We start from the raw sequence: 119505 nt of genomic DNA, 5'->3' as shown, positions 1-119505 counted from the left end.
TCCTATGTCTCTCCCCGTTGCCTCTTCCAATCCAAACTGCTAAATGGACAACCAGGCATCGATTTGTCTCTTAATGGCCTGGAAGGCTGAGGATTCTCTACCTGAAGACCCGGGGGTTTGGTGGGAGGCAGCAAGCTCAGGACTACTAGAAAACCATAGCTGTGGGACCTAAGGACAACCTGAGATTCCCACCAAAGCTTTTAATGTACAGAGACTCAGTTCTTGAGTGTAAAAAGAACAGGGGTTTTCCCCATCGCTGTTAAAGGGGACCTGCAATAAAGGGGGAAGAAGTAGGGTCTGCGGTTTATTTTGTTACTTCATGATTCATAATGGTAATGGCAGCCTCAGTCCTGGTGATTTTCTTGTTGCTTGTTTTTTACATTTAAAAAATCAGGAATGTCACAGCTGGTCTTCTCAGCTTTTGCTGGGGGATTGCTAGGGGCTCTCTGATGTGTATTGGAGCAACAGCAGCTTTTAATTGAAAAGGGAAGGGACCTTGACTAGCATTTTCTTCTAGTTGGTTGCAGGGCATTCGAGTTACAGAGGCATTCGACTCTCTGTACAGTCAAAAAGCAAGTGCTTCTCCACGCACCATTTTCAGGACTTCAACTCTCCCCTTAGAACGAGATATAGTTAAATCACAGCAATGCCCTAATGTTGACTGAGTTATACGTGTATAGCCTATAGCTGTACATCTACCTGTGTCTAAAAGGATTAGTTACATGCATACAAAAACAGTATGTAGATCAGCCTTTAGAGGTTTAACTTCCTTGGTATTTGTAATATAATCCTACCAGTTCTCCAGTCATTCACAAAGTTATCCAGAGTAAACAAGACCTAGATTCCTCATCCGAAGAGCGTTTTTCCCCCTCAAAGGAATTCTCAAGCTGCTTTTATCCATCATGTAGAAGCAAGAAAGGGCATAAATTCAGGTGTTTTTTTTTCCCTTTGCAAATCACCTTTATCCCCATAAGGCAGCTGAGCAGGGAGGTCTCCTCGGTGTCACAGGCTACTTTCAAAGGCAGTAGTTGAAACACTTGACCCATCATATTCATCTATGTTATAAGGCTACAATGAGCTCCTATTCAAACAGTCCATAAGCAGCATCCCATAGCAAAGACCTGTTTTCTCAGAGGCAGTCACATAGTGCGCTTCCAGCACTGATTTACCCTGCTTTAGGAAAGTTATTACAGGGTAGATGCAATCTGTTAACCCGGAGGTTTGGGCTATTAATTAAAATCATCTTGTGTACAGCAGTGGTAACTTGTCCAGTTACAGGGTAAACGGCTTTGCTTTCTGAACATGGCAAGTTATTTTTAAAACTTCGTTTCATCTCCCTTGCACTAATGGTTTGTATCAGCACAGCATTCCCAACAGACTCTCCACTGGGAAACATGCTTGCCACCATGCTCTTTTGCAAGTTCTGTGTTACAGCTTGGTTAAAACTTCCCCCCCCACCAGACACACTCTCCCCTCACCCTAGATTCTTGCCACATACCTGGCATTCTTTCATTTTTAATGAGATAAAGGAGTGGGGGATTTCACTCTTGTGGAATCTTAGAGGAACAATAAGTGGATTTCTTTTCCAAAGCCCCGTTTAGGGCACAAAAGCTCCTTGTGAGACAGTCCTGTCATCCCCAGTCAGGCAAGGTTTGTCGTGCATGGGGGATCTTTTAGCTATTCATTCAAAAATCCTGCTGAATATGAGCTCTCAGTGTGATTCTGCCGCCAAAAGAGTTAATGCGTTTCTGGGATGCGTAAATGGGAATCTTGACTAGGAGTAGAGAGGTTGTTTTACCTCTATATTTGGCACTGGTGCGACCATTGCTGGAAGGCCGTGTCCACTTCTGGCGCCCACAGTTCAAGAAAGATGTTGATAAATTGAAGAGGGCTCAGAGAAGAGCCACAAAATGATTAAAGGATTAGAAAACCTGCCTTACAGAGAGAGACTCAAAGAGCTCAATCGGTTTAGCTTAATAAAGAGAAGGTGAAGGAGTAACTTGGTGACAGTTTATAAGCCTCTACATGAGGAACACATATTTAATAACGGGCTTTTCAATCTAGCAGAGGGAAGGTATAACTCAATCCAGTGATGGGATGTGAAGCTAGACAAATTCAGACTAGAAATAAGATGTACATTTTTAACAGGGAGAATAATTAACCATTGGAACAATTTACCAAAGGTTGTAGTATATTCCCCATCACTGACAATTTTTAAAACATTTTACAAATTATTTGGGGAGTTCTCTGGCCTCTGTTCTACAGGTCAGACTAGATGATCATAATGGTCCCTTCTGGCCTTGGAATCTATGACTCCATGAACCTCCCTCTCCCCGTGCCCTCCTTCTAGCCTTGGAATCTATGAAAAGCCCAGTCATTTTAATTTGTCCCTTCTTCCTTCTGAGTGCCATGTTCTTTACGGTCTTTGACTCTAATGGGAGAAGAGTTATGCTTCCGTTGAGCACTGTTGAAACCCGCACCCTAAATATTCCATGTCTAATTCATAGATTGCTGGCTTGCTTCAATGCCTTTGGTCCAAATTTCTCCTTTTCCTTATCCTGTGTGATTCCCTGCCATCTGCTGTCCCGCCTTCCAAGCTGGAAGTGGATGCACAGGGGTATCCATAGAGAGTTATGAACTGCTCTGGAGGAAAGGTGCACTATTACCGCTATGTTTCATATTTTACTCCTGTCGATGAAACATTTGAACTGAGAATCGTAAGGCAGGAACAGGAGTAGTTTTCACCCTGGGATCTGACTTCTTATTTGGTTAAATATCTGGTGAGGGAAGAGGAGTCGTTACATGATCAAGAATGTTACTGCAAAGCTAAAGAGAAAAAGAAACCAGTACCACTATTTTTGCCTTTATGAGCTCCCTTAGCTGGCTCAAGTAGCACTCCAGCATCAATAGTCATTCCCAGAACTCTGCTGACATTATCAGCAATAATAGTCAATTAAGTGTACCAGGAAGTAATGATGAGGAAATAAACAGATATGTTCAATTCGGTGCCAATGGGGCAAAAGAAAATTAATGTTTACCAAGTGGAAAAGGTTAAAAGCAATACCAGGGAGAGGTGCACGGGAGATATGTTCAAGCTTTCAGTGTTATAAAGGACAAAAAAATATAGAATGTTCTGGACAGTGCTTTTTATAGCTTGCCAAAGAGGCAAATTACAATACAGCATTAGAACATTTTTCACCTGCTGGCTCTCATTAATCTGACTTTAGAAACATGATTACAAAACCTTTTTTTTGCGGCGCAGGTTTTAAAAAGTGCCCTGAAGGTAAATGGATCCATGTTCTATTGTATTGTTTGAGATTGGAATGCTGTTTGGTACTATTGATAGATGTGGAAATTTGCAGTTGTGCTTGGGTCTTTGAGATCCCAAGGGATTAGGTCAGTTTTGGCACTTGATGCCTTAAGGCCATTTTTTTCCTCCTGTGAATTTGCTTTTGAAATGTGCATAATAAACTGCTATTAGGCAGGTACAGCATGAACTACTAATCACCTCCAGTCTGGTTTGCAAAGTACAACAGTAATAGCATTACACTTTTACATTACACAATAGCTATAGCACTTTTTAAGTGGAGGATCTTTAAGCCCTCCACAGTGTAATGGAGACATGGTAGTGATTCCATTCAGCTGAGGTTATAACTAGCTTTCCTCTACACCTGTCTGATCACAACAAACCTTCACTTCTTGAAAACTCAGGTCTGGCCTTTGGTCAGTGGGTGATTTCTTGGTGTGATGTTTGAGTAATAATGATGCATGCTGGACAAGGTATTTCAGAAAGGTAAGAGGGACTTGGAAGGGAAGGGAATGAGTGTTTCATTTTCCAAGCAGTGTAACTTTTCACGGGTGTTGTATCTCAAACTGCTGAGTCCTAGAGATTCCACGTTTGTTTTTTTCATTTGCATTCAGTGAAAACTGCTGCCTTTGAGAAGTGCATTTGGGAGGGTGTTATTCATTTTAGCTATCCAGCCAGATTCTATTGATTTCCATAATTACACCAGCATAAAACTGGAGTAATACGGTAGTAAAACAGATCTATTGGCTACTAACATTTCAGTTCTTGCCAAGCTTTCCTGGCTTGAATTTTTGTGCAGCTTAAACTCCATAAGACCAGGGATCTAGCAAGGCTGGGAATTGTGTGGAGCTTTGACTGAAGTCCTGTGCCCGCTGCTCCTGAGCTTTTGCCTACACACATCATCTAGTGGCTTCTTGTTACTCTCTGGCCTCACTGCTACCCTATATACTTGCATAAAACCAAGTCATTTTTAAATTGGCAATTAGTGGTGGTTGTTTTATATGCAAGTAGTCTGAGAAGCACATTTTTTTTCTCTTGAACAATTCCTTTTTGAAAAAAATTAACTTTTAAAATAAGAGGTAGGAACAGTGGAAAATTCCTTGGAAAGAGGAAGAAGTTTCCAGACTGAAAACTTTGAGTGAGTGAAGGCTGTAAACAGATGTGGGATTAAACCAACATTATTGTAGTTTGTAAATCAAAAAAAAGTTTGAACATCAGGAAATAATGAAATTGAGCTCTTATACGGTGTTTTTCATTAGTAAGTCTCAACATGCTTTACAACAGGGGTCAGTATCATTATCCCCATTTTACAGATGGGGAAATTGAGGCACAGAGGGGACGTGACTTGCTCAAGGTCAATCAGCAAGCCAGTGGCTGGCTTGAAGGTTGTTGATGAACTACAACAGCCCAGAACTACTGTTTAATTGCCAACACCAACATTAGCCCTTTCCCACCCCACTTCCCTGCTCCTTACCCCCAGACCCTTTTAACTTTCAAATACAGACTCCCTCCTGGTATCCCAAAGGAAATTCTGTCTATTGGCCTGTGTGAACCTCCTCCTCATTAAAAGCTTGAGATCAGACTAAACACTAACACTTTGTTTTAACCTCCCCATGTGGTCCATGCAGCCTTAGCCGTCATTTACTACCTACTCTTGGTTGGGTGGTATGCTCTATGTCAATCACCCTCCATATCTGTCCAGAGACCCAATTACCAGACCCAGACTGGCTATCAATCTCCCCCCATCATCCCCGTCTTCCAATGTCCTCCTTGAACATTGGAGGCCACAGCTTCAACTAATCTGCCCACCCTTTGTCTGTCTTGTCTATTTGAATTATAAACTGTTCAGGCCGGGGACTGTCTTATGAGGAGTTCGTCCAGCATCTGCACAGTGAGCCTCAATCTTACTTAGAGTCCTGTGGCACCTTATAGACTAATAGACGTATTGGAGCATGAGCTTTCGTGGGTGAATACCCACTTTGTCGGATGACATGCATCTGACGAAGTGGGTATTCACCCACGAAAGCTCATGCTCCAATACATCTGTTAGTCTATAAGGTGCCACAGGACTCTTTGCTGCTTTTACAGATCCAGACTAACACGGCTACCCCTCTGATACTCAATCTTACTTGGGGCTTGAAAGCACAGTGCAAATGAAAGCTAGAGGGAAGAGCTGCTATGGTTAACTAGTGGAATTTCCCTGCTAAGAAGGGAGGGTTGAACGGCAGAATAAAAGCCAAGAATTGGAAACCTAACTATTTATAGACTTTAATGTTGCAGCTTCTGAAATGGAGGGTGTTCATGTTCATGCTAGATACATGCATTTGTAAGGAAATGCAATAGCTACAGCATTTTGAAGTGGTTAGCAATTTACAGCCTTAACTAACATAACCAAGTATTTGTCTGGAAATGATTGAAGCTTAACATGCCTGAGAAGTAGGCATTATTGTGGCCTGTTAACCCATGTGCCTCACCTTTTCAATCTGTTAAGCAATTTAACAAAGATGATACATGGACAAAGATGAAAGTAGGAATAGAACCTGGGGCTTCAAACCACCCACTGTCCTCCTCTGGTGTTTAGTCTTAGTGCCACACTTTGAAATTACCAAAGGATACTTTTTTAAATGTCCACTTAATCTAATCAAATGTTTGAGTCGTAGGGTTGGCAGCTCAACACCAACTCCAAGACCTTGTCTACACTGGAAAAAATAGTATATTTGTTACAGCAACTCCAGCAGCAACAGTAGCAAATGCACTGGTGTAGACAAGGCACAGACATTTCACCACCATGTGCTCTAGACACTGCTCAGATATCTGAGACCTGTCTCCGTTAAAAAAGCTGGGCAAAGTTTTTTCCACCAAAAAATGGAGATTGGGGTCAACCAAAATATTTCACAGATTCATCTTGAATTAATTGAATTGTTTGTCAAAAAACTCTGAAAGAATCAAAATGTTTGACATTTTTTAAACAAAATGTTTTGATCTTTTCATTCAAAATGACTTTGGAAATTTCAATCAGTTTAATTTTAAAAAGTAAAAGCACAAAGTCCAAACATTTTCCAGGGAAACAAGATGTTTTGTCTAATCCAAAATGATTTTTTATTTTTATTTTTCAGGATGGCCAAATTCAGTTTTTTGCACAACTCTGTTAACAAAATAGCATAGATGCAACTGCTTTCTGCATTAAGGGGACTTTTCTTCTAGTATAGATACACCCCCAAAGGGGCAACACTGCAAAGGAGACAATTATGAATTATACAAGCAACTTTTTATCTTGGGAATTGACACACATTCCAGATTCTAGGTCACTATCTACGTTGAGACATTTGCTTCGGGTTGGAAACGGATATTGTTGAAAACACCTGCAGCAACAAGTCTGAAATGTCTTTCCAGCAGGTCCAAGACCTCAAGGCTGCCTTGTCCATTCCAGAAATGAAACCTGACATGCATTTTGTCCCAACACAAAAAAACAAGTATATAGAAAATATTAATTAGAAAATACTCCAAAAATCTGAATGTTGTGGCCTTCCAGGCTTGCTGCAAAAGACAGCTGTTTGATGTTTCGAAGAAGGCAGAGGGTTTGAATCCCATAGCAACGAAAGCGTGGAAAGGAGTTTCTGAAGGTGGCTGGCTGAGTTATTTACTTAAATCAGGGAAAGGCTCCTACACCGACTGCAGTGACATTAATGAATTTCAGATCAAAAGCACAGGAACTATTTAACCATTTGCTAGTATGCAAGTGTTATAGGCAAAGGAGAACGATCTTCAATAAGATGAATACGTTGTAGCCAGAGATCCACCCGTCATGTTATTTCCTATTCTATGATAATACTCTGACCTTATCTGCAAACAGCATAATATTCCTTCCACTCTGAAAATGGTGTTTGCTTCTAAAGACAAGGTCTCTTTCAGTTATTTCATTGTATTCATCACAGGACACAACAGCTCCTCTCCCAGGCTTTTGGGGATCTGTTTATGTTTCCTCATATCTTTGGCTCTGGATTCTTTCCACAGATCCTTAAGTTCATGTTTTGCCCAGTCTCCCACCTCTCTGATTAGTAAAATACATGGTTCTGCAGTTCTGTTTCTGTGGCCCTGTTGGAGAGGTGTAATGGAAGTAGAAGATATTCTGTCTGTGGATGATGATCACTTATTTCAATCAAAGCAATGGGAGTAAACGTGGCTGAAATAAGACTAAGGCATGGTACGCCTACACCTTGAATACTGCAAGCAGTTCTGGTCACTCCATCTCAAAAAAAAAAAAAAAGGGCCAAGAAGGGGACAAGATACTTTCGAATCTTGGGGAAAGCTTTTGTTTGTGCTCTTTGTTTTGGTGATGTTCGCTCTTGGGACTAAGAGGGACTGGACATCAATCCATGCTCTCCAAATCTCTCTGAACAAGTCTCTCATATTTCAAACTTGTAAGTAACAGCCAGGCAAGACGTATTAGTTTATCTTTGTTTTCTCAACTTATGAATTTTACCTTTGCTAGAGGGAGGTATCCCTGTTTGGTTGCATCTTTGAAACTAAGGCTAGAGGGGATTCCTCTGGGCTCTTTGAATCTGATTACCCTGTAAAGTTATTTTCCATCCTGATTTTACAGAGATGATTTTTACATTTTCTTAGTCCCAAGAGCGACCACCACCAAAACAAAGAGCACAAACAAAAGCCTTCCCCCCCAAGATTTGAAAGTATCTTGTCCCCTTCTTGGTCCTTTGGGTCAAGTGTCAGCCAGGTTACCTGAGCTTCTTAACCCTTTCCAGGTAAAAGGATTTTGGTGCCTCTGGCCAGGAGGGATTTTATAGTATTGTATACAGGAGGGTTGTTGCCCTTCCCTTATAGTTATGACAGCAGTATTTCTTTTTAACAGGACTCAGTCAACTTGGTGTTCATTTGAACATTTGTACTGCATAGTTGTGATTGATTGCCATTGAACTTGCTTGAATACGAGTAATTTTACCGGGTGTCCCGTATTCAGCACAGGGAAATATGGCCACCCTATTAAGGGGGGGATATGATAGAGGTCTATAAAATCATGAATGCTGTGGAGAAGTGAATAAGGAAATATTATTTATTCACATAACACAAGAACTAGGGGTCACCCCATGAAATTAATAGGCAGCAGGTTTAAAACAAACAAAAGGAAGTACAGTTCGTCTTTACATAATGCACAGTCAACCTATGGTACTCATTGCCAGGGGATCTTGTGAAGACCAAAAGTATAACTGGGTTCAAAAAAAGAATTAGATAAGTTCATGGAGGATATGTCCATCAATGACTGTTAGCCAAGATGGTCAGAGATGCAACCCTATTATCTGGCTGTCCCTGGGAGAAGCTGGGAGTGGATAACAGCGTATGGATCACTTGATGATTGCCTGTTCTGTTCATTCCCTCTGAAGCACCTGTCACTGGCCACTGTTGGAAACCAGGATGCTGGGCTAGGTGGACTATTGGTCTGACATAGTATGGCCATTCTTATGTTCTGATGGCACTTGTATCAAAAGAACTCATTGACTTTCTGCAGAGCACTTGCATTTGTAGGCACTGCGGATAACCTCCCCCTCGGGCTAATGCACAGCTTCACCTTCCTAAAATCCTTCTGTCATTGAACATTGAGACTGAGGCTGACCAGGAATGCCCACATTTTGCAGGTGGTTTGAAGGTCTTTGATCTTGTGCTTCACAACACAGCTGTGGCATAGAAGTATCCTTGTGTCACAGCTCACATTCTATTGGGCTTCTGTCATTTTACAATAGATGCTCTAATTAGGGGAGTCTAATGTGCTCATGTAATAAACTTCCAGCACATTTTACAAAAAGGCTAAGCCTAATGCCATTTGTCTTTCATATTCTGGCTCTCTTATATATATAAAATCATAATATATAGCTTTCATAAAAGTGCATTATTGCTTCACAGCATCTCACAGACCCAAACTCTAGTCTCTGAAATCTCACACCAGAGACAAACTTTGCATCTTGAATCCATCTCTGCAATTACCCCCCTTATGAGGTAGGTAAAATGTGTTTGTTCAGATTAGAGGAACAAAGTACACAGCTTAAGTGCAGCACAATGGACTTTATGACCAAAACTAAACAGTAGATAGAAGTAAATGATGCATCATCTAGGTGTTGAGTTTCTTTTCTGCTCTGTAAAGAATCTGTGTAGGCAGAACTTTAAATGGTGCCTGCCATACATGCATTCTGTGCAAGGCAAAGATGTCTGTTTCACAGTAGCATGACAGATGCCACAACAGGGGCATTTTAAGCATTAGTAAAGATGTGGGAATTAATCTTGAGATTACAGACCCCATTAGCTGAAGTTCTGCTGCTTCCGGTGGACAAGGCTCCAGGACAGTGCAAGTATAATCTCAGCTATCAGTGCTAAATCTGTACAAAGTCTGGAGGAAGAAACCCTCTTCCTAGGAAAATTTGTCTTGTCCCTGTTGCTCAACGAGCTCACGTCTCCCCAGCCGCCACCATGTTCTGTAATCACCTACAATTGCCACCTGTGATCACCTACAAACAGGCTGGTAGGCTCTTCCCAATCAGAAGCCTCCACTCACAGGTGTGACCATTTCACTTGGCACAGCTGTAAACAGCTAACCAAGGTGGCAGAGAATCACAACCTAGAGGTGTGGTTTTTATCTTTATTACTGTAGCAATTTTAGCAAAACAGCCCCATTCCCCAATGTACTGGAGCCTCCTTAGATCCTATTAGAAGGCCCAATCAAGCCAGGTCTCCACTGTTAGCCGCTGTAGAGCAATAATAAGAGTCCCTGCACTAAAGAATTTAGAATCTCAGTTTAAGATGAGATGTAACAGGTGGGTGAAACTAACAGGTAAGTGGAGGATGGGCTAGTGATAATGGGTGCATGGTTTCTCACACAGATGGCCAGCTACTAGTCACAGAGATTCAGTCAGTGCCTGCCCTAGTACAGAATCTTCCCTCAATCAACCTGCAGCATTGTTTTCCTGGCCTTACAATATCCAGGCGCCAAATCCTGTAGTCCTTACAGAGACCAGTCCAGAGTTGTGATTGGTCCAGACAAGTGGGGGTGTCTGAAATGCAAACCTAGATCTGGTTTCCAGTTCCACACATGGTTTCTTTCAATAAAAAACCTAACCCAAGTCCTGGATCCAAACACCCCCCTGTGCTGTGGTGGTCAAGATCCAGATCTGACTATTGCACCTGGAGCCCATCCCCCATACAAAATGTGCTTTGACTCTTACCATGAGAGTCTTCACTGGTAAAGATGGCAGAGCTTGGCCCTATGTACTCATGGGAACAGCAAAATAGAGAAAATAAACGCTAGACCCTGATACGGGTTAATCTCTTGCTAATCCTGTGGGGTTGATTAAATGGTCTTCCCTTTGCAGCTTTAAATTTATTCACTAAGATTCTAAAACCATTGGCTCTGCACTGGGTTTTAATTTTGCTGTGGGCACTTGAATCATTTACTGGCATCTCTTCGGCGTTCATATGCCAGTTTAATGCTCTGTGCTGTGACATAGCAATTTGGCTTCTGTTTTCTTAGCTCTGTTGAAACCATCATCCCCAAGGTCAATCACCACTTCCTCCCATCTGAATCGAAGGGCTATCTTCTGTTTCTGTTCTTGATCTGATGGCCTCCTGCAGTACCATTAACCAGTCATCTCTACTTATTCCCCTCCACTGCGGGTTGCCTTTACTCTGTGCTCTCCTGGTTCTCCTCCTACTGTGCCACCTTTCAGTATCTCCTGGGGTGTCAGCTCTTTCCCTCTCTGTTGGTGTCCCTCAGAGTTATCCAAGGCTTATTCCTCTCCTAGTCTCTTGGAGACTTCCACTCCCATGGTTTCTACTGCCACTTCTATGTGGAAAACTCCTAAGTCTACTCCTCTCCTCCTTTGTCCAATTCTGCATCTCCTGCTGCCATCTCCCCAATACCGGATTTCTTCCTCCCACTCCTCCTTTGACCCCTCCACTATATTCCTCTTCTACCAGATTCACAGCCTTAAAATCTTTATTTCCACATTCTTCCTCCCCACCTTCTTCAACCCCTTTCCAAACCTCTGAATAGGTACTTTGCTACATAATATCCCCAAACTCCATCCTTTGCTCTGCACCCCTCTTTCTAAAATCCTTGCTCCTATGCCTCTTGGCTTGATTTTTGTAATTGTCGCCTTTCCTAGCCTACCCAAAACACCACAACTAAACTGATCTTTTCCTACTGCTTTGACCTCAGCACAACTCTCCTTGAATCACTTCACTGATTTCCACTATGCTTCTCCTCACAAGTCAGGCCCTAGAAATCTCACCCCCAAATTACATCTATTCTTCCCTACTATTCCCTCTCTAAATCCTCCCTTATCCTTTCACCTTATAGCTCCTTCTGTGTGTGTCTCCCACTTTCTGCTTAGCCCCTTCTATTGTACTAGCCCCTCTGCTTAGACTAGTCTCTTCCCAATCACCAGGCACCATTTCTAATCTTCAAATCTTAAATTGCTATAACTTTCTGTTTCTTTCTTCTCCCACCCCCAAATAGACTCAACTGGCTGCTAGCATCTAGTCTGCCTCTGACCAATACGCTTTTAGAATACAAGAGCATGAGGTAAAAACCTTCCCATGATGCACAGCCTATATTTTTATGGTAACGAGATCACAGGATGTTAGTACCTAGTTTATCTTATTCTCTGTCTGCTGCTTCTAGGTTTGTACCCGGGATCAGAAAAGCCTAAAGTTCAGCCCTCAGGGGCAACTCCAGAGTTATGCCTGCTTATACCAATGCTCAGTTTGGCCCTTGGTCTCTTTGGGAATAAGGCACAATTACCCCCAAGTGATGTCCTTGGCAGTTCTCTTACTGTCAGTGAATTTGGGTCTCTGCTTCACTGGTGCTCTCTGAAGAGAAATCAAGGGTCCCCTGTCCTGCCACCCTAGCTGCTGCCAAAATCCTGGTTTGTTTCTGCAAAGGGGAGTATGGTACAGATCACAGCTCTGGCTCCTTGGCTTCCATCTAGCATCCTCACAGCAATGTGAACTGTGGAATTGCCTTGCCTCTTGTAGGTCCACGTGCCCTGCATCACATGCACACCCATGACCTGCCAACTGGAGTGCAATCTTTGCTTCCCCTTTTGCAACTCTCTGACTGCCATATCTCACTGGTGCCTGAGAGACCAAACTCCCTTCCTGCCTTGACTGGTAAAACGCACTTCAGCTGGGTACGGGGTGATCAAGCTGGAAAAGAGGGAGATTATCTACTGATACAGACCCATTACCTCTTGCAATCTTTGACATATTTATCCTCTCAGCACCCCTGTGAGGTCGAGAAGTGCTATTATCCCTGTTTACAGATGGAAAATGGACACACAGAGGCACGCAGTAGTTTGCCCAAGGTCTGTGCCAAAGCAGGGAATTTAACCTGGGCCTCCCAAATCCCAGATTAGAACCCTAACCCCAGGACCATCCTTCCTTCGAAGGATTGGGTCACATATGAGAGAGCTGGATGGATCCCTTCAAATGTTTTTTCACATGGGGCCATGCTAAGCCTAGGGTTGTCGATTCATAGACTTTAAGGTCAGAAGGGACCATTATGATCATCTAGTCTGACCTCCTGCACAATGCAGGCCACAGAATCTCACCCATCCACTCCTGTAACAAACCCCTGATCTATGTCTGAGTTATTGAAGTCCTTAAATTGTGGTTTGAAGACCTCAAGCTGCAGAGAATCCTCCTGCAAGTGACCGGTGCCCCATGCTGCAGAGGAAGCGAAAAACCTCCACCTCCAGGGCCTCTCCCAATCTGCCCTGGAGGAAAATTCCTTCCTGACCCCAAATATGGCGATCAGTTAAACCCTGAGCATGTGGGCAAGACTCACCAGCCAGCACCCAGGAAAAAATTCTCTGTAGTAACTCAGATTCCATCCCATCTAACATCCCATCACAGACCACTGGGCATACTTACCTGCTGATAATCAAAGATCAATTGCCAAATTAATTGCCAAAATTAGGCTATCCCATCATACCATCCCCTCCATAAACTTATCAAGCTTAGTCTTAAAGCCAGATATGTCTTTTGTCCCCACTACTCCCCTTGGAAGGCTGTTCCAGAACTTCACTCCTCTAATGGTTAGAAACCTTTGTCTAATTTCAAGTCTAAACTTCCTAGTGTCCAGTTTATATCCATTTGTTCTTGTGTCCACATTGTTACTAAGCTTAAATAATTCCTCTCCCTCCCTAATATTTATCCCTCTGATATATTTATAAAGAGCAATCATATCCCCCCTCAACCTTCTTTTGGTTAGGCTAAACAAGCCAAGCTCTTTGAGTCTCCTTTCATATGACAGGTTTTCCATTCCTCAGATCATCCTAGTAGCCTGTCTCTGAACCTGTTCCAGTTTGAATTCATCCTTCTTAAACATGGGAGATCAGAACTGCACACAGTATTCCAGATGAGGTCTCACCAGTGCCTTGTATAACGGTACTAACACCTCCTTATCTTTGCTGGAAATACCTCGCCTGATGCATCCTAAAACTGCATTAGCATTACCAGCTCCAGCTCCACAGGGAATCTAGCCCCCAATTCCTTTAGAGTGTACCCCATCTTCCACTATCTTCTCCCATCACATTCTATTGATGTACCAATGAAATGCACTGCATAAGAACTAAGTATTATTATCCTCCCCTACAGAGGGCAGGAAACTTAGGGCTTGTCTGCACTTAGTTGTCAAAGACTTTAAATCGAGAGGACCTGGGCTGTAGTCCCAGCTCTGCCATTGACTCCAAGTCTAGTTCTTGACCATGCTGCCTCCCTAGTCTTGCTGATTATAAGGCAAACATCAGCTAGCAGCACAGATTTCCTAGATAACTTCCACTTTATCCTGACACTTCTAACCGGCAACTGCTTCACCCTTTCTACCGTGTGGTGTCTACATGCCTTCTTCAGACAAGCTGTCTTGATTTTCTAGATCCCAGTTGGAGACGTACAGTTCTGTCTTGTCTTCCTCTCATCAGCCCTGTTTCCCAAGTCTTTGCAAGTAGTGAAGATCACAAACAAATATACTTTGAAGAGGATTGCCTTGTGCAACAGTGGATGCTGTCCTCCACCCAAGAGTATCTGTGATATTCCTCAACAGGCCAGGAGATGATCTACGGAGCAGAGCATGATAGACACAGTGACTCTGTACCCCTATTCTAATCTGTCATAGCACCAGCTTATTTTTGAATAAGTCTCTTGCTGTGGCAGGCTTTCCCTGGTGGAATCTGTCTTTAAACAATAGGGTTGATCACTCTGGATCTGCACAGATAATAAATTAATTTGGGGTAGAACTAACTCTTGGGACATGACCAGACAAAAGCTTCACACATGCTGACACTCCCTGCCCAATACAACTCTTTTGCTGTGCTGTTACACATGTGGAAGGCTCTGGGTTAATTACAAACACTGCTGACCTCTACAAATTAAGAAGCTTGCTATTCAAAGGGAAAGTCCATCTTTCAAATTGTAAAGTGACTTGTTGGGCTGGAACAATTCCCTAGAATGGGATAATGGGCACCAATATTTCCTGAAGGCAGAGTATACGTGAGCCAGAGCCAGTACAGCCCTGCTCAGTCTGGGCTCCTTTAACCATTGACTGGGAGAAGTCAGCTGACTGAGGATCATGTGATGGCTGAACTATAAAATTTGCTGCTGGGGGAAGAGCTCAGCAGTGAGGCTTGGGGAAACAGGAAGTGCTTGGGACTCTGTCTGCACTGGGCTAAGGAGAGATCAGGCTTGCTGCGGGCTGTTGACAAAAAGTGGAAGAACCTCTCTCTTTGGAAGTGGCTGTAGGAAAGGCCTGTGAAGAGGCAGGATACAGAAAAATCCCAGGGAAGTGTGGAATTTAGCAGGGATATGGCACTGGTGTGGACTAGAAGCCCAGTGTTGGTATCTGTTGTTGTTTGAGGGCCCTAGACTCCTGAAGCCTAGTTCTGGAAAGTGTGGGAGGAAGCCATCTCTTGTATCAAGGGCAGGCTGTGGAAAAAGGACTATTGTGTTAAGGAGGGCTGTTGAGCTGGGGTTTTTCCTTGTGGAAGGGGAAGACTCTCTTTGATTTGGCCAGAGGTGCTATCTCTGAGGGTGACGGAGGCAGAACCTGCATCCTGATAGCAGACCAGCTAAGCTACTGTCACATTTTTATGCTTTCCCTCTAGTGAGTAGCACTGAGCTTTCTCCTTGGTCACTTGTAGGCCACATCCAGGGAACAGTTTTCTCCACCTGGGGCACAAAGCTGTTAACCTCTATCTCTGTCTGGTATGTATAATGCACCCTTCAGCTTGATATCTGAATGCTGTTGTGTTGAGCCCCCTTATCCTTTGCTGATTTGAGTGAGAAGCACAGAATTCCTTTAGTATAGAGTCCTTAAAGCAGGGCTTCATTTGTGCCAGGGCTGAGCCCTGGCACTTGTAGGCTTGGCAGTTCATAGCACTGGCACATCTGGACTTGCTGCATCAGTTATGAATGTAAAAAAATTGCTCAGCCCCCATACCTCTTTCATTACATATTAAGCACTGCCTTAAAGCCTGGAGGCCTTTTGTATACAGGAGGTAGATTGCTGTAGTCAATGGACCTCTTAGATTACTCTACTAGACAAAGCACTTCACATCAAGCCTTCATTATTATAGTACAGTATATTCCTGTTTAGCTAAACAGCCTGGGGGACACATGAATGTTTTGGATAGCCAGGTGTTTGGATAAATAGAAGTGATTAGCTGACAGGGCTACATGGGGAATGTGGATTTTTGGATAAAGGGAATTAAGCTAACTGGCATTATACTGTTTGTAATTGGGGGGGACAGAACAAATGACAAAGCATTGTAGGGTGCATTTGGGAATTTGTGCATATACAGTCTTTTATTCCACATGGAGAGGGTCTAGTGGTTAAAGCAGATTCAGAGCCAGGGCTCCACGGTTCTACTCACAACTCTGCTACTGACTTACTGTAACCATGGGCAAATGATTTTCTCTATACCTCCGTTTACTTGTCAACAAAATGGATATAACCATTATATCATCAGGGTGTTCCCTTGATTCATTAACACATGCAGAGTTCTTTGAGAGCCTCAAATGAACACCTTATAGAAGTACAAAATATTGTTTGTGGCTTTTGTTCTTAACAATTTCCTTGTATAAAGCATGAAACCTCTCCCCTCCAGAGTAAATTCGTTTCATGCTTTATATAAGGAAATTATCAGGCTCTTTATTTTATCTATGAAAAACTGTAGATATTTTTAAAATCTCGATCGCCTCCTATAACAACAGCAACTTAATTTCAGTAAAGCCAGCAGTGTTCCAGCTGTACTCACTCTGAATTAAAATGCAAATCTTATCTAGATCCATAGTAGACTGTTTTAGGAAGACCCAAATATACATGGAATCTTCTACCAACCCCAACACTGGAACCTGAGACCTTTTTTAAAAAACCTGAACAATCAAAGGCAGTCATTGTTTCACAGGCACTCACATACACCCAGTACCTTTTAATGCCAAAACAATATGTTAGAGGAGGCAGTTTTTTTTTCTTCAATTCCCCTTCTTCTGTTCTCTAAACATTGCCATTTATCTGACATCAGCCAAGTCCAGAGGTTGTGTGCATCTTTCAGGGAAGGGCTCATACAGAGAGGATCACATTCTCAGCGGTGTAAATCAGTGGTTCCATAGCAGTTAGTGGTGCTATGCTAAATTACATCAAGTGATTGGAATCAGTAAAAGAAGCCCAGTTGATGGGAGGGGATCGGGGGCTGAACTAAGCTTGCTACTATCTTAAAAAAAGACACATTTCCTTTTTTCACTACTTCCTTTCCACTTTCCTCATTCGTCTTCCTTTCACCAGTAGGAAGGGAGTGTATAGCCCATAGGCTCCTAACTGCTTTTCAGCTGTAGAAAGGGTTTAATGCCATTTCCCTGAGTAGGATCTCTTAATAAAATTTGTACTTGAATAAAGGGATCCCCCTTTTCTCCTATTGCATCCAAAGGACTCTTCTCCTGTTTTGAGCTAGATCAGTGGTTCTCCAACTTTAGCAACCCAAGGACCCCCATTTTGATTTAAAAAATTGTGTGGACCCCCAAGCTGGCTTCTAATTTTCTCCTGGGGGTGCTCAATGCTTCCTCATCTCCAGGCCCCACTCCCACTCCACCCCTTCCCAGTCCTGCCCCACAACTTCCAGCCCCCACTCTACCCGTGCCTGTCTTCTTCCCCACCTCTTTCCGCTCCCTCCCCTGAGAGCACCCTGTCCCTGCTCCTCCCTCCCAGAGCCTCCGGCATGCCACAGAACAGCTGTTCTACAGTGTGCAGGAGGGAGGGTGAGGAGTTGATCAGTGGGGCTGGCGGCCCCAGACATGACTCATGGACCCCCCTGGAGTACCCTCACGGACCCCTGAGGGTCTGTGGACCCTCTTTGAGAACCGCTGATTTATGTCTAGGTCCCATCCCCATTGTACTTGAATGCCTTCCAAACGGTTTTGAGGGCCTGTATTATATCACTTTGACACCTTGAGTGTGAACAGGCCAGAAAACAGTGATGGTGGTTTACCAAGTACTGAGAGGTGCTGGAATAATTTGTATGATGGGGATGCTGAGAGCCATTGAACCAAACTGCAAACCCTGTATATGGTAGCAAGCACTTCAAGCAGCCCTAGTTCCAGCACTTACGCCAGGATCTGCAGAATATTTTTTGGCGGGGGGGATAAAATGGAATTTCATATCTGAATCATTCTGAACCGCTCTTCAGGAAATACTGTCACGGTGGGGCGTGGGGACCCCTCCCTGCACAGCAACCTTTCCCCCCCTGCTTTGCTTGGCCTGGTTCCCGCTACCACCCGCCTGGCTGTAGGAAGCACGGGACTCTGCCATGCGCTGCGCCCTGTTCCGTGCTGCCTCTGAAAATACCTGTGCGCCCGGCCGCTTCCCAGCAGCCCCTCTCGGCACTTCCCCGCTCCGGCTCCTTCCCCAGCCCCCTCTCCCCATCGCTCGGGCAGGGGAGCGCGGATCATCGCCCGTCTCCGGTCCTCAGCCCCCTCCTCTCCCCCTGGCCACACCTTCGAGGAGGAGCCGGGCGGGACTGAGCGCAGGACCAGAGGCTGCTGCACTTCCATCAGCGCCGGCTTCTTCCCTCGGCTCCCTGCCGCCTGCGGAGGGAAGGGGCCGCTCCCGAGCCTGGCTGCAGCCCTGCGTCTGGTGGGGGACCCTCCCCGGGCGCTGCTCGCCTCTCGCCGGCCTGGGCGGCTGCTGCCGCAGCCCGGTCGGGGCTGGCTCCTGCGGCGGGTGAGTGACAGAGCAGCTGCAGCCCGGCGGGGCCAGGGGGCGCCGGGAGATGGGGGGCGCCTCGCATCTCCCCCCGCCCCATCAGGGTCAGGTGCATCCAGAGGAAAATCGGTGGGGGCCAGAGCCAGCGAGGGCTGCGGGGTGACCGGTGGGAAGGAGCCGGGGAAGCAGCTGGGGATCACCCCCCCCCCCCCCGGATAACTACGGCGGTTCTTCGGCTTTAATTATGCAGGAACTTGCTAGCTGAGGCTGTCGCCTCCCTTCTGCTTGTCTGGGCTCTGCAGCCAGGGGGAGCCCCTCCCGCTCTTTGCCCCTGCCCTCAGCTTCAGGACTTTGGCTCCCCGGGGACTTGAATTCCTGTGCTGGAGGCAGCAGGACTATGTTGTGCTCTGGTAGAGTGAAGATTTTGCGGGGTGGGGGGGGTTGAATGTGTGTGGGGGGAAGAAGGTGTAAAAGAGAAAGCAGCAGCTCTGGTTATCTGCTGGGTGTGATGTGCTGCTCTGGGTCGTTCGGACTCTTGAGAGCTCTGATGTTTGCAAACCCTTCTTCGCTGTGATTTTTGGCTGGTTGTTTTTGCTCATGGGGAAGGAGGCAGTAGCAATGCTTTGGGCACTGGGCAATGAGAATGTGCCTAGCTCCTGACCTGCCCACCTGCTCTTCCAGTACTGATCACTTGCATGGCTCTGCCTATCCACTTCAGTCCTGCCCCGGGGTACTCCACTACAGATCCCGCTATGCAGTTCTCCCAGTGCATCATAGGTCTGGCCTACGATATACCCTGCTATTCCAGTTCTTGTTCCCATAGCACTGCCAGTGAACCTGACACCTTATTTCTGATGTGCAGCCCCACCCCCCTTGTCTTGCAGCATGGGGTCTTCACACAGGGGTGCCCCTCAGTCCTGACCAGCAGTACCCCTGTTATTTCAGGCCCAGACCTCCACACTGCTGTGCCAATGCATCCCTACTTGATCTACAACACTCCCTGCTATTCCAGTTCTGGTATTGTCAGTGATGCGTGGTGGCTTCAAGGGGTGGACAAAATGACCCACTAGTGACTTTAGACCACCAAACTAGCTTTCTTGGCTGACCAGGTGTAAGTGATGCAAACCTAAGTCTCCATAGCTGAAAAGTCAGAGGGGGGGTGATGGTAATCTGTTATTGAGCAGTGCTGACAAAATTACTCTGCAGTGTCAAATCAGGAAGTGACCTCCAGCGTTGTGCAATCCTAGGCAAGCTTGAAAAGAACCACTTAAATAATCTAGTCAGCCCTCTACATCAAGTAGGATAAGACACTGTTAATCCCACTATACATTTGTCTAACCTTATCCTGAACACATCTAATGACAGGACATAATTACCTTTCTAGGGCAGTTCATTCCATTGCCAGATTGGCTTCAGGGGTGAAAACACTTTACCCATTATGGAAATTAGGTGATCAGAGGAAGCTGGAGAATTCAGGGCCTCAGTTTCCTGCCCCTCATGTAGCAGTGGGTTTTGTTTGGTTCATTTGGAAGTTCTCTTCCTTTGGTATGAGTTAGACATGTTAATATACTTCAGCTAAACGTATGCCTCTGTATTTAGAAATGAATTGATGGTTAAAGTACAGGATGGGGCTTCAGGGAGTTCAACGGCCAGCTTGGCCGTCTTCCTGTGTGATCCAATGAAAGTGTGTCCCAGAGACACTGTCAACCAACCTCAAATCTAGTCATTTCAGGTGCTAACCCTGCCCTGAGGCTCCTGTGTGCAGTTCAGTCATTTTGAAGGGACTCTGTCAGCCTGCAACCAGCCTGCCAGTCTTTGTTTTTATAATCACTTTCTTATCTTTAAAAATGTTCTTTCCTCCGCTGTGAAAAACTCACACAAACCAGGGGACACTCCAACTACATAAGGGAAATATTGAAACCGACTTGTGGAATGCACAAAGCAAACAAATAGGGGGAAAAAATCTCCAATGTTTCAACTCTAGTCATCTTAGGTATTTGTAACAAGTGTATAAAGCATTTTCAGACAGCGTGAGTCGAGAGTCCTAACTTCTGAGCCCATCTATTTCCTTACCTTCCTCAACAGAGCTGTTTTGAGCCTTAAATTATTACTACTAAATTGCACAGGGGAGGGCCAAGTATCCTTATTAATATTCAGAATTGATGTTATTTATTTATTGACTTGGAAAGGACTTTAATCATGGGGTGCTAGTCCACACCGGAATTGCGTTCCCTGTAAAGCACATAGGATTCTGTCATAACTGCTATATAAATAACAACTCTGATAACATTTTTCCCTTATTCATTTAATCTCTATATTGATGGCCTGGATCCAAAGCTCTTAAAGCTAATTGAAAGGCTTCCTTTATTTCCATAGGCTTTGTATCAGCCCCAGGATTTCTAAAAGTTGAACTGCTTTCCTTCTGACTGGAGGGAAGGGAAAATGACTGAAGATTTCATAGTAAATGTAAGATTAAAAGTGTTCCAGTTCCAATGTGTATGATACATGTGATATCATTTAGACATAAAGATGCTACTGTTTCTCTCTCCCCTTAAGACTGCATGTCCAGGCAGCTTGTCTCTAACAAGGTTTTGTTGTTGAATCTTTCTTTGGTGAGAACTTGTCCCTGCATGGATTTTCCTGGTACCAGCTTCTTCTTGGTGTCTGGGTTGCACTGTATGATCTCTGCGGCAATTCTGTTGGGGGGAAACTCAGCCATGTTTTATTTTGACTTTGATCATTTATAAAATGCCTGTTGCCTCTGGGTATATTTCATTCAGTGAAAGCAAAACATCAACCAGTGTTTACAGCAGTGCTGCTGGTGGTGGTTACCCAGTCTGAGATGTTCAGGTTAACCAATCACAAGAAGTCCTGGCTTTCTTGCTGATCAGGGAATGTTTCATTTTACCCTGGTGTACACTAGTGCAGAGGTTCTCAACCTTTTTCTTTCTCAGTCTCCCCTCAACATGCTATAAAAACTCCACGGCCCACCTGTGCCACAATAACTGGTTTTCTGCATATAAAAGCCAGGGCCAGCGTTACGGGGTAGCAAGCAACGCAACTTCTTTGGGTCCCATGCCACAGGGGCCCCCACAAAGCTACATTGCTCAGGCTTCACCTTCAGCCCCAGGTGGTGGGGATGAGGACCCCGGTTTCAGACCCATGCAGTGAGACTTCGGCTTTCTGCCCTGGGCCCCAGCGAGTCTAATGCTGGCCCTGCTTAGAGGCCCCCCTGAAACCTGCTCAGGCCCTCTAGGGGGCCCTGGACCTCTGGCTGAGAACTACTGCACTAGTGAAAACAGGCTTTGTTCTAAAAGATTTCTAGGGATGCTACGTTACTAGGTCATGCTCTCTTCCGTTCCTCACCCCAACAAAAGGAACCCACTCTCTTCAAACAAACCGCAGAATTTACCTATGAAATCACTTAAGCTAGTGCAACTCTAGTGGGCCTGATTCTCCTCTTGCTTAGCAGTCTAAATCTAAATTCAGTTAGGCAACTCTGGAATTGAACTGGTATAAAATAAGTTTGTAAGTGAGAAAAAAGTCAGGCCCAGCATTGCTTAATTTCTTCCCAGAATCAGCGTTTGTGGCTGGAAGGAACCCCTTGTAGCGTTTGAGTATAAACACTACACTGCACTACACCACACCAGCAGGAGGGATTCTCCTGTCTGCAGAGATAATCCACCTCCCCGAGAAGCAGTCGCTAGGCTGACAGAAGACTTTTACACAGGGACTTGGTAAACTTAACTATGCCACTCATGGGTGTGGATTTTTCACACCTCTGATCAACATAGTTAAACCCACTTAATTTTCTAGTGTAGACCAGACCTTAGAATTGCTCATTCAGCTGGAGGTCAAAACTTGGTCCATAGTTTAGGTGGTTCAAAATGAGACTAGATAAATGATGATTAAATGACCTCACTTGGCAAATTAGATCACTGGCTAATACCTAGCCTTTAGGAAAGAAATGTTACATAATATTCAACATACACCGAAGTCCGTCGCTCATTTAAAACCCCTTAACTACTTTGGGTAATACCTCACCTTTGTCACTATTGCTTAATTACTTCTGGATATTTATCAGAGCTTCACTTTGTCATCTTGTCTTTGGGCTGAATTCTCTCCATTAATCATACCCACTAATCCGATCATCCTGTTGATCTCTTGGAAATTCCTTTTGCAAACTGCCGCATTTGATTCTGTCTCTTTTGGAGGCTTTTTTAAAATATTGGCACAGTGGGTGTAATTTCCCACCAGGTTTTATTAAACTCAGCTGACACTCCTCCTCCTCCTCCTCTTTTTCCCCACCTCCATTTAGACAGAATGAAAACCTTGTTTTGAATGTCACTTAAAAAAGTGAGTGTAATTACATACTTCTTATATCTGGAGTAAAGAACTGTTGTGGGTGAGGGGAAGCCCAACCCCAGATCCAAGTCAATAACAGTTTCCATAGATACATTTGTGGATACTCAGGCCCCAATCTTGCAATGAGCAACATGTGAGCAGATACCTCTTCCCACACAGAACAGGTCTTGACTTCAGAGGCTCTGCAAATTCGGGAGTCTGCCTGTATGTTGCTCATTGCAGGATTGGGGCCCAGGGTTGCTAATGTCGTGGCAGAATTTTCTATGCATTTAAAATGTGCTGTTTTCTTTTGGACTAAAGTAGCTGGACTAGGTCAGTGGGTGAGTAACAGTAGGTTGGTTGTTCCGAAGATGCTAATGGTCAGTCTGAATTCAGTGTTTGTTTTCCAGCTGAAAACAGCTCAGCTGGTTTTCTTCTGTGCCAGAAAGGCCAACAATTGTAAATGCTTATTTAGACCATGGGATAGTGCGTACCTAGCCCTCACCCCTGTTGAAAGAGCTGAAGGGGTGAACTGGAGTGTGTGAAAGGGGTCAGCTGTTCACTTTTTGCAAGGCTCCGGAGTCAAATAACACCCTCTTGTGGGAATGGTTTGCCAGCTGGCTCTCCCTTTAGGGAAGTTAAAGAGGCTTATTGCAATCTTACTAGAAGTCTGTCTTCCTCTATTAGTCTGCTTGTCTCTCCATCTCCCTTCCATGTGCTTGCTCGCTCATTCATACAGACAGATCTATTGCTACATGTGCACAGTTATCTATCCATGCCAGCTGTGCTGCTCAGTGAAGTGTTCCTCCCATTCATGGCACATTCATTTGTAGATTGTCACTTTTTGCTGTGCAACATACATTTTTTCCTTAATATTTTTCTTTAAAGTGACACTTCTGCACTACTTCTAAGCCATATGCTTAACAAGCCTTAAAACAAAACAAAACAAAACTTCTGTTGACTAGACAGGTGAGACCCATTATGTTTGATTTGAAAATCAATCTCTCCAGCCCTGAGCAATTAACCAAAAAGCCCTCTTGCTGTACGTTCTGCATTTGCATATACGTGGGTTTAACATCCATGTTCATAAAGCATGAGCCCACACTCACCTCGTCTTGTGTTTGGGACTTACAGTCAGGACCAGAAATAGGCTGTGTATGTATCATCACTGGTTTCCCTGTATAAAATAGGGATACTTCTACTTCACACGGGAGGCTGAATTGTTTAAAGCGCTCTGACACTTGGATCAATAGTACTAAATATTTCTTATTACAGTTTTCCCACCTGGAGGGGTGGAAGGTCCCAAATGTTTCATGGTTAATACAGAATATACTGTCCAGACAGTGCAAAATTTTGAAGTTCCTCTATTTGCTAGTAGCAAAGACAAAAATGCTTATTGTCATCTGCCTGCCAGTGACCAGACAATCTAAGCTGATATTAGTGAACCTGTGTAGTCTTGAGTGGGAGCTCAAAATCATCAGTCAGCAGCTGAGCTTATCAGAGCTGAGCTGAGATTCTTAGTAATGCATAGTTTGTTCTCACAGCATCTTACATCTAAGGGTCTTGTAAAGGTACCCTGATACCATGGTGATCATGGCCATGTAAGTACTAGATGAGATGGAGAGGGTTTACAAACATTAAACCTCAATAAGGCAATTGAAGTACATCATTTCACAGTTTGGTAAACTGAGGCATGGGTTAAATGACGTGCTCAGGGTTCCACAGTCAGTGGCAGACATGAGAATGAACCCAAAAGTCCTGTTCTCATTAGCAATTAAAATAATGGTTTAGCTGCAGTTTTCAAAGCATTTTGCAAAGGCAAGTAGGCAGCATCCTTGTTTTACAGAAGGGGAAACTGAGGCAGAATTGACACAACTACCCAGGTTATGTCAGTGAAAGCCTAGGGTACAACATAGGCCTCCTGAGTCCATCCGATGCCTTTTCTGCTGCATTCTCATTAGAATATACTCAGTCTTTTACATTACTCTCAGTTGTTTCCTTGTTGGAACATTTAGTCTGTATCTTTAACTGGGAAGGATCAAATCTCATGGTTTTCAAAGCAGCTAAACTGAAGTTATACTCATGGGAATTGTTACATGCACTGGGAAGGTGGGTAGGTGCTACTGCTCTGTGGACTTCCTGTTTTTTTCCCCCTTCTGTTGGAACTACGGAAGTTAACTGAATGGCTTTTTTTGTTTTTTTTTCTATTCACACTTAGAACAACTTGATAGGATCTGGATTAAGGAAGGTAAATAAGAGTTTGATAAATAGCAAGTTACCAGATAAGCTTCAAACAGGAAAATAATTTTCAGAGGGAGGCTTTTGCTTCAGTATAAAGTAAAGATCTTAAGTTTAATAGTACTGGGCTCTTCCTTAGCACTTTGTTCCATAGTTCCAAAAGCAGTTTTCATACGATCACTCTCTTCCTTTAATGGATGGGAGGGGGGTGGTAGGGAGACAGAGGGCTTGTGCATGTAAAAATGGACAGGAATAGCTATTCTGCAAAGCTCCCATGTGCACACTTATTTCAAATACAAGTTTCATTTTTTGTTTTACCTTAGTTCACTTTGAAAGTGGATTAAACTGGAAAAAGGCACTCTTACTTTTTAAAAAAATATCTTCATGGGGAGTCATTCCAGAATAGCTACAGCACTTGAAATTCACACCTTACCTTATTCCAAAATAACTTCCCCCTGTAGACAAGACCTGTGGCACAGGATAGAGAGGGAGGTGATTTACCCAAGATCATACAGCAGGCTAGGGGCAGAGCCAGGAACAGAGATCTAGTTTTCTGATGCCCTGTCCACATTACCTCCATGCTGTTAGTTGAAACTGAGGGCTTGTCTACATTACCCACTGGATCGATGGGCAACGATGGATCCAACCAAGGTTGATTTATTGTGTTTAGTCTAGACACAATAAATCGACCACCGAGTGCTCTCCCGTCAACTCCGGTACTCCACCGGAGTGAGAGGCGCAAGTGGAGTCGACCGGGGAGCGCCAGCCGTCGACTTACCACAGTGAAGACACCGCGGTAAGTAGATCTAAGTACGTCGACTTCCTAGCTGAAGTTGTGTAACTTAGATCTATTCCCCACAATGTAGAGCAGGTCTTACTATCCTTTCTGGGGGCATAATGCAGTTTGTGCCTGTTGAAATTAGCTTTATTCCTTACTTTGAATTTGTTACTGCTAAAACCTGCAGAGGTCGTACATCAATGGGATTGCACCTATCTTATTCCAATGATTTAGACTGAATTTTGGATATTCAACTTAGCATTCAAGATCAGTCCACTAACTCCCACATCTTACAGCATGTTGGAAGCACACAAACAAACGACACTCGCTCAGTGGGTCTTGTGATTGTGTTCCCCAGATGGCCTAATAAAGATTGAACCAAAATCTCTTGCTAGGCTAGGCTGTTGCACAGCATCTCCTCTTTCCAGAGATTCAGGGTGGATCCGAGTCAGAACATAGCATCAGATGTAACAGGCTGAGGTAGTGCTAATGGATACCCTGAGCTGTATATTGGTGGCAAGTGTGAATTATTTGTAATTAACTGTCATGCTACACGCTTGGTTCACTCTTGCTGGGGAGAAGCAAAAGTGTTTGCATGGTGTCTCTTGAACTAGGGAAAAAAACACTGTACAGTCATACAAATATTTTAACATCTCATGATTCTTTGGGTTCTGACTCATGGTTTTTTTGGTCTGAATGAATCACGGCTTTTGATCTCTCCCTGCTTATCCCTTTGTGTGACAATCACAGGTTGAAAACGCAACTTTAAATCCACGCACGTAGGCAGGCATCAGCTCCCACTTTCCTCTCTCTCCCCCACACTATTCAGAGCCCTCCCCAGTGGTTCTGTTCAATGACTCACTGTTTCTGTTTCCAGCCTGCAGGTGGATGTGCCTTGGGATCCTACCTTTAACAGGAGAGAGAGAGTGGGCGGGGTGGCAGTGGTGCCAAGCTTGGGAAGAGTGCAGCTCGGAGGTGGGCCTGCTCCAGGGTTCTGCCCCACTCAGTGCATATGGTGCCCTGGTGCTGCAGGCATCGGTTACAGCTGCTACCTGCTGTACAGTGACCTCTACAAGCCAAAGCCAGAAACTGCATGGGGCTCAGGCCAAATTCCTGTGCTGCTGTAGCTGACAATCGCAAGCACCACTCCAAATCACAGCAGTATCCGGTATGGGAGGTGTTGAACGTCGCTTAAGTCTCTTTGTTACACTGGGAGTAACTCCCAGGCCAAATCCATCCCATCAATGGAGTTACAACAAGGATATACTTGGCCTCGTATTGGTAGTGAAATATCTATTGAAAAAATCCCCCAAGAATTGCCTCTACTGTCCCGCACAGGGCTAAGATTTTAGGTCAAGCAAAGGAATGACTGTAGGAAACTCTGCACATCTGGGCCTCAAGCAGTCACTGCTCAGCTGTTCCCACTGGTGGTGACATCTTCGTGCAGTGGTGCCCAAACTTTTCCTGTCGTGCCTCCCCCAGCCGACCAGTAATGGAAGCTGTCTGTGCTCCTCCCCTCCATTACAGCATCGTTGGCTGAGCAGATGAGCTTGGTATGGGGAGGGGCTGGGGCTAGAGGCAGAGCTGGCCTGGGTGCAGAGCAGGGGGTAGAGTGGAGGTGTGGCTGGGGGGTGGAGCTGGGCGGTGCTTCTTCCCTGCCCCTCCACCGTGCATCCCCCTGAATGTTCCTCTGCACCCCCCTAGAGGGGTGCGCCCCAGAGTTTGGGAACCACTGTCTTAGCGGGTGGAGAGCAAATGGGCGGAGACCTTCACACCTTGCTTCATGTAGATATCTCAAGTCGGAATTCATCCTGTATCTATGAAACTTGAGATACTTTGTTGCTGACCAGGCTTTGGATATTGACTGGGGCGTGTTGAAATGCCCCCCCTCTAACCATCCGGGGGAAACACTGGCCGGGGGAGGGGGTGCAGGAAGGAAATTCCAGCCTTCGGCAGCCTCTGAGGCACTGCAGAAGTTAGAAAGGGAAACCTGTTAATTACCCCAGCTTGTTTCTGTGTCCAAGTAGGACTGTTTCCTGTGTGTATTCTAGTATGTCATTGTCAAAATAACTTCCGGTGGCTTGGGCCTTTGACTGCTTTCATTAAGAAGACTGGTCTAAGTGGGGATTAGTGTCTATCTTGACGGAAAGGGGATTGTCTCCTACCATCTCCATGGTTTGAGAAGGCTGGTGTGGCCTGCTTCATGTCTCCTTGTTCTACAGGCTGTTTTGGATAATCTCCTTCTTCAAACCATAATATTTTCAGGTATATGGTCTCAGGAACCGGGCTTTGGGACCAAGCCCACCCATGCCCACTGCGGTGCTGGGGAAAACGCTTGCACCAGAAAAACAAATACAAAACGATTATAAATGGGTCAGATCACTTCCCCTGCAGGTGTCTGGCCTGGCAAGCTGCATTCAGATTTAATGTGCTGGAAAGAAAGAAGGAAAGAAATTAAATGGAAAAACCGAATTGGAGACTTATGCCCTCAATTATTTTTTGTTCTACATAGTCTGGGCTGCTATTTGCCACTCCCTGTAATGTTTCATTACTGCAGTTCAGCCTGGTCTGGAGGATGCTCTGCTGCAAAGTGGCAGTTAAAATTCGTTAATTTTTGGACAAAAATGCAGTTCTGGTCTTTCCATTTCTCCCAAGTAAACTCTGAATTCTGGGATGGGGTCCTTCTGCTTATCTGATACTGGAGATAGATTTTGATAGCAGATACTTTGCTTCTGGGATCGCAACAGGGAAATGATGGTGTGAAATTAACCTTCAGAGGAAGGAAAATGTCCTTGTTCCTTTGGGGGAAGGAAAGGCTAGAGTTGTCCTTACCTGTGCCCTTCACATGCTCTCCATCCCCAAGGCCATATGCGATCTGTGATTATATATAATGCATCTCAGTGTAGCTATTGTAGATATTTATAAGGTGCCTGTCACCTTGGGACAAGTGCTATCAATGGGTGTCTTCATGCATAGAATTAGCATAAAAAGATATGGCCCTAATACAGGAAAGGAATGCATCTTCAGTGCACTTTAGCTATAGTCTCTGCTACGCTACAGGCCAGTAAATAGAAGAGATTTCTCTTCTGAGCTGGATAGAAAGGGGCTGAGCTGGAATGTTAGAATGTAGTCTCTTCCCGATTTAATCCCAAACCCAGGTTCTAATCCCCACCCAAATGAAAATTAAGGTTGGGTTTTCAAATGTAACTCTTCATTTCAAATGTCCCTTCCCCGTATCTGATGACCCTCTTACCTGAGCTGTTTCCTGATGGCTCTGTGCCCCTGGCGAAGCTGAAACCAATGGCTTTCCAATGCTGGCTGACAGCAAACTTTCAAATAAAAGACTGCTGAGCATCCACCTCCATAATGCCCAAGGAGCAGTTTCTGCAGCCGCCAGAGGATACACACAGATGTTGCATAATAATAAATCCATGAATGAAATATCATCACCCAGCTTGCACTGAACATGTAGATAGAAAGGTGGTCAGGTGAGGAATGGATTATTAACTCTTATCTCCTTAGAGACATGAGTTTCTATATAAAAAGCCCAATATGAAATCTAACTTTAAAATTTTACCCATAGCTCCTACCACCCACCAGAAACATGCTTGTGTTGCACAGGAGGTCAGACTAGACCTATGTATCTATGAAAATTCCACCCTCAGGGCCTGATCAGCACACAGCTGTTGATCTTGGTGGGAGTTCTAGGAACACAGGATTGGCCCCTAAAGATACAAACCTTTAGAAAATCCCCGTGATTTTGTCCATATTTTGCTTCTGGGAAACTTACTGGCTCGGAGCTAGTGCAGATGACTGGAGGCTGCCACCCGATTTGTTTCACTCGTCATGGAGGTGCCACTCAAAAGAACAGTTAAGTTACAAATACACAAGCTGATCTGGAGGAGGAACATTGGGCACAGGGTCCCTTTAAGAAAGTGGAGAAAGTGAGTCCAAGGTGAAATATGGGGTGGAAAAACGATGCTTTATGTCCGACTGTGATAAATATTACAGGAAACATGAGGTGAAAATGTTGAGAGGCTTCCTCCGGCTCTTGTTTAGAGTGGAATAGTTGGAAAAAAACAAGGCCCTTCGACTTTTCTATTAACAGAGTCAGTTTTAAAACCATTTTGACTCCCTATTTAACACCTTTTTTTCTAGCTTGGCATTTCGCCCCCAGTGCTAGGAATAAAGTGAGTGGAGAGAGAGATAATCTGGAACCCTGGAGAAGAACAGCCAAACCGAAACACTTCTTCCCAAACTTATTGGCTTGGGGTCTCTGGAGAAGTGTTTAGTTAAACTCTTCAGGCTTCTATTGAGCTAAGGCAGTGTTTTCCAAACTTGGGACTCAGCTTGTGTAGGGAAAGCCCCTGGCGGGCTGGGCCGGTTTGTTTACCTGCCACATCTGCAGGTCCGGCTGATCACGGCTCCCACTGGCCACGGTTCTCTGCTCCAGACCAATGGGGGCTGCTGGAAGTGGCGAGGGACGTACTGGTCAAAATTTCTTCTCTCAATTTTTATGCAATATGTTAATACCACTTGACTCCTGCCCATCACCCCAGGGATGGCTACATTTCAATGATTCTTTATGTATATAGTTACAAAAGCATGACAGGTGCTGAATGCATCCAAGGTTGTGTCTACATTGCAATTAGACACCTGTGGCTGGCCCGTGCCAGCTGACTCAGGCAGGGGCTAAGGGGTTGTTTAATTGCTGTGTAGACGCTGGGTCTCTGGGACCCTCCCACCTTTCAGAGTCCTAGAAATAGCTCAGTGGTTTGAGCATTGGCCTGCTAAACCCAGGGTTGTGAGTTCAATCCTTGAGGGGGCCACTTAGGGATCTGGGGCAAAATCAGTACTTGGTCCTGCTAGTGAAGGCAGGGGGCTGGACTTGATGACCTTTCAGGGTCCATTCCAGTTCCAGGAGATAGGATATCTCCATTAATTTAATTTGTGCTCCAGCCCAAGTCTGAACATCTACACCACAATTAAACAGCCCCACAAGCCCGAGTCAGCTGGCACAGGCCAGCCTCAGGTTTTTAATTGTAGTGTAGACATTCCCTAAGATACTAGTTGATGTAATTAAACAACTGCTGATTTGCATCAGTGACTTAATTTATTATCACTCCTACCTATGGCTAACCTGGCAGTGCCAATGTACCCACCAACATGGCACAATAAAACTTAGCTCTTAGAAATAGTTGCTGAAATTACTACTAAGGGTGAGTTGAGAGCCCATGATAGTCAGGGGGGCATATTCAGCATTGCCTGATGGCTAGAGCACAGGACTAGAGTTAAAAACCCCAGAATTCTAGACCTGGCTCTATCACTGACTTACTGTCTGGTCTTAGGCAAGTCGCCTCACCCCTGTAAGACCTTCATTTCCCCATCCCTTACAACGGAAGCGATGGTAGTTATCTACCGCGCAGCAGGGCTGAGAGGGTTAGTCATCTCTACAGTGCCTTGACAGTGTAATTGGATGTACTTATGCAAAGTCTTTCTTTGTTTCATGCACTCCCCTGAGCTTAGTATCACATATGCTACAGTACGCAAACTTCCTCCCACAGCTCTGCTGCTGGTTCTTGACTTCTTGAAGCAGGTGCTAAGTGTGGTGCTGCGTTGCATAGTGGTTCTGTGAGGCAGAGATTCAGATACGAGCGTGGGTGCATCTGTCCAATGGCTGCTTGTGACCGTAGTCAGAGGAGCCGATGTTCAACTTTAAATGAACAAAAGCAAACCCTCCACTGGGCTAGGAAACACTAAGTTTTTTACTTGGTTACTTTAGAAACCTTCCAATGGTGGGGCACTGTTTGTTCCACATCACATTGCTGAGAGGGAATTTGTCCTCTAACTAGCTGATCCCCTGAGATTAGAGGTGGGAGGTGGTGACAGGAGCCCCTAGAGAGCAGGTGCTTTGGTGTGGCAACTCTCCTGGGCACACTGGAGTGTGTACCATGCAGTGCATATTGGCAGCTGATCCAGCCTCCTTTGTGTTTGAAAGGCCTCACAGCTGGGTTCGCTGTCACAGGCAGGGGAAGCTAGTCTAGATTGGCTGGCGAGGCAGTAACCCTTCTCTGACTAGAGGTGGCGGAGCAAGATGTTGGATGGCTGAAGGTAGGAGAGACTGTTGTTAGAAAAGTGAAATTTGAAGAATAAGAAAAGAAATCCCAGCACTTACTGCATTTCCTGTGAGTAAGAATGCTCAATACTCAGATTTATAAGCGGGGAGAGCGAGCTGATCATCTAGTACAGGGTTCCTGCCACAGATTCCATCATCCAGACAGAAGAGACTTTGGTGTCCTAGCACCTATCCTAATGGCATCACAAACTGCTTCAGAAAACAGTGCACAAAACCCTGGCCCTGCAGTGACTGCTGGCGAACATTGCACCCTTATGTGCTCAGCAAGAATCATGCATGGCTTAGGAAATTATGCAGAGCCTGGTTGACTGACGAGAGCATTAGGTAGGACGCTGGCATGATCCAAACTCCTTGGAAAAGCGCCATGTCAGCTTTAGCTCCCACCAGAGAGGGGCAGAAGAGGCTCTGGTCTGCCTGCCCTTCAGTACAGCGCTTCAGAGGTACTGTACTTCCAGACTCCTTGGTCCTGTAGCAGACCTGCTCCAAAATGCCTTACGGCCCTGGCTGGCATACAGTGGTGTGGCTATACTTGCACATCTGGCCCATTTCCATTGGTGCCCATTTGATTTCTGCCCACATCTTCCTCTATCCCTTCTGCCCCTGTCCACTCCTCCCTTGCTCTGTCCCCTTCCTTGGTCTCCCTCAGATTGCCTAGCACCCTCTGCCTCTTCCAGCCTCAGGTGGCAGCTGCTGCTCCCACTGCTGGTGAGGAACTCCTGCCACCTGACAGTCACTTTCCCAGGCTGTGTGGTTCCTAAACTTCCCTGTCTATCAGCCCAAACCACAGTGCGGGACTTGCACCACCAACCAGCTGGGTTCAGTGAGAAATGAGACACTAGTGGCAACAAAGCCTTATAAAAAAATCAGGCGTCCAGCCAAAGCAGGGGTGGCCAGCCTGAGAAGGAGCCAGAATTTACATGTACATTGCCAGAGAGCCACAGTACTACATCAGCAGCCCCTGCATCAGCTCTCCCTCCCCTGCACTCCCGGCACCTCCCACCCACCAGCAGCCCTCCCCACACCTTCCAGTCAGCTGTTTCTCATGGCATGCAGGAGGCTGGGGGGTGAGGGAGGGAGGAGCAAGGACATGCCAGGCTCAGGGGAAGGGGCGGGAAGGGGTGGAGTGGAGGCAGAGCCAGGGGTTGAGCAGCGAGCACCCCCCGGCACATTGGAAAGTTGGTTCCTGTAGCTCCAGCCCCAGAGTCGGTGCCTATACAAGGAGCCACATATTAACTTCTGAAGAGCTGCATGTGGCTCCAGAGCCACAGGTTGGCCACCCCTGGGAGAAGGACAGCAGAAGAGTTGGTCTCTGCATCTGGCATTGGATGGTGGGTAGGAATTAGAGTGACCAGATGTCCTGATTTTCTAGGGACAGTCCTGATATTTGGGGCTTTTTCATATATAGGCACCTACCCCCCCCATCACAATTTTTCACACTTGCTAGCTGGTCACCCTAGTAGGAATGGTGCTGAAAAGGCTGTGGATAGAGAACACTGGTTGTGAATGGTGAGGGGCAGATCTGAAGAAATCCTGACCTTGCAGTGGGCTAGGAATGGATACTAACGAAATAAACCAAACTGCCTCGTTTACCTTGCCTGCTGTCCTTGTTATAGATTCTCTCATTCGGCTTCTGATTCCAGCCAAGAGAAGATTAACATGGGGTTAATTGGCAGGGGAGGGTGGAGCGTTCTCTTATTCTTTGTGCACTGACAGCACTCTGGGGCTTTGGGATCAATCCTGCAGACACCTGTGCCCACAAATAATGCCACTGACTTCAAAGGAGACAACTTGTGAATAAAATTACTCATGTGCATGTTTGAGTGACTGGGTCCTTAGCTGCACTCTTGCTTCAAAGACCAATACAAACAGCAGGCCATTTGAAGAATTTTATACTTAAGTCTCAGCGCACCTTTTTTTAAAGGAAGCTCTGTCAAAAACTGAGTGTTCCCAAATCGTTTCTCCCCCTCTAATGTTAACACATGATAGACGTGCCTGGTCTGTTAAATAGGTGTTTATAGAGATCTCATGGCAATGGAATAAAATCACAAGCAATGGCATATAAGTGCTGTAATGATGCTCATTCTGTAATATCATAACACCGTGTTAAATCTGGTGCGTATACTCCTATCCAATGCCTCTGCAAACAAAAGCTAACTGTTGTAATGATTGTTTTGTTTCTGATATTTACATGGCGAGGATTTGTAAACTTGTTAAACCCTCCAAGTAAATAAATAAATAGTTTAAAAAAAATATTAGAAAAGTCAGTGGGTTTTTTTTGTTTTTTTTGTTTTTAAAAAAAATCAAACTGACTGTCCCTCTGTGTGGCTGGATCATAGGTGATTACTTTTTACTTTATTAATGTGGGGGCTAGTGAGCAGACTAGGGGTTGGCTCAATTTACGTTGCTCAGGGGTGTGGATTTTTCCTGAGCGACATACCTGGGTTGACTTAATTTTTTATTGTAGGCCAGGCCTAAATCTGTAAAGCATCAACTTTCAGCCATTGGATCATGTTATACCTTTCTCTGCTAGATTGAAGAGCCCATTAGTAAAGATTTGTTCCCCACGTAGATCCTTACAGACTGTCATCAAGTCACCCCTTCACCTTCTCTTTGTTCAGCTAAACGATGTCGCAAGTTAAAGCGGGGGGGAGGGGAGGGGCTGTTTGCTTGTGGCTCAGGGAGTTGCCACTTTACAGGAAGATGCCCTGATCCTGCAAGGTCTGTGAGTCACTTGATACTAATGTGGATCCATGGAACTCAGGGGGACTAATCGCATATTTGCAAGAGGTGGGCCAGAATGCCCACAAAACGTGGGCTTTGGTTGCATTGTGGGATCGGACATGATCACAAGTACCAGCACCTACATGCTCTTAGTAAAGATTCTTGGAGGTAGACATAGGACCTACTTTTGGGGCCCCTATTGGAGCAGCTGGGTTACTTTTTGATAGACCATCATGAAAATAGTGATCACATGAGTGGCATAAAATAGCGAGCGTCCCTCCTTCTGACTGGCACCTGCAGTAGGATCATTATTCTCTCCTGATGCTGTGGTTTGCTCGCGGCTTGCAGGATGTGCTCTGCACCTCTCAAGAAACAGAGCTGCTGAGCTCATGGAAACAAAGCTGGGTCAGAGGCAGGGGAAAAAAAGAGAAAGAAACTAAGATGCGAAGCTTTGTAAACCACAGACACCCACGCAGCTGGGTCCGACTCCTGTGCTGTTTTACAGGTAAAATGAACATTTAGGCCTTGCCATGGCTGTGCTATAATTAGACCGACCAGGTTGTGCAAAGAAAAATCAACGTGCAAAAAAAACCATTTATTTTTTTTTTGCACAGTGAAAGAAACTAGGTCATTTGAAAACAAGCAGCCTGAGCTGCAGAGCCAAGATCCATGTGGGGCTTTGTGGACTACAGTGTTCTAATGAGTAGCACGGAAATAGGTCCAGTTCTGCCACCTTTCAGTGCTTGTAAACCTATAGCAGGTCTCTGGTGCTCGAGGAGGATCTAGTATTTCTAGTAGTCGCGGCTGCCTCACAATAACTTGCAGGCTGCCGCTGCTTTTTAAAGCCATGTTCGAGGCTTGGCTGGCAAAGCACAGCCTCTTTGTCTTCTCTCACAGGTCTCTCTGTTCTGTTTTGTTTGTTTCTTGTTCCTGTGCCAGTGTAAGAGCTACAGGAGACTAAAACTTATTCAGAGAGCAGGCAAAGCCAGGCAATGACAGAGCAAGCTTCCCCCCCTCCCATGCCTTCTAAATGTGCTGTTTGTTTCCTCTGGCACTTCCTCCTGGGAGTAGCTATGCCTCAGGCAAGCGGACCCACTGACTTCCACTTCCACTTGCTTTAATAGACCTGCAGAATCAGGCCCTTGCTGCTTGAGCCGTTTTTGTAGGGATGGACGGAACTTTTACTAAACAATCGTGAAAAGTGGCTTCTGTTTGGCAACGTCGAGAAGTGGCCCTTGCTGTTACCTCTTAAACCATTCAGTTATTAAATACACTGAGCTTTCAAATCTTCAGGGTTAGCTAAAACATTGCTAGACTAGACCCCTCCAAGGAATGCTCTCAGAAGGGTAGAATTATGTACTACGCTCAGGTGCCTTTGACCTTGTGTTCCACTCCGACTGAAGCCCACAAACTCAGGCTCACATGTGCCATTCAAGCAGCACTTAGGCCTTATTCTGGTGTCTCTGCGCGTGACTCTTTCAACAAGAGCAGCCCAGGACCAACCTACATGCTTTGGCTCTCCTGTAAGTTAGATTTGTATTGGAACGCAGGGTTCCAGCGTTGAGCCTGAGTAACTTGCAGAGGAAGTGGAATGTCTTGTTTAGAGTCTGCGGAGGTATTTATAGAAGGGGTTGAATCTTTTATCAAAGGTATTTGCAGGAAGGTGGATGGGGATGATAGAGCTGTTGTAAGAGGCCAAGGGGTATCCTTCCATGGATAAACCTTGTGAAACTATCCACCATTTGGTACAATCTGGTGCATTCCAAAGGGGAAGAATTTATTCTTCAGAAACATCTTTGTGGGCCATGGATAAATCATGCTTGGCTGGACTGGCTTGTGTTATCCAAAGGGGATTGAGGTCTAGCAGAGGCACATGCCTCTACATAGTTTGGTTTGATTATGATTGAAGCTGCCTCGAGGACTTACTAGATCTGTTTCAGACTGCCTTTGTGTTTTGCAAGTGCTGTCTGTCCCACAGGGCTTTGAGGCTTTTAGCACCACTTCTGCTTAGCAGCAATGCTGATCTTTCTCTGTTTTGAAGTGGCGGGTGAGCAAGGAATGTTCCTGCCAGCTTCCGTCACCATTTGATTACAACCCTCCAAATTTTCAGGCATTTGCAAATTTTGCATAACGAATCCCCAGTATCTATGTGGTCAGACTTGCCTGGATGAGGTTTGGAGGGAAGGCTGATGATAGGAAACTTGACCAGCTCTTTTAATATGAGGCTTTAACATAGTGGCCTGTAAATATACCTTAATTTTGACAGGCTTTGGATCTAGGTTGGGACTTTGCAACCCTATAGGCTGTGTATTGGTACATTTAGCGGAAACTAGCTCATCACTGAGGCAACTTGTTTGTGCCTCATTAACTGTATCTCAAATTCATCTTCTGTAGAGGGATGTGCAGTATATTGAGTATGGCTGTTCCTCTCTTCCTGGCATTTCCTTCCTGGGCCTCTTGATTAGCCTTAAGCTGATGGGCTAATTGGCTTGGTTGCTCACCCAGCCCATCAGCCTGATTAGCTAATTATCTTTAATTATCCCAGTCAGCTGTCTCCAGGGGGAGCTAGTTGGTTCAGAGTGCAGGCTCAGGTGTGAAATCTCCACATTGTCACATCCCTTTTGGGCTGCAAGCGGTTAGGAGATAAAAATCCTGTCACTTAAAAAAACAGTTTCCCAATGCATTAGGTCTGTGGCAGCAAAACACTTAGCTGCATTTGGTTTTGTGGTAGCACCTCTAAAGCTCCAGTTTGTGATTTGGAGCCTAACTGTGCTGGGTGCTGCACACACAATGCAGACAGGCCCTGCCTCAGTGTACAATGGCAGTAAGGTGAAGTCATTGGTGGATACAACAAACAGAGGTGAGGAGAGCACAAGGTAACATTGGCACCTTGATTGTCACTGCGTGTGCGTCTGTCCTGCATTGGCCTCGGGGGATGAATTGGGTGTCTTCATAGGTCTCCAATCTCTAGCTTTTGTCTTATTTTGACACTTGAGGCCACTTTGTCTAGTGGCTGGGGCAGTGGACTGGGTCTCAGACCTAGATACTGTTCCTAACTCTGCCAGTGACGTGCTCTGTGCCTCTATTTTATCTTCTGCTCTTTGTCTTACTACCTTGTTGTAAGTTCTGCAAGACAGGGACTCTTGCTATGTGTCTGTAGAGTGTCTAGCCCAGTGGTTCCCAAATTTGTTCCGCCGCTTGTGTAGGGAAAGCCCCTGGCGGGCCGCCCGGTTTGTTTACCTGCCACGTCCGCAGGTTCGGCCGATCGCGGCTCCCAGTGGCCGCTGTTCCAGGCCAATGGGAGCCACTGGAAGCGTTGCGGGCCGAGGGACGTACTGGCCGCCACTTCCAGCAGCTCCCATTGGCCTGGAGCGACAAACTGCGGCCACTGGGAGCCGTGATCAGCCAAACCTGCAGATGCAGCAGGTAAACAAACCGGCCCGGCCCACCAGGGGCTTTTCACCAAGCAGCGGAACAAGTTTGGGAACCACTGATCTAGCCCAGTGGGGCTCAGATCGGCGACGGGGCTGCTAGAAACGACTGTAACACAACTGGCAATAGCTTCATCAGGCTGGAGGCAAGCTAGAGCTGTCATAAAGAAGTGGGCTGCTGTGAGAGGTGAAACTAACTCCCCTGGTGCCTCAAGTACAGGGAGACTGGGGACCTGACCAGGGTCAGATTCTTAAGTGGATACGTTGTGTTATGCCAGAGGAGCCCATAGGTGAGTCATGGCCTCAGGGAGCTTCCTGGTGCTCTAATGTGCAATTCGCCCCAACTAAAACTACGACATCTTCAAGTGGGTTTCACTAGGTCCCTTCCAGCTGGCAGGTGACAATTCCACACCTCATTACCGAGTTTTGTAGTTAAAAGCCTTGACATGGTGTAACACCATCAGATTCTGGCTGTTGGTGGATGGGATCGAACCTGGGACCTCTCAAGCTTAGTGTGTGAGCCTCAAGCCACATGCCTCTTCACTAAGGCTGTAGCAGACTGATTAATCTCTAGATGGTCTCGGTGTCACTTGAGGGGGACGGAGCAGCACACCAAGCAGGCCTCTTTAAGATGGTAGCTATTATCAGGAGAGGGTTTTTTTCCATTGGGCTGGGAATGGTGACTTTTCTGAATGGGACTGTTGGAGACTTAGCCTTGTTCCTTCCTTCTCTTCTCAGGTTCCACCATGTGCTCCTTGGAGATGAGGATGCACCAATCACAGCTCAGCCCCAGGATGCTAGTATAGAGCTGGGCTGCTGATGCGCAGAGCACCTACTGTGGGATATCGCTCCAGCAGGGCCATCCTGGGGCTGCCCTCCATCTCTCCCAGCAGAGCCAATGGACGCCCACGCAGATCTCCTGACAGAACTCCAGCTGCTGGATAAGGTGCCCACGTTGGAGCGGCTGCGGACAGCTCAGAAGCGCAGGGCTCAGCAGCTGAAGAAGTGGGCGCAGTACGAGAAGGAGATGCAGCACAAGAAGCGGAAGCATGAGAAGAGGAGGAGCGCTGTGAGCCGCAAGAAGGTGTCTTTTGAGGCCAGCGTTGCTTTGCTGGAGGCATCGCTGAGGAATGATGTGGAGGAAGGTAGGATTTGCTGGGGGCACCTGTGTCTGGCAAAGTCCTTATGGTTTGGCAACCTGTGAACCTGCTGTACCTCCATGCAGTGTGCAGGGCCACCTCCAGTGGTGTCTGTACAGAAGCACTGCCTCTATGGGCTGGCATTTCCTGCAGTGAAGGCACCAGGCCCAGCAGCACGGATAGGCTAAGGTGGAAAGTTACACTTCCTTAGACTGATGTCAGAAGATGGTCCAAGTACGTTATGGGGGTGCAGGCTAGATCCTGCCTGGGGGGAGGCTCCTTTCACTCTGTCCAACCCTCCCATGCAAGGTCAGGTGCACTTAGCCTAGGGTACTTCTGCCCCACATGGCAGTGGAGCTACCAATTCCTATTACTCTGCACTTCTGCAGGCAGTTCTTAAAGTGCTGTACGCCTGGATAAAAGAAGCCTCCCAGCACCCTGGGAGGTGTGTCAGTGTCTCTTTCCACTTCAGAGATGGAGGAATTGAGGCACAGGATGGTGGAGTGACCTGCCCAAGGTCCTAAAGCAAATCGGTGTCAGAGCTGGGAATAGAACCCCAATCAGCTGGACTCCCAATCCCCTGCCATAGTAGCTAAACTATGACAATGTTTGCCATTCATTGGGATACTTATCAGTAGCAGAATATACCCTGACCTGGCCTTCCCCTAAAGCAACGTGTTGTATTTACTCCAGCCTTCCCCTGTCGCCCAGTACTACAATCGTCACCTCCCATGTATGTGACTTTAATCTAGCTCCACTGCACTGTCTGTGGTCAAGGAAACTGTCTGAAAAATTTCTCTGACTAACTGTACTGAAAACTAGAATTGAAATTCCCATGCTAAGGAGCAAGAGAACAACCCCGGCAGCTGCTGACCGGAGTATTGTCCTATCGTAGCAGAAGCTGTATCTAGTCTACTGGCACTTACATGGATACGTGGAGATGCCTGGAACCTTGCTGAGTTTCATCTTAGCTCTGCCAATGCAGGTTTATATTGTGGCTTCTAATCTCTAGCCTAGACTGTCTGAGTAGGAGCCCTCTCCTCTCTTGCATGTGGCAGCGTGGGCTCCCCCAGCTCTGCCAGCTGGTGTATTCCTCCCTTTTCCCATCCCACCCCCTTTGGGGAGTGTAGTGGTAGTCGCACACTTAAGGTGGGCATGGATAGGGACGGAGGTTGGCTCCTTTGGCTTCCGCACAGGGGTTTAAGGTGTGTGTATGGTGGAGGGGGGAGAGGTAACCTGGCCTGCTCTGCAAGGAATTTCCCCAAAAGTCCTCCCATGGCTGTTCTCTCTGAGATACCTTCTTGTATTCCTTTTAGCCCCTCATAAAGGCGTATTGTACCTAATGGATGTGACAGTGGTTGAGTCTGGGATAGATTGGATTTCCTGTAGAGCGGTCTCTTTCATATCTCTGTCGTGCATTTTGCAAAGCAGTATACACTGCACTGCTTTTGTGCATGGAATCCCAGTCTGACCCTTGGCAGGTGGGTCTGGGCAGACCTATAGTAATCCTTTGGAGACTGACTTACGTATACGTATTTTCACTCTGCGAGTTTAACTGGGTTACAGCCGCCCCCGCTACTGAGCCACAGTTTCTCAACCCTGATTCTGTTTCACTAATAATTGGCTTCTTGGAGAATGCTAACTATGAGACCAATTATGAATAACTGGTGGTTTTGTACTATGAAAACTAGTCCATTAGATCCTATGACATAAGTGGTAAGTTAGTTGCTGCCTGGCTGGCATCCTTTGGTGGTGGCAGGTAGGTGACAGCCACTCGTATTGCTGTTCTGTATATTTTAAACTGATGGCCCAGCTGTGAGTGACATGAAATACTTTCATTTCTCACACAATATGTCTGGACTTCTGCCTTACTGAGTCTCGATGCTAGAAGAGGACAAAGGCCAGCAATATTGTTAAAGACCTCGGTATCTCTGCATCTGCTGGCTTTGGATCATAGAGGTTGGGGGTTAAGAGTATAAGAGCTGCTAGACTGGGTCAGACCATGATCATCTTGTCCAGTATCTTGTCTCTGACCGTTGCTTCTGTGGGAGTGTACAGAACAGGGCAATTGTGGGGTGACCTCCCCTGTCTTCCACTCCCGGCTTCTGACAGTCTGAGGTTTCACGTTATCTTGAGCATGGGGTTGCATCTGCCATGAACTTATCCAGTTCTTTTTTTGAGCCCAGTTATACTTTTGGCCATCATAACATCCCACAGCAATGAGTTCCAATGAGTTAGTTGTGTGGAAAAAGTTCTCTCTCTTGTTTTTATTCAACCTGCTGCCTGTTAATTTCATCGAGTGACCCCTGGTTTTTGTATTGTGAGAAAGGGTAAATAACACTTTTTTCTACACCATTCATGATTTTATAGACCTCTATCATATCATCCGCTTAGTTGTCTCTTTCCTAAGATGAACAGCCCTAATATTTTTAGTCTTTCCTGGTATGAAAGTCGTTCCATACCCTTGATCATCTTTGTTGCCCTTCTCTGAGCCTTTTCCTGTTCCACTATATCCTTTTTGAGATGAGGTGACCAGAACTGGACATAGTATTTGAGAGATGGGCACACCATGGATTTATATAGTGGCATTTGTTATTTTCAGTTTTATTGTCTATCCCTTTCCTAATAGGTCCTATCACCCGGTTAGTCTTTTTGATCACTGCTGTGCATTGAGCGGAAGTTTTTGTAGAACCATCCACAGCGACTCCAAGATCTCTTTCTTGGGCGATAACAGGTGATTTAGATCCCATCGTTGTATATGTATAGTTGGGATTATTTTTTTCAGTGTGCATTACTTTGCACTTAACAACATTGAATTTCATCTGCCATTTTGTTGTCCAGTCACCCAGTTTTGTGAGCTCCCTCTGTAGTTCCTCACAGTCTGCTTTACCAAACTATCTTGAATAATTTTGTATCATCTTCAAGTTTTGCCACTTCACTGGTCACCCCCTTTTCCAGATCATTAATGGATACGTTGAACAGCACAGGTCCCAGTACAGATCCTTGGCGGGAACTTGAGGGTTGTTTGGGTCTGAGAGGGAACTCACTCCTTATGCCTGTCTCCGAGACAGCTTGTCTAAAATGTCTTTCCTTGTGGGATCGTACTCAAGTGTAACAAATCCGTGACTGAAAACTACATCATGGAGGCCATCTAAACTATCCATGTGTGGTATCAAATAGGAAACATGTCCTATGCCCTTGAGTTCCAAAGACCTGGTTCCTCCCCCCCACCCCCCCATCATATGAACTAAAGAATCACCATTAGATGTCATGGTATCAAGGCTTTTTTTTTCTCCCTAACCTTCAAAGAGTTGAGAGTGACTATCAAATTCTTGAGCAGATTGCTAATCCACCCCAGAGAGAGTAGTGGTGTGCACACACACAATAGAAAATACATTGTGACTGGCTCAAATAGAGAAAGATCAAACCAGTCTGGCCACGTAATTTTCTGATCTGAAACTTTACTGCAGTCTCTATTGTACTGAGACAAGAGTAGAGCTGGGTGGAAATTGTAGAGATTTAAAAAAAAAACGCCCATTGTGTATCACTGCAACTGAGAGCTTTCAAAATTGTTCATGAAAACCCATGTGTCCCAGCCCAGAATAGCCGAATGTCGAGTGGTTAGGGAGTGGAAAGGCACAGGCTCAAGACCTTGCTCTGAATCAGACACGAGTACTGTAACCACTGGGCTGTTGGCTCTTCTGGCGGTGTGTCTCCTACACATACCTTCTGACCTGAATTTCAGCTCTGGGGCGGTGAAATCTTTCCTGACAAAAATTAAAGCTGAGACGTTCCTGCCAAAAGGGTCAGGTTTTGACAGACAGGCGTTATCTGACAAACATTTTATTGAAAAATTCCTGACCAGCTCTGTCAAGAGCTTTGAAATTGAGAGAGATTGTTCTGCAAAGCATACCTGGTCACCTTGGCATCGGGTCTTGGTTTAGCTTGTAGCGCCAAGGCCACTTCCATCTAGGAAAGGGATCTGAATACAGCACACCAGCCTGCCTGGCTGGGTTCTGATATCCAGAATGTTGGCCATATACCTGCGAAAAGTCCCCAGTTGTGCATGGGCAGTGAAGTGGATCAACTGCATGGTGAATTGGCTTATAGCCTGGCCCTTTAATATTCCCTTCCTAGCTGTAGCTGATGGAGGTGTCTACGGGGAAGATGACCGGCTAGATATGGACACCGGCTAGATATGGACACCGGCTAATCACTCTGACCCTGAAACTCACTGGTCCTCTAGAAAGCAGTTTCACATTGCACACAGGCATACCCCATTGGTTGTGTGGGGAGGAGGAGGTGGGCATGCAGTTTGCGGCTTGAAACTCTTCTATTTAATGGGAAAATCCATGTCTGATCTCTTTAAATGTAGTGTTACCACTCTGACCCCTTTCCTTTGGCTCGGCCCATGTGGCAGGATGTTCCTCTTACTCGTTGCTTCCTAGCTCACTAATTCAAATCAGACCAGATGTGAAAAAGGCACTTTCAATGTTAGCTGGAAAAATCAAAGAAACTGTATTGTACTGAATCCCTTAACTAACTGAAGGCTGGGGTTGGGGTGGGGGGGGGAGGAATGCAGAGAAATCATATCCCCAATGCAACATTTGCGTCCCCATTTAGCTGAATATTTCAGATGCCTCTGGAATACTTCAACTCAATGGGGTTGAACTGTGTTAGTTTTTCAAGTCTAAAAATAGTTTACAGACCAGGTTTGTCCCTATTCTGGTCCCTTTTGTCCTTCCTGAGTAGTCAGTACAAAGGGTGGGTGGAATCTAACTGCAGCTGCCAAGTATAAAATTCCCTGGCAGAGGAATTCTTAATAGTTTAGAACAAGCGGAGCCAGATCCTCGGCAAATGCCCTACACCTGTTTTAGGATGCAGAATTTTGCTTCATCAGTTTTCAGCCGACTTTTAGGGGCCACCGCCAGATGTTCTTATTTTTATGGCAGCTCCTGCTGTTCAAGGGAAGATCAATAAAAATGATCATGAGGCTGAGAAGTTAGGTTGGGGAACACAATGGTTTAAATTCCTCTTCTTGCAGTTTATACATTTGACATTTGCAAAGCGGAACAAAAGGGTATTACTAGGAGTAACGGTGAAAATAGGGAGGGGAAAACTTAGACTGAATATCAGGTTAGCAGGGAGATCTATTAAGCTGTGGAATAACCTCCCAAGGGAAGTGGTAGAAGACTTGTAGCATGAAACTAGACTGGATGAAAAATCATAAAGTATCCTTTAGAGAACAATCCTGCATGTGCTCCAGGGGATAGACTGGCTTCTTTTACTTTTACACTGAAAGCAGCAGCAGCTGTTTTGCTCAGTTGTCATAATACAAGTGTCAACCCAAAAGGTATTTGTTAAAGAAAGTTATACCTGGGTTAGAACAAGAAATGCTGCTGCTCCTTACCATTTTCTCTTACAAATAACTACCAGTGTTTGTACTGCAATCATGTCTAGAGGCCAGGGCTCCATTGTGCTAGACTCTTACAAACATGAACTAAAACCAGTTTCTGCCCAGAAAGGGCTTACGATTAATGTTTAAGACAAAACAGCAGACATGTGATCAGCCTAATGGGCAGCACACCAGCTGCCTCGTTCGGAGTGTCATGGCGGAGATTTACAAGATAAGGGAGTGGGCTTGCAGACTTTTTACAGGGGATTCTTCCTTGCATAAGGAGCAGTAGGAGAGCACAGCAGTGCGTAGTGGAAAACTGGACAAAGAATCGAGGCTGACATAATTGGCCTCTGTGGAACTATATATAGCCCCTATACACCGCTCTCCTGCTACTCATTTACCGTATTTTCCGGCGTATAGGGCGACGGGGCGTATAAGACGACCCCCTAATTTTACAGTTAAAATATAGGTTTTGGCCTATATTCGCCCTATAAGACGACCCCCCCTTCCGAGGGGGGGAGCCCAGAGCCTTTTAAATCCCAGCCGCGGCCGGGAGTCAGAGGGCTCTGGGCTGCCCGCTGCGGCGGGGAGCCCAGAGCCTTTCAAATCCCAGCCGCGGCCGGGAATCAGAGGGCTCTGGGCTGCCCGCTGCGGCGGGGAGCCCAGAGCCTTTTAAATCCCAGCCGCGGCGGGGAGTCAGAGGGCTCTGGGCTGCCCGCTGCGGCGGGGAGCACAGAGCCTTTTAAATCCCAGCCGCCCGCTGTTTATACCCGGCGTATAAGACGACCCCCGATTTTTGGGGGTTGTTTTTTAATATAGAAAGTCGTCTTATACGCCGGAATATACGGTACTTGCCCTGTGGGTTAACCGGGAACCACCCACCCACCCTTCCCAGTGTTATCTGAAAGTTTTCCTTCCTACTGACATCATAGCAGATGTCCAGCTGTGCCGAGTTCTAATAACTTTCTGGCCAGCATCTGGAGCTTCAGAAATGCACTCTGGAGAGCAGGTCTGGTGCTTTTGTTGGTTTCACTGTGAAAGCAGCTGTGAGTAGCTTTGGAATGGAAAGTATTCTTGCAGGATGACAATCCCTACAAGCTGGTTTCACTCTTTGTGAAAGGGTGAGTAGCCAGCCCAGCTTCCATGGTGGAAGGTGAACACAAGTACATTCTCTCCAAGGGAGAAATTCTAAATAGGACCTGATTAAAGAAGGCAGTGGAGACAACTTCTAGGTCTTTAGTGGATTTGCTTTAACTCATGCACAAGTTGTATTTGGAGTAGAAGTACCTGACAGAACGAGTTCCTCGCTCACTTTTAGAGGTAGTCCTGCCAAATCCATGGTTAAACTCACTGGTAGGACAGTGTGGTGGAAACTTAGACAGCCATTCCCAATGCTATACCTAGTTTGTGAATGGACGACTTCAGTCTCCAGGACTGTGACACAATCAATGCTTTCTAGAACACTGAACGATGAAAATAATACCAAATAGTTGACAATCAAATAGGAAACCACCACTGAGACACTGAAAACTGAGGCCTCTCTTCTCCTGAAAGCATGCAGAGTGGTTGTGCCTGGAAAAAGGTCTGTGTGCTCAATACCTGGAACGTGCTGCATTTGCTCACTGACTGGGTAACTGCACAGCTGCTAACAATTTGCGCTCACAGTTCCCACTTGCATGCACAGCAAAGCAAGAGTTTTCCTTGTAGCAACTTCGGGAGGTTCTGTTCTGTTAAGTGCCTTGGTTGGCTGGGGAGGTAAACTAATCAGATTGGAGTGCCTGCTGGAAAGTGTGGGAGGTCCAGTATTGCCAATTCACGTAACTTGAAATTTGGTGCTATTTCTTAAAGCCCCACCACTTAAAGTTATTCTCGAAGTAAAAGTTGGGGTTCTCATATCACTTTCTGGTCTTTGTGGGGAAGCTTGAAAACCCAAAACCTAAAGAGTCGCAAACAGAAGACAAATCAAACCTTCACATTTATTTAAAAAAAAATCTCTCGACTTGAACACGTGGGAGAGCAATAGTGGAGACAGCATTCACCGAAACCAAGCACGAGTCTTTTCTAAATGCTGTGGAGTTTCTTACGTATGGATCCAAGCCAGAGGCCTGAGGCAGATGTTCATGTCTATGGGAAGCTTTGCCTGGATAGGGCTTCAGGATCGGGTCCTGTATTAATACCAAGTAAATAAATATTTACCTAGGTTACAGTTATAACACTGGTGTTTCCCTTATGATGACCCTTGAAAACCTCCATAAAGCTGCAGCAGAATCTTATGCTCAGAATGCGCAGTCTCCCATGGCAGTTCTTGTTGTTTTCTTTTCTTTGCACCATTTTAGTATAAAACTGACCTTGTCAATTACAAAAGCATTTTAAAGAGGCCCTAATTAGCGTCTATAAATTGCTTTCCCTAACCTTTCCAAGCTGATGTGATCTGTTCCCTTGTTACTAAAAAAACCTTTTATGAGGTGTCTTCATTTTCTCCACCCACATGATTAGTTTCCTGAAGCCTTTTACTCAGCTTTTCCTGCATGCAGTCAAACTTGAAGGCGTTTTATCAGCAAGTGCATTTACCTGTTGGAGGGGGATTTTTCTGCTGGCTTCTGTGCTGCCTTGAAGGACCTGAAAAAAATTAGTTGTCCCCAGCAGAATCAGGATATATATTTAATAAATAGGTCTCTGTTCAATAACACACATTTTTGTGGCTTCTCGGGCACTAAAATCCATTCCTTCTAGCACACCAATAAGGGAAACGTCAGTGTCAGCCAGTGGCAAAGGTGAAATTATTCTAATGGTAAATTAGTGGAGGTGTGTCCTTCCATTACATTCTCATGCAATCTGTGGATCTGATTATAACCAGGCTGGCTGACGTACGGCAATTAAGCAATTGTCAATGATATAAGAACCTAGGAGTCCGTCTGATGTTCTAACAAGTAGATGACTCTTCCTGGCTGCTTGAAGTCAGAGCTAGGCAGGAAATTGTGTGTTCCTGTCCTGTCAGACTTCTGAGGTTTCAAAAACTTTCTCTGTCCTGAATAAATCAATTGTGAAATTTTTTGCAAATGGAAGATTTCAGATTAGGTCAATAAAAACATTTCATTCAAATGTTGACCTTTAATTTCTTTTTTTCCACTATAAATTACCTTAAATGTTTAAACTAAAAGTAGTTTTGAATTGAAATGAAATGTTTCATTTCCAAAACATCAAAATGCGAAACTTTCAAAATTAAAATTTTTCCACTTGGTTTTGACATGAGCATTTTCCTTCTAAAATGCTATTTCATTGAAAAATTCCCAACCAGCTCTACTTAAAGCGTTTACACTGTCCACTGAGGAGAGCCCTTTATGACATGTCATACTTTCTGTTTCAAGGCATCTGAAATGACAGACCATAAAGAGGGAGATCTTGCTCTGTCTAACATGCCCATCACCATGTCTTGATGCTCTGTCAAAATAAAAATCCAGGCCAAAATTCTCAAACCTTCAGCTCCTAAAGCCACACACAGCACCACAACAATAAAAAAGGGGGGTCGGGGGAGAGTGATTTTTTTTTTTAAAGATGTGCTGAGCACTTGCAGGTCCTGTTAACTGCAATAGAAACCAAAAGTGCACAGCCCCTCTCAGTCGCCCAACTTTAGGTACCTTGGCTTGAAAATTGTGGCCCAAATATTGAGGGGGGAAAAAAACAAAAATCCTTGCCTGTGTTCATGCTCTGTCCCAGCATGCTCTCTCACCTTACACAATGAAACTAGAATTTCATGTTCTCTTAATATCAACTCATTTTCTGGTTTTGTTTTTCGTTTTGCAAACTACATACCTGATCCCACTTTCACAGGAGTCTATGGTAAAACCTTGACTGCTATGGGTGCATTATCAAGTCCTAGCAGAGTATCCGCCATGCAGTGCTTGGGTTTCCAATATATTGTTGAATGGCAACATTGAAAATAATACTTTTTTATGGATCTCTTCAATGACTGAAAATAATTTATATCATTTTTTTAAAACTCCTATATAGTGGACCCTAAATGTTGGGTCCAAATTACTTGTCCCTCTTAACAAAGAATGTTCAGTTGTGGTCCAAAGCATTTTAAATGGAGCCGGACTTGGCCAATGGCTCCTGCCAACTCCTGGATTTTGTTTCTTAACAAAAGTAGCTTAAATTGGTTAAGCTGCTTCTAAAGTGTTGGAAAAAATGTGGTTTGGAGGCCAGTTTCAGCAGCTTTGTCACCCTGGTTTCACTTTTAAAACCTGACACACTTTGGCAGGTTCAGTCTTTACTTTTGTACTTTTTAAACAAGAACCACCTCTTAAAACAGCTGAGTTGTCTGGCTGTGAACAGCCATTAATTTCCATTAGCTGCAGTTACTGTTGATCATGTGTGCTGCACACTTCTAGTCTATATAGGCTTGGTTTAAACAGACTCCTTTAGCATGGCTAATCCCACTGATTAATTGTCTGAGTATGATATTGTCTCAGTCAAACAGTGTATTGTCCTGGTTAGTGTGGGGATGGAACAGGACGTCAGTGTTTGAGGCTGCTATTACATAACACAGCTTTTTGTATTACATATTGTGATATCTGGCACTTTATCAACCAGAAAGCTCTATTAACCAGCATTTCTGATATCTCTCAATACACATCTTCAATCTAGTAACCGGGACTAGTATACTGCCCAGGAGGTTATACAATTGCACATTCTGCACTCTACTTGTATGCAAAAGAGGCAGAAGACAAGTAAGCAAGCTAGTATCCAGGTTTTATTTAAAAAAGCAGCTTCCAGGGTGTGTCACAGAGTCATTACAGATTCAGCCCAATCTCCTACACCTTCTACATCTACAATGATAATTGATGTTGATAATGATAACCCTGAGGCACTGCAAGATCCTGAAGTGCCTTCTGAATCATCAAAGAAAGATTAAATTATGTTCAGTATAGTTTTTAGTGATCTGGGTGTACACTGTGTGCTGTCCATAGTGATATGTAGTGTCATAAGATAACCTACTGTATAGAAAACTTTATCTGTCTACACTTAAGTGCTTCAAGAAACTTACCACTCAGCAGTGCAGTATGACTACTGGATTGGTGAGTACCTGTATACTATTTTATACTTTATTCATTTGATTGTATTCTAATTCTTTGACAATTGGGATTCCATTGGTAAGTATAACTCTTAGTTAACCGGAATTTTTGACTAACCAGCACTCCCCATACCGCCAGCGAGCCAAGTAACAACACTTTTACTGTATTAGAGAGACAAGGTGGGTGGGGTAATATATTGGACCATCTTCTGTTGATGAAAGAGACACGCTTTTGAGCTACACAGAGCTCTTCTTCAGCTCAGAAGTTGGTCCAATACAAGATATTACCTCACCTCACCTCTCCTTGTCTCTCTAATATCCTAGCTCCAACACGGCTACAGCAACACTGTAAACAATACTTAATATTGTTTTAACAATCCCATTATTTCAGTGGGAATGTAGAGATTGGTTCCGTTGTCCCGTGGACATGTTAGCTGAGAGATGAAGCATGTCATCTGTGGTCTGAAATGTAAGTTTCATTGAGGTTTGTATCATTCCTAGGTGCTGACTGAAGTTAAAGGGTTTCTCTGGTTTGATAGGATTTGGGGGAGACTCTTGCTGCAGTTGCATCACGTAATGTGAAGGGTTTCCTGCCAAGAGGGAAAACGGAGGCAGTTCAGAGTTAAGATTGTGTGCTTGTGAGGTACGGCAGGTAAGGTCACCATCTGCTTCGCAAACTCTGCACTGCCAGATCTCAGCAAGCCAAACCGAGGACACAACGGCAGCCTTAGCTGGAAATGTCATGGCTTTTGTCAGCTCAAGGCAGATTATTAATGTTACCTTAGCTGAAGTGGGTGGGTGGAGGATGTTTGTGCCCAAAACAAAGCGCTAAATCTCTCCCGTTTAACCTGTCAGTGCCTCCGTCACAGCTGCTGTACTTACAACTGCGAAGAACTAGCAGGAACACCCTCCTCAGCTCTCAGGAAGGGCTGCTGTTGGGAAGCTTGTGGCAATGCACATGCCCAACAGGCGATGCTAACTGCCATCAAGCCAGCCCCTTAGGGATTCTTGTTTATGCTTTAATATCCTGCAGCCGCCATGTATCAAAGGTCATAATTTCCAAGACTCAAATAATAATAGTTTGCATGTACGCAGCACCTTACAGCCAACTACCTCGAAGCACATTAAATGTCACGACTCCCCCAAGGGAGATTTTATTCACCTCGTTTACAAATGGGGAAACTGAGGCACAGCCCAAGGTGTCAGTGAGTCACTTGCAGAGCTGGGCCTGGAACCCAAATTGGCTGGTTTCCAGTCTCTGCTCCAGCTACTAGCTCAGACTCTGAAAGGTATCGTTTGGTCTGACTGCCCAATTGGAGGGTCTGTAACTGAAGAGGAATTGGTATCACAGTACAGATATCAGCTAGCTGAAATGGGGATGGCAGCATGGAAGTTATTGCAGAAAGCAAAACTTAGTTCTTCCACCAGCTCACCGTTCTGTTACTTCCCGCACTCAAATAGTAACCACCTACGGTTTCCAGCGCCTTCAGTAAAGAGAACCACAAAAAAGCAAAAATAAAGGTACCTGGAGTGATCATAAGATATCTCCTGTGTAATAGGCAGTGGCAGCAACCTCGAACAAAACAGCAGCTGTCTCTCTACATGGATAGTGGTCTTGGACATCTAAAGTTGCATTACACAAAGGCATTGTGGTCTAGAGCTAAACACACCACACTTTGTATTGGTTGTGGGGTTTGTAAATGAATATTGGTGACTTTAGAAGGAGGAGAAGCCGTCCTGACGGTGCGGGAGAGCCCTCACATGTCTGCCTTTCCTCAAGAGGCAGGGTAATGGAGAGAGGCGGAGGAATCATGCTTGCAGACAGTTCATAGGGAGCAGAGAATCAGCCCATGGACTATGTGCTGCAGTTTAACATGCCTGCAGGCTTTTCTTTTTCCCTTTTCTCCTGCCCGTGGAGAAATTTAGAGGTAATCCGCATTCTTCTTTCCAGACTTAAATCTCTGTCCTGGCTTCAGGACTGAGGCCTGGGCTACACTAAAAAGGAAGGTCAACCCAGCTACATTGCTCAGGGTTGTGAAAAGTCCCACGCATCTGAGTGACATCATCAAGCCAGCCTAACCCCTCGTGCAGACAGTGCTGGGTCGATGGAAGAATTCTTCCGTTGAGCTAGCTACCGCCTCTCAGGCTATGGCTACATTAGCGCTTCAAAGCGCTGCCGCGGCAGCGCTTTGAAGCGCTAAGTGTAGTCAAAGCCCCAGCGCTGGGAGAGAGCTCTCCCAGCGCTGTCCGTACTCCACCTCCCTGTGGGGAATAACGGACAGCCGCGCTCCCCGCGCTGGGGCTTTGACTACACTGGCGCTTTGTAGCGCCGCAATTTGCAGCGCTGCAGAGGGTGTTTTTTCACACCCTGCTGCAGCGCTGCAAATTTGCAAGTGTAGCCATACCCTCAGGGAGGTAGATTAACTACGCTGACAGGCGAACCCCTCCCATCCCATCGCTGTAGTGAGTGTCTACGCTGATGCGCTGTAGCATTTTAAGTGTAGACGTAGCCAACCCTGGCCCTGATCAGCCTGTATACATTTACAGTGGCAGTACCTGCTCCTTAGGGCTTAGGTTGCAATCGAGTGTCTTAGTGCAGTGGTTCTCAAACTTTTGTACTGGTGACCCCTTTCACACAGCAAGCCTCTGAGTGCGACCCCCCCCTAATAAATTAAAAACACTTTTTAATATATTTAACACCATTATAAATGCTGGAGGCAAAGCAGGGTTTAGGGTGGAGGCTGGCAGCTTGCGACCCCCATGCAATAACCTTGCGACCCCCTGAGGGGTCGCGACCCCCAGTTTGAGAAACTCTGTCTGTGTATTTATAGGTATCTCCATAGCATGGCTGAGTAACTGCATGTATGTGTTTGTGTAAATGATGCTGATCCTGTACCCCCTGCCACTCACTTATATTCATTCTCCTCACTCCTCGGTTTTGCTCGGATCCCACTGGCTGCAGTTCTCCCGCTTCCCTGAAGAATGCTCTAATTCCTTATTTAATACCAGTTGCTATGGCAGCTGTCAAGGTAGCTCCTGATGACCTATTGCAATGCTCCTGTTTCTCTGGTGTTTGCTTTCCGCTGGAGCCTGGCCAAGTGTTTCCCAAGCTGTAAGTAATCTGAGTTTGGGAAACCTTATCACCTCTTAAGAATGAGTTGGCAAAAAATCAGATTCTGGAAGGATCATTAAAAGTGTCCCGAGTCTGGCTTACCTTATTCCCCATCACCCCATGACTAGTAAATACGCCAGCAAACAAGCCACAGTTTAACACTGCCATGCTGCCAGTTTAACTCTGTTATGGCTAGGGCCAGAGGAAAACCAGTACATTGCCGACTGTCCCAGCACTGCTGCCCTTAATTAGGAAACAATAGATCAGATGCAGCCTGCAGTAAGCGGAGGCAGCTTCCATTAAAGTCAAGGAGGGCTTGCGACTGCTTATCCCTGAAGTTGCCCTCCAGAAAATTCCAGGCTGGTGTAAACTGCCCTCACTTTGAACACTAGCTGAAGGTGAAATGGGGGCCATCTGTAATATTTTCCCCTTTACATTCAGCATACACTGTATACCACATGTCATAGTGTCCCAGAGTTTGGCTTATTATCTTATGCTAAACCCGTCCCTTTAGTTTTTCCAAGTGGGCTATTGACCCACCTGTTCTCCCAGGAAGGGAATGCCCCCCTTTCACCTTGCCTGGGCCGAGTCAGAAAGTCTGTTTGCTCCTTGAGGCAGGATGCCAGCATGGCTGCACCACAGATCTGATTCACCACAGGAAACGATGTTTCTAGAGATCATATTAATGCTGCTGCGTATGCCTGGGCATTGGGCAGGCAAGGGGATAGGTCCTTTTAATAAGGACGACTCTTACCCAGTCTCTAAGGAGAGGAGTGAGGAGAGCAGATCTAATGACTGACTGGCTATTGGAGTAAAGTTGAAAGCAACTCCACCCAACCACCTTGCTCCTCCATGTTTTACCTTAATCCTGGTTCGTAGCGGGGACTTGCTAGCTTCACAGTGCGGTTGTTTTGTCCTAATTAGTTACACAACTAGAGGTGTTTGAAAAACAAATTTCCTTTTGTGGGAAGAGGCAGCATCTCAGAATGACTCTCCCTTCCTAACTGGAACAAAACCTAGTAACATTATTTGCAAAACCAAATTCCCAAGTTTTCAGTTGGAAATATCCAGATGGTAAAATTTTGATGCTGAGTGACCCAAGATTTGATATGTCAAAATAACCATTTTCTTTCCAATTATCCAGATCAGAAAATCTCTTCTTAAGAAATTCCATGGGGGAAAATGGCTATTTCAATAAAATGACATTTCCAGTCCCAAAATATGACCCACTGCAGAAAAGAGTGAGGAATATCTCAAGAGGAAAAGGTCTGCAGTGGGCAGTGGCAGCTCTTCAGTATTGCACTGATTCCACCTGAGCATGTTAGGACAAAGCAGTGTTTTCTGGCAGATTTACACGGATGTCCCTGATCTGAGTCTGTCTGCCCATGGCAGGGGTAATTGTGACATTTTCTTGGGGTGCCCAAAAATGTAGGTCGCTGTGTAACCTCCCTGTCTCCCTGAGAGAGATTTGCTGCTGCTAAACTGGGGGACAGCTCCCTGTCATCTCAGTCTGTTAGTCACCCCAGATAAACTTCTCAGGACTCTGCCAGCTCTTTACTTCACCTTATGAGTAATGTTTGGTGCACCCAAGTTCCCACGCTCCCTAGCAAAGCACTCCCCTGGAGTATCTAGCCTATGTCACTAGATAACAAACTTGGTAATTTTGGTATCTCCAACGAGACAGCGTACACTCCAGCATGTTTGGCTGAAGTAAGAATTCACACTGTTTAATATTACAGTACTGAGATCTAATTACGATAAAACAAAGAGAAGTTTATTAACAAATACAGAGATTTAAGTGATATTGAGTAAAGATAGTGGAAAGAGTATTGGTTATAAATAAAGCTATAACATACTTTTAAGATACCAGTCATCACTTTAGCAAGCTACAATCCTTAGGCTAAAAGCAATTTTCTCCCCCTCAGAGTTTTTCTGCAGAACTTGCTGATTTTTAAGGATATGATTCTGTCACAGAGATCATGGATTCTGGGACTTTCTGGGACCGCCGTGATGTCTTCCACAGCAGCAGGGCTGGAGCAGCTGTCAGCCCCAGGGCCGCCTGAGCAACAGCACCAGGGCTGAAGAAATGACTGGGGTTGGGTCAACCCCGCTGGAGCTGGAGCAGCAGCGGTCAGCCCTGCCACAGGAGTAGCGGCAGGGCTGGAGCAGCTGCCAGAGGTCAGCCCCTGGCAGTGCTCGAACTCTTACCCTGCCAGGGTATTTTTAGTAAAAGTCAGGAACAGGTTGTGGGCTTCTATGAATTTTTGTTTAGTGCCAGTGACTTATCCCTGGTTTTTACTAAAAATATCTGTGACTGAATCTTAACCTTATTGATTTTCAATCAAATCAGGGCCCAGATTGTCATGGTTTTTCCTGCCATGCCCTCCCCAGGAGTCACCTCAGTAAAAGGATAACAAAATGTCTTTTTGCTTCCCCTCATGTTTCCCCAAAACGCATTGTTTTGCCCCCAGAGACAAAACAACTCCTTGTAGCTGTAGTCTCTTGTATCTTCCCATGCTGATTTAACATCCCCCAATCAACCTGGCTTTTCCTGTTGACTTACATGCAAATACCGCTGGGATTGTATTTGGCTTCACAATGCTGCATTTGCATTAAGGACAGGGAGATAACTACCTATCTGGAAGCAAACCTGTTTCTCCCTTTGATTACAGACTCTAAAGCATAATCTCAGGAAGTGTCCATAATTCCTCATATAGTGTTACCGCATACGTTTCACAATGATATTAATGTGTGTTAACGGCTTTCATTCAATACCTTACAAGGCACTCTCTACAGATAAATATTTTGACAGCAATGTGTTAGGTGTAGCGAATTTGTCAGGGCCAATAAGAGTTGCTGACACATAGTGAACCACCAGTGGGCCTCTGTGTTACAGTAATATTGATGGCTTTTTTACTGTTGCAGATCTGAAGTACACTTAAAACTGAGTGTGCTAAACGTCTGTTTAGAATGTCGTCAGTGCGCAGAGTGCTTTAAAGACAAACATGAAGACGGGATCCATGCCCTGAGGAGTTTCCAGTTTAAACAGCCCTGTGAGGTAAAGGCAGCACTTTGAGATAACATGTTCTCAAAATGTGAGGCACATAATAGAAATAGGAATCAGATTTAAGAACGGAAAGAATAAAGAACAAGTTTCTTTTTTGTGTGTGTGTGAGGGTGCCAGGGGAGGAGATTTCAGTCAAACACTTAAAAGAATAAGTTTTAACCTATTTAAGAGCTCAGAGTCCTTCTGTGACTTTTAGAACTTTTCAGACCTGATTTTTTTAAACTCTGTACGTTTCTCTTAATTAGCACAGTCTGTCAGACCTCAGGAAAACTCCTCGGGCAGCTAAATGCACTCTTCTTTTTAATTAAATTTGGTTGGGTTGCCTGAAATAGCCCTCATTAGAAATAGGGTGGTGTTCCACCAAAGGAGGACAATCCCAGTGGAATCTATAGACGGGGGCAGTCTCCTAACTCTCTCATGCAGATGTTTTGAAAGCTTTTAAATAGACACTAGCAAGATATCAGTGCAGGTCCGGAGTCTAAAGCTAACTTCCATTGATGTGGGCAGCAACACTGGGGAAATACCAACTTCGCTGCTGAGTGATGTCAGAAAACAAACAAACAAATGTGTCCAGGCTTTGTAATAATACTAATGCTTCACTGTCATATAGCACTCCTTAGCATAGATCTCGATGGGTCACGAGCTGAACAATCTATGTTTTTACCTACTGTAGCCATCAATATAGAATCTAAGCACTAAAGAGCATGGAAAAAAAGAATCCCTGTCTATTTCAGTAATAGTCCTGCTCACAAAGGACTTCCATGTTGGTGTGATCGTGAAATGGTCACTGGGCTTGGCAGGGTTACCAACAATCATGATGCTCTCTGAAGGGTGCATAGTTGGACCATCATGCAAACAGCAAACTGGTCAGGCACAGGCTATGGTCCAGTGCCCCATCCCAGAATCCATTCTTATCTTTTACCACGTTGCAGCCCTTTTAAAAGCAGTAGAATTGAGGCACAGGGGGAATTCTAAGTTCACACTATATTGTGGAGTCCAGGTTCAAATCATCATATCCACCAGTTTTACTGGACCACTGAGATTTTTTAGTTATTCAGTAAGCCTGTTAATACTTGGAGAGTGGACACTGAAATGATGATGGTGAATGAGAGCATGAAACATTTTTTTTACTTGCATTCAGAGACCTGTTTTCCAGTTAAGGGGCATCACTTGCCAAACAGTTTCCTAAGACTAAGTAGGATTGACAGCCTGAGTTACAGCTGGAGCTGGGGGAAATTGTCAGCTAGTTCACTTCCTGTAGCAATGTGCTGGGGCAGGGACACAGGAGACGTGAGAGCAGCCATGACTGGATGGCTCTGCTGTATGCAATCTCTCACACTCTCTGCGTTTTGCCAGGTTTCCTGAAGCAAAATGCAGGTTTATTCTTACTGGGCCAAATTCCAAGATGTGCTGAGCACCTACAAGGCCCGGTGACTTCCGTGGGAACTGCAGGAATGGCACCCCTGGGCATTTGGCTCCTTAAGAATGAATTACTCAGAGTCAATGAATCAGTGCGAGTAGATGTTAATGCAAAGCCTTCCAATAGAAACATTCCTTGCCCATGGTACTAATCAACCCCAAACTGGAGTGTTGTGCCCCTCAGGAATGGATTCTGGATGCACCCCAGCTAGTGCTGGAAGTTTCCAGCTCCTGTGGGAGTGACTTACCAATTAGCAGAGGGATGCGGGGGAGTAGTTTCCATTTGGCTTCAGTCACCTTATTTTGGAAATTGATTCCAACAGGATGGAGCCTACACCCTTCTCCTTCCCTTAAACAGAAAGTGACTCTGGGCTTTCCAGTCATGGGACAGGAAAGAGGTAGGAGAGGCTTGTTAAATCTCCCAGCAAGAGTGGCTTAATTGTTAAACTCTGTCATGCTGTGACACCAGTCACAATCAGGGGCCTACCTGGTATTCTGGGAAGAATTCCCAAGTCTGCAGCACCCTGACCAGCAGTCCTGAAATGCCACGTCTGGGGCCACTAGAAGCAGCTTCAGTAATATTCAAGTCTGCTGCCACATTGGCGCTGGAGAGCCACCTTAGCTGCTGGCTGGTCAGCCAACTGAAGAAAAAGCCTGTCATTTCATTACTAAAACAGCTTCTAGGCCTCTGAGACGAGCCAAGTGTCTTTGTTGCTCATGTCTGAGTAAGCAGAGCTAGCAAAGCCTAGGATGGGATATTGGTCTTTACATGTTGCTCTCTGCTGAATAGGAAACTAGGTGGAACATAGTTTTCCCTCACTGCTGCATTGTGTTGAGCTTGGCTAGTTTTATATAATATTGCCCTTTAATGAATGGGATCGAAGCTATCTGACTGCATATCACAGTCGAACGGAGTCTCGTCTTCAGCTCAGGTGCTTTTGGAGCCATTGTGTCTGGGTTCTATCACTGCCTAACTGAGTAGCAGTGGTGTACCACATAATGACAGGCATGACATCCTACCTAACTATTGCTGTGTTCACCTCTAGTGGAATCTGTAATAGAAAAAAACAGCCGAGGGACACCTCCGTATCCAAATAATGGCAGCTCCATTTGGATAAAGGGGATGCTATTGTATATAGCTGTGTCACGGAGTCACTGGGCCAGTGCTCTGGAACTACTCCATACGAAGCCAGCCAGGACTCTGGGGGAGCCTCCTCTCTCTGAGCACACTGTCACCAGGGCAAGAAGCTTACACAGCTTCGACGTTCCTGGGTCTGCCCTCGGAGCATTCAGCATCCCCTTCCTCACTGTGCGCTTCCCTCAGCGAGTCCACCCAGGCGGGGCTCCTGGGGAAGCCAAAGGGCCCTGCACCCCAACTCTGCAGTCAGCAGTGACTCTCAGTCAGCGTAAAACAGAAGGTTTATTAGTCAGCAGGAACACAGCGTAGAAAAGAACTTGTTAGCACAGGAATCAGTGACTTTCAGCCAAGTCCTTATTGGGGAGTCCTGGGCCAGATGCCCTGGACTCCCTGTCTTCCAGTCCCCCCAAGCAGACTGCTAGCTTCCAGCAACCCGACCTCAGACACCCCCATTGCTCCTCCTCCTGGTCTTTGTCCTGCTTGCCTGGCAAAAGGTGTCACCTGGTCGCATCCCCCTCCTGGATCTCAGGTTACTAAGGGTACCAGCCATAGCTCACCTGCCCGTGAGGGTTTCAGCCAAAGTCTCACACCCTTATTCCCACCATAGAGGCATTGGTGCAGCACACAGTGAAACTGAGGCACACACAGTATTCATGCAAAACAGTAAAACTCACATAGTCTTAACAGTAAGACTCACTTAGGCTCACGTACAGTACAACAAAGGAAAATCCCCACTTCGTCACAAGCTGCAATTTGCTAAGTTACAAGCAGATATACACGTGAAAAGGGAGATACCCTTGCTTCCAGATTTGTTGTGGGCTGGGAAGGGCAGAGTGGATTTTCCCCTCAGCCCGAGCATTTGCTGTTTTTGCGGTGAATATTTTACACTTTGTTAGGAGCCCGATATGTTTACATTGCCTTACAATTGCTGCTCTTTGTTCACCCAAGTGGAAGTGAATCCACTTCCCAGCAGAGACCCCCGCTCTGAAACAGGTGACTCTGCAGCCTCCATCTGAATTTGTCTCCTCTGGAAGATGTGGGGTGGCTCTATTAATTGTTGCATCCTTTGTATGCCATACTTGTCCAATGACTATAAGGGACATTTCTGTCTGACTATACAGAGTTTAGTCAAAAGGGGCTGCTAGGGAAAGCCAGCAGAAAACAAAACTGTAACTAGAGATGAGATACCTATGGGGGACAACACTTAAGTGACAGAGTCCTGGGGCACCTTATAGACTAACATATGCATTGGCGTGTAAGCTTTCGTGGGTGGATACTCACTTCATCAGATGCTCACTTCATCATCTGTTAGTCTATAAGGTGCCCCAGAACTCTGTTGCTTTTTACAGATCCAGACTAACCCGCTACCCCTCTGATACTTAACCTTTAAGTGGTCATTAAGAAAACACTGGCTGAGCTGTTAACTGGGAAGGGCTCACCTGCCAGGGCTGGGAACCTAAGATCAAAAGGTAACTGAACATGTAAAGCCCCTCTCTGAAGAGAAAGGGGGCCCACCTCTGCGGTGTCTGTTAATCTGTCTAGTCCATAGCTGGCTGTACAGGGTTTCTTGCACTCGCCCCTAAAGCATCTGGTACTGTCCCCTCAGACGGGATACAGAACTAGATGAACCACTGGTCTGATTGATATGGCAGTTCCTGTGGTGGTTACTGTGCTACTCACTGATATCTGGGCACCTTTGAGGGCAAGGATGTGACAAACTGAATCCACCAGAAATTTGCCATCCTGCTCCACTGTGTGGGTCCTGTGCTCAGTCAGTGGGCTCCTACAAGATGTAGCCCGCTCCGAAGAAGATTGGCACTCTGTGGAAACTGAGGCAATTAGCAGAAGCCCAAGAGAGATGGTGACTCATTAAAGACCCCGCTACACAGTGAGTAATGCCAGCCTCCCTCGCAGTGAAGCACCACACTCATCCAATCAGGGCTTAAATTCTCATTGAGTATTTCCTGGAGCCACCCATGAGGCTTCAGCCCGGAGGAGCTTCTGCCCGGCAGGAGGCACCAGAACTCGGGGCTTCAGCCTGGCAGGAGGCACTGGGGCTCAGGGCTTCAGCCCCGCGTGGGGCGCCAAGGCTTGGGGCTTCTGCCCTGCAAGGGGCACTGGGACTTCTGTCCCGCTTGTTTAAAAATATTTACCGGCTCCACTCTGGACAGCTTCAGCTGAATTTAAGCCCTGCATCCAATGCTGGGAGTGAATTATTAACAAGGTATTTGGAAAGGACAGGTTTTTGAAGACTTCTGAAAGCAGCAGGACTGGCGGATCAACCAGCGTCCAACCCATTCCTCCCTTGCTGCTAAGTCTGCTGTCACCAGATGGCCATCATGTTAATAATCAGCTCCATGGCTGCAATGAGGGGAGAGGGGTTTTGGGTAGCTGTTAAAGATTGACCAATGGAGTGGGAGTCCAGGAGTCCATAAAAGTCCTTCATTATGCTAAGCAGCCTCGTTTAACTAAAATTAGCCCCTGGTAAGTGGCATTGACTGCTGTGCATAACAATGAGCTAATCTCACTAGTGAGAGGATTTAGTAGAGGAGGATCCATTTGCTCTCAGCTGTCTGGCGGTGTTATCTCTGTATGTTACTAAGCCTAGGGCCCATGGGATGTAGTCAAGTTGTACTTAGAGACGCAGGTTTGAATCCTGCCTTGTATCTCAAGTGAAATGACTTTGAACAGTGGGAAAATGTCTTGTCCATATGCACCTGTAACCTTGCTCAGAGGATTAGAGGAGAGAGAGCTGCTCATTAGTCCAGGACTGAAGGAGGATATTCCACAGCATTTACCTCTAGGACTCCTGCTCCACACTAGCCAGTGTTTTTTGGGGTCACCACCTGTTAGCAACTTTGTTCTGCTTTACTTCTGCTACAGCAAGTCTTCTGGAGGAGGGCTGCTGATTAGCGAAATCTTCATGTCTCTGTGTGTTCGCATGGCATTCTCAAACCAAAGAGTTATAGTTCATGCAGCTCTTGGGTTTCCCTACCCTAGCGGCTGTACAAAGTACTCATGGAGGGGCCACCTCAGAGTCATGTTGAGAGGGATGAATGATCATTAAGGCTGCGATTTAGTCACGGAAGTCACAGATTCCATGACATCCAAAGACCTCTGTGACTTCAGCCAACTGCGGCACCATGCCACTCCTGGCTGCCACAGGGGGGACCCCCGCAGCTCTCCACCACCATGGGCGGCAGGGGGGACCCCTGCAGCTCTCTGACAGGACGGACCTCCAGAGCTCCCGGCCTCCATGGAGTGGAGGCCAGGGGAACCCCTGGAGTTCGGAGCCAACAGCGGAGGGGGACCCTGGAGCTCCCAGCCCACCTGAAGCTGCCCAGGCTCCTCATTTTATCATGGATATTTTTAGTAAAAGTGAGGGACAGGTCACGGGCTTCTGTGAATTTTTCATTATTGCCCGTGACCTGTTCATGACATTTACTAAAAATATCCGTGACAAAATCTTAGCCTTAATGATCATACAAGTGCTTTGAAGATGAAAATTGCTATGTAAGGGTTAGTGGCTGTCTCTTTCAGGCTCATTCTGCAGCTAGCAACAGGCTTTCCTACCCCACTGTGGAGCTACGACATAGGTCCTGGACTATGAACATATCAGTCATTCTGTCTCCCTTAAATCCCAGGAGGGAACAGCTGAATCTTCCAAGAGACAGTTTTTTGTTGGGTGGGAAGGAGGATGTTTAGCTATTTGCAGGCAACCAAGCAATCTCCCAAACCCAGAAGACTTCAAACCTACCAGGACCCAGGGCCGGTGGGGATGGATCACGGGATGATTGTCAAATAATTGTGGCTGAGTTGCGGACAAAACATGGAAAATTGCAGAAAACTAATAATGGACCTTTATTAATTGCGGTAATTTGGAAAAGCCAGAGCTATTTGTTTAAGAAAAAATTTCTGGAGCAATATAAACACTCAAGCATTATGTTATGCCTGCTAATAGTTTTGATAGCCAGACATTTTTGCTGCAACTTTATTACAGTCATTAATTCATGGGGCTGACAATGGGAGCCCCGCCATGCAAGGGGCTGACAGCCTGAGCCCCAGCTGCTGTCAGCTTGGATACTTGGGGTTCTACTGTGCCAATGGGGTAAAAAGTGTGTGTTGCAAACAATAAAATGTATGCAAAATTGTGGACTGTGCAAAGTAAGCTACTTAAAATCAAAATTGCAGTGGAAGCGTAATATTGTGGGGTCTGCAATTTCTGCAGTTTTGCAAATTAAGTAGGGCTTTAACCATAGCTTAATCCAGACCCAGTTTGACCTGTTGGGTGGTATAATCCCTTTGGGCTGCACCACCAGAGTGAGGGTGATGGTGCCTGGGCACCATCTTTTGGAACTCCCAAAGGCAGTACCGGGCAATCCAGAGCCAAATCGCAGCTGCAGAGTTGGCTCCTTGTCTCTCATGCAGCTTGGGCCCATCTCTGTTCAAGGTTAAAAGGAAAAATAATAAAGCTGAACTACAGTGTGACTTAATCTATTTAATTTAATTACCCTTTTTCAGGATCTTTTTAATGGCCTCTTTTCTGGAGAGCAGTTTAACTGGGAACGTGAGCTGTCAATGGAAGTGGGGTGCCCTAATTAAAATGGTTCTTCTGCAAGCCCTTTTAGACTATGAATCTGAGCCAGATTTACCAGTATGTTCTGGATGCTTTCTGCAGCTTTGGTAAAGCAAATCAACCATAAACCTGGATCTGCATTTATTTTGCATTGCTCGAGTGGCAGAAGGCAGCCAGAGCATTCCACTGAGTCTGGACCAGTATTTCTTTCCCTCCTAAACAGCTAATTTTCTTCTAGTTAGTGTTAAGTATTGAGGAGTGCTGCAAAAATGATCAAAGGTTTAGAAAACCTGACCTGTGAGGAAAGGTTAAAACAACAGGTCATGTTTAGACACTTGAGAAAAGATGACAGAGGGGGCACCTGATAGCAGTCTTCAGATATGTTAAAAGGCTGTTCTAAAGAGGAGGGTGATCAATTGTTCTCCATGTCCATTGAAGGTAGGACAAGAAATCAATGGCTTAAATAGTAGCCAGGGAGATTTAGGTTAGATAGAAAATGCTTTCTAAGTACAGTATAAGGGTAGGTAAGTATGGAGTAGGCTTCCAAGGGAGGTTGAGGAATCCTCATTGGAGGTTTCTAAGAACAGGTTGGACCTGTCAGGGATGGTCTAGGTTTACTTGGTTCTGCCCCAGTGACTTCACAAGGTCCCTTCAGCCCTACATATGATCTTCCTCCCCTTAAGGTAAAAACCCCGAATGAGCCTTGCTTGCTTGTATCCTCCAGCTCATTCATGGCTGTCCTCTGTGATGCTAGCCCAACTCTGAGCTGTCTAACTCTGCAGCAGAGTACAGTATAGAGTAATTTATAAACAGCAGCTATTGTTTTTCATTGGCTATTTTTGCAAGTCTTTTTGTTTTTTAAGTGCTGAGCAGATTCCTTTTTTTTTTTTAAACTAACAAACTCACTAGATTTCAAGTCTAGGGGCTGGTCCACACTAAGAAGCGGGGTCGAACTAGGGTACGCAAATTCAGCTACGTGAATAGCGTAGCTGAATTCGAAGTACCCTAGTTCGAACTACTCACCCGTCCAGACACCGCAGAATCGAAGTCCGCGGCTCCAAGGTCGACTCCGCCACCGCCGTTTGCAGTGGTGGAGTACCGGAGTCGACCGCGGCGCTTCCGGAGTTCGAACTATCGCGTCCAGATTAGACGCGATAGTTCGAACTCCAAGAAGTCGAACTCACCGCGTCGACCCGGCTGGTAAGTGTAGACTAGCCCTAGAAGTCACTCCCCACCAGATAGCAGCTGTTTAGAGGAAAACATCACCGATTAGCTATTCTGTATCTTAGGTATGCACTGAGCTCATGGGACTTGCGCGGTGGGGCTAAAAATAGCCCAAGCCAGTTGACCCGTGCTCTGAGACTTGCGGCCACAGGGGCGTTTTTTGCAGAGTGGACGTACCCTTAGAGCTAAATAGAGCTAGTTATTCTAGTTCTGGAATTAGAAATGAATCAATACGTTCTTCAGACCGCTTCTTTTGTCAGTGTTTTAATATCTCTAAATGTGAAGGTCCCAGCAGAAGCAATAGCCTGACATAGTTTATGATAGAGCTGGGGCGGAAAAGCAGCTCAGCATTCAAATATGTGACAGCCTGCACCTTAAAAATTACCTGTTTTTCATAACTGTAGGCATCAAAATACATGAAGCTACCACTAATTCGCATACTTACTGCACATGCAAATTACTAATCCGGCCATCACTTCTTCAGGCAGTTACTGGGCTTGTACACACAGCTGCAGTTTTTGCACACATGCAGTAAGTGTGCTGTTAAATAAGTGCAATTCTGAAACTTGAGGTTTGGTGTTCTGCAAGGCAAGACAGCAGTATTTCTGGAAGATAACAAAACCTCTCAGGGATTTGACTGTTGAACCACATTTCCTGCAGCTCACAGAACAATTGCAAGAAGCCAGCTTCCTCTTGGATCATTATTTTTTAGTAGTTGGACACGCTTTAAGAACATTCCTCAGTGATTTGTTCTTCACTCTAATTGTATGAAGTGACTAAAATATATTTTATTGCGCTGCAATTTTCTTGTCTCAATAATGCTCTCTGAGTGACCAAGAGGGAACGAAGATAAACCAGAAAGGGCCTCATGCAAAGATAGGGGCGTGCAGTCACTTCCTGACTCCAAATTGCTTTCATTTTTCTCCTGCAGCCGGTGATAAGCAAATCACAGATCAGCAACTTTTTCATCAGATACTGTTTTTCTTGTGAAAGGAGAGTGTCATTTGTGAGTGAGGGTTAATTTCCTGTATGAGCAATTAACAAAGTTAGGGCAGATCTAACAGCATGACTCATCAATGTATGTGCCTAACTTAATACCCCTTCCATGGCAATTGAATCCTGAGGAATATTCTTTATCAAGTATCTGCTTATTCTGGACTGTTCAAAGGATGTGGGGATGCAGGCTGATAGCAGGAGCAGCACTGGGAAGGAAATGGCAGCCAAGGCATTTTGGGGACCTTTATAACTCAAGGATGTATTCCGAGTGACTTTCTTTCAGAAGCTGACTATAATATTGTGGGGACATGTTCAAAGCATTGTAAAATCTTAATAGCAGTGAATGTAGGCTGGAAATCTTTAAAACTGGTTTTAAAAAAGTCTTTTCCAAAATCTTCTCTTTTGCAATCTCAGTTTCAGAATGCCGTGCTCATGATGGCAAAGCTACTTGGGTTTTAGTACAGAGGCAAGTGGGAAGGGTAAATCCCAGGTCATCGATGTAGGTCTAGTTCTGATCTCTCTCTCTCCAGATCAACCATGCAGCTATTAGAATTCTTTGAGGGTGTCAACAAGCTTAAGCCAGTGGATATAGTGTACTTGGACTTTCAGAAAGCCCTTGACAAGGTTCCTCACCAAAGGCTGTTAAGCAAAGTAAGCAGTCAAGAGATCAGAGGGAAGGTCCTCTCATGGATCGGCAACTGGTTAAAAGATGGGAATAAAAGGTAGGAATAAATTGTCTGTTTTCACAGTGGAGAGAGGGAAATAGCTGGGTCCCCCAAGGATCTGTACTTGGACCACTGCTGTTCAACTTATTCATAAATGACTTAGAAAAGGGGGTGAACAGTGAGGTGGCAAAATTTGTAGGTGATACAAAATTACTCAAGACAGTTAAATCCAAAGCTTACTGGGAAAAGTTACAAAGGGATCTCCTGAAACTGAGTGACTGGGCAAGAAAATGGCAGATGAAATTCAATGTTGGTAAGTGCAAAGTAGTGGACATTGGGAAAAAATAATCCTAATTATACATATAAAATGATGGGCTCTAAATTAGCTGTTATCACTCAAGAAAGAGATCTTGAAGTCATTGTGAATAGTTTTTGGAAAACATCAGTGTGCAGCAGCAGTCAGAAAAGCTAACAGAAAGTTAGGGACCATTAGGAAAGGGACAGATAATAAATTGTAATGTCGCTATATAAAACCATGGTACTCCCACACTTGGAATACTGTGCGTGGTTCTGGTCACCCCAAGTCAGAAAAGATATATTAGAATTGGAAAAGTGCAATGAAAATTATTAGGGGTCTGGAGCTGCTTCTGTATGAGGAGAGATTAAAAAGACTGGGACTGTTCAGTTTAGAAAAGAAAAGGCTAAGGGGGGGCACATGATAGACGTCTATTAAATCATGAATGGTGTAGAGAAAGTGAATAGAGAAGGGTTATTTTCCCCTTCGCATAACAACAGAACTAGGGGTCACCCAATGAAATTAATAGGAAGCTGGATTAAAGCAAACAAAAGGAAGTACTTCTTCACGCAACACACAGTCAACCTGTGGAACTCATTGCCATGGAATCTTGTGATGGCCAAAAGTATAACTGGGTTCAAAAAAGAATTAGATAAGTTCATGGAGGATAGGTCCATCAGTGGCTATTTGCCAGGATGGTCAGGGACAAAACTGCCTGCTCCAGGTGACCCTAAAACTCTAATTGCCAGAAGCATCTGGCACTGGCCACTGTCGGAGACAAGACACTGGGCTAGATGGACTATTGGTCTGACCCAGTATGGCTGTTCCTATCTATGTAACTCCACTGATATGAATGTAGCTACTGCTGAATTAAACTGCTGTGATTAGGTACACTGGCAGTCCCACAGGCTTGGAATCAGGCCCTGTGGGGAGGTGGGGATGGGGAATGCTGGCTCCCTTTGTATCAGTTTCTCTGCTTTTGTTTCTAATGGCTGTCATGTAAATAACAGTTACTGTGATTTACTGCTCTAGGTCTGCAGTGGTGTTAGAGCTAAGTGAACATTTCCTGCCCGTACTGTACATTTATTTCTGACCCTCTATGGGCATTATTTACTGGGAAATGCAGGGTTGTGCAATCACCATTATTACATCTTCACTGCTGTTGTGTAATGGTATGAAGGGCACTATATACCTGGGCTGCTGTCTCCTGGACCAGCTCTTGTATGTTGGACCCATCAAGGAAATGTTTCCTTTCGAGATACTAAGGAACAGTCCCACTGATGAAGGCTGCAAAAGATTTCAACAAGGAAGGGGTTAATTTTGTCTTATCAGGAAACTATTTGAATTAACGACAGCTCTGTGATCGTCCTTTTGCACCTCCCCCTGTTAGCCCCAACATTGACAGCTGCCCCCCCCCAGCCCTGTTCTGTGGTATGTAGCTGTTAGATCAATGAGGACTGGATGCAAGTTCATTAGGAGCCTGTCATCTGTTTGAGTGCTACCTCAGGGTATGTCTACACTGCAATTAAACACCCATGGCCGGACCTGCGGACGGGCAGGTGAACAAACCGGCCTGGCCCGCCAGGGGCTTTCCCTACACAAGCGGTGACCCCTGTTTGAGAAACCCTGCCTTAGCTGTATGTTTATGACAGGCCCTGGGCTAGATTCTGCACTAATGTGCACCCCCTTTAACTCCATTGACTTCATTAGGGTTGCACAGTGTTTACATGGACATCATGGCCCTATTTTACCTCATAATCTGCTGGGAAAAGGTCCCTGCCTAGATCTGCCATGGGTGTTCAGGGAAATTAAATAGGCCTTTGACGGCAAGTCCAAGGGTGCTATCATGGTAGCTACCTAATCAGTGGGAGAGAGTTGTGCATCTGCAGAGCGTTGCGTGTGTTCGGCCTACACCACCCAGCTGTCAAAGGGCTAACAGCCTGATTTGGGCTCTTGCAGTTGTCAGGCTTTCATACAAACCATTCTGGTTTGTTCTGCCCCTGGTGCCCAAATCTTGGGGAGAGTCTTGCTGGGTGTTTCTGGACTAGCTGGCCCAATTTCCCATCTTACCGGCTCATACTGAATAACACGAGATGTGCAAGGAAGGAACTGGCGTCCCTTCATCGCAGGCTGAGTAAGTGCTTATTGATGGGCTAGTAAATGTCTGGAAGCGGGTTCACTTCAAACTCCGTGTGAAACACAGGAAGCCTCTTTTCCAATGGCAAGAGCAAAAGTCTGAAATGTCCCCCTTTCCCTGACTTTGTATTACAACTGGCTGCCTGAAAATGAGTCTTTTAAGAAGTGCGACTGTGGGGTTCTTTTTTATGAAAGTAAAATATAAGACAAAGGTGAGGACAAAACCTCCACAAGGAGAAGTGTTCGTGGCTTGAGCACAGGACTGAGAGCCAGGACCTCCAAAGTTCTCTCCCAACATTGACTCCAGTGGCCTGGGACAAGTCACATGGGGTCTGATCCTACCAACACAAAGATGGGCATAATTTTACGCATGCCAGTGGCCCCGTGAACCTTAGTGGAACTTCTCATGTGGGGAAAGTTATGCACGTGCTTAAGAGTTTGCAAAACTGGAACCTTACTCTCCCTCACTCTGCCTCCCAATCTGTAAAATGGGAGTGATCCTTGGAACCTATGAAGATGATCTCATGTTTTAGAATCACTTTGAACATACAAAGGAGGCCTCCTTGCACTGCCAAGGTCTGCTGAAGCCCCATTCATCAGTGGAGCTTTCCCTCAGCATTTCGAAAGGGGACATTACTTTGTCAGGCCCAACATACAAAAGCTGGCCAAGGGACAGCAGCTCAAGTGTACTGTGCTCCTCCCACTTAATACATAGCAGCACTTGCTCAGCATAACCCACGTTGACTTTGATGGAAGACTTCTCAAGGAGTGCTGAACAGAGCACTCTGGGTCTAATCCACTGCCCATTTAAAATCAATGGAAACATTCCATTTGGCATCAGACGGACTGACCGAAAGCACAAAAGTGCTAAACATTATTAGTGTTTGCATTGACTGCATCCAGCTACTAACAGCCTGGCTTGTAACACATGAAGCTGGAGATATTGCCTCATTTGATTCGGGCAGCACACAGGGAGCAAGGGACCAGTAGAGCATGTACAGTGCCGCTGAATGGCACAAAAAATAATTTCAGTGCAGAACACAAATCTTTGAGCCCTCACCTCCTAATTAAAACTGACTGATGGCTCCCTGGAATGTCGGCGTGATCCACCTCCGTAGCAGGTAATTAGCTCACCCATCAGTGGAGCACTATAAGCAGCCATTTAAGCATTAATTAACTTACTTACGAAGATGGGCTTTGCTACTAAAGCATTTTGTTATTACTATAAATCTTGAATGCAAAAGATTGTGCTGTGGGATTGCTGCCAGTTGATGCAAGGCACCGGCCTGACTGTTGCTGTATCTTAATCTCCATCTTGTGGTATCTTCTTAATGTCCGATTCGTCTCGTCCATAACAAAGAATTGATGCTGGCTGTTATGCTTCTCAAAATGTCAATTTTAAATGGTTTCTGTTTATCTGACGTTCAGAAATTAGGATCAGAATGAACCCAGGACAATCTATAATTAAAATCCAGAAGATTGACATTTTCTTTACTATTTGTTTTGTGGCAGCACCTGGGGCCCCAAATTATGGGCCAGCACCCAGTGTGCTAGGTGCTGTACAATCACACAGCGAAGAAGTCCCTGCTCCAAAGATCTTACAATCTAATTTTCTAGTCATTAAACATATGGTGCAGAATGAACTGATTAATTAGCAGTAATGCCCTTGCATTATTGCATGTATTCTGCCCTCAGGCAAATCACTGTAACTCTATAGAAGTCAATGGAGTTCTTCCAGACTTATCCCGGTGTAGAGAAGAGAACTGACTCCAAGGCCACTGACAGAGCTTCAGCAGGACTCAATGACTCTGCATTAAAGGATTTGGAAATTTGCTTTATTTGTCAGCTCAGTACTTTGGAAAGGCAAAGTTCTTTGATAAATGAGAACGTTCGTTCACTGGCAAACAAAGGAAAACAATAATCCCCGATGCTAGAGGAGATTTAGGGGAGATCTGACTCTTGAGTTGAAGCATAGGCCATTGAAAATGTCATCCACCCTTTGACTGAAGCACTTCCAAGAGCTAAAGTGAAAACAAAGCATCTCTCTGACTCTGTACACTTTCCAGTGCTGCTACTTGGTCTGTTTCCCACATGTGATGGCATAAGGTCACATGATGACACTGAACCTTCATATGTTGTCTCAATGTTACATGATATTGCATCAGTGCATGCGAACCCTGAATTTCAGTGTCTCATCATCCATGTGGTGATTCAGTTTTATTTCATTGTATCAACATGTAGGATGGTCAGTGCAGGGGCACGCTAGTAGTCACATTTGTCTTCATATTCTGTTGATGCATGAGGAGGTTGTCTGTTGGGGGAGAGAGTGTTGCGTGTTCATATTTTTTGAGAAAAAATCCCAAAGTTGTCAAACTGTAACTTCTTGTGGTGGTATTATCATACCAGGAAACTTGATTATGGCACCCAAGTTTCAGGCCATGTGGATTGATCTCTAGCTAGGGTGACCAGATGTCCCGATTTTATAGGGACAGTCCCGATTTTTGGGTCTTTTTCTTATACAGGTTCCTACTATCCCCCACCCCCTGTCCCAATTTTTCACACTTGCTGTCTGGTGACCCTATCTCTAGCTAGGCCCTTAAGATGGTCTAGCTAAATGTTCAGTCTGTGTCCATCACTGGTGATCTTACCATGTCACCGAAGCTTTTGGCAACCATATGCTCACCACATTGTGGCAGCATTCCCTGGTAAACATGCTTTGTAATGTATTGGTCTCCCATCCTAATAATATGTCCATACCAAGAAAGCTGCTGAAACTGAACCAACGCTGATAAGGGTTTGTTAGTGGGTGCAACTACATGTATCCTCAATGTTGATCTTGTCCTGCCACTTGATATAGAGCAGCAGAGAGAGACGACTCTTGCCAATCTTGCAGGAAGCAGGACACAACTCATAAAAATTGTGACAATCTGATGAATTTCAGGGAGGCGTCAACCTGGCATTTCCAGGCAGGTGAAACAAATATTAAATTAAATTATTCTGTACTCAGGGCACTTTAATAATCAGGACATGGACCAGTGCAGGCTCTGGACATCTGTCCACTTGGATGATATACTTAATGATGTGACTGCATTTGGAAAGCTTCTCTTTTTATTCAACCTCTGGGCAAATTCTAAGCTCAGCGGGGCTGAGGTCCGGAGCCTCGGTCAGGGCATGGGCTGGTTGGGCTTGTTAATGAAGCAAGATGGGGATTTTGGAAACGTGTTCAGTGTGAGCAGCAAAGAGTCTTGTGGCACCTTATAGACTAACAGATGTTTTGGAGCATGAGCTTTCGTGGGCGAATACCCACTTCGTGAATACCCACTTCGTGTTCAGTGTGGAGAATGAAATTATAATAGTTTCTCAAGTAAGAAAACTAAGCAGGTACCCTCAGTTTCTGAGATCTTGGGTTTTTCCTTAGTTGTTTGGCTTTAATTTGCAGGCTGTGGTGAGCTGAGCCATAAAGAGGATCTATAGATGTCTCAGCTGGTCCATTCTGTTTGTTGAATCCAACCAGGCTCTAGGGCCTGGTCCCAAGTGCACAGGCTGTCTGGTTTCAGTATTACAGTTAGAGAGAACCACACTGGCAGTTTTGAGTCCAGCAGTCTTATTAAAGAATCCCTGCTATATACAATACATCAGCCCTGTCTTCTCTAATACAAATCACTTGTCAGAGTCTGACTTCTGCAAAGTTTGTTAGCTCCTGGGGCAATATAAGGGCTGATTTCTGCCAGACTCCATTTTTAACGTATGCTTCTACTATGCATGTGTCATTTGAACGCCTGTTAGAGGGTTGGAAAATATATTGACTTCCCTGACAATATTGCCCTTTGCCAAAGAGAAGTGACTTTCCCTCTTTCCAGTGGAGTAGAAGCCACCAGGGCTCTCTAACCTACCCCTCTGCTTGTTCAAATACCATCAGTAATTGTCCTGATCCTGAGGGGAACCTGCCACTAACTTCAGTGTTGAGTTTGCTTGTATTGAGGATTGTTACAGTAGGCCTGTGAAACCCAGGTTTCCCCTTTAGACGAACTCTTCTTGATGTTGGTGCTCGTGTGCTCATCACACTACTGGTTATTGCACGTTGTGTATTTGCATGCACAGATCTGAGAACCTGCCTTTGACAGTGGGTCACACTCTAATTGATGCTTTCTCTTTAACTGTCTAGCTTTGCATAGTTATCCGGGAGCTCCATTGCAGCTGCCTTTACCACGGTGTCATTTACTGGAGCCTGGCTGAGTGAGGGGGGGAAGGGGAGTGTTGCAGACAGGGAGACTGTAAATCCTGTTGTTTCTTTCTGATGATCCCAGGGTCTCTCTTTGAATTCCAGGCATATGAAAGGCACTTGGTCTGGAGAGCAGACTAAATGCATCTTTTTGTCAAGCCCTTGAGAGAGACATACTAGGCAGATGCAAGGATATTAAGTTGCTGACTCTGTGAGTTACCTTTGTGGGACACGTGAGCAGGTTCAGCTGAAAGGGGAAGTGACTTGAAGCTTTCAGGAAAAATGAGGATCCAGCCTGCACCTACCATTCTCTTGCATTTCCAGGTCCATGCTATCTTGCTGACGTAGACCAGGGAAGCCTGTCTTGTGGGGGTCTTGTGGCTAAGCAGCTGTGCTTTTGGGAGCTCCTCTTCATTGCTGACTCTTGGGGCTCAAATGGACACGTCTTCTATCATAGCACTCGACCCTGTCTCAACCAAATGCGACCTGCCTTTCTTCCCTAAGCCTTTAACATGGCCCCCACCTCTGCCTTGGGGCTCCAGCTCCCCACTCTGGCACAACACCTATTCTTACCTTAATGCAGCTCCACCCCCCGTAACCCCAATGCTTCACATGGGGTTTGTCATTTGGTAGCAGGGGAAGATGGTGAGGTTGAGGTGGGAAGGGTATCTCTGACAGTAGAGAAGATGGATCAGGATGGGATCTTCCCCAGAGTTCAGTTCTGATCCATCTCCCACCACAGCCACCCCTTAGGTGACCCATAGCTGGGGATAACCATTAATGTAGGATGAACTACACGTTTCTCTCTTTAAAATGGTCCTGTAAGCTATGCTGCCTGAATTTGATCAGGACCAGAAGTCAAAGTACAAAGCAGGCTGATCTTGTGACTTTTCCAACTTGGATAGACCTAGTACAGTAACTCCTCACTTAGCGTTGTCCCGGTTAATGTTGTTTCGTTGTTACATTGCTGATCTGTTAGGGAACAAGCTCGTTTAAAATTGCACAATGCTCCCTTATAATGTCATTTGGCAGCTGCCTGCTTTGTCCACTGCTTGCAGGATTCTCTGGAAGAGCAGCCCCTCCTTGTGGGGATTAGAACTGGGGGGGTCACCAGCCCCCCCCTCAGCTCCCCTAAATTCCCTGTAAGGCCTGGTCTACACTAGGACTTTAATTCGAATTTAGCAGCGTTAATTCAAACTAACCGCTCAACCGTCCACACCAGGAAGCCATTTAATTCGAACTAGAGGGCTCTTTAGTTCGAATTTGGTACTCCACCTCGACAGGTGGAGTAGCGCTAAATTCGACATGGCTAGCTCGAATTAGGCTAGGTGTGGACGCTAATCGAACTTAGTAGCTCCGGGAGCTATCCCACAGTGCACCACTCTGTTGACGCTCTGGACAGCAGTCTGAGCTTGGATTCTCTGACCAGCCACACAGGAAATGACCCGGGAAAATTTGAATTCCTTTTCCTGTCTGGGCACTTTGAATCTGACGTCCTGGCTGGACATCGGGGCGAGCTCCGCAGCACCTGCAACGATGCAGAGCTCTCCAGCAGAGGAGTCCGGCCAATCCAAGAATAGAAAGAGGTCCCCAGCATGGACAGACCGGGAAGTCCTGGATCTGATCGCTGTGTGGGGCGAGGAGTCTGTGCTCTCGGAGCTGCGCTCCAACAAGCGGAATGCAAAGACCTTCGAGAAGGTCTCTAAAGCAATGATAGAGAAAGGATACAGCCGGGATGCGATGCAGTGCCGCGTGAAAGTCAAGGACCTGAGAAAAGGTTACCAAAAAGTCAGAGCGGCAAACGGACGCTCCGGAGCACAGCCCCAGACATGCCGCTTCTACGAGGCACTGCATGCCATTCTCGGTGGGTCTGCCACCACTGCCCCACCAGTGACCGTGGACTCTGAGGATGGCATAGTGTACCTGGACAGTTCCTCGGCGATGTTCGCCGATGGGGAAGATGAGGAAGGGTTTGTGGAGGACGGCGCAGGCGACAGCGAACACAATACCGCTTGCCCTGACAACCAGGATCTCTTCATCACCCTCACAGAGATCCCCTACCAACCCTCCCCGCCCGTTAACCCGGACTCAGAATCAGGGGAAGGATCAGGCAGTAAGTGCTATAAACATGGAAACTTTTATTTTTTAAAAAACGGGTATAGAAAAAATAGAAATACTATATACAAAATTTTACATGTCAAACTATATAAATAGTAGGTCCACACATATAGGGATTGAACAATAATCCTCTTGGGACAGTTCAACAAAGCTCTCAGAGAGCAGCTCGAAAAGCCTCCGCAGGAGGTTCCTGGGGAGAGGTGCCTTATTCTGTGCTCCATGGAAGCACACTCTTCCGCGCCAGGAGATCCTAATGTAGAGAGGAATCATCGCCTCCACCAGCATTGCTGCATATGGTCCTGGTCTGTGCAGGGCTTCCAGTAGCATCCGCTCTCTCTGACTGCGAGTGACCCGCCTCAGGGTGATGTCGGTCTGGACAGGCTGCATCTAAGTCGGGCAATTAGTGTATTGTTACTATTGTTAACGGTTTACAATTAGGTTGCATAACAACGACCCTCACTTAACAGCCACGTGCTGGAGGCCACAGAGAACAAGCAGACATTGATCTTTCCCGTGCACTGGCGGGAGGGGCTGGAAAAGGCTCAGCCTTTCTGCTTTCCAGATTGCCTTTAGCAGGAGAGCACAGCTATCCACTAACTGATAAGCATGATCTACTTTAAGGCTTACCAGGACTGTCTGCAAGACGGATTATGCTGTATCTCCCCGCTTGTCCGCTCTCCTGTGCAATGGCGCCGCCAATGAGAGTGTATTCCGAAATCTCGAACTTTTCCTGAGATCTCGTGAGACTTGGTGCCCTGTATGGTCTTGTTCAGAGAAACTGACTAGACTGTGTTCACTGTTCGCAAACATGTATCTGTTCAAGGAAATCATTTACTGTTTCCCATCACACAGCTTCTGCTCTTTCCCGGACTGCCCCGGCATCCCCCTCGCAGAGGCTGGCTCAGATTAGGCGGCGAAAGAAAAAGACTCGGGAAGAGATGTTCGCGGAACTGATGTCCTGCTCCAGAGCCGAGGCGGCAGAGCAGAGACAGTGGAGGGAGAGCCTATGTCAACAGCATCGCACACACATCGAACGGGAGGATAGGTGGCGGCAGGAAGACCATCAGGCGACTCAAACGCTGCTTGGGCTAATGAGGGAGCAAACGGACACGCTCCGGCGCCTTGTTGATGTGCTGCAGGACCGCAGGCAGGAGGAGAGAGCCCCCCTGCACTGTATCTGCAACCACCCTCCAACGCCAAGAAGTCCTGTCCCCCCCTCACCGAAAATTACAAGACGGAGGGGCGGTAGGGGCCGTGAGAACTGTCACTGCACCACAGCTGAGCGCTAATGTTCCACACACCTCTGACGCTATAACGGTTTAGAAGCGCTTCCCTTATAGGATCACCCAGTCCCAAATCCAAGTTTCATCACCCCACTATGTAGTAGATTAATAAAAGCTGTTTGCTGTTGTTCACTCTTTCCGTCACGTCTTTCGTGTCAGAAGACTGTGTATGTAGGGGGGGGCAGGGGATTTATAATTGCACGGGATAGCCTACATTAGCAGGGTACAGACTATCGGGGGCAGGATCAACTGCAGGTCACACACAGACTGCATTCAGTAGTCACCAGGGTCCCTCTGTGTGGTGTATGCTGCCCCGGGTCATTCTGTGATGTGTACGCTTGTCCACGGTCCTAGCGCCTGCCACCCCCTAATGTTAAGGCATGCTGCCCTTACCATGCACTTCCACCGTAGGCGCGATCCTCTCCGCTGCCCTGAGCCCCAACAAGAGCCCTCATCCACGGACAGATACTCACCCTTCCCCCACACCCCTCACCCCTTCCTACGCCCAAACCCACAGCCCAGAGCCTGCATCCAAATCCCTATGCAAAGACGGCACCACTTGCCCCTTCCTGCAAACCCACCCCTACATGCACAACCACTTGAAACCGTCCCCCACCCCAGAGACCTATGTAGGAGCAGGAGGCTGTCCGTCCTGTATTGTACAAGCGGTCTGTACATCAGTGCACACCGTACCCAGCACAGTATGCGTCCATGTTTCAAACCCTGAACAGAAATGCAAAGTAAAGGAAAGATTTATTAAAAATAAGTGTTCCATTTAATTTGTTTAAAAACGTGTTTTGGAAGTGGGGGAAACTTGGAGAACGGGGTATGTAACCGCAGATCTCACTCAACACATAGAGACACAGGCCCAGGATCAGCTTCTCTTAAAATCAAGTGTAGAATCATCGGTTACCCTGCTCTCCGAGGAAACTTGCTTTCAAAGCCTCCCGGATACACAGCGCTTCCCGCTGGGATAGTTTTTCGGCACGGGTGTCTGGCTGAGCGTAAACAGCAGCCAGGCGTTTTGCCTCAACCTCCCATCCGGCCAAAAAGGTCTCGCCCTTGCTCTCACAGACATTGTGGAGCACACAGCAAGCAGCAATAACTACGGGGATATTCTTTTCGCTGATGTCCGAGCGAGTCAGTAAGCTCCGCCATCTCCCCTTGAGACGTCCGAAAGCACACTCCACCACCATTCTGCACTTGCTCAGCCGGTAGTTGAAGAGTTCCTTCTCACTGTCCAAGGCGCCTGTATAGGGCTTCATGAGCCAGGGCATTAGCGGGTAGGCTGGGTCCCCGAGGATCACTGTAGGCATCTGCACATCCCCAACCGTTATTTTGTGGTCCGGGAAGAAAGTTCCTGCCTGGAGGCGTCTAAACAGACCAGAGTTCCTGAACACACGCGCGTCATGAACCTTGCCCGCCCACCCGACGAAGATGTTGGTAAAACGTCCCCTATGGTCCACCAGTGCTTGCAGCACCATTGAAAAGTAGCCCTTTCGGTTAATGTACTCGCTGGCCTGGTGGGCTGGTGCCAGGATAGGGATGTGAGTCCCATCTATAGCCCCACCGCAGTTTGGGAATCCCATCGCGGCGAAGCCATCTATGATGTCCTGGACGTTTCCGAGAGTCACTACCTTTGAGAGCAGTTGCTCAACGATTGCGTGGGCTACTTGCATCACAGCAACCCCCACGGTAGATTTGCCCACGCCAAAGTGGTTCGCTACTGACCGGTAGCTGTCTGGCGTTGCAAGTTTCCAGAGGGCTATGGCCACTCGCTTCTGCACACTCAGGGCTGCTCGCATCCGTGTGTCCTGGCGCTTCAGGGCAGGGGCCAGCAAGTCACAGAGTTCAAGGAAAGTGCCCTTACGCATCCTGAAGTTTCGCAGCCACTGTGATTCATCCCAGACCTGCAGCACTATGCGGTCTCACCAGTCCGTGCTGGTTTCCCGGGCCCAGAATCGCCGTTCCACACCATGAACTTGACCCATTGCCACCATGATCTCCACGGCGCAGCGTACCCTGCTTTGTGAGAGGTCTGCGCCACTCTGTGAATTCCTGTCCTCACCGCGCTGCCGGAGCCTCCTCGCCCGATTTCTCAGCAGCTGACTGTGGAAGAGGTGGACGATAAGGTGCGAGGAGTTGACAACGGCCATAAGTGCAGCGATGATCGCAGCGGGCTCCATGCTCGCAGTGCTGTGGCGTACGCGCTGTAACTGACAAGAGAAGGGCGCGAACAGATTTCCCGCCGGCGCTTTCAGGGAGAGAGGGCGGGAGTGACGGTTCAATAATGACAGTTACCCAAAACCACCCTCGGCACATTTTTTCCCCCAGCAGGCATTGGGGGCTCTACCCAGCATTCCAATGGGCAGCGGGGAGTGCGGGAACTGTGGGATAGCTTCCCACAGTGCACCGCTTCCAAAGTCGACGCTGGTCCCGTGAATGTGGACTCAGAAATTCGAATTAGTGTATTTAGTATGGATACACAAATTCGACTTCATAAGGTCGAATCCACAAATTCGAACTAAGTTGATTCGAAATAGTCTTGTAGTGTAGACAAGGCCTTAGGTATGTGGCTCGGCAGCTGCCCAGCAGCAGTTCAGGTGGCCATCCCCGCACTGCGTGCTGCTCCCCAGAGCTTCTTGCTTCTATCCCTCTCCACAAAGCGGAGGAGAGGGACAGAAAGGAGGGAGCTTGCTGGAAGCTGTTGCTTCCTCTCTGAACTGGCTGATCTGCTTAGAAGGGCAACATACTTGAAGTGGGGTCAGCTTACTTTAAGGGGCAATGCACGTCTCTCTCACTCACTCATGCATGCATCCCCCAGCACTATGGAAAGTCAGCACATGTGCAGCCATGCATGTGCTGTCAGGAGGAGGGAGTGGTGCGTTCCAGCTGGATAATGTGGGCTCATCATCATGTTTAGTTTTTGCAGAGAAGTGTTTGCAGCTACTTCCCTGCATCTATTGTGTTTCCTCCCTCCTGCCTCAGTCTATGCTGCCTTGTAGAGTGTGAGGCTACGTTAACAACAGCGTATTAATCCTTGAGGGCTCAGCCGAGTGATAGATCATCATTTAGCAGTAAGGCATTCCCTGGGAAACGTTCCACCTTCTTACTCCACCACCTCAACCAAGCTTCACAATCATTCATTGCCGTGTACAGTATTAAACTGTTTGTTTAAAATTGTTTAAAACTTATACTGTATATGTATATAATGTCTTTTGTCTGGCGAAAAAAATTTCCCTGGAACCTAAGCCCCCCTATTTACATTAATTCTTCTGGGGAAATTTGGATTTGCTTAACATCGTTTTGCATAAAGTCACATTTTTAAGGAATATAACTGCAACGTTAAGTGAGGAGTTAATGTAATTCATGGAGCTGTCACAAGCCCTGAGATTTCCAGACTAAAGGAATTGGGCCAAGTAGCTGAAGGTTTGGGGAGGAAGTGCTACCTAGTGCTTAGAACAATAGACTGGGATTTCAGACTCCAGAGTTCTAGTCCCAGCTCTGTCACACATTCCCTTTGTGCCCTTTGACAAGAAACATGAATCTCCAGAGCTTCAATTCAACTGATTAACATCTCAGGAATTTTTAGGGTTTACTTCATTAATGGCAGTGAAGCTTCCTGACATCCTTGAATGAAAGGTGCTACAGAAATTCAGAGTATTCTGGAAGCTTATTCCAACCTCTGAAACACTTAATATTATCTACAGAATACTGGTGTGTCATGAAAATAGAATGGCCCCTGAAGATCCATGGCTATTTTTCAGATAAACATCAGGCCTTTTATAACCTCACACGAAAGTTTCCTTTCTGTCAATGTTTGTTTTTAAAAGGAAGTTGAACCACAATCTCTTTTTTACAGCAGCAGACTTCCTATTTCAGATTCGTTTCCTTTTGGTGTCTCAGATACAGTAGAAACCAAGCCCATGAAACAGGTGATCTTGTTCTTTACCACTTGAGTGCACCCAGCTGCCCATTGCAGATTCCAAAGTCATCAGGACCACTGTGATCATCTAGTCTGACCTCTTGTATAACACAGGCCAGAGAACTTCCCCAAAATATTGGTAGAGCAGAGCTTTTAGAAAAACGTCCAATCTTGATTTAAAAATTGTCAGTGATGGAGAATCCACCACGACCCTTGGTAAATTGTTCCCGTTTTCCTCACTGTTAAAAATTGTATGCCTTCTTTCCAGTCTGAATCTGTCTAGGTTCAACTTCCAGCCATTAGATCGTGCTATACCTTTTCCTGCTAGATTGAAAAGCCCATTATCAAATATTTATTCCCCATGTAGGAACTTACAGACTGTACTCAAGTCACTCCTCAACCTTCTCTTTGTTAAACTAAATAGATTGAGCTCCTTGAGTCTATCGCTATAAGGCATGTTTTCTAACCCTTTAATCATTCTCGGGGGTCTTCTCTGAACCGTCTCCAAGTTATCAACATCCTTCTTGAACTATGGGCACCAGCACTGGACACAGTATTCCAGCAAAAAGTACAGGAGTACTTGTGGCACCTTAGAGACTAACAAATTTATTTCAGCATAAGCTTTCGTGGGCTACAGCTCACTTCTTCGGATGCATAGAATGGAACACACAGACAGAAGATATTTATACATACAGAGAACATGAAAAGGTGGAAGTATGCATAGCAACTGGAAGAGTCTAATCAATTGAGATGAGCTATCGTCAGCTATCTCTTCCATTCTATGCATTCGAAGAAGTGAGCTGTAGTCCACGAAAGCTTATGCTGAAATAAATTTGTTAGTCTCTAAGGTGCCACAAGTACTCCTGTTCTTTTTGCGGATACAGACTAACACGTCTGCTACTCTGAAAAGTATTCCAGCAGCAGTCACACCAGAGCCAAAATCAGAGGTAAAATAACCTCTCTACTCCTACTTGCGATTCCCCTGTTTATAGATCCCAGGATTGTGTTAGCCGATGTGTGGTGCAATTTTGTGTGCATGGTGGGTGTTCCATAGCACATGTGCATTATCATATTGCGTGTATATTAAGTGTCACAGTTTTCTATCAGGTCTAGTAACCCTGCTGTTGCAGTGTCACTTAACAGTTTCAGAGGCTCTGTTACAAAGCATATCTTGGCATAGTACGCAGCTCTAAAGGCCTGATGATGCGAGGTGCCGAGTATCATCAGCTTCACTGTGAGTTAAGAGTGCTGAGAACCTTGAAGGATCAGTCCCAAATATGCTGTCTGATCACCTGGCTTCTTAAAGCTCCCCATCCCACTTCTGCTTCTCTGGGGCCAAATGGAGGGCAAATAGTCGGGGAGAATTGGCAGTCTGTGCAGAACAACAACAGTGCTGCAGCCACTTGTTGACCAGATGCAGCTTAGGGGTAGGGGAGTGACTGTATAGCTCAGAGCAGCTGGAACCTCTGTTAGGTAGGAATTGAGGGAGGGAGCAGAACAGAGGGGCCCCCTGAAGAATAAGAGCCTCTAACAATCCTCAATAAATTGAACAATTCATGTCTGTTGGAGTCACTTTTGGCTGCCAGTTCAAGTGACTGTCGCTGTCGTTTGGATCACCTTGAGGGGTCAACATGGGCTGCCTTGTAGCAGCATGGCAAGCAGGTACTTTCCCCTCAGCCCTGCCATCCTGTACGCCAGAATCTTCTTATAAAAACAAATCTATAGCTTACAATTGCAGAGAATCTTAAAAAACCGAAACCAAGCGCACATCAGTGCAGTGATAACTACCTGAGTCAGAATGCCTGGAACAAGAGCTCTGAGATGGGTGGCCTGCCCCTTATTTATTTCAGTGAAGTGTTAACTCTGGAACATAATGGCATTTTAAAATGGCACCATTCACTATTTCATGATATAGTTATCTGTGTGGTCTGCTGTGAATGGAACTTGGGAGAGTATCATTGCACTTCCCCAAGTCTCAAACACTGATCATGATCACTATTGTTTCTGATAGCACCTACGATGTGCTGGGTGCTGTGCTAACATGAAAGAAAGTGCAAGCCTTGCCCTGAAGAACATGCACTCAAAAGGTAGCTGAAACTGTAACTCACCAGACACTACTACTTCCTTCCTCTCTCATGCCAAGATATGTCTGTGAACTGATTCTGTTTCTTGTCTAGTCAGTTTCCTGCTATTCTGTTATTTCAGTGCCCTGAGAGACTGATTTTCTAACAAGTTTTGTGTAGACCTTTAGATGAACATTGCTACATGTCTGTCTAGATGGGCTTTGGTACAGTGCATAGGAAGTGTTCTTTGAACAGGTTTTTAAGTGAGCTCCATTGTACTACTCCGAAGGGTTTGCCACCATTTCATTTGAATGTATTTTCACACATTTTCATAGCTTCATCACCAACTAATCCTCTGTTAAAGTGAGCCTGGAAACAGTCACTCAGGTTCTTCACCCTGCAGTTCCATACGAACAAGTTTATATTTCAGATGAGTAGGCTTAAAACAAAGTCTTGTCTTGGAAACTATATAGCAACCTTAATTCCAGGGGCCACTTCTACTCTTCCAGTAGTTTAGGCACGTCTGTTCTTCCCAGCTCTCCCCCCACAGAAATCCTACTGACGTCATTAGGATCCAGAGTTTATAATCAACATGCATCCCTTAAAGAGACACAATTGATTTAAAAATTATACTCCTGTTTGCCTGTTGTTACAGGTAACAAGAACTGAGCAGGAGATTTTTGTGAAAATAATATTGGTATCCTTGGTTTTCCTTTTTGCATTTGATAGTGCTTTGTGTGTAGTCCAGTTTCACTGTTCCTCTCTGTAGTCGGCTAGTCAGTTCCCTAGTCATGTGGGTCTTTTGTACAGCAAAAAAGGGAAATGGACACAGAAAAACGTGATCATAATGCTACAAATTGTCAAGAGGAGTTTGGCAGATGTAGCATCTGACACTTTTAATTCACTTTTTTTTAAACTGACTAGGTTTCACGTTGATTGTCCCTTTACCACCGCTCACTGAGAGTATGTCTACATTATCCATCGGATCGGCAGGTAGTGATTGAACTATTGGGGATAGATTTATCGCGTCTAGTGTAGACGCGATAAAATCGATCCCCGATCGCTCTGCCATCGACTCTGGAACTCCTCCGTGCGCGAGAGGCGGAAGTGGAAGCGAGTTGACGGGGGAGCGGCAGTGGTCGACTCGCCGCCATCCTCATGGACAGGTAAATCGACCTAAGATACGCGCGTATCTTACTTCGACTCCCACCCCAGTGTAGACCTAGGGCTTGGCTACACTCGAAACTCCAAAGCGCTGCCGCAGGAGCGCTTCCGTGGCAGCGCTTTTGAAGTACGAGTGTGGTCGTGGCGCCAGCGCTGAGAGAGAGCTCTCCCAGCGCTGCAGGTACTCCACCCCCCCCACCCCCTCCCGAGGGGATTAGCTTACAGTGCTGGGAGCTGCGCTCCCAGTGCCGGGGCACTGTTTACACTGGCACTTTACAGCGCTGTAACTTGCTGTGCTCAGGGGTGTGTTTTTTCACACCCCTGAGCGAGTAAGTTGCAGTGCTGTAAAATGCCAGTGTAGCCAAGGCCCTAGCTGGAGAGGGGTGGCTGATCTTGCAAACTGCTCCTCCTCTGAGAGTACACCTGCACTGCAGCTGGGAGGTGTAATTCCCAGCTCAGGAATTCCCGTGTATGTGGCCACAGCAGCTCGGGCTAGCCACGTATGCGGGAAGTCATGCGGGACTATACTAGGGAAGCTAGATTCTGCCATGGCCACGCTGCAGTTTTGACTGCGCTAGCTCAAGCAGAGCTAGTGCATGCGTGTCTCCTCAAATTGCAGCTGCAGCATAGACGTTGCCTGATTTGTCCCAGAAGGATGGTGTCCACCTCAAAGGAGGGGGAAGGCTTGAAGCTCAGGACAGTGGAAGAATCCTTCAGGCTCCAACAGCAAACTTAGTGCTGGTTAAAAATGTGAAATTGACAGCCTGTGGAGACTGAAGTCTTACAGACACAGTGCAAGGGCAGTCTGGGAAGCAGTAGTGGCCTCTCCCCAACAAAGGAGAGAATGTTGGTGATTGGTATTAGTCCCCTTGTTCGGTTTCCGTATTGTTTTCTAGGAGGTGCTCTGATGCCACGACGATATTTAAGAATTGGTGTGAGAACCAGGATAGTTTGTAATGCAGAGACCTGCTCCCTAAGAGCAGGACTTGGACTCATTACACATTGGTCACTAAACAAACAAGTATCAGCTGCTGACAGTGCTGATCTTGTGGCAGAATAAAATCACATAAAGTCTGCATAGGGACCAAACCCCAAAGCACACAGCCTCATTCAGCAGTGAGTACCTTCTGGGGAAAGGGAAACTGATCCTTTGGGGCTAGTGCTGTAGGAGCAGAGGCAGAAGCAGCCAGGGACTGGGTAAAATGGGGACCAGCAGGGACCACCCCAGATACAAAACTATGCAGGGGAGACTCTCCCATTCTGAGAGGGTGCCTCTCTCTGTGTGGCCTTTGGCAACACTGCAGAGAGGAACCAGCCAGACACTCCGGCTGGTGGGAACAGATGCAGAAGCAGCCACAGCAGGGATCTCTGGACTTTCAGAGCTTCCTACAGTTTTGGCTGGACTTCCTCTGCCTTGTGCTGATTGGCTGTTTGCTCCACGCTTCTCCCTCCCCCTTCCTCAGTCTCTTTATCTCTGCTTCACTCCACATCTGCCCCTCTATCCCTTCATCTAACCCTGCTGTGCCCCCCCATCCTCTTTCCCTTCAATGTCCCCCCTCCCTTCACTTTTCTTTCCATTTAGCTTATCTCCCCTTCTAACTAAGCCTCCCCCGAAAATACTGTGGAACTGACATAATGTTTGCTGTCATCATTGATCACTCAGCATGCAGTGCGTGTTCTACTCCTTTCCCCCTGCCACGTGTCAGTCTTGTCTATTTAGATTGTAAACTCTTGGGGGCAGGGACAATCTACTGCTGTATGCACAGTACCCAGCACAATGGGGCCCCATTCTTGGCTGGTCCTTAGGCACTACTGTAATGAATATAATTAATGGCGCAGAGTTGAAAGCAGGGCACATTTTAATGAGCAATAAGCATGGTAAGTGGGGACAGACTTTCTTGAGAGGCAACAGTCTAGCTCAGTGGTTCTCAACCAGGGGTACATGTACCCCTGGGGGTACGCAGAGGTCTTCCAGGGGGTACGTCAACTCATCTAGATATTTGCCTAGTTTTACAACAGACTGCATAAAAAGCACTAGCGAAGTCAGTACAAACTAAAATGTCATACAGTGACTTATTTATATTGCTCTATATACTGTACACTGAAATGTATGTACAATATTTATATTCCACTTGATTTATTTTATAATTATATGGTATCAATGAGAAAGTGAGCAATTTTAAGTGATAGTGTACAGTGACACTTTTGTATTTTGATGTCTGATTTTGTAAGCAAGTCGTTTTTAAGTGAGGTGAAACTTGGGGTACGCAAGACAAATTAGACTCCTGAAAGGGGCACAGTAGTCTGGAAAGGTTGAGAACTTCTAGCTTATTTCAGTAGCATGACGTTTTCTTCTCTGTGTGGGTACAGTGTGTAACAGATGGGGCCCTGCAGGCTTGAATCCTTTCACAGACTTCTTTATTGTGTGTCAGGTATATTAGCAGGGAAATAGTGTGACTAAGTTAGATGGGAGGGGTCTCAGTAGGCATTGAGCTTTCCTGGGAAGGCTGGGGGTGATCAATCTTTTGGCAGGTCACTGAGTTCCTATCTCAGCAGATAAACTGGGCCATAAATGTTGGAGTCAGCATTTTACAGCAACTGTTTAAAGCTGTCTCTTCCTTCTCTTGCAAGAGGCTTTACATAGCTGTGACGTTGCACCCCATAATGCTTTATAGAAATATGCTTATGAGTGTAAATATGACCTAACTGGAATATGTTTTATGCTAGATATGCCATGTAACATGTCTTTGCAAAGGTTATGATCTACTGAATATATTCATCCTATTCCTATCCATGTATCATTTTTATATCTGAAGTTATGAGCATTGGCTCTATGCTTGTATTTAAAGTGTCTGCTGTAGGAAGCACAAAAGGAAGATTTGGTTAACATAGCGTTTAGGGGTTATTCAAGTAATTGGGAGTGCTTAACTAGTAATGAACTTTGGGAGACACCAATACACGTGAGCTTTTCTGGGAACGTTAAAACTAACATGTAAACAATGACGGCCTGCAAAAAGCTGAATCATTCATAGACATAGGACTTGCCCAGGTGGCTACAGACTCCATCTTGTTACTGTGATTTTGCACAGGAGAACAAAGGGGTTTCCGTCCATAAGAGAGAGACTATAAAAGGCCCTGGAGACCCCTCCATTTGGTCTTCAACTGGCTCAAAAGATAGCCTCTCCATCCCAAAAAGATGCCTGAAAGAAATTGGAACAAAGGACAGTAACTGCGGGGGTGTGCGTGATTGCTGGACCCAGACTAGGAAGGAGTCTAGTCTGTGAAAGAAGCTTAGTGGAATATCTCTGAGGGTGAGATTTACCTGTATTTAGTTTCCTATTGTATTAGGCTTAGACTTGCGTGTTTCTGTTTTATTTTGCTTGGTAATTTACTTTGTTCTGTCTGTCATTACTTGGAACCACTTAAATCCTACTTTTTCTATTTAATAAAATCACTTTTTACTTATTAATTAACCCAGAGCAAGTAAGTAATACCTGGGGGAGCAAACTGCTGTGCATATCTCTCTATCAGTGTTATAGAGGGCGAACAATTTATGAGTTTACCCTATATAAGCTTTATACAGAGTAAAACGGATTTATTTGGGGTTTAGATCCCATTGGAAACTGGGTATCTGGGGCTAGAGACAGGAGCACTTCTTAAGCTGTTTTCAGTTAAGCCTGCAGCTTTTGGTGGATATAGTTCAGACCTGGGTCTTTGTTTGCAGCAGGCTAGCATGTCTGGCTCAACAAGAAGTCCCAAGCTTCCAGGGAAAACAGGCTCAGAGGAAGTCTCAGCACATCAGGTGGCAGTCCCAAGGGGGTCTCTGTGATCCAACCCGTCACAATAGCTACAGAATTATCAACAGGTAGGGGGAGTGAAATTAGTTGTGTGTTGCAGGCAGTGGGAGAAATGTATCAGTTTGTTCTGAAGATAGCAATCCAAGCACTCTGACTAATTAGAACAGTGGTTTTCAGACTGTGGTCTGCAGACTGCTAGAGATCCGCAGACTATGTCTAAGATTTCCAAAGGGGTCTGCACTTCCATTCAAAAACGTTTAGGGGGTCTGCAAACGAAAAAAGGTTGAAAACCACTGAATTAGAACATTAGAAATAGCACTGATCAAAAAAAAAATCATCAGCTTTTTTCCAGTAGAAAATTGGATCTCTGACTAAACTATTTTTTTTGTGGGAAGTGCCACTTTCCTTCAAATCTTTGGAGTTTGTTGTCCAAAAACTAAGTTTTTTGCTGGGGGAGGAGGGCGGAGGAGGAGAAACATTTTCTGACCAGCTCCATTTAGAAATCTAAGTGGAAGGCTACCAACTAGTTCAGTTCCCTAATTTTAGATATAGTCAAATTTAATAATTTAAGAGGAATAGAAATATTGACTGGTTTTATTCAATGGAACCAGCTTTAAAAATACAACATACAGTGTTGGAAACCTGAACACAGCAGGGCTTTTTGCAAGAGCTTGAGAACCAGGTAGAGAAACTGACTAGTCTAAATGTCACTATCCAAACTAAGAATAAAGTCCAAATAGCATAAGATAAACCTGATTTTTAAAACTTCTCAGTCTTTAACATCTCAGGCCTAAGGAACTACATTGCAGTCTTGACAATGCCTCTTAAAGTGAGTGAGCTGCTTACATTTTGGTGTGTCTTCTTTATAGCCCTTACTATTCTGTGGAGCATATGCTGCGTTATCATCTCTTCCCCCCAACTCCCATGGTCTGGGGAGGAAATAGGTCATGCTGGGATGTGGCAGGAGGAGGTTGGGGGATTCAAATGGAGGTTTGATGTTGTTCAGTAAGTGCTTTGTTTATGTAGCTGCCAGTTTAGTGCGATGGGGGGTAGCTGTTGGAATCAGTTCATTTTTTAAGAGATGTATTTTCATAGTTGTCATGGGAGCTCTTTTATTTAATATAGTGTAGATTTGAATGACTAAATGTATGCAGAAACTGCACTGATGTCAAATCTTCTTGAGCATGAGAAGTTTAATTATAGCTAGAGTGGATAGAATAATGGAAAATGCATTTGAATTATTATTCGGTGACTATAATTCATAATGAATTATTCACAATGATTTGTTCACCTGGCTCCTATTGTGACTGCTGTATTCCATTTGAGAGGGCGTCCCTGTTTCTCACCATCTTTTTGCTTGGGGCATACAGCATATCAATAGGTCTATCAATTATAGATAATTATGGCCAGATTTTGTAACAGAGCTCAGTGAATTGGGCACTGAGCTCTCTTAAGGAATTAATTGTGAGTGTGAAAATGGGAGTTGCTTGCTGGCTGCTGAACTCTCTTGAAAATGCCCATAGGAGTTCTGAGTGCTCTAAGCTCATTTTTAAGTAGGTGGTAAAAGCAGTTTCTATTTATCCACGGATTTACGGCTCTCATCACTGTAACCCTTCCCATTACCCTGTGGAGGACAACGTTCTGCTAGTTCCTTGCTTCAAACAGTAGGTTGAAACTTTTATTATAAGTGAACCTCTACAAAGGCTGTTCTCATGAGAAAGCCCTGGCAAAAAGTGGCCCAATGGGCCACTCATGCCACTAGCATAGCAACCCACTAACTGTGGTCCACGGTAGACTTGCTGGTGGTCCATAGCTGGTATTGGCTGTTTCTGCTTGTCTTCAATTTTTAGATCTTATTAAAAGCTGAAAATAAATCCTTTCCTAATATTACTTTCCATATAAGTTAACAGATGTAGTTGACAGATAGATTGCAAATGAGAGAGGAAGTGTCCAGGAGACATTCTCTCTCTCTCTCTTAATATGTGGTACCCACTACGGAAAGTCTGAGATTCTTCTTCAAGCACATCTGGGTTGCAAATGCTGCAGGGAAATACTGATCTGTTTCAAAGTGTTAGTTTCCATTGCAACATCTTAAGAGGTTTTTTTGGTCCTGGGTTGTGTTAAAATGCTGTTCATGGAGAACTCAACCTGACCTGTTGGTGTCCACTTATTTACTTCTTATTTGCCCTGTTAAAAGACTGAAGGTGACATTGTATACATATATTTAATCTTGTTTAATGCTCTGTGGGGTTTCTTGCACCTTCCCCTGAAACATCTGGTGCTGACCACGGTCAAAAGACCATAATTGCCGTACCAGATCAAACCCATGGTCCATCTAGTCTAGTATCCTGTGTTACACTCTAACTTCTGGAACTGACTGAATGCATCCCTGGTAAGTGGGTCTGTTGCTAATGCCACAGCATTTTAAGCAAGTAAAGGTTATTTGGTACTGTTAGGTGTACTGGTTTCCTGCAAGATATTCTAAGTGCCTCATTCTTCCCCATGTGGGAGTGTCTGCTTAGGACATAGGAAAGTCAACACACTTGTATTCATCCTAATTTTTCCATCAGAAGGTGGGGCTTGCTCCCCCTCCCCACATGGAAGTGGCAATAGCTTTGGTCCAGGAGGCTCACACATCTCAGGGGATCTGCCAGAGCTGTTTGTAGGGGAAGCCCCAGATCTTCTGCCCTCTGCCCATCTGCAAAGCTCACTCTTACGGTGCACCCCCAGGAGGGACCCACGCATAGGGCTAAGTTGCTCTTACACCGATCACTCCCCCTCCCTTGCCCCGCAACTGGGATTTACTGGTTCAGATTCCCAGCCTTAAAGCTTTCACGTTCCTCTTTAATTAGGCTCCCCCCAGCATTATTCGCTATTAACTGGCAGTGTGTTGCCACTTGCAGTTCTTTCAGGTTGCCTCTGTGCTCGACAGCAAAGCAGAAATCCCTGGTGTTGCTGCCTGCTCTGCAGTTGTTCTGTAGGCAGGCAGCGCAGCGGGTAATCACCTGCTTCCTTTGCTACCAGTGTAACAGGGGCAGAGGCAGGACACGGGCCCAGCACACGGTGGAAATAATGGAGGGATTTGTGCCAAAGAGAAAAGGAAGATAAGATTTCAATGGGCGGAACAAACAGTGAATGAGTAGGCAGCCAGCAGGGAGTAAATGAAAGCCCTGAGCGCTGTTCCATGGCCCGTGTGAAACGAGGTGGGTGTTCTCAGCCCAGTTCTTAACTGACAGGTGTCTGCATCACAGCGGGTCCCCTCTTTGACATTCCTGGCAGAGAACACCACATTCCACGAATGGGCCGTGGAGCCTGAACTCACATCACTCCCCAAGGGGACCCCTCTGGATTAGGCTTCTGGGGATCAGTTGCTGAGTGTTGTGGAACCCCTGGGGCTGGGCGTGCCCTGCTTTGCTCAAAGAGGACGGATGGATCTGTGCTGAAGCAGGGGCCTGGGAGTCAGGGTTCTGTTCCAAACTCTGCCATAGACTTGCTGTGGGACACTGGGCGAGTCACTTCCTCTCCTGGTGCCTTGGTTTCCCATCTTTTGGATGGCGCTATTTCCATCCCGCACAAAGGTGAGAAGCTAAATTGATTATTTGTGAAGTGCCCAGATACTAAGGCAAAGGGGACATACAAATACTTTGACAGAGCCGTGGAAAAGCTCCTAGATATGGAGTGGGGGTTGAAAATCCAGTCACACAATCCCTGAGAACAAAGCAGAGATCCCCTAATGCATTTTCAGTCCTGCTCTAAGCAAATTTTTGCACCTAGACTCCAGAGGTGGAGGCCAAGCCTCACCATTACCTACCTCCCTTCCCCCTTCTTTCTGGGCTGTCTTGTCCCCAGGGGGTTCTCCATGTCCTTGCTACAGCCCTGAAGATGCTCTCAACCTCGAGATCCTCTAACAGAGTCAGGGGGATGTTGCACAGGAGGACTCGCTTATCCCCCGGCCACCTAAGGGGCAAAATCACAACACTTGCTGAAAGTTAGTATACGTGCCGAGAATCTCAGTGCTTTACGCTCCCTATTTTGCAGATGGGAAACTGAGGCAGGGTGACGGGAAGCGACTTTGCCCATGTCACACAGCAAGTCTGTGGCAGATGAAGGTCTGATTTCATTTTTCCGAAGGCACTGAGCAACATAACTTCAGTTAAAGCCACTGAGTCTGACAGGTGCCCAGCACCGTGGAAAATCAGGCCCTACAGAGGCCTGCCTTTAAAAGCTCCGATTGTTCAGTGGCAGCTTCCGGGCACTGAGCACTTCCAAAAATCTAGTCCGTGGCAAAGCTGGGAACTGAACCCAGGCCCAAGGCTTCCACCACATGACCAGACTTCCACAGTCCCTGCCCTAACTGGACTGAAATAGCAGAGAAAGGGTATTTCCAAGGCTAACCCCAGGTGCGGAAACTTTCTGGCTGAAGGATGCTGGTGAAGAGTGGCCCTGTTGCTGAGTAAGTGGAATGGTCCCAGTGCTGTTATCACAGCAGCTCACACATGAAATGGCTCTCTAGGCAGCCACCACATACTTTAGCTCTCAGATTTTGTATAGCACACTATCTTCAAAGCACTCTGCAGCATTAACTGCCTCATTTACCCCCTCTGTGAGGGAAGTGAGTACCGCTGTCCCCATTTTACAGACTGGGGCGGGGAGAGAGAGAGGTGGGCTGAGCCGTACAGAGTCCCTTGGCTGTCAGTGCCGCCCTCATTTTGGCGCACCCGGCCTATGAGTAAGTTCATCGCAAGGCATTTCCTGTCAGGACTAAGGGGCAGGGGCAGGGCTGCGCCTGGAGGGAATGCGATGCACAAGCCAGTACAGTCTCTCTCTTGCATTCATGAGCATGAATAATACCTTGCTGAGTCTGTGGAAGGGGAGAATATAATACGTCTTGTAGTAAAGGTCAACTCACATGGCTGCACATGAGCTTCGTGTCAGTCCTTTGCTAACCATCCTTAACTCTTTCAGTGCCTTATGAACTTTGCCCACACAAGCAGAGAGTATATGGACTCTTCAGCATATACCCTGGTGTTCCACTGATGCTGACGGAGCTGAGATCAGTGCCCCAGCTCCTCCCGCATGGACGGACAGCACTTGTAAGGTTAATCTGGCAGCATTTATTTGCCCAAATCATTGTAAGCAGGGAAAACATGATTATAGAGCCACATGACATTAGTACACAATGGCTCTGAAATGAGCCAGATTGAATTAAGCCTCCTAATGGCATCACATCCAAAGTAAATAACAAAAAACCAGATCCACCGGTGAGTGACAGGTCTATCAGTCAGATCCTATTAGCAGAGCAGGAAGATGGGGTTAGGCAGTAATAGGAGAAGCATAGTCATTAAATCAGACGTATTGGCAGGGGTGCAGACAGTTTCAGAACTGGGAAGTGTGTGAGCACTGTGGGGTGTCCAGGTGCTGAGCATAAGGTGTGAGCTGCCTAGATTGGCCATTAAACCTGGTGTTGTGTGGTGTGTGTTTAATTCCAAGGAATAAATATATGGCAGGAGTGCTCTGTTTCTCTCTCTCAATACTTAATAGATAAGTGCCAGTTGGTGGTGCCCAAGAATATATAACATGGTTCCTGGATTTTATAGGACCAAGAAAAAGTGTGTGCTGCAAACAGCTTTCTCTGTGCAACTCCTGACGTCAAGCTCTCAACAGCATCAGGACCTCCAAAGCACTTTGCAGATATTAGTTAATCCTCCAACACCTCTGTGAGGTTCGGAAGGAACATTGTTCCTATCTCTGATGGGGAAACTGAGGCTCAGAAGGGTTAAGTGATTTAGCCAATATCACTGAGTGGCAAAACCAGGAATAGAACAGAACTCAGGAGTCTGGTCTAACTACCTGACTGTATTTCCCTTCATCCCAGTGAGACCTGCTTGTGTGACTTGAGGGCAGAATGTGTCGGTAGCAAACTGACACACTAAGAAAATATCACAGTGAGTTTAAATATAAAGAGGAATCTGCAAAGCTTTAGGCCATATCTCAACACCAGGTTGTCACACTGGATCAGTTACAGCGTGATAATTTGTGTTGGAAGAGAGGGTGGCCTAGTGCCTAATGCACAGGAATGAGAATGAACTCTGGCATTCTAGTCTGATGCCATCTTCCTCTGTGTCTGTGGGCAAAGCCTGACTACAAAACTGCTGAGTACAGAAAGGGCTGGAGCTGGAGAGCAGTGGGTACTGTTATCCCCATTTTATAATAATAATAATAGGAGATATACCAATCTCCTAGAACTGGAAGGGACCTTGAAAGGTCATCGAGTCCAGCCCCCTGCTTTCACTAGCAGGACCCATTTTTGCCCCAGATCCCTAAGTGGCCCCCTCAAGGATTGAACTCACAACCCTGGGTTTAGTAGGCCAATGCCCAAACCACTGAGCTATCCCTCCCCCTGGGATTTTATAGATGGGGAAACTGAACTGGAGAGATGAAAGGCCCTACAAAAATACTAGACCGCAAAAACAGCCAGGTTGGGGTTCCTGATCCCTTGGTTCAGATTTGTAGTGTAGAGAAAACCTAACTGGGTCGCATAACTGGGCTAAGGCCTTGGCCATCACCAAGGCTATAGCAGGTCACAGAACATCCCTATGATCTTGTCTGTACTACAAACTTTGACCATGTTGTGATCCTTTTCTCAAACTGGAGGGCTTTAGCATATATGCGTATTTTCTAAATGAGGATAAGAACCTCCTGGCATTCCCTGCCTCTCTGAACAGTTGTGAGAACTAGGCTTTGTCTACACTGGACTTTCGTCAGTAAAACTTTTGTCATTCAGGGGTGTGAAAAAAACACTTCCCCAAAAAGTTTTACCATCGAAAACTGCCGCTCATTGGGGGTGGATGTTTTTTGACGGCAGGAGAGCTCTCTCCCACCGACAAAGAGTGGCTACACTGCCCCTTTTAGCGGCACGGCTGTAGCGGCACAGATGTGTCGCTAAAAGGTGCATAGTGCAGGCATAGCCCTAGACAGTGTCTCCGTAGTGCTCTGCACGCAAGTGCTAAGCATTGCTGTTCTCTGAGCAGAGCTCAGAAGTCCTGTTGCTCATGTGTGTACACTGCAGGGTTTATTTTCCTAATTTCTCCCTTTTTGATAAATGGGTTGCAGGGAGGAAAGTGACTAGTCCAAACAGGGCGCCTTCCTGCTTGTGCTGTTGCTCTGGGAATAGCCAGTGTTGCAATCTCTCCTGTCTGCAGGCTATAAAGATTGTTATTGCCCTCTTAGCTTCATGAGTGTTCTGTATTTTACAGCTCTGGTTTCCCTTAATGATTACGTCCCCTGCCAAGGAATATGATGGGATACCAGTAGCTGGTGCATCTCTGCCCCTAGGGAGGAAGTTATTATGAACCTGCTAGCTCAGTGACATGTGGCTGGGAAGAGCATAAGGCTACAGAAACTAAAAAACTAAACCACAGCAAACAAGCGTTGGACATCACAACCTCAGTGTAAATGACTTGAAACGTTCCCCATACTGGCCATCAGCTGATGTTTGATGAGACCCTTCTGTACTTATCTTGTGACCATTGCTGTTACCATGTGTGAGGTCAGTTCCTAGATTTTTCTCCTTTTGCACCAGGTAGATGGTTTAAAAATATTTTTGGAAGCTTTCCTTTGGCAGAAGGAACTTTGCTTAAAAAACTGACAATATCTGTAGAAAGAGGTGGGATTTTAACAAACTCATCAATAGTCATCTTAAAATCCCATGATGTCCTTTAGGCATACACGGACCTGGGTGAAGTACCAAAAGCTATGCCTGCATCTTGCAGACCTGCAAGGACTTCCCAAAGCGACGATTGATTCTGGGTGCCTCAGCTTTTGTATCCCAAATCTATGACTCCTGACAGAGGCCCGAATTTCAGAGCGTGGATGCTCACGCTGGCTGGAAATTAGGCTCTTTTGGCATCAAGATGGGAGCAAAAATTATCTTTTGGAAAAAAATCAGCCCTAGTGCACAGTGAAATTTGCACTCAGGTATTGTGCAGTGAAATAAAATGCGAGTTCCAAACTGTTCTGAAGCAGACCTGTGCAGTTTACCATCTCAGGTACAGTAGAACTCCTATTTTATGATGCATTTTGGTTCGAGGAATTCATAAAACTGAACATCGGAAAATTACAGTGGGTCTGGAGCATAAGTCGCAGTTTGGTGCCTTGCATTGCGGTCTTGTTCTTGACACTACTGCAAAGAGATTTCCAAGGCAATGAAGGCATCAAAATGTGAAGGGGTGACACTGACATCACTTTTGTTATGGGATTATTTTATTTTTGTCTGGAAAAATGATCCATAGTTGGTTGTTCATATGGTTGGTGTCCTACTCTATGGTAAAGCTGTTAGTGAAAAACTGTCTGTGTATGAGTGCCCTCTACTGGCTAGAATCAGGCAGCACAATGTTATCTGTGCCGTATTAACTCTCCTTTAACTCAAGTGCCAAGGGCCTGTACTTTTGCAACCCGTGGACCAGAGTTCCAACCCCACTGTTGCCACGATGTTTCCAGTTGCCAGTGCACAGCATAGTGACAACCTGGAGTGGGTAGGTGGCCATGGCTTTGTCACAATCTACAATCATGTTTCTTTGTGGCCAGGATTTGGTTAGAGCTGAGGGCGAAAGATGTATCCAGGATTGGTAAACTGAAGTTCCTTTCTTCCTTTTGCTCTCGCTTGCAGTGTGTTACTTACTGAAGAACAATATCAGCCCGGACCTGTGCAATGAAGATGGACTCACTGCACTGCATCAGGTGAGGCCTTGAGCTACCCTCACCATCCTAGGCTGCTTGTTAGTGTGTTCATCTCCCATGGTGCTGGAGCACAATTGTGTTTGTGCAGGGCCATCTGTGAGTGCATCTCACAGAGACAAGGGAGGGTGCCTTTCCCACATGTATTTTGCTTGTTTTTCCATAAAACACCTGAAGTCCTCACATGTTGCAGCATCCTGTCCTCTGGGGCTAAGCTGAGCTCAGAGCCCCTCTCCCTACACCCAAAACTTACTTCCGTTAGAGAGGAGCTCAGGCAAGACTTGGGACTTTAGGCCCAGATACAAAAAGCAGCACCTGTGCAGCTCCCCATGAGGCTAGGCTGTCGGCTCTTAAAGGCAAGCTGACTCGACTCTCCCACAATGCTGAGCTACTCACTGCTTTTGAAATGGGTTTGATTCAATCAGTGCACTAGCTGTTTAGGTAAATTGCTGCAGCCTTCTTGTGTGGAGACTCATACATTGATTTAAGGCACTGTGATGTTCCTCAGATGTACCCAGCATTGTGAGGCACCTTGTCCTTGTCTATACCTGCCTGGGTCAGCTCCCTGACAACCTCGGCCCCAAGCAGCACAAATACTCCCCTCTCAGCCCATGTGGGCTCTGCTGTCCCTCTGCAGGTAAGCAACAGATGCCCTGTGAGCATCCCCTGACACTTATCGGACAATCACAGAATTACCAGGCCCGCTGTCCCTAAAAGGAACAGTACAGCTTACGAGTTCACTTTAGATCACAGCTCCAATTAACACACAGCACTTTTTTATAGAGAAAACAATAAAAGTTTATTTAACAAAGAGTAAAGATTCGTGCAGTAGCAAACAGAAATAGTGGGAACACAGGGCTACGTAGAAACACAGAGTTACATATAAAATAAAATCATAACATACATTCTAGAGTCTGAAGTCAACTAACAAGGTGCCCTCTTGTCTAATAAGGTACCGCATACCCCAAAGTCCTTCTCACCGTGTTTTTCAACCGGATGTCTGTGACCCTTTTTTCATGAGGCCAAGCCCACCGGCAGCTTTGCCTTCCGCAGTGAAGGATAATTGGGAGTTCATCTCTGCCCCAGATATACTTCCAAAAGTTCATTGTCTTTAATCTTAAACATGATAACCCCTGCTGCTTTTGTTTTTTCCTGCAACCCCCACAACCCATTGATTAGCATTCTGCTCAGGCTGTCAATGGGTATCTATTGTGTACCAGACAATACTCAGTTTGCACATGACCAGTCAGAGGGAGAAGCGTCTCTTCCCCTCCAGCCTGACAGAGGTATGTGGATCACCTTTTTGTTACTGCGTAGCTCTCACACCTAGGGAACACAGTTTTTAGTATACATACGTAAACTCCCATGTTTTCTATACTTACAGCTCACAATGATGGTGCTGACCACCGTGACACAGGCTTTCATTAGAGACCTTACATGACAGTCTTGGGCAAACCAGTATATAGACCCTGATCCCAGGGTTTCCCAACAGCCTTTATGCACCCCTGTGCCCTCTGCCAGCTGGCACAACGAGGTCCCTGGGTCTCCGGCACTTAGAGTAATTTTCCAAGCATCCACACAGGGGATTACACTGAACTAAACTGCAGTTTGTTAAACCAATTTTAATTCCCTACCCAGCTAGAAAGTCCTGGTCTCTAGCACAGAAACACAAGAAGAATCTAACTGCTCCTGGAGGAGTTGCAGTGACTAGAAGTGCCAGCAGGCAGCCTCCTGCTCGTGGCTGAGAGGGGCGGCAGTGAACAGCAGTAGTGCAGTTGAGCTTCTGCTGAAGGCAGCTGAGCTCAACATTTCCCAGTCCATGTTGTAAATGCTCTCATTGACTCTATGACTGGAACGGGGGTTTGTCTACAAATGACTTTCTCTCTTCGGTGCTGGAGGGACGTTTGCTTTAAGAAAAGCTATTTCTCCACAGAGTCATTGTTCTTCAGACAAAGGGGAACATTTTCTGCTTGTGACACTGGAAGTTTCCTGACTTTCACTGCCAGCAAGTGAAGTCATGCCACGAAAACCCCACCCAGCCCACGAAAGGATCAGTCATTGTTAGCGCACAGTTTGGGGTTGAGGCAAGAATCATAGAATCATAGAATCTCAGGGTTGGAAGGGACCTCAGAAGGTCATCTAGTCCAACCCCCTGCTCAAAGCAGGACCAAACCCAACTAAATCATCCCAGCCAGGGCTTTGTCAAGCCTGACCTTAAAAACCTCTAAGGAAGGAGATTCCACCACCTCCCTAGGTAACCCATTCCAGTTCTTCACCACCCTACTAGTGAAAAAGTTTTTCCTAATGTCCAACCTAAACCTCCCCCTCTGCAACTTGAGACCATTACTCCTTGTTCTGTCATCTTCTACCACTGAGAACAGTCTAGATCCATCCTCTTTGGAACCCCCTTTCAGGTAGTTGAAAGCAGCTATCAAATCCCCCCTCATTCTTCTCTTCTGCAGGCTAAACAATCCCAGTTCCCTAAGCCTCTCCTCATAAGTCATGTGCTCCAGCCCCGTAATCATTTTTGTTGCCCTCCGCTGGACTCTCTCCAATTTATCCACATCCTTCTTGTAGTGTGGGGCCCAAAACTGAACACAGTACTCCAAATGAGGCCTCACCAGTGCTGAATAGAGGGGAATGATCACATCCCTCGATCTGCTGGAAATGCCTCTACTTATACAACCCAAAATGCCATTAGCCTTCTTGGCAACAAGGGCACACTGTTGACTCATATTCAGCTTTTCGTCCACCGTAACCCCTAGGTCCTTTTCTGCAGAACTGCTGCCCAGCCATTCGGTCCCTAGTCTGTAGCAGTGCATGGGATTCTTCCGTCCTAAGTGCAGGACTCTGCACTTGTCCTTGTTGAACCTCATCATATTTCTTTTGGCCCAATCCTCTAATTTGTCTAGGTCCCTCTGTATCCTATCCCTACCCTCCAGCGTATCAACCACTCCTCCCAGTTTAGTGTCATCTGCAAACTTGCTAAGGGTGCAGTCCACACCATCCTCCAGATCGTTAATGAAGATATTGAACAAAACCGGCCCCAGCACCGATCCTTGGGGCACTCCACTTGATACCGGCTGCCAACTAGACATGGAACCATTTATCACTACCTGTTGAGCCCAACCATCTAGCCAGTTTTCTATCCACCTTACCGTCCATTCATCCAGCCCATACTTCTTTAACTTGCTGGCAAGAATACTGTGGGAGACTGTATCAAAAACTTTGCTAAAGTCCAAAAATAGCACATCCACTGCTTTCCCCTCATCCACAGAGCCGGTTATCTCATCATAGAAGGCAATTAGGTTAGTCAGACATGACTTGCCCTTGGTGAATCCATGCTGACTGTTCCTGATCACTTTTCCCTCCTTTAAGTGGTTCAGAATTGATTCCTCGAGGACCTGTTCCATGATTTTTCCAGGGACTGAGGTGAGACTGACTGGCCTGTAGTTCCCTGGATCTTCCTTCTTCCCTTTTTTAAAGATAGGCACTACATTAGCTTTTTTCCAGTCATCCGGGACCTCCCCCGATCGCCATGATTTTTCAAAGATAATGGCCAATGGCTCTGCAATCTCATCGGCCAACTCCTTTAGCACCCTCGGATGCAGCGCATCCGGCCCCATGGACTTGTGCTCGTCCAGCTTTTCTAAATAGTCCCGAACTACTACTTTCTCCACAGAGAGCTGGTCACCTCCTCCCCATACCGTGCTGCAGAGTGCAGCTGTCTGGGAGCTGACCTTGTCTGTGAAGACAGAGGCAAAAAAAGCATTGAATACACTAGCTTTCTCCACATCCTCTGTCACTAGGTTCCCTCCCTCATTCAGCAAGGGGCCCACACTTTCCTTGACTTTCTTCTTGTTGCTAACATACCTAAAGAAACCCTTCTTGTTACTCCTAACATCTCCGGCTAGCTGCAACTCCAAGTGTGATTTGGCCTTCCTAATTTCACTCCTGCATGCCTGAGCAATACTTTTATACTCCTCCCTGGTTATTTGTCCAATCTTCCACTTCTTGTAAGCTGTTTTTTTGTGTTTAAGACGAGCAAGGATTTCACTGTTAAGCCAAGCTGGTCGCCTGCCATATTTACTTTTCTTCCTACACATCGGGATGGTTTGTTCCTGCAGCTTCAATAAGGATTCTTTAAAATACAGCCTGCTTTCCTCGACTCCTTTCCCCGTCATGTTAATCTCCCAGGGGACCTTGCCCATCAGTTCCCTGAGGGAGTCGAAGTCTGCTTTTCTGAAGTCCAGGGTCTCTGGAACCATGGCATTACTGGCATTAATTGAATCCCAGGTGAAATATTGCACCGTGTGTAGTTACTGTGCCTTTAGCAATTGTTTCTTACAGAGGATGCAGCTTGTGGTATTGTGATCACTTACAAGCTCTAAGTAAAAATGATCCCCTCTGTTTCTGTCCCTCACCAGTGCTGCATAGACAACTTCGAAGAGATAGTCAAGCTTCTCCTCAACCATGGGGCTAATGTCAATGCAAAGGACAATGAGCTATGGACCCCACTGCATGCAGCAGCTACCTGTGGTCACATCAACCTGGTGAAGATTCTAATTCAGCAGTAAGTGGCCCCTGCTTCCTTTTTGTGTATCTCTCGGTGGGCCTGAATCCACCAGGTGCTGATTGCTTCCTCTGAGCTACTGAGTGCTCACAACTTCCACTGCTGTTGGTAGGAACTGAGAGCACTTGGTACCTCGTAGGATCAGGCCGATGGTGCTTGTTAGCCAGGTTAAGGCTGCAGGTTGCTGATTCGTTATTAGGAAATGATGCCTGGGTTAGAAGAGCAGAGAGAGCCTAACTAAGGAGAAAATAGTAAAACAGAGGATGACCTGGATCAGTTTGCTTTGAAGGGGGCAGGTGCTTGTCTGACCAAAGCCTCTGGATTTGGATTTCAATCTGTCACATGTGGCTTGTTGTCTGCTGGCTGGATGTGTGTAGTTCACCTTTCCTCTGTGCTTCCAGGCTTCTGCTCACAGTAGGTGGGCCAGGAGCAAAGGTGCAGTAAGAGGAATAGCCAGAAAAAACAAATGGCAAAGGGTGAAACTCATCTCTGTGCATAGTGTCCCCACAGTGCTGTACACACCATGCCAGTCCTTCAGCCAAGGCTAGAAACACACAGGAAGTACAAGGTGTCCATGTAGCACAAATGCTATAGAGAGCCAAGCTGAACCACACAGGGCCTCTCACTCACCGCTGCCTAGAGCAGTCGGGCGAAGGCCCTAATGTTTAAGCCCCTTGTGCTCTCTGCACTCGAGTGAGCCGGAGGCCCAGTGTTAGTGCATAGCATAGTACAGCTTAGGGCTATCACACTAAATTGTACTTACCTGAAGGGAGGCTGACAAGGAGGTCTTAGTAACCATACAGTTGTGTCCCCAGGTGCTGTCTGTGGCATGAAAACCTTGCACTTTCTGTACTGAAAACTGTCTCTTGCCGTGGCTGGAGGTTGAGCAGGCTGAGGAGAAACCCTGTATGCTAACGTGCTACCCTTCACAAGCAGTGTCTGTCTCCCCTTTCTGTACACCCTAGACCAGGGGTTCTCAACCTTTTTCTCTCTAAGGCCCCCTTCAATATGCTATAAAAACTCCAGGGCCCAGCGGGGGGCCCTTAAGGCAGGGGCCTTGGTCATAGTTTGACTTCTATTTTGACTTCTATTTTGGGGGGCCAGAGGCCAGTGGGGCTCGAGCCAGCTCCATAAGGCGGGGTCCACCCCCTGACTCACCTCAGCAGGCCACCCAGACTGTCTGGGTTGGGTGGGAGGGGAGTACAACCAAAAATTATAACTCAAAGGTGGGGGGCTTAGCTCAAAAAGTTTGAAAACAGCTCAGGGTGCAGGGAGGGGGTAGCTAGGGCTATGTGCACACAGAGGGTGGCTGTGGGTGCAGGGGCTGTGTGCAGGGAGGGGGTAGCTCAGGGTGCAGGGAGGGGGTAGCTGGAGCTGTGTGCACACAGAGGGTGGCTGTGGGTGCAGGGGCTGTGTGCAGGGAGGGGGTAGCTGAGGGTGCAGGGAGGGGATAGCTGGGGCTGCGTGCACACAGAGTGGCTGTGGGTGCAGGGAGGGGGGTACCTAGGAGCTGTGTGTGAGCAGGGAGGATAGCTCAGGATGCAAGAGGGAGTAACTGAGGGTGCAAGGAGAGGTGTACCTAGGGGCTCTGTGCAGGTGGGTGCGGGGGGAGCTCAGGGTGCAGGGAGGGTGTAGCCTCAGGGTGTAGGGAGAGGGGTATTAGGGACTGTGTGCTGGGAGGACTCCCCTGTCTGCCAGCCAAGGAGCCATGGCTCCCCACTCAGGCATTTCTTACCGGCTGTCTCTTCGCTGCTGGCGAGCAAAGGGGGCAGGGAGCTGAGGAGCAGGAGACGAGGGAACGCTGCTGCTGCCTGCTCCAAGACACCAGCCAGAGCAGCAGCCTCTGGCTTCTTGCCTCCGATCTGGCCAGCAAGCGGGGAGAGGAGATGGTGGGGGAGATGTGGAGCTGCCCCTGGGACTGCCGTGCTCTTGCGCTGCAGTTGGAGTGGGCGGGGGAATGCTCTCCATGTTCCCCACTCTGCCCATAGGCTCCTGGCTTCTGCCCCACAGGGAGCACCAGGGCTTGGCGCTCTGGGATTCAGCCCTGTGCCTCCCAGCTTCAGCCCTACAGGGGCGGCTGGGGATCGGGGCTTCAGTCCCTCAGTCCCTCCTGGCTTCAGTCCCTCAGGGGACACTGGAGATTGGGCTCTGGGTTTTAGTCACGGGGCCCTGCGGACCCCTGGCTGAGAATCACTGTCCTAGACTACTGCACTGCCAGGTGGGAGACTTGGGTTCAGATTTTGGCACCTGTTTCTTGGCCAGAGGATTCTGTCTATAAGGAAGATAATGCAGCAATGCTTCATGACCTTGAACAAACTCATCCATTGCTGGGAGTTCCTGCAGTTTCCTTAGCCTATAATTAGGCTTGGAAAGATTAGATTTTTATTGGTAAACGTGAATTTCACCATACACACACATTGACTAAAAGATATTTCCGTCAGTAATAACTGAAATTTATAGATAGGCAAAGTGAAAAAAACGCTGCTTGAGAAGTTATTGAAGTTTGACTTAAGGATATTTACTCTGTGTATTTTACATGTGACGTTGACAATATGTGTTTTAATGGTTATAAAGCTGTCACTTGATGAATCTTAGCATCTGCTTCATTAAATAATTATTGTCTGACCCCTATAATTTTCCATAACTATGAAAATGTAAATCGATAAAAATAGAAAAAAAATCTTAAAAATAAACATTGTCTGTTGAAATAATAAAAAAATGAAAATGGAATTCGGCCAGGCATAGCTCTAATGTTTGGCGCAGCTATAATATGTAGCCTCAAGGTTTGGGCAAGCCCAGGAATAAAGTTGGAGGGAACCTGAAAGTTTTGGGGAGGGAGGGTAAATATGGAGTACAGAAATAAATGAAAGGTGGGAATGTGTATTGCATCCTGGGTGAGACCTGGAACATCCTTTCTTGTGATTATAGGAAAGGACGTAGCATGAGGGATAACAAGCAAGCAGGGTCGGATTAGGGAGCTGGTAGCATCCGTTCTGGTCCATCCCATTCGGGTGGGTGCAGGGCGCCCTCTGTTGACTCAGACACTGGCAAGCCAATACTGTAGTAGCATTGTACCATGTTCAGAAGATGAATTGTCAGTTGTCTCTTTCTAAGGGTGAGGGATAACAGGTTTTCTGCTGTACATGGCATAGTGTGGGGTTATTGTGATCAAAGAAGGCTTCTTCAACAGGTCTCACAGATCACAGGGTTTGCTTAGACACTGCATCACAAGGCTTTGGTGCCTGAACAGAGAACCCAGAGACCACCAAAGTTAGCAGCTCCCAAAGGATGTCAGGTCCCATGCTTTGTTAGCTGCTTAAATTGACTCTAATACATTGCAAGCGTAAGTTATATTGTAATTTGCTCTGCTGATGAGAGAGAAAAATGAACAAGACTATAAATGCTGGTGGATGCTGTCTGCCTTCCTTCAAAGGCTGTAACCATCGTAGATCAAGCCTTAGCTATGTTATAATATAAAATACACAACCAGACTGCCTAGAGTTTGAACACTGACAGGGATTACCCTGTTGAATCAGAATAGTAGTTCATTTCCTTGGGTAGTCAGCCTCCAAAAGCAACCACTATAAGATTCAGTGGAAGAAGCAAGAAACCCTGTAATGGATAATAGACAAAAATCTGCCCAGAGAGGAATTTACTAGTTTAGTCCCCACCTACATTCCCAATAACCCTCCTGGCACTCAGAACTTTTCAATGAGGACCAGCCAGCCAAGTGTCCACTAACTAAAGATTTGTTAATGGCTTGGCGCGGTGTTCCAGAATGATGTTACAGAGGCTCATTGTGAGATGTAGCTTCTGGCACCAATGGGTCATTGGCCTGTTCCTTCCTAAAAGTGCAGGAGAGAGGAGTGTGAGCGTAGCAGGCAAGGCTGCTGGGGCCATGCACAGCCCAGCTCCACTAGCCCCAAATCCAATGGAGGAGGCTCAGTGTGCTATGAATACATCTACTTCAGGATATGTACCTCCCCATGTCAATCCTTCATAGGTCCCATGGACACCGCCTTGTATATCTTTGTCTGTCCAATCCTGGAGGTATTTGGGCACCAAATATGAGACATTACTATTAAAACCCCAGCTTGGTCTTCAGAGGACTCATCCCAGCTGCCATGACCTGTTGGATATTGTCTGTTATAGGGCAGCATCTGAGGTTCCCTTTCCTTCTATGTGTATTGGTGCCACTTCCTCATGATGGACTTTCTCTTTGCAGTGGAGCAGACTTGCTGGCAGTAAATGCAGATGGAAACATGCCATATGATCTCTGTGAAGATGAGCAGACCCTTGATGTCATTGAGACCTGCATGGCATACCAGGGTAAGGAAGGATGGGAATACTCAAAATACATTGGAAGTGGGTTAATAAAGTATTGAATCATGTTTTTGTGTTTCTCAGTGCTTGGTACTCCTATTGAGGAAAGTAGAAGTGACTGCACTACATTTCTTCTTGGCAGCTGTTGGAAGCCAGACTTTCATGAGCCTAATCCATAAAGTCCTGAATAGTAACCCATGATAAAGGACTCTATCCAGCTACCAATCCTTTGAGCCATACAGCCTCCCTTAATGGAAATCATTATAGTAGAGCCCATGCTCTGAAGGGACTCATATGAAAAGACAACCTTAGATTTTAAGAGAGAAAGAGAGAGATGGGTGGTGGAATTTGAAATCTGAACCTGGATCTGAGTTTAGCTCTTCATTCTGGACAGACTAGCTAGTTTACCTTTCCCAGGCCAGACCTTAGGATCAGAGGGGCACTAAACCATTAAAGACCTCAGGCTAGAGAAGAAGGGAGATGAACAGGCAGCAGCGGCTAGAGGGCTCTCTGACAGAGAGACTGAGAAGACTACAGGGACTGCCTGTCTCTCCCAGGCCAGGATCAGGGGTGTCTGGATTGAGTGGAACTTACTCACACCTTGCAAGGAGAGAACAGTGTTTAGGCAAGACCCAGGTGCACAGGCCTTTTGTTTTGTTTTATCCCTTTGCTCTGTGTGCTATGTATCTTTGGGTGAATAAATAATGCTTCCTTTTGAAGAAGCTGTTTGTGGGTCACTTTAATCAGCTACTCATCACAGACTCCTGGAGGAAAAGGACTTATAGGTGCCAAGTATAGCCTGACTGCTTATCCTAGTTGCGGGGAATGGAGGCTGCAGCCCGGTGACGCAGTCTAAGAATACTGAGCTGCATGATTCCCTCCCAAGAGGTGCACCGTCACCAGAGGTGCACCATCACCGGAGGTGCACCTAAGTGTCTTAAGCATAGCTTACCATGTAATAGTGATTGGCCTCATCCTAGTTGCTAAAGCTGTGAGTGTGGAAAGCTTGCTTGGCATCTGCCCTATCTATTAAGGTCTGTTTTGGTGCCCATCACTATAGAATCTCTCAGTACTTGCATTCTGTCCTTACTATGCCTGGCTCTAGCCAGTGCTATTACCCACTCAGTTTTCATAAAATGATACTCAGATGGTAACATCATCTGTTCATGATTCCCTACTCATTTAAACACAGAGCCCTCTGCTGCTACCATTGAAGTCAGTGGGAGTCTGGTTGCTGAGTTCGATGGGAGCAGAATTGGGCTGAGGTTCTCGTCTTTCTGTCAGAAGGACATATGCTGTTCAGATTATGTAATCCCCCATTTTCCTAGCTTTAAAAGGGGGAATAAGGACAGTCCAGGGAATTATAGACTGGCTAGCTTAATTTTAGAACCCAGAAAGATAATGGAACAAATAATCAAACAGTCAATTTGTAAGCACCTAGAAGATAATAAGGTGATAAGTAACAGTCAACACGGATTTGTCAAGAACAAAGCATGTCAAACCAACCTAATATCCTTCTTTGACAGGATAACAAGCCCTGTGGATAGAGGGGAGCAGCAGTTGTGATATAGCTCGACTTTAGTGAGGTTTTCGTTTCTATCACACGTGACCTTCTCATAAACAAATTAGGGATATATAACCTAGCCAAACCTGCTATCAAGTGAGTGCACAACTGGTTGGAAAACCGTACTCAGAGAGTAGTTGTCAGTGGTTCACAGTCCTGCTGGAAGGATATATTGAGTGGGGTCCCTCAGGGATCTGTCCTGGGTCTGGCATTGAGAGAACAATTATAAAGCTTGCACATGATACTAAGATGGCCACGATTGCAAGCTTTGGAGGACAGGATGAGAATTCAAAATGATCTTGACAAATTGGAGAAATGGTCTGAAATAATGAGGATGAAATTAATTAAGGACAAATGCAAAGTACTGTTCTTAGGAAGGAATAATCACTTGCACAAATACAAAATGGAACATGACTGCCTAGGAAAGAGTACTAAAGAAGAGAATCTGGGAGGATTATAAATGGATCACAAACTAAATATCAGTCAACAATGTAATACTGTTGCAAAAAAAGCAAACATCATTCTAGGATGTATTAGCAGGAGAGTTGTAAGCAACACATGAAAATTAATTCTTCCACTCTACTCGGCACTGATAATGCCTGAACTGAAGTACTGTGCCCTGTTCTAGGCACCACACTTTGGGAAAGATGTGGAGAAACTGGAGAAAGTCCAGGGGAGAGCAACAAAAATGATTAAAGGTCTAGAAAATGTGACCTACGAGGAAAGATTAAAAAGATTAGATTTGTTTAGTCTGGAGAAAAGAGTGAGGGGAAACATTATAACAGTCTTCAGGTGTATAAAAGGTTGTTATAAAGAGGAGAGTGATAAATTGTTCTCCTTAACCACTGAGGACAGGACGAGAAGCAATGGGCTTAAATTGCAGCAAGAGAGATTTAGGTTAGACATTAGGAAAAACTTCCTAAATGTAAGGGTAGTTAAGCACTGGAACAAATTACCTAGGGAGGCTGTGGAATTTCCATCATTGGAGGTTTTCAAGAACAGGTTAGACATACACCTGTCAGGGATGGTCTAGATAATACTTAGTCCTGCCTCAGTGCAGGGGACTGAACTAGATGACCTATCAAGACCCCTTCCAGTCCTACATTTCTATGATTTCTCACCCTTCAGGAGCTGCAATTTTTCTCCCTTGCCAAATTTCTTCCCTGTGTAACATACACATAAGCAGTGACTATCATATGGCAAGTAGCAGGGTGGATGAAATAGCCCATAAGTTCCCTCTGAGAATGGGGGGTCTGCTTCCTGAGCACAGAGAGGGGAGTCTCCCTATCAGCCATACAGCACATAATTGCCTCCTGCATAAATGGCCAAGATGGTCCCTTCCATTAGGCCTGCTGGAAATGCGGGTCAGGAATGAGGCTACCTCTGAATGGGTTAGTGTCTCAGCTCAAAATTACTTCTAGCATGCAAAGGGTTAAAGAAACTGTGGTTACACAGTCAGTTCTCAACTTGTGCAGCTAGCTGCCTCTGAGCCACCAGGGTTTGATAGCCTTTCATCTTTCTGAAGCAGAGAAGTTGAGTTGAGACGGGGTGGGGGGTGGGGGGTGGGGGGGGGCTTAAACTTGAGCTCCTGTTTGCTCTGCATAGGCATGTTTGCTCTGGCTCTTGTCCCCAGGGTAGGATTTTGGTGGAATATCATTCTCACGCCATTAGGAGCACTGTTAACCTGGCTGTGCTTTGGGGGTACTGTTCCGATAGAGTGTGCCAAGTGTTCTGACTGATGTTCAGCATGCAGATATGGTCAGACAAGGAATTTGAACCCAATTATTGCTGTTATTTACTGGGTCAGGAGAGGAAAAGAACATTTCCATTTCCCTTTCTCCCTGTTAACTATAGGCATCACACAGGAAAAAATCAATGAGATGCGGGCTGCTCCGGAGCAGGCCATGATCTCGGACATCCGAGGTCTAATTGCAGCAGGACAAGACCTGAACAGGACAGATATTCAAGGTGCTACATTGGTGAGCAGAATTGTTACAGTATCCACCCTCGTCTGTCCCTACAACCTGTGTGAATTCTAGGAGGCTGTCAGTGGTGTGTGTCCTTTGTTAATCTCCAAGGACAAGTACAGTGTGAGGAGCTAAAAGACTAGTGGTTTCTATTTTAGGTCATCTCCTTTGAGCAACAATGGTGTCCATGAGTAAAGACTTCGCAATTCAGGGCCGGATCTTGCTCCCACTGGAGTTAATGGCCAACTTCACAAGAACGTAGTAACAGATCAGATCACTGACCTATCTAGCCCAGTATTCTGTCTCTGATAGCGGTCCAGTACCAGCTTCTTCAAAAGAAATCCCACAATGGAAGTCCTGTACACTCCAATGGGAGCATGAATTTTGGAAAAGTCTTTGGGCAGGTTGAGTAAAACCATTCAGTAGTTCTGTTATCACTCCTAATCCCGTTAGTGTCTGATCTGACTTCCACTGAAGTGAGAATAAAAATCCTCATTGACTTTAATGGGATCAGGCCCAACTGAAGGATCTCACCCCATATCTTTTTGGTTGCCCCAAAGGAGGCTGTTTGGCCTCTTTCCCCAAAAGCTGGAGTGCCCTAGTAATACTGTTTTTTAACTGTAGTGTATTGTAGCCTGTGTGGCTGTGACCTTGGTAAGTTGACATTTGAGTTTAGAGGTATCTGAGAAGGCTTTGGTATCTACAGGCCCGCCGACAGCAATTCCGGGCCCCAGAACAGAACAGTCAATGGGCCCCTTAGAAAGGGATGGCTGAGGTTTGATTCATGCAGGGCGGGCTGGAGCCGGGCCCCATGCTGCTGCTGGCCTGTTGTGGCATCGCCACATGGGCGTGGAGCTGGACCATGTGCAGCGGCTGGTGCACACACACATATGCCACGGTCGCAGTCTACCTGATATTTGGGCAGTGCTGTGCCTGCACTGGCTGGTGCCCAGCCAGCTGCCGGCTGCATTGCTGGGCGTGCTCTTCTGGCACTGCCAGGGCTTCCACATGCCCTCCCGACTGCCTTCGCCACCGCCGGTACCACCCTGCGCATGCCTAGGAGCCCTGCGGCCCACCCAGGTGATTTAAAAGGGCCGGGGCACCTGTCTGCAGCAGTGGCGGTAGCCAGGGGCCCCCGGGCCTCTGGGCAATTGCCCTCTTTGCCCCCCCTTCAGCGGGCCTGGGTATCTAGGTTACCTGATGTCATTACACAAGTGGCCAAACCATGAGGGTGTAATGAAGTCTCTAACTCTAAAACGTTGATTAGTGAGATTCAGAAATCTTTCCCTTATCGTTAGTTACAAAATCTGAGGAGGGCGGGCTCTCTAAATAAGACTCTGGTGACTGGAATCTTTCACGGGGCTTATTTTCACGGCATTCCGAGGTTTCTCCTTTTAACTAATTTTCAATTCTTTGAACATCCTGTTTGACTATTGCATTAGCATTACCCAGCTCTGGCTTGTCGGGCAATCCTAAAATCTCTGTCTTATCATACCAGCACAGTAGCACTGTTATAATTTTGACAACTTCCCCCCTGGGGATCAAGCTTGCATTTACCTTTCAGGCTGTTCCTTGTGAAAGTCAAGAATGTCCCACTCACATGCAGCCCCCTGTTGGCCTCATGAAGATATGACCACTGATGCAAAGCCTATAAGAAATGAGCTAGTTCATGATGGTTTGAGGGGAAGATGAGATTTGGCGCTCCATATATTTTATAATAGGGTGAGGGGGTGCAAATGTATATAGTGTATTCCTTTCACCCCCATCTTCAGGAATGTTGCTGTTTTATACTGTGACCTCTCTGAGACAGGGACTGTCTGCCTGTGTGTTAGAACAGCACCTAGCACAATGGGGCCCTGATCTCAATATTAAGGACGACCAGCTTTGAAAAACTATTGCAACTGCCTTTTATTACCTGACAGCCACAAACTTCTAGTCTGGAATGCATGACAGCAATGGCTCATTTTCATAGGGACGTGCAGGCAGCTAGCATGTCTTTTAGAAAAGCATTGAATTTTAGTACAAAAATAACTCTTACGCAGGATGATAGGATATGAAAAGTGCAAATTGAGCTTCAGACCTCCCTGCTTTGAGAGTGTCCCTTAAATTACACACAAGAGAATACCAAGAAGTTTGTTGAGAAGACAGCTGGTATAATTTCATTTCTGTGGCATGATCCAAACTCTTTCTCCATTATGGAATGTGCAGAAAGGAGTAGAAGTTCTCTTTTCCCTACAACACCACTTGAAATGGAATTACCTCTGTGGGGGAGGGACTGCTGCCGACTTGCATACAGTAAATTGCAAAACAGAGCATGGAGTAGGAAGAGGGTATGTTTTGATCAAGGATACAGCAGCAGACAGACAGTATTCAGAAAAACTCCCCAAAGAGACCTAAATGTCCTCACAGAGTGGAAAAAGATCCTCAGATGCCATTTGTGCTCTCGGTACCGGACGTTGGAGACCAAAATCTGAAATGCAAAGTCCCTGAATTGCAAGCAGTCAGGGATTTAGATCTCTTATTCACTTAAATGGAGAGTGCAAGTAACAGCGTATGCAAAACTGTGGCCACAGAAATGGAAGCCTGGCTATGGCCAGGCTGAAAACTTGCTCCTAGAGATCCATTCCAGAGCATCTCAGAAGAATGTCCTCTTTTCCCTGTTGTCATGGAATGTGCAGAGTGCCCTTTAGCTGTGATCCTCCACCCCAGAGCTGGCTGCATTGTGGTGGTGCTGCATGCTTATAGTTTGTGAAGCACTGCAGAACCTTTTGAGATAAAAATGCAAAATGTTGGGGCAGGGGGAGGTGGGGGATTAGTTCCTGACCACAGAGGCCTGCCACATTGCACCTAGCTTCACAGTACCTTACATTTATCTCTCCATAAATAGTTATAGATGGTGATTTCATTGGTTTAAAATGTACTTGGGATGCTACTTTTGTTTTGATACATGTTAAAAACCCTTGGAGGACATTTTTAGATCAGCCCAAAAACCTTCACTGGCAGAGATTTACCTAAACACATTGATGGTGTTCCAGGGTCCAACCAAACTCCCCTGGAAGTCAATGCAGTGTCCTGTCATTCACTTCAATGGGAGCTGAATCCAGCGCTGCTGTTTTTTCTTGGTCTAAACTCAGACACTGCAGTGGCATCACCTGGGTTACTTGGTGAAGAAGGAAGTTCATGAGCCTTAGACAGCAATTCATACTCTCTGTTCCTGGTCTCTTAGCTGCACATAGCTGGGGCTAATGGCTACCTGCATGCAGCTGAGATGCTTCTAGACCATGGAGCACGGCTAGACATCCAGGACTGGGATGGCTGGGAACCTCTCCATGCTGCTGCCTTCTGGGGACAGGTAAACATTTTTGTTGAAAGTCTATTTTGTGCGGCTGGTTCACCTTAGTGGGAGGCTGGGGCAACATTTCAAAGCGGAGGACGAGTGCTCTAGCCAGAGAGTGCACAGTCCCTTTGTCTGCAAAATCCAGGTGTTCTGTGGGTGCAAGCAGAGCAAGTGTATTGTGTGGGCAAAACAAGTCCAAACAAGTGTCAAAAAAGCCTTAATAATGCCATGATTCGCTCCCCCTCTCCGCCACACACATACACCAACCAATATTTTGCATGTGGCATGTGTTGGAAAACTACTTTTTAGGATGGTTTTCTAATGCTGTGACAATGTCATTGGCACTGTTTCTTGTATCCCTCCACCTGTAATGCCGGGGTCCTAGTTACCAGTTGTGCAGAGCTCAGAAAGCCCTAAAAAAAGACCTAAAATAGCTTTTTAGATATCCACATGTTACAGCTTTAAAGTCTGATACCTCAGGCTCTCCCTAGGGTAGAAATGAGTACAGGTCCCACTGAGGAGCTGGGAATCTCACTGTGCCAGTGTTGGAGGGTTGGACTGTGTTCTCTGCCTGTACATGTACATACAAGGAATTGATTTGTTCCTAGTATTTTTTCCTCCAACTCCCACATCTCATGGATACCTATCTGCTAGTACTGTTCCTTAGGATATACATGCCAGAGTCCATTGCCAATGGACACAATGCCATCCTGTCAATTAGACATGGAGTGGATTTACTCCCAATTGTGGGGTCCCCACCCATGGTGAGAAATCTTCCAATGGTTGAGCTGGTAGGAACTGAGCTTAATATCTTGCATGGAGATCACTCATACACCCACCAGCACAGTCGGAGATCCTGGTGTCAATGAATCATGCACCCCGCTGGTCCATAGCTTGCTTTGTCCCTTAGATCACATGCAGCTACTGATTGCCTAAACCAGGGCTGTGACTATTGCTTTATTCCCCTTGCTGCAGATGCAAATGGCAGAGTTGCTGGTGTCCCATGGGGCCAGCTTGAGTGCCAGGACGGCCTTTGATGAGATGCCAATAGGTGAGTTCAAATTCTCTCCTTCATAATGGTATTTCTGATCTTGGCTAAATCCGAAGGATTTCTCCAGACAGCACAAAGAAACCAGGTTGCCTCTTAGCCTGCCGGAGTTCAGGGCTGAAATTTTTAAAAGTCTGATTCTTTTCAAGTGACTTAAAAGCATAAGTCCCGTTGAAAGCCAATGGGACTTAAGAGTGTAAGTGCCTCAGTCACTTCAGTGCTTTTGAAAATGTTACCTTTGCTCTTGAAGCATCAGTCTCTCCTCCGTACACCCCTTCCCATGTGTCTCGAGCTCCATCTCCACCTGCCCGCTGCAGAACTGAGAATGATTTGCTGCTTTTCAGGTCTTCTGCACCTACTCTTTGCAGCCCAAAGAATGTAGTTTTTATTACCCTGGTTTGTTGTGGCCAGATTCCAAGCCAGTTTGGTGTGGAGTGGAAAGTGGGGAGATAGGGAAGTCTAACATCTCGACTTCCAATCTCTGTTTCTAAGAATCCTATCCCCAGCTGCTGACCTACGGTCATTATGTGTCCACGGATAAATACAGAAATTCTCAAAGGCTTCTTCCCTTCCCCAAGACGGTCCATGTGATTCCAGGATTCACCCTACATTTCTAGAATATCAAAATACAAAGCAATGGTAAAAACATCTCTTCCCCTGTGTGATGTGAGGTACAATACACTGCACAGAAGAGAGGGATCAAGTCAGTCTCTCTGGCCATTGCAGAGCTAAATTCCACAGCATATTCTCCAGTGCTTTTTTCCAGTCCTGTTTTAGGTGCCCCAGACAATGCTGCTTCCACCAATTGCCTTAGAGACTGGCTTTCCTGTTCTGCTTACATTTTCCTTCTCAATTCTATTCCATTATCTCTACCAAACTGTGAAGACCAAGAAGGCACAGCTTTGAGGGTGGCACAGGAGTGTCTAATTATGGTAGTTATCATGTATGCTCCCAATAGCCCCCACTCTCCCTGTTCCATTCAGCTGACTTTATCACATTAGTACAGCCCTGCTCATGGCTTGCTTTGGTTTGCATGTGCTGTAGACTTGTGTGAAGAAGAGGAGTTCAAAGTGTTACTGCTGGAGCTGAAACATAAGCATGATGTGATCATGAAATCCCAGATGAGGCACAAGTCCTCCCTCAGCAGGAGGACCTCCAGCACGGGAAGCCGAGGGTGAGTGCAAAATTGATCTTCTCACAGATCATGCCACACACTAGACTGGATATCACCCTTGCTGTCCCAAACTTGAAAGCAGAATACCCAGTATTCAGTATGATCAGATACAAAGGTGTCTGCTCTGAAGTTCAGTGGACTCTCCAAAAGGCTGAAACTGGGTCAATTGTTCAGTGAGCTTTTTGGGGAGATTGTGCTGCTTCTAGAAAAGTAGGCTCCATGATGCAATGCGTCAGACAGTGTAGGAAAACATAGTAGGTGATAAGGGAGTTTCCCATCTCCTAAATCACTGGTATTTGTTCCGTCATTGATTAATGCTTTGAAAAGATCTTCTCATGCATGAGAGTTCTAATGACTGGAGATGTGGGGAAAAGTGGAGGTATAGCAATAGGTAACATAAAGACAGAACCCTGATACGCTTCTGCAAGTTGAGTGAACACGCAGTCTACCTAGAATATTCTTTTTCTTTATGAATTTAGAGGAGCAGTTCTCAAGCTATGGCCTGCAAAACTCCACTGGACCAGTCCACAGGTCCTCTCCTAGAACAAATCAAATGGATAAAGCTCCAGGGAAGGTTGGGTGGAAAGCTGTCCACTAGCAGAGCTGTAGGCGAGATCTCATCTTCTGAACCCAAATCCTCTTTGAAAAAATCCTTTACCATTTCTATGCTTCCCTTTCCTCCCTGCAATGTGGGAGTTAGGGACCTTTTCTACCTCACATGGGTGCTCAGAGGCTTAGTTCATGTTTGTAACATGCTCCTAGACACTGATGGAAGATGCTGTAAAGTGCAAGAAGGATATGAAGGAGCTATCGTGTGAGGAGGAGCTCCCTCACCGCCCCATCTTGCTAAACTCTGCTCCCTGTTTCTCTCCTTCAGGAAGGTGGTGAGGAGGGCGAGTCTTTCGGACCGGACCAACCTTTACAGGAAGGAGTATGAGAAGGAGGCCATTGTCTGGCAGCAAATGGGAGCAACAGAAGAACAGAGAAACTCAGGCTATGCTGGAGAAATCATGGAGGCTCGATCTGACCAAGAGAACACAGATCCAGTAAGGAACCAAATTCATATTCTAGTTTCCTATCAAAATTCATAAAGAGCCTGAAACCAGAACTGTGAATGGGCATGTTGGTTATGAGGACTTGTACTTGTGTGAGAACCTAGATTATATTAAAGACAATGTTAAGGGCACACATTTAAATACAAGGCCAGATTCTGGTTCCAGCTACGCTAGTGCAAATCAGGAGTACCGCCCGGGAAGTGAAAGGAACGATGTGGGATTCACAACAAAATAAATGAGGCCAGAATCTCACCCAAAAAGTCAGGCAATTGCAAAAACTCATGTTCTCATATAACAGTATGTATTTTTATGTGCATTTAATAGACCTTATGTAGGTGCAATGTGGGTGGGCCAATGTTTCTAGAATAACTTGATCTTGGACTCTCTGGTAATCTTTATTTAATTCAGTTACCATCATGTTGAACTAACACAAGTTTTTGCATTTAATTGCCTTGGTTTTTAAAAAGAAAACAAACGTGGAACTGTCTTTCTATGTTAACATTTAACTGGTCCCAGTTAGGATTTGAAGTTCACACATTAATGAAATAATAGGGCTGGGGATAGGTAATTTCACCTCTTTACTGCTACTGTTTGGCTGCAGGAATGGATTAAAAGGGACTGGCCTGGACTAGGAAGCTGTGGAAGGGATGGATTGTACACCGGGAGCTGCTTCTCTTTAATGTTTTCTCATTACAGAATTCAGTGCTGGAGAACTCTATGCTCCTTCCTGAGTTAGCTACCAAAAGCACACAGAGTGACCCTGAATCCTCCCTCCAGAATGGACTCAGGGCATCGGCCAGCACTTACCAGTACTCGGTTTCCAACGGGGACATCTGGAAAATGCACACAGCTCCAGACTGTAATACAAGTCAAGCCCTGCCCTACAGCAGCCCCGGTGACCCTGACTTTCAGCAAATCTGGGGTGGCTACAAGGATCGCAGCCATCAAACACTTTCTGAACTGAAGCGGCAGCGGGCTGCAGCTAAGCTGCTTAACCACCCTTTCCTCAGCACCCACTTTGGCACCAGTGTGAGCGGGGTAGTTGAGAATGGGGGTGAGGCCAAGGAGCACCTGATTGATTCCAGGACTTCTCCCTACAGTCCCAATGGGACGTCAGTTTATTACACAGCGTCCAGTGGCGATCCCCCTCTCTTGAAATTCAAAGCTCCCATGGATGAAATGGAGGAGAAAGTGCACGGGTGCTGCAGGATTTCCTAGTGTCATCCATGTCTCACCTCAGAGGAGACTAAAAGTGGATGGCCAGGTTAGCTTTATTACTGAGGATGGGCTGTTTCCATCCCTACATGGGGAGAACTCAGTTTAGTTACATAGGACTTGATGGGGCCAGCCTCATTCATCTTGAATAGTACCTTACCCTGCCAGTAACCCCACTGCAATCAAATGAGTAAGGCTGGCAGAGTGAGGCCCATAGTGGAAAAATGAAGTACACATCCTTGCGTGCAGTAAAAAAAAAAGCTACCCCTCTCTTCCTCATGGCAGTGTTATGAAAGGGACAGTGAGGGGCTCTCCACTGTAAATCATGCAGGGTCTTTGAAAGACAAAACCATCTGAATTAGAGTCCTCCCTTTCTGCGCCTCATGCTGGGAGCCACCCAGCTTCTGGAATGCGACATGCTGGGCCTGCCTCTCACTCATGGATGTGATAGGTGTGTCCCCCGAGAATGTGTGGCCAGCCCCCTGCATTTGTGCAAACAGCCCAGGAGTTGCAAGTGCAGACTTTGAGTCTTTGGTGTGTTTCATTTGGCTACACAGAGGTGAAGCTGGGCACATCCCCAGTGCATGTACTTCGGGAAGTTGTGTGATGCCTGCATTGTGTGATGCCTGACGGCCCACTGTCAAAAGCGGCAAACCAGTTTGTGGCCTACTCTAATTGAAAGCAGTGGCTGTGCAGTGCCATCAGGTTTGAAGCAGAACTGATGGAAATCCAGTAGAATAAACTCTGGCAATAAAATGCTGACTGAAAGGGTCAATAATGGGATAGAAACAAATTACTTGTAGTACTAAGACCCTTAGATTAGTGAAATCCATTCAGTTTTAACAATCTCACCTTGCCTGTTGGTGCTGAGTTTTACTCTATGCTTCACTCAGCTTAAAAACTAGAATGGTCTCTGTTGCTTTCTATCTCTCCTGCACTATCAGAGTGCTATTGTATTTGGGTTTCCAGAACCGCAGGGCTCTGTTTAAATTAGGAAGGAAGGGGAAAGAAAGACCTGCTTCCAGTAAAAATGGCATGGAAATATTTCCAGTCACACTAGGCTTTGACACTCTTGTGTGTGAACCTATGTTCTTGGGGCTAAGCTGCTCGAGCATCTAAATATGTAAATGCTAAGTTGTTGCTTTTGGTTGTAGAGCATCCAAACTTAGGATGGAAACTTTTTAACATTTTTTTCCCAGCATTCCAGTGTTTTTTCAGACTCTATGCTGGGGTCACCAGCAGCAGTGTGGTAGCTGCCAGCAAAAGGCTCAGAAATAGTTAACTTGTATGAGAGAGAAAGTGGCTTCTTTCACTGAGCAAAAGCCAGCATGCAGCAGTGAAGTTTGGAGTGGTCTAGTGAAGCGCTGTTGGATAGGAAGCCAGCACCAGTGTTTCGGGGTAGCATGTGTTAACTGTGTGCCAGGCTGCATTTGTGGAATCTGTGGCTTGGTGTAACAAGGGTGTGTGTGATTGGCAGGCCAGTTTCTGCAGTTGCCCTTCAGGGAGCAGAACCCTCACCTGAATGGTAGCAGCAAGGAGACAGCACCTATCAGCAGAGCATCAGCTATAGGGAAGTGGACATGAGAGTTCAGAATAAACAGGCAAAATATTTTTAAAATGTTTTAAGTTGCATCTGCAAAATATTTGTCTGCACAAAGGGGCCACTGCACACAGTCTGTGTCTGTGAATTTTGTCTTGTAGATGCAGCTTAGGCCCCAGACTTAAAAAACACAGTGTTGTTTGGGTTCCTGACGCCACCCTGAGCCATCACTGGATAGAATCCTGCTCACAGCTCTGTATCTGTGCTCCAGCTAAGCATCTGCTGTAGACCACACAACTTCCATGCATATTCCTCTCTTTCCAGCTGCTATTTGAGAGCAGTACTGTATTCCCTTCTGGTAAGGGACTTTAAATGTACCTTTCTCTTCTCTGACCTCCCCTCCCCCCCCAAACCTTTCAACTTTTTATGGCTTGGAAAAAAGGAGACACTGGCCTAAAGATGAGGCAGCGTGTTAGTGAAGCCATCCCACAACTAGAAACATTGTTCCATCTCTACAAGGGAGACTAGCAGTGTGTTAGTGAGACATGTGTGGTGTTATAATGAACAGGGGCTTTTTGACAGTGGTGGGAAAGAGTTGCACTATCCTTATATGGGGGAAAGGAAGCAAGAGCTGAAGGGCTAAAAGCCACATGTCAGGTTGTCTGGAAGCCTTCCCCCCATCCTTGCTTTGTTTACTTCAGAGCTGAATTTGATGTAGCACTTTTTTGAATGGAGCCAGTGTCTGCAGTGCCATATCCAGTGGTACTGGGATTTGGGCCCATCTCGCCCTCTGCTGGAGAAGGCAGGACATTGCACATTATAGTATCTGCCCCCCAGGGAGGGGAGATGGGCCTCTGTTACCACAAGGAAGGTGCCAGGGTGTATCGGCAGGTCTTAGAGCTTCCTCTCAGGCTGACGCGTAAGTCTTTTGGACTCTGACAGTCCACTTATCCTTCCTTTACATTTTCTCCCTAAATGAAGAGAATTTTGGCATAGGGGATAAAAAGTCAGGTCAGATTTCAGAAAGTCTATTACAGCGAAGGCATCTTTTCCTAACGTATTTAATAATGTACCCAGTCACTCCTCCCCGTTATCCCAGGGATCCTGCCTGACACTCCTGCCCCATTTTCAAGGGGCCAACCCGCTATTCATGTTCCATTTCCTGATGCGCTGCCTGCCTTGGAACTCTACTGCTGCATTGTTTGAACTTGTATGATTAAAAAAAAAAAACAACCACCCTCTAAGGTTATTGGGCCATCAGGGAGCTTAGCTCCTATTCTCCCAACTTAAAGAAGTTGAGCAGATAATTGAAGAGTCCCATGCAGCAGAGGTGACTGTGTTGGAGGGTGTATGTAGGTCTGGTGGTGTCATATGACTACCCAGAGTTCCAGGGAATGGAACATCCGAGAAAACTTGATGTGGTCTTAGCAAGTGTAGCCTCGATATCATGGAATGAAGGCGTTCTCCTTTTACCAGCTCTTGAATGTCCTTTTCCCATTTACCTGGGAGAAAGACGATACTCCCCTCACCCCCACTGGAATGAGAATTGCTGGAGCAGAATTAGCCTGGTGTTAGACATCATTTGCAGCCCGTGCTAAACTTTGAACAGTTGTTAGCTGTATTCCCAGTGATAGATGATATCAGGTCATGGCCTGTTCCTTCTCACTCACACCAGCCATAAATCAGAAGTGACTCCAGTGAAGTCAGATGACAACGGTGAAAGCGAGAGGAGTATTGGGCTTTATATCTCATTCCAGCAAATAGAAAGCAGACACTTGAATGCAATGGAATTATATAGTTTGGGGCTTGCTTTCATTGACAGTGGTTACTACACTAAAGCAGTGTGAACCCAGCGTAATTTAGACAAATAGCTCTGATTAACGTAATCTCCAGGATTTCATTATTCCAGCTAATGTTGTGATGTCTAACTAAGCAACAATGGCTTTACTAT

At 46.0% G+C, this 119505-nt stretch overlaps 1 protein-coding gene across 1 annotated transcript; it reads left to right on the top strand.

The window, feature by feature from the left end:
- Positions 1-39009: 39009 nt before the first annotated feature.
- Positions 39010-116652, top strand: PPP1R16B (protein phosphatase 1 regulatory subunit 16B). Its single transcript, XM_044986309.1, has 10 exons — positions 39010-39356; positions 95691-95761; positions 100186-100331; positions 104557-104660; positions 108073-108197; positions 111412-111537; positions 112498-112573; positions 113615-113744; positions 114622-114790; positions 115496-116652. The coding sequence occupies exons 1-10, from the start codon at positions 39110-39112 to the stop codon at positions 116015-116017; spliced, it is 1716 nt and encodes a 571-aa protein (XP_044842244.1). The 5' UTR covers positions 39010-39109; the 3' UTR covers positions 116018-116652.
- The last annotated feature ends 2853 nt before the right edge of the window (positions 116653-119505 follow it).

This window comes from Mauremys mutica, chromosome 13 (genome assembly GCF_020497125.1).
Source record: "Mauremys mutica isolate MM-2020 ecotype Southern chromosome 13, ASM2049712v1, whole genome shotgun sequence".
In the NCBI taxonomy this organism is placed as follows: domain Eukaryota; kingdom Metazoa; phylum Chordata; order Testudines; family Geoemydidae; genus Mauremys; species Mauremys mutica.
The sequence above is the reverse complement of the archived record's forward strand: the minus strand, read 5'-3'. Positions and strand labels throughout refer to the sequence as shown.

What these genes read in the sequence shown, in the direction of transcription:
- PPP1R16B (XM_044986309.1), top strand. Translation starts at nt 39,110, where the DNA reads ATGGACGCCCACGCAGATCTCCTGACAGAACTCCAGCTGCTGGATAAG. An exon ending in GAGGAATGATGTGGAGGAAG is followed by an intron (nt 39,357 to 95,690) that starts GTAGGATTTGCT and finishes TCTCGCTTGCAG; the next exon opens with TGTGTTACTTACTGAAGAAC. An exon ending in ATATTCAAGGTGCTACATTG is followed by an intron (nt 108,198 to 111,411) that starts GTGAGCAGAATT and finishes CTGGTCTCTTAG; the next exon opens with CTGCACATAGCTGGGGCTAA.